Consider the following 142,036-nt stretch of genomic DNA (forward strand, 5'->3'; position numbering starts at 1 on the left):
AATGCATTGGGCGTTTAAGTTAAATAACTCAGAAACTTCAAATAATTTCAAAGTAAAAAGTTCCAGCATGTGTCTCCACAGTAAGCTGAATAATAAAAAGTGTGAATGGAGTTTCTAGGTGAAAGTGCTTTTTTGACATGCTAATGTCTGCCATTGAGCCCCATTGTAAACTTCTCAAATTTGAAAGCACTATATTTCTAAAACTATGAAACATTTCAAAGATTCCTTTTCAGGCAAACATGTCCACCGTAAGATGAACCTAAGTAGACTAGAATGGGGTTGCTAGGTGTAAGTATGTAGGACTAGTAGCATGCCAAAGTTTGTGCTATTGCCATAGAAAATGCATTGGGCGTTTAAGTTAAATAACTCAGAAACTTCAAATCATTTCAAAGTAAAAAGTTCCAGCATGTGTCTCCACAGTAAGCTGAATAATAAAAAGTGTGAATGGAGTTTCTAGGTGAAAGTGCTTTTTTAACGTGCCAATGTCTGCCATTGAGCCCCATTGTACATTTCTCAAATTTGAAAGCACTATATTTCTAAAACTATGAAACATTTCAAAGATTCCTTTTCAGGCAAACATGTCCACCGTAAGATGAACCTAAGTAGGCTAGAATGGGGTTGCTAGGTGTAAGTATGTAGGACTAGTAGCATGCCAAAGTTTGTGCTATTGCCATAGAAAATGCATTGGGCGTTTAAGTTAAATAACTCAGAAACTTCAAATCATTTCAAAGTAAAAAGTTCCAGCATGTGTCTCCACAGTAAGCTGAATAATAAAAAGTGTGAATGGAGTTTCTAGGTGAAAGTGCTTTTTTGACATGCCAATGTCTGCCATTGAGCCCCATTGTAAACTTCTCAAATTTGAAAGCACTTTATTTCTAAAACTATGAAACATTTCAAAGATTCCTTTTCAGGCAAACATGTCCACCGTAAGATGAACCTAAGTAGGCTAGAATTGGGTTGCTAGGTGTGAGTATGTAGGACTAGTAGCATGCCAAAGTTTGTGCTATTGCCATAGAGAATGCATTGGGCGTTTAAGTTAAATAACTCAAGAAACTTCAAATAATTTAAAAGTAAAAAGTTCCAGCATGTGTCTCCACAGTAAGCTGAATTATAAAAAGTGTGAATGGAGTTTCTAGGTGAAAGTGAAAGTGACGTGCCACTATCTGCCATTATAAATTTCTCAAATTAAAAGCACTATATTTCTAAAACTATGAAACATTTCAAAGATTCCTTTTCAGGCAAACATGTCCACCATAAGATGAACCTAAATAGGTTTGAATGGGGATTCTAGGTGTAAGTATGTAGGACTAGTAGCATGCCAAAGTTATAATTTTTTTCGGACGGCATACTATAACATGTCGTTTTTCGTGATTTTGGACTATTTGAAAAAGAGATGAAAATCATGAAAAACGACATACTATAGTTCATGGTTTCGGACGGCATACTATAGCATGTCGTTTTTCGTGATTTTGGAGGATTTGAAATAAAGATGAAAATCATGAAAAATCGACATACTATAGTCCATGGTTTGGGACGGCATACTATAGTATGTCATATTTTCATGATTTTGGGACACTATGTCAGAGCGGGGACTTGAACCTGCAGCCTCCAGGTTCCCAGGCAGGATCTGTACCCAGTGAGCCACTGTGCATGCTGTTCTTAAAAGGCCGAATAGATAATGACAGAAGAGCCAGAGACTTGTTTCCATTGTGGTTCATAAACATTCGAACGTCTAGAGATAAACAACAGCAAAAGAAACAATAGACAAATCTCCTGTTATTTTATCTTTTGTATTTTATTTTTGTATCAATGTTGTACTCAAAGGGAACAGCAGACTGCATTGTGGCAGGTAGCAAGTAGATCAGTGACTTAGCACTCTGGCTGCATGATCTGAAGGTTGTGGGTTCAAACCCCACTCAAATCTTGACTTGCCAATGTCTGCCATTGAGCCCCATTGTAAACTTCTCAAATTTGAAAGCACTATATTTCTAAAACTATGAAACATTTCAAAGATTCCTTTTCAGGCAAACATGTCCACCGTAAGATGAACCTAAGTATGGGGTTGCTAGGTGTAAGTATGTAGGACTAGTAGCATGCCAAAGTTTGTGCTATTGCCATAGAGAATGCATTGGGCGTCTAAGTTAAATAACTCAGAAACTTCAAATAATTTCAAAGTAAAAAGTTCCAGCATGTGTCTCCACAGTAAGCTGAATTATAAAAAGTGTGAATGGAGTTTCTAGGTGAAAGTGAAAGTGACGTGCCACTATCTGCCATTATAAATTTCTCAAATTAAAAGCACTATATTTCTAAAACTATGAAACATTTCAAAGATTCCTTTTCAGGCAAACATGTCCACCATAAGATGAACCTAAATAGGTTTGAATGGGGATTATAGGTGTAAGTATGTAGGACTAGTAGCATGCCAAAGTTATAATTTTTTTCGGACGGCATACTATAGCATGTCGTTTTTCGTGATTTTGGACTATTAAAAAAAAAGATGAAAATCATGAAAAAATGACATACTATAGTTCATGGTTTCGGACGGCATACTATAGCATGTCGTTTTTCATGATTTTGGAGGATTTGAAAAAAATATGAAAATCATGAAAATACGACATGCTATAGTCCATGGTTTGGGACAGCATAATTTATTTTGTCATATTTTCATGATTTTGGGACACTATGTCAGAGCCAGGAATTGAACCTGCAGACTCCTGATTCCCAGCCAGGCTCTGTACCCAGTGAGCCACTGTGCATGCTGTTCTTAAAAGGCCGAATAGATAATGACAGAAGAGCCAGAGACTTGTTTCCATTGTGGTTCATAAACATTCGAACGTCTACAGATAAACAACAGCAAAAGAAACAATAGACAAATCTCCTGTTATTTTATTTTTTGTATTTTATTTTTGTATCAATGTTGTACTCAAAGGGAACAGCAGACTGCATTGTGGCAGGTAGCAAGTAGATCAATGACTTAGCACTCTGGCTGCATGATCTGGAGGTTGTGGGTTCAAACCCCACTGAAATCTTTACTTGCCAAAATCTGCCATTGACCCCCATTCTGAATTTCTCAAATTTAAAAGCACTATATTTCTAAAACTATGAAACATTTCAAAGATTCCTTTTCAGGCAAACATGTCCACCGTAAGATGAACCTAAATACGTTTGAATGGGGTTTCTAGGTGTAAGTATGTAGGACTAGTAGCATGCCAAAGTTTGTGCTATTGCCATTGAGAATGCATTGGGCGTTTAAGTTAAATAACTCAGAAACTACAAAACATTTCAAAGTAAAAAGTTCCAGCATGTGTCTCCACAGTAAGCTGAATAATAAAAAGTGTGAATGGAGTTTCTAGGTGAAAGTGCTTTTTTAACGTGCCAATGTCTGCCATTGAGCCCCATTGTACATTTCTCAAATTTGAAAGCACTATATTTCTAAAACTATGAAACATTTCAAAGATTCCTTTTCAGGCAAACATGTCCACCGTAAGATGAACCTAAGTAGGCTAGAATGGGGTTGCTAGGTGTAAGTATGTAGGACTAGTAGCATGCCAAAGTTTGTGCTATTGCCATAGAGAATGCATTGGGCGTTTAAGTTAAATAACTCAGAAACTTCAAATCATTTCAAAGTAAAAAGTTCCAGCATGTGTCTCCACAGTAAGCTGAATTATAAAAAGTGTGAATGGAGTTTCTAGGTGAAAGTGAAAGTGACGTGCCACTATCTGCCATTATAGATTTCTCAAATTAAAAGCACTATATTTCTAAAACTATGAAACATTTCAAAGATTCCTTTTCAGGCAAACATGTCCACCATAAGATGAACCTAAATAGGTTTGAATGGGGATTCTAGGTGTAAGTATGTAGGACTAGTAGCATGCCAAAGTTATAATTTTTTTCGGACGGCATACTATAGCATGTCGTTTTTCGTGATTTTGGACTATTTGAAAAAGAGATGAAAATCATGAAAAATCGACATACTATAGTCCATGGTTTGGGACGGCATACTATAGTATGTCATATTTTCATGATTTTGGGACACTATGTCAGAGCCAGGACTTGAACCTGCAGCCTCCTGATTCCCAGGCAGGATCTGTACCCAGTGAGCTACTGTGCATGCTGTTCTTATAAGGCCGAATAGATAATGACAGAAGAGCCAGAGACTTGTTTCCATTGTGGTTCATAAACATTCGAACGTCTACAGATAAACAACAGCAAAAGAAACAATAGACAAATCTCCTGTTATTTTATTTTTTGTATTTTATTTTTGTATCAATGTTGTACTCAAAGGGAACAGCAGACTGCATTTTGGCAGGTAGCAAGTAGATCAGTGACTTAGCACTCTGGCTGCATGATCTGGAGGTTGTGGGTTCAAACCCCACTGAAATCTTTACTTGCCAAAATCTGCCATTGACCACCATTCTGAATTTCTCAAATTTAAAAGCACTATATTTCTAAAACTATGAAACATTTCAAAGATTCCTTTTCAGGCAAACATGTCCACCGTAAGATGAACCTAAGTAGGCTAGAATGGGGTTGCTAGGTGTAAGTATGTAGGACTAGTAGCATGCCAAAGTTTGTGCTATTGCCATAGAGAATGCATTGGGCGTTTAAGTTAAATAACTCAGAAACTTCAAATCATTTCAAAGTAAAAAGTTCCAGCATGTGTCTCCACAGTAAGCTGAATAATAAAAAGTGTGAATGGAGTTTCTAGGTGAAAGTGCTTTTTTAACGTGCCAATGTCTGCCATTGAGCCCCATTGTACATTTCTCAAATTTGAAAGCACTATATTTCTAAAACTATGAAACATTTCAAAGATTCCTTTTCAGGCAAACATGTCCACCGTAAGATGAACCTAAGTAGGCTAGAATGGGGTTGCTAGGTGTAAGTATGTAGGACTAGTAGCATGCCAAAGTTTGTGCTATTGCCATAGAAAATGCATTGGGCGTTTAAGTTAAATAACTCAGAAACTTCAAATCATTTCAAAGTAAAAAGTTCCAGCATGTGTCTCCACAGTAAGCTGAATAATAAAAAGTGTGAATGGAGTTTCTAGGTGAAAGTGCTTTTTTGACATGCCAATGTCTGCCATTGAGCCCCATTGTAAACTTCTCAAATTTGAAAGCACTTTATTTCTAAAACTATGAAACATTTCAAAGATTCCTTTTCAGGCAAACATGTCCACCGTAAGATGAACCTAAGTAGGCTAGAATGGGGTTGCTAGGTGTAAGTATGTAGGACTAGTAGCATGCCAAAGTTTGTGCTATTGCCATAGAGAATGCATTGGGCGTTTAAGTTAAATAACTCAGAAACTTCAAATAATTTCAAAGTAAAAAGTTCCAGCATGTGTCTCCACAGTAAGCTGAATAATAAAAAGTGTGAATGGAGTTTCTAGGTGAAAGTGCTTTTTTAACGTGCCAATGTCTGCCATTGAGCCCCATTGTACATTTCTCAAATTTGAAAGCACTATATTTCTAAAACTATGAAACATTTCAAAGATTCCTTTTCAGGCAAACATGTCCACCGTAAGATGAACCTAAGTAGGCTAGAATGGGGTTGCTAGGTGTAAGTATGTAGGACTAGTAGCATGCCAAAGTTTGCCATTGAGCCCCATTGTAAACTTCTCAAATTTGAAAGCACTATATTTCTAAAACTATGAAACATTTCAAAGATTCCTTTTCAGGCAAACATGTCCACCGTAAGATGAACCTAAGTAGGCTAGAATGGGGTTGCTAGGTGTAAGTATGTAGGACTAGTAGCATGCCAAAGTTTGTGCTATTGCCATAGAGAATGCATTGGGCGTTTAAGTTAAATAACTCAGAAACTTCAAATCATTTCAAAGTACAAAGTTCCAGCATGTGTCTCCACAGTAAGCTGAATAATAAAAAGTGTGAATGGAGTTTCTAGGTGAAAGTGCTTTTTTAACGTGCCAATGTCTGCCATTGAGCCCCATTGTACATTTCTCAAATTTGAAAGCACTATATTTCTAAAACTATGAAACATTTCAAAGATTCCTTTTCAGGCAAACATGTCCACCGTAAGATGAACCTAAGTAGGCTAGAATGGGGTTGCTAGGTGTAAGTATGTAGGACTAGTAGCATGCCAAAGTTTGTGCTATTGCCATAGAGAATGCATTGGGCGTTTAAGTTAAATAACTCAGAAACTTCAAATCATTTCAAAGTAAAAAGTTCCAGCATGTGTCTCCACAGTAAGCTGAATAATAAAAAGTGTGAATGGAGTTTCTAGGTGAAAGTGCTTTTTTAACGTGCCAATGTCTGCCATTGAGCCCCATTGTACATTTCTCAAATTTGAAAGCACTATATTTCTAAAACTATGAAACATTTCAAAGATTCCTTTTCAGGCAAACATGTCCACCGTAAGATGAACCTAAGTAGGCTAGAATGGGGTTGCTAGGTGTAAGTATGTAGGACTAGTAGCATGCCAAAGTTTGTGCTATTGCCATAGAAAATGCATTGGGCGTTTAAGTTAAATAACTCAGAAACTTCAAATAATTTCAAAGTAAAAAGTTCCAGCATGTGTCTCCACAGTAAGCTGAATAATAAAAAGTGTGAATGGAGTTTCTAGGTGAAAGTGCTTTTTTGACATGCTAATGTCTGCCATTGAGCCCCATTGTAAACTTCTCAAATTTGAAAGCACTATATTTCTAAAACTATGAAACATTTCAAAGATTCCTTTTCAGGCAAACATGTCCACCGTAAGATGAACCTAAGTAGGCTAGAATGGGGTTGCTAGGTGTAAGTATGTAGGACTAGTAGCATGCCAAAGTTTGTGCTATTGCCATAGAAAATGCATTGGGCGTTTAAGTTAAATAACTCAGAAACTTCAAATCATTTCAAAGTAAAAAGTTCCAGCATGTGTCTCCACAGTAAGCTGAATAATAAAAAGTGTGAATGGAGTTTCTAGGTGAAAGTGCTTTTTTAACGTGCCAATGTCTGCCATTGAGCCCCATTGTACATTTCTCAAATTTGAAAGCACTATATTTCTAAAACTATGAAACATTTCAAAGATTCCTTTTCAGGCAAACATGTCCACCGTAAGATGAACCTAAGTAGGCTAGAATGGGGTTGCTAGGTGTAAGTATGTAGGACTAGTAGCATGCCAAAGTTTGCCATTGAGCCCCATTGTAAACTTCTCAAATTTGAAAGCACTATATTTCTAAAACTATGAAACATTTCAAAGATTCCTTTTCAGGCAAACATGTCCACCGTAAGATGAACCTAAGTAGGCTAGAATGGGGTTGCTAGGTGTAAGTATGTAGGACTAGTAGCATGCCAAAGTTTGTGCTATTGCCATAGAGAATGCATTGGGCGTTTAAGTTAAATAACTCAGAAACTTCAAATCATTTCAAAGTAAAAAGTTCCATTATGTGTCTCCACAGTAAGCTGAATTATAAAAAGTGTGAATGGAGTTTCTAGGTGAAAGTGAAAGTGACGTGCCACTATCTGCCATTATAAATTTCTCAAATTAAAAGCACTATATTTCTAAAACTATGAAACATTTCAAAGATTCCTTTTCAGGCAAACATGTCCACCATAAGATGAACCTAAATAGGTTTGAATGGGGATTCTAGGTGTAAGTATGTAGGACTAGTAGCATGCCAAAGTTATAATATTTTTCGGACGGCATACTATAGCATGTAGTTTTTCGTGATTTTGGACTATTTGAAAAAGAGATGAAAATCATGAAAAATCGACATACTATAGTCCATGGTTTGGGACGGCATACTATAGTATGTCATATTTTCATGATTTTGGGACACTATGTCAGAGCCAGGACTTGAACCTGCAGCCTCCTGATTCCCAGGCAGGATCTGTACCCAGTGAGCTACTGTGCATGCTGTTCTTATAAGGCCGAATAGATAATGACAGAAGAGCCAGAGACTTGTTTCCATTGTGGTTCATAAACATTCGAACGTCTACAGATAAACAACAGCAAAAGAAACAATAGACAAATCTCCTGTTATTTTATTTTTTGTATTTTATTTTTGTATCAATGTTGTACTCAAAGGGAACAGCAGACTGCATTTTGGCAGGTAGCAAGTAGATCAGTGACTTAGCACTCTGGCTGCATGATCTGGAGGTTGTGGGTTCAAACCCCACTGAAATCTTTACTTGCCAAAATCTGCCATTGACCCCCATTCTGAATTTCTCAAATTTAAAAGCACTATATTTCTAAAACTATGAAACATTTCAAAGATTCCTTTTCAGGCAAACATGTCCACCGTAAGATGAACCTAAATACGTTTGAATGGGGTTTCTAGGTGTAAGTATGTAGGACTAGTAGCATGCCAAAGTTTGTGCTATTGCCATTGAGAATGCATTGGGCGTTTAAGTTAAATAACTCAGAAACTACAAAACATTTCAAAGTAAAAAGTTCCAGCATGTATCTCCACAGTAAGCTGAATAATAAAAAGTGTGAATGGAGTTTCTAGGTGAAAAAGCTTTTTTGACGTGCCAATGCCTGCCATTGAGCCCCATTGTAAACTTCTCAAATTTAAAAGCACTATATTTCTAAAACTATGAAACATTTCAAAGATTCCTTTTCAGGCAAACATGTCCACCGTAAGATGAACCTAAATACGATTGAATGGGGTTTCTAGGTGTAAGTATGTAGGACTAGTAGCATGCCAAAGTTTGTGCTATTGCCATTGAGAATGCATTGGGCGTTTAAGTTAAATAACTCAGAAACTACAAAACATTTCAAAGTAAAAAGTTCCAGCATGTGTCTCCACAGTAAGCTGAATAATAAAAAGTGTGAATGGAGTGTCTAGGTGAAAGTGCTTTTTTGACGTGCCAATGTCTGCCATTGAGCCCCATTGTACATTTCTCAAATTTGAAAGCACTATATTTCTAAAACTATGAAACATTTCAAAGATTCCTTTTCAGGCAAACATGTCCACCGTAAGATGAACCTAAGTAGGCTAGAATGGGGTTGCTAGGTGTAAGTATGTAGGACTAGTAGCATGCCAAAGTTTGTGCTATTGCCATAGAGAATGCATTGGGCGTTTAAGTTAAATAACTCAGAAACTTCAAATCATTTCAAAGTAAAAAGTTCCAGCATGTGTCTCCACAGTAAGCTGAATTATAAAAAGTGTGAATGGAGTTTCTAGGTGAAAGTGAAAGTGACGTGCCACTATCTGCCATTATACATTTCTCAAATTAAAAGCACTATATTTCTAAAACTATGAAACATTTCAAAGATTCCTTTTCAGGCAAACATGTCCATCATAAGATGAACCTAAATAGGTTTGAATGGGGATTTTAGGTGTAAGTATGTAGGACTAGTAGCATGCCAAAGTTATAATTTTTTTCGGACGGCATACTATAGCATGTCGTTTTTCGTGATTTTGGACTATTTGAAAAAGGGATGAAAATCATGAAAAACGACATACTATAGTTCATGGTTTCGGACGGCATACTATAGCATGTTGTTTTTCGTGATTTTGGAGGATTTGAAATAAAGATGAAAATCATGAAAAATTGACATACTATAGTCCATGGTTTGGGACGGCTTACTATAGTATGTCATATTTTCATGATTTTGGGACACTATGTCAGAGCCAGGACTTGAACCTGCAGCCTCCTGATTCCCAGGCAGGATCTGTACCCAGTGAGCGACTGTGCATGCTGTTCTTATAAGGCCGAATAGATAATGACAGAAGAGCCAGAGACTTGTTTCCATTGTGGTTCATAAACATTCGAACGTCTACAGATAAACAACAGCAAAAGAAACAATAGACAAATCTCCTGTTATTTTATTTTTTGTATTTTATTTTTGTATCAATGTTGTACTCAAAGGGAACAGCAGACTGCATTGTGGCAGGTAGCAAGTAGATCAGTGACTTAGCACTCTGGCTGCATGATCTGGAGGTTGTGGGTTCAAACCCCACTGAAATCATTACTTGCCAAAATCTGCCATTGACCCCCATTCTGAATTTCTCAAATTTAAAAGCACTATATTTCTAAAACTATGAAACATTTCAAAGATTCCTTTTCAGGCAAACATGTCCACCGTAAGATGAACCTAAATACGTTTGAATGGGGTTTCTAGGTGTACGTATGTAGGACTAGTAGCATGCCAAAGTTTGTGCTATTGCCATTGAGAATGCATTGGGCGTTTAAGTTAAATAACTCAGAAACTACAAAACATTTCAAAGTAAAAAGTTCCAGCATGTGTCTCCACAGTAAGCTGAATAATAAAAAGTGTGAATGGAGTTTCTAGGTGAAAGTGCTTTTTTGACGTGCCAATGTCTGCCATTGAGCCCCATTGTACATTTCTCAAATTTGAAAGCCCTATATTTCTAAAACTATGAAACATTTCAAAGATTCCTTTTCAGGCAAACATGTCCACCGTAAGATGAACCTAAGTAGGCTAGAATGGGGTTGCTAGGTGTAAGTATGTAGAACTAGTAGCATGCCAAAGTTTGTGCTATTGCCATAGAGAATGCATTGGGTGTTTAAGTTAAATAACTCAGAAACTTCAAATCATTTCAAAGTAAAAAGTTCCAGCATGTGTCTCCACAGTAAGCTGAATAATAAAAAGTGTGAATGGAGTTTCTAGGTGAAAGTGCTTTTTTGACATGCCAATGTCTGCCATTGAGCCCCATTGTAAACTTCTCAAATTTGAAAGCACTATATTTCTAAAACTATGAAACATTTCAAAGATTCCTTTTCAGGCAAACATGTCCACCGTAAGACGAACCTAAGTAGGCTAGAATGGAGTTGCTAGGTGTAAGTATGTAGGACTAGTAGCATGCCAAAGTTTGTGCTATTGCCATTGAGAATGCATTGGGCGTTTAAGTTAAATAACTCAGAAACTACAAAACATTTCAAAGTAAAAAGTTCCAGCATGTGTCTCTCTCCACAGTAAGCTGAATAATAAAAAGTGTGAATGGAGTTTCTAGGTGAAAGTGCTTTTTTGATGTGCCAATGTCTGCCATTGAGCCCCATTGTACATTTCTCAAATTTGAAAGCACTATATTTCTAAAACTATGAAACATTTCAAAGATTCCTTTTCAGGCAAACATGTCCACCGTAAGATGAACCTAAGTAGGCTAGAATGGGGTTGCTAGGTGTAAGTATGTAGGACTAGTAGCATGCCAAAGTTTGTGCTATTGCCATAGAAAATGCATTGGGTGTTTAAGTTAAATAACTCAGAAACTTCAAATCATTTCAAAGTAAAAAGTTCCAGCATGTGTCTCCACAGTAAGCTGAATAATAAAAAGTGTGAATGGAGTTTCTAGGTGAAAGTGCTTTTTTTGACATGCCAATGTCTGCCATTGAGCCCCATTGTAAACTTCTCAAATTTGAAAGCACTATATTTCTAAAACTATGAAACATTTCAAAGATTCCTTTTCAGGCAAACATGTCCACCGTAACATGAACCTAAGTAGGCTAGAATGGAGTTGCTAGGTGTAAGTATGTAGGACTAGTAGCATGCCAAAGTTTGTGCTATTGCCATTGAGAATGCATTGGGCGTTTAAGTTAAATAACTCAGAAACTACAAAACATTTCAAAGTAAAAAGTTCCAGCATGTGTCTCCACAGTAAGCTGAATAATAAAAAGTGTGAATGGAGTTTCTAGGTGAAAGTGCTTTTTTGATGTGCCAATGTCTGCCATTGAGCCCCATTGTACATTTCTCAAATTTGAAAGCACTATATTTCTAAAACTATGAAACATTTCAAAGATTCCTTTTCAGGCAAACATGTCCACCGTAAGATGAACCTAAGTAGGCTAGAATGGGGTTGCTAGGTGTAAGTATGTAGGACTAGTAGCATGCCAAAGTTTGTGCTATTGCCATAGAGAATGCATTGGGCGTTTAAGTTAAATAACTCAGAAACTTCAAATCATTTCAAAGTAAAAAGTTCCAGCATGTGTCTCCACAGTAAGCTGAATTATAAAAAGTGTGAATGGAGTTTCTAGGTGAAAGTGAAAGTGACGTGCCACTATCTGCCATTATACATTTCTCAAATTAAAAGCACTATATTTCTAAAACTATGAAACATTTCAAAGATTCCTTTTCAGGCAAACATGTCCACCATAAGATGAACCTAAATAGGTTTGAATGGGGATTCTAGGTGTAAGTATGTAGGACTAGTAGCATGCCAAAGTTATAATTTTTTTCGGACGGCATACTATAGCATGTCGTTTTTCGTGATTTTGGACTATTTGAAAAAGAGATGAAAATCATGAAAAACGACATACTATAGTTCATGGTTTCGGACGGCATACTATAGCATGTCGTTTTTCGTGATTTTGGAGGATTTGAAATAAAGATGAAAATCATGAAAAATCGACATACTATAGTCCATGGTTTGGGACGGCATACTATAGTATGTCATATTTTCATGATTTTGGGACACTATGTCAGAGCCAGGACTTGAACCTGCAGCCTCCTGATTCCCAGGCAGGATCTGTACCCAGTGAGCGACTGTGCATGCTGTTCTTATAAGGCCGAATAGATAATGACAGAAGAGCCAGAGACTTGTTTCCATTGTGGTTCATAAACATTCGAACGTCTACAGATAAACAACAGCAAAAGAAACAATAGACAAATCTCCTGTTATTTTATTTTTTGTATTTTATTTTTGTATCAATGTTGTACTCAAAGGGAACAGCAGACTGCATTGTGGCAGGTAGCAAGTAGATCAGTGACTTAGCACTCTGGCTGCATGATCTGGAGGTTGTGGGTTCAAACCCCACTGAAATCATTACTTGCCAAAATCTGCCATTGACCCCCATTCTGAATTTCTCAAATTTAAAAGCACTATACTTCTAAAACTATGAAACATTTCAAAGATTCCTTTTCAGGCAAACATGTCCACCGTAAGATGAACCTAAATACGTTTGAATGGGGTTTCTAGGTGTACGTATGTAGGACTAGTAGCATGCCAAAGTTTGTGCTATTGCCATTGAGAATACATTGGGCGTTTAAGTTAAATAACTCAGAAACTACAAAACATTTCAAAGTAAAAAGTTCCAGCATGTGTCTCCACAGTAAGCTGAATAATAAAAAGTGTGAATGGAGTTTCTAGGTGAAAGTGCTTTTTTGACGTGCCAATGTCTGCCATTGAGCCCCATTGTACATTTCTCAAATTTGAAAGCCCTATATTTCTAAAACTATGAAACATTTCAAAGATTCCTTTTCAGGCAAACATGTCCACCGTAAGATGAACCTAAGTAGGCTAGAATGGGGTTGCTAGGTGTAAGTATGTAGGACTAGTAGCATGCCAAAGTTTGTGCTATTGCCATAGAGAATGCATTGGGCGTTTAAGTTAAATAACTCAGAAACTTCAAATCATTTCAAAGTAAAAAGTTCCAGCATGTGTCTCCACAGTAAGCTGAATAATAAAAAGTGTGAATGGAGTTTCTAGGTGAAAGTGCTTTTTTGACATGCCAATGTCTGCCATTGAGCCCCATTGTAAACTTCTCAAATTTGAAAGCACTATATTTCTAAAACTATGAAACATTTCAAAGATTCCTTTTCAGGCAAACATGTCCACCGTAAGATGAACCTAAGTAGGCTAGAATGGAGTTGCTAGGTGTAAGTATGTAGGACTAGTAGCATGCCAAAGTTTGTGCTATTGCCATTGAGAATGCATTGGGCGTTTAAGTTAAATAACTCAGAAACTACAAAACATTTCAAAGTAAAAAGTTCCAGCATGTGTCTCCACAGTAAGCTGAATAATAAAAAGTGTGAATGGAGTTTCTAGGTGAAAGTGCTTTTTTGATGTGCCAATGTCTGCCATTGAGCCCCATTGTACATTTCTCAAATTTGAAAGCACTATATTTCTAAAACTATGAAACATTTCAAAGATTCCTTTTCAGGCAAACATGTCCACCGTAAGATGAACCTAAGTAGGCTAGAATGGGGTTGCTAGGTGTAAGTATGTAGGACTAGTAGCATGCCAAAGTTTGTGCTATTGCCATTGAGAATACATTGGGCGTTTAAGTTAAATAACTCAGAAACTACAAAACATTTCAAAGTAAAAAGTTCCAGCATGTGTCTCCACAGTAAGCTGAATAATAAAAAGTGTGAATGGAGTTTCTAGGTGAAAGTGCTTTTTTGACGTGCCAATGTCTGCCATTGAGCCCCATTGTACATTTCTCAAATTTGAAAGCCCTATATTTCTAAAACTATGAAACATTTCAAAGATTCCTTTTCAGGCAAACATGTCCACCGTAAGATGAACCTAAGTAGGCTAGAATGGGGTTGCTAGGTGTAAGTATGTAGGACTAGTAGCATGCCAAAGTTTGTGCTATTGCCATAGAGAATGCATTGGGCGTTTAAGTTAAATAACTCAGAAACTTCAAATCATTTCAAAGTAAAAAGTTCCAGCATGTGTCTCCACAGTAAGCTGAATAATAAAAAGTGTGAATGGAGTTTCTAGGTGAAAGTGCTTTTTTGACATGCCAATGTCTGCCATTGAGCCCCATTGTAAACTTCTCAAATTTGAAAGCACTATATTTCTAAAACTATGAAACATTTCAAAGATTCCTTTTCAGGCAAACATGTCCACCGTAAGATGAACCTAAGTAGGCTAGAATGGAGTTGCTAGGTGTAAGTATGTAGGACTAGTAGCATGCCAAAGTTTGTGCTATTGCCATTGAGAATGCATTGGGCGTTTAAGTTAAATAACTCAGAAACTACAAAACATTTCAAAGTAAAAAGTTCCAGCATGTGTCTCCACAGTAAGCTGAATAATAAAAAGTGTGAATGGAGTTTCTAGGTGAAAGTGCTTTTTTGATGTGCCAATGTCTGCCATTGAGCCCCATTGTACATTTCTCAAATTTGAAAGCACTATATTTCTAAAACTATGAAACATTTCAAAGATTCCTTTTCAGGCAAACATGTCCACCGTAAGATGAACCTAAGTAGGCTAGAATGGGGTTGCTAGGTGTAAGTATGTAGGACTAGTAGCATGCCAAAGTTTGTGCTATTGCCATAGAGAATGCATTGGGCGTTTAAGTTAAATAACTCAGAAACTTCAAATCATTTCAAAGTAAAAAGTTCCAGCATGTGTCTCCACAGTAAGCTGAATTATAAAAAGTGTGAATGGAGTTTCTAGGTGAAAGTGAAAGTGACGTGCCACTATCTGCCATTATAAATTTCTCAAATTAAAAGCACTATATTTCTAAAACTATGAAACATTTCAAAGATTCCTTTTCAGGCAAACATGTCCACCATAAGATGAACCTAAATAGGTTTGAATGGGGATTCTAGGTGTAAGTATGTAGGACTAGTAGCATGCCAAAGTTATAATTTTTTTCGGACGGCATACTATAGCATGTCGTTTTTCGTGATTTTGGACTATTTGAAAAAGAGATGAAAATCATGAAAAACGACATACTATAGTTCATGGTTTCGGACGGCATACTATAGCATGTCGTTTTTCGTGATTTTGGAGGATTTGAAATAAAGATGAAAATCATGAAAAATCGACATACTATAGTCCATGGTTTGGGACGGCATACTATAGTATGTCATATTTTCATGATTTTGGGACACTATGTCAGAGCCAGGACTTGAACCTGCAGCCTCCTGATTCCCAGGCAGGATCTGTACCCAGTGAGCGACTGTGCATGCTGTTCTTATAAGGCCGAATAGATAATGACAGAAGAGCCAGAGACTTGTTTCCATTGTGGTTCATAAACATTCGAACGTCTACAGATAAACAACAGCAAAAGAAACAATAGACAAATCTCCTGTTATTTTATTTTTTGTATTTTATTTTTGTATCAATGTTGTACTCAAAGGGAACAGCAGACTGCATTGTGGCAGGTAGCAAGTAGATCAGTGACTTAGCACTCTGGCTGCATGATCTGGAGGTTGTGGGTTCAAACCCCACTGAAATCATTACTTGCCAAAATCTGCCATTGACCCCCATTCTGAATTTCTCAAATTTAAAAGCACTATATTTCTAAAACTATGAAACATTTCAAAGATTCCTTTTCAGGCAAACATGTCCACCGTAAGATGAACCTAAATACGTTTGAATGGGGTTTCTAGGTGTAAGTATGTAGGACTAGTAGCATGCCAAAGTTTGTGCTATTGCCATTGAGAATGCATTGGGCGTTTAAGTTAAATAACTCAGAAACTTCAAATCATTTCAAAGTAAAAAGTTCCAGCATGTGTCTCCACAGTAAGCTGAATAATAAAAAGTGTGAATGGAGTTTCTAGGTGAAAGTGCTTTTTTGACATGCCAATGTCTGCCATTGAGCCCCATTGTAAACTTCTCAAATTTGAAAGCACTATATTTCTAAAACTATGAAACATTTCAAAGATTCCTTTTCAGGCAAACATGTCCACCGTAAGACGAACCTAAGTAGGCTAGAATGGAGTTGCTAGGTGTAAGTATGTAGGACTAGTAGCATGCCAAAGTTTGTGCTATTGCCATTGAGAATGCATTGGGCGTTTAAGTTAAATAACTCAGAAACTACAAAACATTTCAAAGTAAAAAGTTCCAGCATGTGTCTCCACAGTAAGCTGAATAATAAAAAGTGTGAATGGAGTTTCTAGGTGAAAGTGCTTTTTTGATGTGCCAATGTCTGCCATTGAGCCCCATTGTACATTTCTCAAATTTGAAAGCACTATATTTCTAAAACTATGAAACATTTCAAAGATTCCTTTTCAGGCAAACATGTCCACCGTAAGATGAACCTAAGTAGGCTAGAATGGGGTTGCTAGGTGTAAGTATGTAGGACTAGTAGCATGCCAAAGTTTGTGCTATTGCCATAGAGAATGCATTGGGCGTTTAAGTTAAATAACTCAGAAACTTCAAATCATTTCAAAGTAAAAAGTTCCAGCATGTGTCTCCACAGTAAGCTGGATTATAAAAAGTGTGAATGGAGTTTCTAGGTGAAAGTGAAAGTGACGTGCCACTATCTGCCATTATAAATTTCTCAAATTAAAAGCACTATATTTCTAAAACTATGAAACATTTCAAAGATTCCTTTTCAGGCAAACATGTCCACCGTAAGATGAACCTAAATACGTTTGAATGGGGTTTCTAGGTGTAAGTATGTAGGACTAGTAGCATGCCAAAGTTTGTGCTATTGCCATTGAGAATGCATTGGGCGTTTAAGTTAAATAACTCAGAAACTACAAAACATTTCAAAGTAAAAAGTTCCAGCATGTGTCTCCACAGCGGTCTCCACAGCGGCAGCGGTGGCCGAACGGATAGCGGCGCGGTCTAGATACCGGAAGGTTCCCAGTTCGAACCAGCCGTCCGACACGTTAAAAATTACCACCGCTGAAATGCCCTTGAACAAGGCATCAACCACTACGATGAAATGTGTTCTATGAGCAGGGCCTGGCTGGAAACAAGTTCTTGAGCTTAGCCCAGATACCCTGGGTAAATATAGATTTCATTTCATTTCATTTCACAGTAAGCTGAATAATAAAAAGTGTGAATGGAGTTTCTAGGTGAAAGTGCTTTTTTGACGTGCCAATGTCTGCCATTGAGCCCCATTGTAAATTTCTCAAATTTAAAAGCACTATATTTCTAAAACTATGAAACATTTCAAAGATTCCTTTTCAGGCAAACATGTCCACCGTAAGATGAACCTAAGTAGGCTAGAATGGGGTTGCTAGGTGTAAGTATGTAGGACTAGTAGCATGCCAAAGTTTGTGCTATTGCCATTGAGAATGCATTGGGCGTTTAAGTTAAATAACTCAGAAACTACAAAACATTTCAAAGTAAAAAGTTCCAGCATGTGTCTCCACAGTAAGCTGAATAATAAAAAGTGTGAATGGAGTTTCTAGGTGAAAGTGCTTTTTTGATGTGCCAATGTCTGCCATTGAGCCCCATTGTACATTTCTCAAATTTGAAAGCACTATATTTCTAAAACTATGAAACATTTCAAAGATTCCTTTTCAGGCAAACATGTCCACCGTAAGATGAACCTAAGTAGGCTAGAATGGGGTTGCTAGGTGTAAGTATGTAGGACTAGTAGCATGCCAAAGTTTGTGCTATTGCCATAGAGAATGCATTGGGCGTTTAAGTTAAATAACTCAGAAACTTCAAATCATTTCAAAGTAAAAAGTTCCAGCATGTGTCTCCACAGTAAGCTGAATTATAAAAAGTGTGAATGGAGTTTCTAGGTGAAAGTGAAAGTGACGTGCCACTATCTGCCATTATACATTTCTCAAATTAAAAGCACTATATTTCTAAAACTATGAAACATTTCAAAGATTCCTTTTCAGGCAAACATGTCCACCATAAGATGAACCTAAATAGGTTTGAATGGGGATTCTAGGTGTAAGTATGTAGGACTAGTAGCATGCCAAAGTTATAATTTTTTCGGACGGCATACTATAGCATGTCGTTTTTCGTGATTTTGGACTATTTGAAAAAGAGATGAAAATCATGAAAAACGACATACTATAGTTCATGGTTTCGGACGGCATACTATAGCATGTCGTTTTTCGTGATTTTGGAGGATTTGAAATAAAGATGAAAATCATGAAAAATCGACATACTATAGTCCATGGTTTGGGACGGCATACTATAGTATGTCATATTTTCATGATTTTGGGACACTATGTCAGAGCCAGGACTTGAACCTGCAGCCTCCTGATTCCCAGGCAGGATCTGTACCCAGTGAGCGACTGTGCATGCTGTTCTTATAAGGCCGAATAGATAATGACAGAAGAGCCAGAGACTTGTTTCCATTGTGGTTCATAAACATTCGAACGTCTACAGATAAACAACAGCAAAAGAAACAATAGAGAAATCTCCTGTTATTTTATTTTTTGTATTTTATTTTTGTATCAATGTTGTACTCAAAGGGAACAGCAGACTGCATTGTGGCAGGTAGCAAGTAGATCAGTGACGTAGCACTCTGGCTGCATGATCTGGAGGTTGTGGGTTCAAACCCCACTGAAATCTTTACTTGCCAAAATCTGCCATTGACCCCCATTCTGAATTTCTCAAATTTAAAAGCACTATATTTCTAAAACTATGAAACATTTCAAAGATTCCTTTTCAGGCAAACATGTCCACCGTAAGATGAACCTAAATACGTTTGAATGGGGTTTCTAGGTGTAAGTATGTAGGACTAGTAGCATGCCAAAGTTTGTGCTATTGCCATTGAGAATGCATTGGGCGTTTAAGTTAAATAACTCAGAAACTACAAAACATTTCAAAGTAAAAAGTTCCAGCATGTGTCTCCACAGTAAGCTGAATAATAAAAAGTGTGAATGGAGTTTCTAGGTGAAAGTGCTTTTTTGACGTGCCAATGTCTGCCATTGAGCCCCATTGTAAATTTCTCAAATTTAAAAGCACTATATTTCTAAAACTATGAAACATTTCAAAGATTCCTTTTCAGGCAAACATGTCCACCGTAAGATGAACCTAAGTAGGCTAGAATGGGGTTGCTAGGTGTAAGTATGTAGGACTAGTAGCATGCCAAAGTTTGTGCTATTGCCATTGAGAATGCATTGGGCGTTTAAGTTAAAAAACTCAGAAACTTCAAATCATTTCAAAGTAAAAAGTTCCAGCATGTGTCTCCACAGTAAGCTGAATAATAAAAAGTGTGAATGGAGTTTCTAGGTGAAAGTGCTTTTTTGACGTGCCAATGTCTGCCATTGAGCCCCATTGTAAATTTCTCAAATTTTAAAGCACTATATTTCTAAAACTATGAAACATTTCAAAGATTCCTTTTCAGGCAAACATGTCCACCATAAGATGAACCTAAGTAGGCTAGAATGGGGTTGCTAGGTGTAAGTATGTAGGACTAGTAGCATGCCAAAGTTTGTGCTTTTGCCATAGAGAATGCATTGGGCGTTTAAGTTAAATAACTCAGAAACTACAAAACATTTCAAAGTAAAAAGTTCCAGCATGTGTCTCCACAGTAAGCTGAATAATAAAAAGTGTGAATGAGTTTCTAGGTGAAAGTGCTTTTTTGATGTGCCAAAATCTGCCATTGACCCCCCTTCTGAATTTCTCAAATTTAAAAGCACTATATTTCTAAAACTATGAAACATTTCAAAGATTCCTTTTCAGGCAAACATGTCCACCGTAAGATGAACCTAAATACGTTTGAATGGGGTTTCTAGGTGTAAGTATGTAGGACTAGTAGCATGCCAAAGTTTGTGCTATTGCCATTGAGAATGCATTGGGCGTTTAAGTTAAATAACTCAGAAACTACAAAACATTTCAAAGTAAAAAGTTCCAGCATGTGTCTCCACAGTAAGCTGAATAATAAAAAGTGTGAATGGAGTTTCTACGTGAAAGTGCTTTTTTGACGTGCCAATGTCTGCCATTGAGCCCCATTGTACATTTCTCAAATTTGAAAGCACTATATTTCTAAAACTATGAAACATTTCAAAGATTCCTTTTCAGGCAAACATGTCCAACGTAAGATGAACCTAAGTAGGCTAGAATGGGGTTGCTAGGTGTAAGTATGTAGGACTAGTAGCATGCCAAAGTTTGTGCTATTGCCATAGAGAATGCATTGGGCGTTTAAGTTAAATAACTCAGAAACTTCAAATCATTTCAAAGTAAAAAGTTCCAGCATGTGTCTCCACAGTAAGCTGAATAATAAAAAGTGTGAATTGAGTTTCTAGGTGAAAGTGCTTTTTTGACATGCCAATGTCTGCCATTGAGCCCCATTGTAAACTTCTCAAATTTGAAAGCACTATATTTCTAAAACTATGAAACATTTCAAAGATTCCTTTTCAGGCAAACATGTCCACCGTAAGATGAACCTAAGTAGGCTAGAATGGGGTTGCTAGGTGTAAGTATGTAGGACTAGTAGCATGCCAATGTTTGTGCTATTGCCATAGAGAATGCATTGGGCGTTTAAGTTAAATAACTCAGAAACTTCAAATCATTTCAAAGTAAAAAGTTCCAGCATGTGTCTCCACAGTAAGCTGAATTATAAAAAGTGTGAATGGAGTTTCTAGGTGAAAGTGAAAGTGACGTGCCACTATCTACCATTATAAATGTCTCAAATTAAAAGCACTATATTTCTAAAACTATGAAACATTTCAAAGATTCCTTTTCAGGCAAACATGTCCACCATAAGATGAACCTAAATAGGTTTGAATGGGGATTCTAGGTGTAAGTATGTAGGACTAGTAGCATTCCAAAGTTATACATTTTTTCGGACGGCATACTATAGCATGTCGTTTTTCGTGATTTTGGATGATTTGAAAAAAAGATGAAAATCATGAAAAAACGACATAGTATAGTTCATGGTTTCAGACGGCATACTATAGTATGTCATATTTACATGATTTTGGGACACTATGTCAGAGCCAGGACTTGAACCTGCAGCCTCCTGATTCCCAGGCAGGCTCTGTACCCAGTGAGCCACTGTGCATGCTGTTCATAAAAGGCCGAATAGATAATGACAGAAGAGCCAGAGACTTGTTTCCATTGTGGTTCATAAACATTCAAACGTCTACAGATAAACAACAGCAAAAGAAACAATAGACAAATCTCCTGTTATTTTTTTTTTTTTTGTATTTTATTTTTGTATCAATGTTGTACTCAAAGGGAACAGCAGACTGCATTGTGGCAGGTAGCAAGTAGATCAGTGACTTAGCACTCTGGCTGCATGATCTGGAGGTTGTGGGTTCAAACCCCACTGAAATCTTTACATGCCAAAATCTGCCATTGAGCCCCATTGTAAACTTCTCAAATTTGAAAGCACTATATTTCTAAAACTATGAAACATTTCAAAGATTCCTTTTCAGGCAAACATGTCCACCGTAAGATGAACCTAAGTAGGCTAGAATGGGGTTGCTAGGTGTAAGTATGTAGGACTAGTAGCATGCCAAAGTTTGTGCTATTGCCATTGAGAATGCATTGGGCGTTTAAGTTAAATAACTCAGAAACTACAAAACATTTCAAAGTAAAAAGTTCCAGCATGTGTCTCCACAGTAAGCTGAATAATAAAAAGTGTGAATGGAGTTTCTAGGTGAAAGTGCTTTTTTGACGTGCCAATGTCTGCCATTGAGCCCCATTGTAAATTTCTCAAATTTGAAAGCACTATATTTCTAAAACTATGAAACATTTCAAAGATTCCTTTTCAGGCAAACATGTCCACCATAAGATGAACCTAAGTAGGCTATAGAATGGGGTTGCTAGGTGTAAGTATGTAGGACTAGTAGCATGCCAAAGTTTGTGCTATTGCCATTGAGAATGCATTGGGCGTTTAAGTTAAATAACTCAGAAACTACAAAACATTTCAAAGTAAAAAGTTCCAGCATGTGTCTCCACAGTAAGCTGAATAATAAAAAGTGTGAATGGAGTTTCTAGGTGAAAGTGCTTTTTTGACGTGCCAATGTCTGCCATTGAGCCCCATTGTAAATTTCTCAAATTTGAAAGCACTATATTTCTAAAACTATGAAACATTTCAAAGATTCCTTTTCAGGCAAACATGTCCACCATAAGATGAACCTAAGTAGGCTAGAATGGGGTTGCTAGGTGTAAGTATGTAGGACTAGTAGCATGCCAAAGTTTGTGCTTTTGCCATAGAGAATGCATTGGGCGTTTAAGTTAAATAACTCAGAAACTACAAAACATTTCAAAGTAAAAAGTTCCAGCATGTGTCTCCACAGTAAGCTGAATAATAAAAAGTGTGAATGAGTTTCTAGGTGAAAGTGCTTTTTTGACATGCCAATGTCTGCCATTGAGCCCCATTGTAAACTTCTCAAATTTGAAAGCACTATATTTCTAAAACTATGAAACATTTCAAAGATTCCTTTTCAGGCAAACATGTCCACCGTAAGATTAACCTAAGTAGGCTAGAATGGGGTTGCTAGGTGTAAGTATGAAACTACAAAACATTTCAAAGTAAAAAGTTACAGCATGTGTCTCCACAGTAAGCGGAATAATAAAAAGTGTTAATGGAGTTTCTAGGTGAAAGTGCTTTTTTGACGTGCCACTATCTGCCATTATACATTTCTCAAATTTAAAGCACTATATTTCTAAAATTTCAAAGATTCCTTTCCAGGCAAACATGTCCACCGTAAGATGAACCTAAATAGGTTTGAATGGGGATTCTAGGTGTAAGTATGTAGGACTAGTAGCATGCCAAAGTTATACATTTTTTCGGACGGCATACAACGACATAGCATGTCGTTTTCCGTGATTTTGGAGGATTTAAAAAAAAGATGAAAATCATGAAAAAACGACATACTATAGTTCATGGTTTCGGACTCACGATCATGTGGACAGCCTCCTTACACACTGAGCCACTGGTACCAGACAATTCTCACTGTTTTTTTGTTGTTTTGTTCTTCTCCAAATCGGTCTTGAAAGTAAAGACTTGAGTGGGGTTTGAACGCACCATCTCCCGATCATGTGGACAGCCTCCTTACATACTGAGCCACTGGTACCAGACAATTCTCATTGTTGTTGTTTTTGTTTTGTTCTTCTCGAAATCGGTCTTGAAAGTAAAGACTTTAGTGGGGTTTGAACACACCATCTCCCGATCATGTGGACAACCTCCTTACACACTGAGCCACTGGTACCAGACTCTATGGCTCTGGTCTCAGCCACCGTGCTAGCTATTTTGAGTTTGACATATATATATATATATTTTTTTAATGTTGCCACTACTGTTAGAGCTGCCATAAACTACACAGGTTCCTCCCGATGTTCTGGGCATCTTTGTAATGTTAGTGTTGGTAAAAAGCAGGTAAAAGAGTAACATTTGAGGCACACTAACATCAGTCAATTTCTCATTCACTGTAGAAGAGGTGCGGGTTTCCAGAGAGGTGATGGCCACAAACTCATTCTTCCAAGAATCTCTTGCCTGAAGAAGGACAATTTGTCGGAAATGTACCAGAACCCTAACCCTAACCCTAACCCCCATAAGAGAAGATTGTTACGGCTCTAGTTGTTGCTCCAGCAGTGATTCTCAACCCATTTAATTTCAAGGACCCCCCAGTTTGACATGCATTAGTCTACGGACCCCCATTGAATGCCATTTCTAACTCTGGGTGGCCAAATTTATATTGTAAAATCAATGTTAATTGTCTCCACCAGGCCGAAGGCATGGGGAGAGAGTATGTTTTCTGTCCGTCCGTCCGTCCGTCTGTCCGTCCGTCTGTGAACAGCTAATCTCTGGCACCGTTGGCTTGATCACAGCCATACTCTGCACACACACTCCCTGAATGCCAGAGCTGAACCTCTGCCCCAAAGTTTTCACATTGGCCTGTTATAGCGCCACCAGGAGGCCGCTTTGTGTAAAACACATTTTTTGACAGTACACCTACATATTTTGTCCAAACATCATGCAAATCGGTACACAGTCTCTCTAGAGCCATTCAACGAAACAGGGGTTTTCAGATTTTTCAGACTCCGTCCTGATTGGCTAAGATTAGCTTCCAACGTTCGCAGGAGTGCTCCGTTTCAAACAAAATGCTGCGAATCATGAACACATTGAGTGATTTCCGTGACATTTTGCATGCACATTCCCACTAGGCAGAGGAAGACATGCCACTGGAAAATGTTCAACTCATGGTGGCGCTATAACTGGCCGATTAGTGTTTTTACCTCTAACTGCAACTGCCTAGTATGCACACTCCCTAGAGGCCAAGGAAACACCTTTGCCTGGAATTTTTCACATCTGCTCTTTATAGCGCCATCAGGAGGTCGACATATGTAAAACACATTTTTTAATATTACTCCTTCAGATTTTATCCAAATTCACGCAAATCTGTATACATGATCTCCATAGTCATGTGATCAAGACGGGTTTGTTTGATTTCTCATAATCCATCCAGATTGAATACGATTGGCTTCTAAAGTTTTCAGGAGTAGCCTCCTAAACATTTCCGACTTTGGGAACCACTGCTCTACAAGACTATTCTTTTACTGCTTTCTTTGCCAAAAATTGCCGATCCACAAGCTCACATTGTAATACATTGTGAGCTTGTGGATCGGGTATTTTTTATTTAAGTACTATTTGCTATTTTCAAATGGCCGAAATGTATAGGGTTGAAGTGGTTAATGTATGTTTTCTAATCAAAATTAAAATCTCCAGGTGGGTGGGTGGGGAGGATTGGGAAAGGAGTTGTGGGAGAAAATATAAAAACAAAGAGTTGTATTTTCTTTCTGTGAAACTTGCATATGATGTCATACTCTTTGAATAAAATGTATTAAAAAAAAAGGAACTAGTAACTAAAGTTTTCAAATAATTGTAGTGGAGTAAAAGTACAAATTTTGGCTCTGAAATGTAGTGGAGTAGAAGTAAAAGTATTGGAAATTGGAAATACTCAAGTAAAGTACAAATACCTCGAAATTGTACTCAAGTACAGTACTTGAAACAAAAATACAAAACACAAATTTGAAACACAAATGTATACAAAACACAGATGTGAAATACAGATACAAAACACAAATCTGAACTTGTGGATACAAAACACAAATGTGAACCTATGAGTTCACTCATGTGAGTTGCAAATCTGAATTTGTGAGTTAAAAATCTGAGATCGCGACTGTGAGACTATGTGAGACAGTGTGCTATGGAGCCAGAACAGTCTCAAAAGACTGTTCTGGCTCCATAGCACACTGCCTTGAGTTGTCTGCCTGAACCTGCTCAGCAGGCTTTGCATCATTTGAAAAAACACTGCATACTATAAACACTTTCTTGTCATGCTAGTTTTGACCTGCATTGTTTGCTCAGAACAGAGCAGCAGTAATCTCAAGCATTGCAACTACTGTAAATGCTGAGAAGATGGGTGTGGTCTATTATGTCTTAACTCCAGACAGTGGTGGAAAAAGTACTCAATTGCTTTACTTAAGTAAAAGTACCAATACTGCAATTTAGAAGTACTTCGTTACAAGTAAAAGTACGGAATTGAAAATGTACTTGAGTAAAAGTACAAAAGTATCGGCATCAAAATGTACTTAAAGTACTAAAAGTAAAAGTACTCATATTGCAGAATGTGCCATTTCACAAGTTCAAAATGTGTACAAAATCTATTGAAAATAGCCGATCTACAAGCTCACAATGACAATTGTGAGCTTGTAGATCGGCTATTTTCAAATGGCCAAAATGTATAGGGTTGAAGTGGTTAATGTATGTTTTCTAATCAAAATTAAAATCTCCAGGTGGGTGGGGAGGATTGGGAAAGGAGTTGTGGGAGAAAATATAAAAACAAAGAGTTGTATTTTTGTTAGATAAATTCTGATATGTTGTTTACACGTCATGTCAAGTTGGCCACTCCATCATATTCTGTTGGTCAACACAGATAGAACTTTGGCCCAGACCGTGTTCCATATAGGTCATATATTGTCACCTTATTCTTCATATCATCATTTTACTCTTAGCCTACTGCCTGTTTACTCCGGGTTGTTCTCCTTATCCTATTTATGTCATGTCACCATCCACGTGCCTAATCATCTCAGCCCTATATTATCCTTTATATTATTTTATCATACTTATATTATGGGTTTCCTGACGCCAAGTTCAGATTTACTGTCTCTATTCGACTTTCCCCAGTCAAGTTAACTCGCATACTGAGAGGTCTATTTTGATTTGAGACTACATGTATTTGACCTTGATGCCCAGTGAGAAAGTATAGATAGCCAGGCTTTGCTCTGTTAAGAGTTCACCGCTAGCAGGGAAAGAAATGTTATCTTCAGGTTGCCATGGCAACGCCAGCGTCCACGCTCTCCTGGTTTGAGGCGACATCATTGATACCAGTCTCATCATCCATGTGCTGGTCCAATGAGTGCTCGACAACCAGCAACACCATGGGATATTGCGGACATGAACTATCTATTGAGCCAATGAACGTTTATCAACAACTGACGTCAGATGCACTATTAATGCCAGTAACATACTGTGAAGAGTTGGGTTCAGTTCGGATCCATATTGGAACAATTGAATACTCTAAATTATATTGATGTATTGTACTACTATTATTATTATCTGAACCATGTAGCACATTCTCTATGTAAATTGACTTTATTACCTACTAAAAATTACAGTTAAAACCTGAAACTCCTCTCAGAACTTTATTTCATCTGCCTCCAAATTCTTTTTTAAGGTCTTTCTATTTGTTATGGTACAGTGACTGTCAGTCAGATTTAAAGGGCTAATCACTCATTTTTAAGGTAAATACAGCACGGTATTTGGTCTCCCTGCTGGGTTATTGAAGGTATATATTTACAGTCCTTTCTAATTAGCATTACAAAATAGATATAATTTATTTGTATCTATTAATTTTCTTTCTGTGAAACTTGCATATGATGTCATACTCTTTGAATAAAATGTATTAAAAAAAAAATAGTAGTAACTAGTAACTAAAGTTTTCAAATAATTTTAGTGGAGTAAAAGTATACACATTTTGGCTCTGAAATGTAGTGGAGTAGAAGTAAAAGTATTGAAAATTGGAAATACTCAAGTAAAGTACAAATACCTCGAAATTGTACTCAAGTACAGTACTTAAGTAAAAGTACTTAGTTACTTTCCACCACTGCTTAACTAAAAACAATGTGATGGAACACATGTTCACTAACTAAACTAATACAACTTCCTGATACCTAGTTGTGCAAGGATGTCGTGCACTGAAAGTAGCAGATCTACAAGCTCTTAATGTGTTGTTCTATACCTTCTATCCATCTCCAAGTCCCTCCCTCTCTCTCTCTCTCTCACCGTCTCTCTCTCTCTCTGAGCAGTGTGTTCATAGCAGCACAGAAACCTGTCACCGGCACTAGCACAGGTGTTATGACGGTATAGGTGTACTGGTCCTTAATAGCCTGCCTCATGATCCACAGAGTGTGTTTGGAACTTCATAGGGGTGAAACACACCGCACACACCTCACCACGGCAACAACATTCCCTGGTGTATCTAGGCGGGGAATCAGTGGCGAGATGGTACATTTTCCACCTGACAAACAGAGACAAGAAGTTGCAGTAACATCCGAGGTAAATTATTATTTGTATAGACCAAATGAATTTCTCTGCTCTGCATATGCTATATTAATCCACCCACTAGTTTCACTTGACATTGTTTGAAGGGAGTCATGTCAATTTCTTTACAACTTGTATTGTGTTGCTTTGTTTAGCCCTGTCAGCCAGGGCTGTTCAATATTCTTAATTATATTATATTCTTGAAATGTTATTTTCCATGGGGACATTCTCACAATAACCTTTCCCATAAATTGCTATAAAACATTTATCAAACACAATTATAGCTTCATGACTTCATTGTGTCAGTACTGTTTCAATGTTTAATATTGACAATACTTCAATAGTAAATAACTGTGAAAGCAATATACTTTTGTGCATTACCTTTTGTAAATAATTAAACACATTTGTAGCCTTTAACACTGTTGATCTGCAGCACTTTTATACACAAACACTAGATAATGTACACTGTAATTGGAAGACTCACATTTAGTCTCCAGTAACTGAAGCAAGTGTTTAATTTGTATAGCATATAGGCCTATGTGAGAAGAGTTGACTTAATGTGTACTATATATATGGCCTGTCAAATGTACATAGTTCCTCTCCAATTAGACCAAATTATGCTTGCATGTCAACCAGTTTGGCCAGCATCAGGTGACAGCACCTGTTTACATTTAACATAATTAAGTAGAGAGAGAACACTGTCCCTGACCCTTGCATGCACATTTTGTGCTCAGGCTAAATCCTAATCTGTTGCAACTGTGCTAAACTACAGTATCAAAATATTTAGATATATTTAGACAACAATTATCAGGTATGAAGAAGTAATTCTCTGTTTTCTTTTCTTTCTCTGCTGGTCAAGGTGCACCATGGGCTGTGTCTACCTGATAGAGCCTGTGATCGGGATATATGCATTCGCCATGTTTATGACCTACCCTCTGCTGCAGCAGTACATCTATAGGAGACTGTGGCTGCAGCTCAGTGGTGCCCCCTACCCTATAGAGGAGAACAACACCCACTGTGCAGACAACTCCACAAACCTGACTTCTATACACGTGGTGAGGATGTGTGTGTGTGACCGTGTCTGTGGTTCTCAGGTTCACTCAGGTTCCTCATTGCTTGCACAACACCACAGAACAGGTCACTGAAACACTGTTACACATCTCGATATGTAAACAGAAAGTATCGTTTCACTTTGTATATCGTATCGTTTTGCAATGAAAATAATCGGTATCGAATCGTTTTGCAATACTATTAGTACTTGTGTTCAGTCAAGGTGTGGGTTTGTCCATGTTTGTCCATGTATGTCCATGTTGTCCATGTATTCAAATACAATGTCCATCTATTTGCCAGAGAATCACTGTGTTTACTTATTTATATCCATAATAATGAATCTTTTCCTGTACTATCCACAAGTTTCACACATATTTAATGTATTTGCTAAATAGTCATTGAATTGTATCGTATCGCCATAATGAACCAATATCGTCCATGTATCATATCGTCAACCATGTATCATGATACCTATCGTATCGCAAAAAAATGTATCGTTACACCCCTATGCATATTACAAATGGGTGTAGTCTACATAGCATATAGAATAGTGGAACTCAAAGCAAAGGACATATCAACATATGCATCTACAGTGAGACTGTACAAACATTCCCATGTCATTTTTCATCTCTGTGATAACCCAGACATCTTTGACAGCTGATACACCAGATGTTGTTGTGGTTGTTGTCCAGGGAGTCCAGGGAAGTGTCTCTATTAGAGATGGCATGCACATGTCCTTTGACCTTAGCATAGAGGAAGCCTTTATGACCAAGGTCATTCAATATCAACCACTCCTACATGCTATCTCAATCTCAGAGCTAGGTTATAAGTGCAGCAGCAGACTTTGTTTTCACCAAAATGTAGGAATTACAAACATTTCAAAAAGGTAGCACATCCAACATTTTAAATAAATGGTGGACAAAGTACTCACATTTCACATTTTTATTGGCACACACAAAAAAGGAACCCTTACACGTTTCAGCTATGAGCCATCATCAGAGTAGCCTAGGACATACACATAGACTGGTTGTTAGACAACCTGGGATGCCCAAAAAGGAGGCACAAAGGCTGGAAAACGATTGTGTGTGTGTGGGGGGGGGGGGGGGGGGGGGAGCTGTATTTGATAATAATTGTGCTGTACAGTGAAATGTCATGGGGCTATGAAGAAAAACAGGATGGTGCTGTTGAATAGAATGAATTTTTGGTCCAATGCCAGGCCTACAATGGTAATCTGAACCCCATCTTCAACAATAGGAGTAGGTGTACTTTACCTTGCTTTGTTACCTGACCATGAGGACTGAGGGACATTTTTCAGCTTTGTTTGTTCAGTACAGCTGGGAAATTTTGCCCTGGATTACTTTTGAGCCATAATCATATTCATTAAAGATCAGTAGGGTTCAAAATGGTATTGTCTGTGTGACTTCATGCTCCTCAGTCTATGGCCCCAAAATGATTTTAGTAACCTTATGGCCTTTCTTCTAGCACCAACATCGTGGCCAAAATGTCCACTATAAATTATATCTCAAAATGTAATGGACAGACTGTCCAAAAATAAATTAATAATGCAATAAAATTAAAGTTCTGAGTGCATTATGCTCCGTGCTAAATTAACTCTAAACTATCTTATCCTTTAGCACCACACAAAATATCAACTTTTCACACACATCTAATAGGCAGATTCCAGTTTTTCACCGCCACCCTTCAGCAAATCTCCAGTTGGGTGTAAAGAGCAACGGGTTGCTAGCGGTGCTTTTAGACGCGTAATAGTCTTGTTTCATTAAAATGTTCTGCATATCCCCGCTTGTCTCACTTGCTGTTCTCACCACAGCTCCGTCTTTAGTCCCCTTTTCTTCTAATATTCTCCTTTTCTTCCTCCTGTCTCCAGGCTGTCCAAGAAAAGGCATCTCTCTTCCACCTGTATGCCCAGCTGTGTTTCATCTTCCCCAGTCTGCTCTCCGCTCCTCTCCTGGTGTCCTACAGTGACATCTGTGGCAGGAAGGTTGCCATCATCGCCCCCCTGGTGGGAGACTGTCTCTTCGATCTTTGTTACTGTATTGTCAGTGCCTTCTCCCTCGATCTGAACCTCTTGCTGGGAGCTTCTGTCATCAGTGGGCTCCTAGGGGGCCCCACGGCACTCATTGGAAGCTGCTTTGCCTACGTGGCTGACCGCTGTGAACCAAGGCTTTTAGCCGTGGGCGGAGGTGAGTCCAGAGGAATTTCCGAGGACAAAACTGAGAGAAGTGGAGATATTTATGCAGTGATCGCTAGCACTGAGGGACATGGACATATAGAAAAGGGAGGGTGTGAAACTAGAAGGTGCCACGAGTTAAATCCACCATGTGAAGAGGGAAGGGTTCGAGTTCAAGAGGCCAATGATGGCGATGGGAGCAGAGACTATGGTGTGGGCCTTGTTTACGCAGGCAGAGATGAAAGGGGTCGTACAGTGAGAATGGCCAGCCTGGAAATGATCATGGGGATGCTGACTGGACTGGCATCTCTATGCACTGGCTTCTTCATCCACGCTGCAGGCTTCACCTGGCCCTTCCTCACCGCCACCCTGCTCCACCTCATCAACCTGACCTACGTGCTCTGTGTCCTCCGAGAGTCTCTGAGCCGCACTCCAGCTGCGCCCTTGCCTTCGTCAACAGCCTTTCGTTCCTCCTCCACATCATCTTCATCATTGTGGTTATCCTCGCCAGGCTCGTCTTCGCCGGAGGCCGGCAGCTCCCGCTTTCCCCAACGAGCGGTGCTGATGGGTCAGCTGAAAGGAATGTACCTGGTGCTCACATCAGGGACTCGCCGGAGGAGCATCACTCTGGGATTGATGCTCACAGCTTTTGCTCTCTATAAGGTAAGTCAGAATGGATCAATACACCTGATATTTTAAAACCCACCCACCCCACAAAATATATTTGATTAATTTCCATTATAAATGTAAAGTTAAACATTTTAAAAAGTATTAAACATAATATAATAATTATGGGACAAAGAACTTGAGTGGCAGTGTGCACAAGACATTTAGCAGTGATTGGTTTATCTCCCTGTCTGTCTCAGGTGTCTGCTCTAGGTGGTATGTCCATCTTTATCCTGTATGAGTTGAATAAACCCTTATGTTGGAGTGAGGTCTTCATTGGCTATGGTTCAGCCATCAGCACGCTTATCTACTTGGGCAGTTTTGCAGGTGAAGTGTTGAGTAGTAGTGACAAAATTAGATGCACACAAAGGGCTTACAGAACCAAACTGCATAAACTAATGTGTTTAATGTGTTATCTGAAGTGAAGTGTGAATGCTGGTATTACAGAACCCAAAGTGGAATCAGGTGTCAGTGTACTGAGTAACATTCAACCCTATACAGGTGTCACTGTACTGTCCCGCTGCCTCCAAGACGCACACATTGTGCTTCTGGGTCTGCTCTCTGTCAGCGCAGGTCTACTCATGGCGTCCTTCGCAAAGACCACACTCCTTATGTTTCTGGGTGAGACAATGTGTGTCTGTCTATCTGTCTGTCTGGTATTTGCACATATATTATAATAGGGAAGAAATGTCACATGGTGTCATACGCTGATGCAAACATGCAGTCACCGTAACAGCTACAGTGTTCCCTGTTTGGTGTCGCTCCACAGTGAGGCTGCCTCTGGTCCTTTCCTCCATGCCATCACCTGTTCTCAAGTCCATGATGTCAAAGGCAGTACTGAGCTCTGAACAAGGTAAGAACACTGACTGAACGCTACAGTATGTGGAGTCGGGTTGATCCGTCCACTTCACTGGAACTGAAGGTGAAACCATACAGGGTTGATTCATAGAGGGTTGGTTCTAATCCCACAGGCCCTGAGTTGACACCCTTAAAGATGCAATGATTTATTTTGCTTATTATTAATAAATAGTATTATTGCGACTGTAGGTCGCAGTTTACTATGAAAATCTGCATTCCCGTCAGTCGTGTCACGCACCCATATACGTATGCTAAAGTGGTCAGGTCATTCAACGGGTGCTCGAACAAAAAAGAACAGACTGAAAAAGGAAGAATAAGTTTTGAAAGCTCCCCAAAAACTTTATTTACCAAGGCGGGGTAAACACAACGTTTCGTCCTCTGTGGCCTTCGTCAGATACCTGATACGATGAGGCCTGAGGGGGAGAGAGGGAAATTGTGAGGGGACTTTCTTGCACTATATGCCAAGAAAACTGATGGTTAAACAGACTAGAGTAGACCATCCACCTCTAAAACGGAAGGATACTTGCTGAAATAAGTAATTTACGTTAGGAAAGGCTTAACACCTTTCATATACAAATTAAATAGTTAATTCACAAATGCATTCGAGCTGACATGTACCTTTTGTACATGTCAGTACTTACTAAACTCAAGAGATTATCATGTGTATGGCTGTATGTTGGGATTGGTATCTATCAGTGCGGACACTGTAATGTACATTAGCATTTATCACATACGCAGCCTTAGTTTTCCCTGGGCTTTACATACAGCCTGAGGTATAATAACCTTTACTCCCTCTGCGCTTCAGGTGCGATGTTTGCGTGTATTGCATTTGTGGAGATGCTGAGCATTGGAGGGGCATTAACTTTGTTCAACGGCATATACGCTGCCACAGTTTCCTGGTTCTCTGGGTTCAGCTTCCTCCTGGCTTCTGGTCTTGCCATCATCCCTGCTGTTTTGATTAGGTGAGTGGGATCACATACAGTATATCATCAGTGAATCAACATGGTTGGAGGCACTGTATACCTGTAGGACTTAAGCTTTATCACTGTATACCTGTAGGACTTAAGCTTTGTGGGGAAGCAGACATTGTTCTAGTCCAATGCATGTTGAAAATGACAAAACAGACCAAAACAGAATCAAATTTTTTAAAATATGAATGTAATGGCTGGGTCACTGACATGGCGTTCATTTTTTTGTCCATGGTTTAGTTCAATTTAAACAGGAACAATTACAAACCAATACTTACATTGTAAAATTTCAGATTTTATTCTGTATTGATAGAATGTTTTAAGGAATTTTGACAAATGTAAATTGCTGTAATTGCTGACAATCTTTACCAAATAATTCAACTTGTTTAAAACACCCCATCACCCTATAATCTAGTTGGACATGATCTCCTTGACAGCATTGAGAACACTGCCTGTCCTCTCTGGGTATAGTCTCTGTCTGCTGCACATTAAGACTTGTATTTATTAGTCACCGACCCGTGGTCAAAAATCCTGCCATGGTGTACTGTACTGTCTATTTTGGGGACATTCTACCAGATGCATACATTTTCACTTCTAAAAATCGTGCAGAAACAATATCTTATGTATATAACATTAAACATAGTTTGTGAATTGACAGCTCAAGTGATGAATTGACTGTTGTGTTATCTCCAGAGCTCTAATGAGTTTCCATGTGGCTGTGGAGGAGGACATGACCAAACTTACAGATGAAGAGGAAGATCATAAGATGTAGAGGCAGAGAGACACTGCAGCTCCCTCAGTGGGACACAACAGAACGCCAGGCCCAGCACACACCTGGGTGCAACTAACAATGCTTGAGCTGGTGTACTTTGTCTTGGAGTACTGTAAAGGGACAGTTCACCCGAATCACCCCCCAAAAATACTTATTTTCTATCAATGAAACACCCCACCACAGTTGGTGTTGCGTGCCCAAAGGTGCCTTGGTGAGGAATAGTAAATCGGTTGCCTCTACTCAGGCAAGTGTCACGACTCACCAGACACTGTATTATGATGTTCATGTTATAGCCTATCTGAAAAAACATCAGCAGGACAAGTTGTTTTTTTTAGGTAACACCCAACTTGCAGGAATTGAATTGATGTCATAGGACTCAAAGGTGCCATCAAGCTGAGCAGAAGAACCTCATCTAGGGCTTTCAAAAGCTGCATGTCTACTAGTGCTCTTGTGTTGCTCTATTGAACGTTAGACTTCAAAGTACTCCAGGATTGAAGTGCATTAAGTCTGGAGACTCAAACCTGGAACCTCAGAGCACAGATCTCTGCACCCCAACACCGTCACAGCCAACAGATCTCTCCTAATGCTAATCATTTATTTTCTTCTGTGGATGGAAATGTTTGTTTCTATAATAAAACTCACGTGTAGCATTTATCCTTCTGACAGCCTCAAAACTACTACTACGTACTATAGTATGTTTTTCCTGATTTATCAACTTTTTTTTTCGTGGTTGAAAATCATGAAAACCAACATACTATAGTATGTCGTCAAACCATCAAAACGACATACTAAAGTATGTCGTTTTTCATGATTTTCATCATTGAATCATGAAAAACGACATAGTAAAGTGTCAACATATGGAGGCTATGGGTGGTTGTGTGATGTGTCATGAAGCTTGACGGACTGACTTTTTTTTGCAGGTATTCATAATAATCTGCGACCTATGGTCGCAATTAAAAATATCACGGAAACAAATTTTTCAATATTCATTTAATATTAAATATCAGAGTAAATAATTTTAAACATGCACAATAAGCAAAATAATTTCATAATTGTAAAAAATAGAATATGCTATGCAAATTGAGCCATGCATTCACATCCAGAGCTTTGACTTAAATATAATTTACTCGTATCACTTTGTGACAAGACTAACCTTACAATTAAATAACTGCCATAATGTAACAATTGGTCAGATGGATTAATTTTTACATTATCAAGCTGTTATTAAACTATAATGCGTTACAAAAGATCCTCAGACGATCCTGGGTTCAATTGTAGCCTTTTAACCACTTAAACCCTCTATTCTTAGTAAATGGAGGGCCAAAAATAGCTGATCTACAAGCTACAAGCTTGTAGATCTGCTATTTTGGGCAAATGTTCCCCGCAGAATAGGTATCCTGGGGTTCAAGTGGTTAAAATTAGCAGTAGGCAATGTAGTACAGTGACTCCTGAGCTCCCGTATAGTCGCTCACAAAATCAATTTTCTATTTTTCATACAATGGAAATGTACACTGTATGAAAGGTGCTATATTATAATTCATTTTTATTATCATATGCCCTTTTCCCCAGGACCAAAGTTGCTGTAGAGCACTTGTAGGGTCTGGGTCCCCAGCTAAAGTATTGACAATTAGGAACCAAATGGACCCTTTACTGGTCTGTAACTCAGAGTAACACTGATCATTGTACAGTGTAGATTGGAATGCCTGAGAATAAAATGAAAACAATTATGCCTACTGCGTATCAAAATTCTGAGAGGGTCATCATGGCTAATGAGTCCACAGGATCAGGGTGAGTGGATCATCTTCACTTCTTCATAAAGTGACTTATGACATCCATGGGCAAGGGGAAAATGATGGTGGAGTTCTTCTCGGCCGCGATGGTGGTGAGGGTCTGCAGGTAGCGAAGCTGCAGGCCAGATGGAGACTCTGAGATCACCAGGGAAGCCTCCTTCAGGGCGCGGGCCGCGTTCATCTCCCCCTCGGCCGCAATCACCTATATACGTGAAGACAGAGACATTATTTGAAAAGGTCAGCACCACTCACAAAATATGGATATTATTCCTTGGTGGTTGGTATATGTGTGTGTAATTCTTTGCTGTTGGCATATTATGCTAGTGTGTGTGTGTGTGTGTGTGTGTGTGTGTGTGTGTGTGTGTACGTGTACCTTAGCCCTAGCCTCTCTCGTAGCCTCAGCCTCAGCAGCCATTGCTCTCTGAAGCTGATGGGGCAGCTTCACATCTTTAATCTCCACGCGCTCCACCTTGATGCCCCAGACATCTGTCGCCTCATCAAGGGTTGACTGCACAAGAGAGCAAGAATCATGCATTATAGCAATAATGTTGAGGTCGCACTTTTGACTTATTTAAAAAAAAACCTGTGTTGGGTGCCTTGTATTCCAAAAAGCTGGATCAAAACCTCTTGAACTTAGGCCCTCATTTGTCAATGACACCCAAATGACACCCAAAAGTGGGTGTACGCAGAAATCACTTACATTTTCCACATTTATCATACCAATGTGACTTTGGCGTATGATACATGATATTTTGTGGGGGAAAAATAATTAAATAGGTGATGATAATGTGTTCACTTTCAGACATTTCTCACAAGAGTAAGAATGAGGAGGTGGCATGTGTTGTATGGCCGCAATATAGTAGCTACAGTGTATTATATACATTACGGTAAATTGATTATGGGATTGGAAAACTAGCAGAAAAAGACTTGCACGCCACAAAAATGTGGATGATCTTTAGACAGAGACTAAGATAATATTGTTTTCCTTCCTTTTATTTTATCATGCTCATTAAGTAGGCATACTCAACTACTGTGCTCAAAGTGATGGGTGCAAAAAAGCAGCAAAGGTTTTGGTAGCAGTGACCTTTGTCAGTGCTACCAGTCCTGCCACTAATGCCACAGTGGGTGTGTTTTTCTGGTTCCACTGAAAAATCTGCCATTCATGTTTCCCATAGAGATTTACAAAAATATTTTAAGCCTAGAATGAAGCCATCCAGGATCCTGGTGATTCATGACCATAAAACCTTTGATTCTGTGAAAAAATTATAATATTTAATTATATATACCCTTTGTTTAGCTGATTTTTATTTTTCACATAAAGGTTTTATGGGCATGATTCACCATGATCCTGGATGGCTTGATTCTCTGCTTAAAATACGGTAATTGATATAAATATTTTTGTAAATCTCTTTGGGAAAACTGAATGGCTGATTTTTCAGTGGAGCCAGAAAACCACACCCACTGCTATGCCCTGTGTAAAATGCCCTGATGCAAATTACAGTAATGTCCAACAGAGGGCAGTGTTATGGTTTTGTGCAGTGCAAGGCCTATGTAGAAACCAATAGACAGTAAAAAAACAAACTTTGGACTTAAAATAGGTGGGTGACAGGTCAAAGCAGATCAACATCAAAAGCTGTTGTCACATGCTACAAGTATGTGAAGTGAAATGTTGGCTAACAATGTCCAACATATAATACAAATGTGAAGTAATTTAGAACTTTGGATGTTGTGGATACAAATGCAATTGTAGTGAAATGAGTATGTCCACCAATAAAATAAATCCTATAAGATAACTGGTGTCACTGGAGTCAGAAGACTGATTCATACTTTGTGTACGGTTAGGAGAAATACCATTTTAGAAATATCCTACACAGCTTACAGCAACTACATTTCATTTTTTTGTAATCTGACAATGCATTACACTCATAATTCCTTCCAGGGGCATCATATAGATGTTTTTAGAGGTTCTAGGTTCCAACGTTTTACACTGGTCAGGCACAGAGCTTACTCATGTGTTACACTGGTCAGGCACAGAGCTTACTCAGGTGTTACACTGGTCAGGCACAGAGCTTACTCAGGTTTTACACTGGTCAGGCACAGAGCTTACTCAGGTTTTACACTGGTCAGGCACAGAGCTTACTCAGGTTTTACACTGGTCAGGCACAGAGCTTACTCAGGTTTTACACTGGTCAGGCACAGAGCTTACTCAGGTGTTACACTGGTCAGGCACAGAGCTTACTCAGGTTTTACACTGGTCAGGCACAGAGCTTACTCAGGTTTTACACTGGTCAGGCACAGAGCTTACTCAGGTGTTACACTGGTCAGGCACAGAGCTTACTCAGGTTTTACACTGGTCAGGCACAGAGCTTACTCAGGTTTTACACTGGTCAGGCACAGAGCTTACTCAGGTGTTACACTGTTCAGGCACAGAGCTTACTCAGGTTTTACACTGGTCAGGCACAGAGCTTACTCAGGTGTTACACCGTTCAGGCACAGAGCTTACTCAGGTTTTGATGTCAGGCTTTAGGTTTCAATCTGAAATCTGATAGCACCACAGTGACCACACACTACAGGTTTCGGAGCGGGGAGAGCAAATATCAAACATTCTTGATGTTGATCGGGCCGATCGCACTTTGAGCGGTCGGGCACCCCCCGAGCGTCAAAAATGCCCGATTATCGGCTAGTGTAAGGCCACCTTTAGCCAACCGGAATACAAATGTTTTCACCGATATTTTGCCAAAACGTGCAACATTTTCTAGTCAATTTGAAAAACAACATACATTTGAAACAGCATTCAACCTGCCAAACTTTTTGCATAGGGTGCGATTAAGCTTATTTAAAAATCACGACACATTGGCTACATAAGTGCCAATACTGATGTAATTAAAACAAAGTCAAATAATGAGCGATGTATCGGTATCGGTTGGGCTCTGTATACTGTACCTGCATACTGTGAGAGATGCCCTCGCGTTCAGACAGGAGCTCAGCCAGGGTCTTTGTTCCCAGGACGTTTCTGAGGGTGGTCTGAGCCAGTAGACGCGTGGAATAGTCTGCGTTGGCCACGTTGGCCACAGAGGAGATGGGGTCACTGACCCGGAAGTACACCACTCCATCCACACTTACGGTGACAGAGTCCTTGGTCAGGATCTAGGGTGAGACCACATGAGATGAAGGTGTGACTGTGAGTCTGAGTTGATCAATCTACAGTTGCCAAAGTTTTTTCAGCTCGAGAATCATTATGTAGTGTCTCCCTTGGACCCAAACTTACAAAAACATATTATAGTACCCCATTAAGACCCGAGGCCAATTGAATGCCACAGAGGAAAAACAGTCTAAGTCCACACTATGTATAAATTAAAGATAAGGGGTCATATCAGGACAAAGAGGCCTTTTCGTGGAGGGGTCAGAATGAAATTTGGACTTAAGACTGTTTTTCGTCTGTGGTACTCAATTCTACTAATGCCTTCTAAATCAGTAGTTCTAAAATATATTCAGAAATAGCAGATGTACAACAGTACAAGCTCGCTAGCTTGTATATCTGCTATTTTTGAATAGCCAAGGCAAGAATCTAAAATGACACAGATGCTTTCCTGGTTATAATGGGTTATACTATGTAGTCAAATAATGTATAATCTTATTAAATGCACTATAACAAAGAAAAGCATTCACATTTTAGTGATGTTCTAAATAGCAACTTTTACATGATAAATCACTAAATCAGTGTAATCAGATCTGTCAATAGATTCTTCTGTTCTTTAGTAGCCAGTAAACATCCATTTAAACACTTTTAAATACAACCATTTTCACCCTGGCATCCCTATTTGGGCATGTCATTATATTGTGACCCCCACAAAAAATAGCAGCTTGGCTATTTTCACGATTCATTGTATGATTAACTATATAGGGCTTAAGTGGTCAAAGTAGCATTCCAATTTGCCTGCTCAGTGTGTTGTGTGTATTGACCATACTGTACCTCCTGTGGAGGTGTGTTGTGTGTATTGACCATACTGTACCTCCTGTGGAGGTGTGTTGTGTGTATTGACCATACTGTACCTCCTGTGGAGGTGTGTTGTGTGTATTGACCATACTGTACCTCCTGTGGAGGTGTGTTGTGTGTATTGACCATACTGTACCTCCTGTGGAGGTGTGTTGTGTGTATTGACCATACTGTACCTCCTGTGGAGGTGTGTTGTGTGTATTGACCATACTGAACCTCCTGTGGAGGGATGTGTATTGACCATACTGTACCTCCTGTGGAGGTGTGTTGTGTGTATTGATCATACTGTACCTCCTGTGGAGGGATGTCGAATGAGACAGTTCTCAGATCCACTTTAACAATGGTGTCAGTGCAAGGCAGGATAAAGAAAAGGCCTGAAAACATCACCGGGAAAAAGTTACAATTATTACAATAATATCCTGTTTATCCCTTATTTAATTCACTAGAATGTATCTGGATAATGTCATAGATAGACCATCTCTGCAGATATATCTGTTGAAAAAGTTTAAATTCAAACTGATTTGCTTTGCAGTAATAAAGGAATACAAATATAAATGACATAGAGCGCAGCCTAAAATCCTCAGGCAGTACAAGGGTAAAAGTTCAAGACTAAAGTTAAAGGGGTTTTTATTTATTATTACCTGGTCCTTTAGCCTTCCTGTCTGTGATGCGTCCCAGTCTGAAAATGACAGCACGCTCATACTCCTGCACAATCTGTAATACAAAGATTCAAGAGATTCACGATTAAACAAGATTTAACCTTTTAGAGACACAAACATCTGCTTTAGTATACAAGCAAATGTTCCCTCTAATGTGCACCTGTGTGGCGCGCAGAACAAATCTTTGTATATAATAACGCATCTTGGTCCACCACCAAGATATTTTTCCCGGAGTGCAGCGCATGTTTTAATTGTTTATAACGAGAGTGCAACGCTTTTGGAAACTCCAGCAGCTTGGCGTTGCGCTGGGCATTTACCTTGCGCGTGGAAGCGAGGCGCTTTCCTCTGCTTGCTGAGAGCTAAAATAATTTCAACTTGGACACTTGGAAGACTGGAAGCGCTACCAGGCTGGATTTAACTCTGCGTGTAAAAATGTCCAAATGCACACATCATGTACAATGCCTACATGCATACATTCTGTACCTTGCTACATACAGTACACACACAGTATTCTCCTACATAAACATTATGTTGGACTATCTTGTATTCATCATAATGCCTGTCACTTCTCAGCCAGGGCTAACCTTTAGACATGTTTCAATGCCAATATGTCAGTATGCAGTTATTTTCTTAATTATAATTAATTTGGTCGCCAAATTATTTTGGGGGTCCGCAGATTATTTAAAAAAATTAAAACTTTGAGAACCCCTGCCCTAGAGGGGAAAATATTTACCTCTGATCTTTTGTGTTCTGTGGAAAATAAAACACCTCACACACCGATTTCAGTAATTAGTTTCACCCTGCCTCTGTGGTTGAAGCAGCGCCAATTACTCCTGCTAAAAATTGTAGCTTAGTTGGAATGGAAATCTTTAGTCTTGAAGCCTAATTGTCGTAGGACCGTGACGCTCTCAGAAAATAGATGATCTACAAAATCCCAACGTGTCGAGTTGTGAACTTGTATAGCTGCTATTTTCAGTGTCGTAAGACAGAGTATAATTGCTTTACTAATGCCTAAATTAGTAAATCGTTATGTTATTACCACAGCAACCACTTACAAATAATAGTGTGGACAGTCCGTACTACAGATCAGATTTCTGAAATAAATGGGATTCGCCAGCAGTCTGAACAAAGCAGAAAACTGTACAAAACACATTGGTGACACAATGAACTGACTCACCTTGAAACAAAACCAGATGGTGATGGGGAAAAGGCACAAAGTAAAGAGGCCAGAGCAGCAAACGATTATCCAGCCACAGAATCCCAATCCTGATCCTGTCTGGTCAGCTAGATGGAGGAAAAGAGAAAACAAAGTTGGGAGGGAAGACTTCTAAAATATATGCCTGTGTGTCCTGAAAAATTAATAGTGGTACGGAGTGCCAAATCTCAAATGATTTACTTCAGTATTTGTATTTTTGGATACTAAAAGACCTTGTTATTTTCCACTCCTCGAAATGCTTTCCCAGCTCACTTAATGGTCAGTCCTCGGAGAGGAAATGCTTTCCCAGCTCACTTAACCTCTTAAACCCCAGGGGGGTCCAGGGGAAAATCTGCAACATCAGAGTTGGAACTGGAGACCGATTGGGTCTCCATTGACCCGCTGAGTGCTGTTCAGAGGTGGACAGCCGCTGCCCCCGTGGGCGGGGCTTCAGTCCTCGGAGAGGAAATGCTTTCCCAGCTCACTTAATGGTCAATACAAAATCTATTTTGTTGTGGTAACTGTCAGATGGATACATTTCCTGTACATACTTTCATAGCTGTCAGAATGAAAAAAGGTTAGCTTGTTTACTGCTTAAAGCGGGTTCAGTTGCAGTAGAAGCAATGGTAAAATAAATAAATTAAATACAAACTTTTATCGCCCAAACATTTTGTAGATAAAAACGACAAAAAATAGTATTTTCTTAGCTAGTTCTAGGCAAATATGAATGTAGTTCAACTAAGATACTGCCAAACTGTAGTTAAACGAAATAGTTTAATTGCGTGTAGTTCTATTCCACAACACTGTTGGAATACTATGATTTTTTTTTAAAGATGGAGTGCCGTGATTTTTTTCCACCCTAAAATCATCAGGTCTTATTGTTATATAAGGAGGTATAATTTTTTCGAAAAAGTGTACAGTATTTGTTAAAATGTTGTTTTTATGGCCTGGTTTGCCTGGTGGGTGGTGATGGGTGGTGATGCACCTGAACTGAAGCCGCACCCACAGCTGTAGTTGTATGATAAAGGGGGAGGGGTTAAGGGATGGGCTGATAGTGTGATGTCACTATATTACTGTTTATTCCCTCACAGTTATCGTCATCATTAAAACAATATAAAAAAACAACAATAATATCATTGGCCCGTTTTGACTGTCAAGGGTTCAGCCTCCAGGAAGAAACCCTAAATACAAAGTTAATACACCATTGCACATAAAAATGACTCCAGGGTGTCTTGTCACCTCATAGACACGTTACAAACTGGAAAAATACAAAAATTGTGGCACTCTATCTTTAACCTGCTCAAGGTGAGCCATTCATAGTACACATGCATCCGTGTTGCAAGGCAGAGTGGCTCTCAGCCTCTGCCTGATGGCCTCAAAAGTCTAATATCTCCCATGGTCCATAGGGATATCTATAGTGGTTAAGATATTGGACTTTCACACGGGAGACCAGAGTTTGAATCCCGGGTGTTACACATGTGCGAAGATGTCCTTAGTGCACACAGATGGTTTTGGTCCCCACTGCCCAGTTGGTTTTGGTGCCCACTTGACCTCTTACCGTCCACTTCTAGTAGGCCTACTAAGCAAACCACACAAGTCACACACTTATGCATAAGGTCACACTCACTAAAGTTCAAAACATTAAATTTGTTCTTTTCATAATTGTATTTTGGTTACAAAAAAATCCCACATTTCAAATAATTAGTGATTTTGGTGGGAAGTGCTGTTATTAAAATGCTTACTATAAAATACTAAAATGAATGGCCATAGGACGGTTCATATGGAATAATAATTATAGTAATTTCATGATACATAGCTTATAAATAAATAATTGAGTTTATAATTTCATTGTAAGGCTGTGAATAGCAGCTGCCAGCACTACACCGGACCATTATTGATTGATGCATGATTGCACATCAATGAAATGAAATGAAATGAAATCTATATTTACCCAGGGTATCTGGGCTAAGCTCAAGAACTTGTTTCCAGCCAGGCCCTGCTCATAGAACACATTTCATCGTAGTGGTTGATGCCTTGTTCAAGGGCATTTCAGCGGTGGTAATTTTAACGTGTCGGACGGCTGATTCGAACTGGGAACCTTCCGGTATCTAGACCGCGCCGCTATCCGTTCGGCCACCGCTGCCATCATTGCAGTGCACACGGGACAGGTGGTGCAAAGTAAACAAACCTGTCTGAGTAGTGACTAGGCTACTAAAGCTGACTTTAGTTTAGTGTGATATCGCGCTGCTACGTTACTAAAGAAGTCTCTAAAAACGGTCTAAGAGACGTCACGTCACATTATAAAGAAACACAAGAACGAAGAACCTCTTTTTCACAACCAACGGCCAGCGAGGTATTCTATTTTTAGATAGGATGTTTATTGTGCCTGCCGCTGTGTTTAGGCTACTGGATATGCTTGCGCATTTGATTTCTACACGTGATGTTTGTATTTCATTTGTTTGGTCAATGTTGCAATTTGTTGATACCTGTTATTTTGTGTTATTTTGTGTGAGTGTTCTCAAGGCATGATGACTGAGCGGGATGAGAATAATGCCTGAAGAAATGAAGAAATAAATACCCCCGTTTATAAAGAACCTAACCTGTGTCGTCAATGTTGTGAGGGGAGCAGACGAGCATAACCCATTGACAATTTCAAGAAGTACTTTTGTGTAACTAACTTTCCGTTCCATACCAATAAATAAATATAGGTCAATAAAACGTAACATAGGGGTTATAGGTGATCGAAATGCTTACATATTATTTCGTAAGTGCTCCCGAGTCTTCTCTTTTGACTTTCCATTTGCTCTGCCATCATCTGCTACACGAAAATGACAGGGAAAGTGGGCGTGTATAGTCAGCCTGGCCTCTACTGCCTTTGGTAGGCTAAGGTCCAGGGTCTTCCAGAACAGGAACCTCACCATCTCCACTAAGGCAGCTGTGTACAAGGCAGTCTGCCTCTCCACACTGCTCTACAGCTCGGAAACCTGGACACCCTACCAGAGGCACATAAATTGTCTAGAGGCTTTCCACATCTTCTGCCTCCAAAGGATCCTGGGTCTGACCTGGGCCGACAGGGTGCCGTACATTGAAATATACGACCGGACCAACACACCCAGCATTACAGCACTCCTTGGCCAAAAACACCTCAGATGGGTCGGGCATGTGATCCGTATGCCAGCCCACCGCCTACCCCGACAGATCCTGTATGGCCAGCTTCAAGCCGGTCAAAGGGCTGCTGGGGGTCCAAAAAAGAGGTACAAGGACCACATCAAAACCCTCTTGAAGAAATGTGATATCAAACCTCCAGCACTAGAGTCCCTGGCTGTTGATCGCCACACCTGGAGCTCTACCTGTCACAAGGGAATCACTCATCTTCAGGAGAAGCTCACAGAGAGGAGAGTACAGCGGCGTGCACAGAGGCACCAACGTGCCAAAGGTCCACCGACGACCACTGCTGCCTTCCCCTGCCCCTCCTGTGACAAAGTCTGCGGATCACGCATCGGTCTGAACAGCCACCTGGCTATGCACAGACGACAGACACAACAATAATCATCCCATGAACTATATTTGGAGCAACGTCATCATCGACATCGATGGACTGCCATAAGCAAGTAAAAGTAAGCAAGTGTGCGTGTGTGCGCGTGTGTGCGCGTGCGTGCGTGTGTGCAGTGAGTCAGTCGTGGTCACCTGCTAGCTTTTAAGCGATCGTTATGCGATAATGGCTCTAGCTTGAATGGGTGTGGCTTTGATTGTTTGAGGCCGAGACCGCCGAGTTGACTATCAACAAACTTCAATGGAGTTCAACTGATCTGGCGAATTACTCCATGTCATCATGACGACTAAAAAGAATAGTAGGCCTAAGTAAATAGTCAACTATTTGAAAAATAAAAGTAATATTTGTTTAATTAATAGGCATATATGGTTTCATTACACCTTTTGCTGTACTGTAAGCTACTTGTAGGCTACTGTACATTGACAATACATTGAATCTCATCACATCTCATTAGACTGTATTTTCCATAGATGACACTACCAGGCAGCTGGAAAACTTCTAATATTGAGGTGTAGGCCTACTATAGGAGAGTAAATATGGATTAAAATATTTTAATTTTAGGGGTAAAATCTAATTATGGCTCTCATAATTTCTACTAATTCCAAACATATTTAAATAAATGAGGGCCTAGAAATGATTTGGTGTTGTGTGATAGACTAGGGGTTCTCAACAGGTGGTCCGTGGACCACTGGTGGTCCCTGGAAGTATTGCATGTGGTCCCTGACCATTCATTTAGTAATGTAGGATTTGTTGATTTTTTTAAATGTCTTTCCACTAGTTGAGAAACAGTGAACTGAATGACCAGTTCCACGAAACTTGGATTAACTAATCCAGGATTTAGGCCAAAACCAGGCTTTTTAAATCCTAGTCTTTACAGCCTGGTTTATTCCGTTCCACTAAAGCCAAGCGAGGCTCAGAATTGGCGGATTTGGCGAGCCAGGATCATAAAAGGCCTTTCCACACCTAAGCGCAAAACGGTCGACAGCTGCGCACATCTTAAGCTGTGCGCAGTTTATTTTCCGAGTTTTTAGACAGCTGGTGGATGGAAATTAAGCTCCACCTCCGCGGACGACTTGCGCGGAGGAGAGCGTTTCCGGGAATCTGGCCGTCGCGCAAGTCTTCCGCGGAGGTGGATCTTAATTTCCATCCACCAGCTGTCTAAAAACTCGGAAAATAAGCTGCACGCAGCTGGGAACGTGCGCGGCTCTTTAGATAGTGTGGCAGCACCTAAAGCCTGGCTGAATGCAGAGCCTGGCTTTTCCTAGACCCATTTGGTGGAACACAGATTTACAGATTCTTCTTCTTCGTGGGGTATTATGGCAGTTGGCATCCTTAATAGTTGCATTACTGCCCCCTTCTGTATATCTCAGTATCTTTACTATTCTATTCCAGACTTACTGATACAAGGACTTAAGCTTCTAAAATAAATACTGCTGCTGTAATTAAGGAGAGAAAATACTCTCAATAGTAGATTAACTACCCCAAAAATATAGTCCACTACTCTTAACTTAAAACTTTGTCATAATAAATGTAACAGAATTGTAAGCATAATGATATTGTAGCATCGTGATATTTGGCCATAACTCCCTTCTCTGGGGGAAGGGGGTTGTTGTCCAGACAGGGGCCAGACTGGTGAACCGTGGGTCATGGGTTCAATAGTGGGTGAAATGTTACAATGGTAATATGTTGTAAAACAATGAGGGTAACATGTCGCCCCTTTTCCATCTCGCCCCACCTAGCTGTAAATAACAAACATAATTCATGTTGGTGATTATATAAAAGGTATTATCATATTAATTTATCATTGTTAAATTTACTCTGTATATCCACGGGCATAATAGCATGATGATGCCATTACAAAACTTGGGCTACATGGAAGAAATGTGTTTTAATAAAACGAAATTAACTGCTAGAAGGTCATAAATTAACTTAATTAAGCAGTCACCGTCTCTGTGTCATGTTATTCTTTCTTCATTTTACAGAGTATAGAGATCGACTACTATACAATCAAATAATTCTGTATACAAGATAATTTCAGATTTCAGAGAGGGAGGGAAATACTAAATGAACTTAACTACATTAAAACATTTTTCTGGGGCGAGTTGGTAAAGGGGTGAATCGTTTGGTATTCACAATGAGTAATGGTAATATTTAGTAACGTTTTCACCTGTACCATTTTAAAAATAAATAAATGTATAATATAATATAATAATTCTTCTTTACCACTTGCACCACAGCAAACCTATTCTGGGGGAACATTCACCAAAAGTAGCTGATCTGCAAGCTCACAAGCTGTCATGATGAGGTTGTGCAGCCTATATATTTTGGTTCTTTGATTTTGTATATAGTGCTTAAATTAGTCCTTTAATGCAGACCGATTAAAACAAGGCAACATAAACCCATAATAATTGAATAAGTGTGGAAAAAATCATTGGTTTGCGATCAGATTGACTGCTTAATGAACAGTAAAGACATCAGGATTAGGTTAAACCTGGCTGTTAGCCTGGTCCGGAGCAGGCTAAATCTACAGCATTAGTTTCCATGGTAACTAGTGTGGCATTGCTTTCATGAAACTGAATCAAGCCTCAACATATCCAGGTTAACTGGCAAACTTAATCTGGCAAGATTAACCAGTTTTCATGAAACCGGTTAATCGCTGATCCAGGATATATTAAACCAGGATATCTGTTAAATCCCGGTTTAATCTCTAATCCAAGTTTTGTGGAACGGGCCACCCTCCCTGGTGACCTATGATGACCGTCCATGTAGTCATTTACTGACAAATTGGAGCGGGAAGTGCAGCGGATTGTCTGGTTGAGTCATTATTATTAGGAAATTATACTTAGTCAGTGGACAATTGGTTGAGAAACAGTGGAATGTATACACATGGGATGCATAGCAAGTGTTACAAAAGCATTAATCTTAGCCCTTACCCCATATCCCCACCCAACACAACAGTGGTCCCCAGGTTGATTCTAAGTCAGGGTGGTGGTCCCTGGTTCACAATCGGTTGAAAACCCCTGGACTATAGAAACAGGCTTTTATTTTTAAACAATGAATCAAAATGGAAAAAATATTTATATTTAATTCCATGAAGACAAAAAACTGACTATACATTGATACGTCATCTTAGGTCACCAGATCATTTAGTGCACTGTTTCTCAACTAACGGTCCATGAACCACTAGTGTTCTACGGCTATGGTATGATTACAGGTGGTCCATGTCTGTCTCTAATTATATATTGGTATAGACAGGGACAGAGTATATGATGTCATTTTCTGTCTCCAACCTAAGCTAGCCCAATACATATTCTTCGGGTATATGCCAGTGTGGAAATATCACTCTCACAGAGATACGTGATCACAAAAGATAATACATTTGGCTTTTACAGTAAGCTCTGGGAATTCTGCCTGACAATTCTCCCAGAACTTCACAAATCACAAGGGATTCATACTGTGACTCTTGAAAAAATATGTGGACATGTCAGTGTAGTCTTTGGAATTTAAGCATAAGCCTCCAAAAATAAAATAATGGGGGGGAAATAATCTCACTTTCCTATAGTCAAGATAGTAGTAATTCTACAGTATAGCCTATAGTATAGCATAGGCTCAGGATGTTTACTGTATAGGTTATGGTATTAACTAACATTAACCCTATATAGACTCTTCTTCCACATGACCCTGTCCAACCGGTTCGCTATCTTATATAAGAAAAATAAATATATATCTGTAGGAAATTGGCTACTGTTGCTCAGCAGCAAATGAAAACAGGCAACATTTCAACAGCAAAATTAATGTTCACACACCAGACAAAAACATCATTTTACTCCTGTCCAGCTGCTGTATGCTGTATCATGTAATTACGCAGTAATCAGCACCACCGCGACGCGCACGCGCGCGCACACACACACACACACACACACACACACACACAGATATCAGTCATGTGATGTGATCTTCTGTATGATCTGGCACGGTGGCACCGCTATGCTGCCTCGCCCTATGAATATACTGTAGAATAGAGTAGCGGAGTAGTCCATACGGCTTCGGCATAATCGCCCGGTCCACGCACACTGTGGCTATGATGACTCGGTAGAATTCTGTCCAGAAAAGTAGCCTACGATTACTCCTCAACCAAACCAACAAGTTAATTGTTGTTGCCTATAGCCCTGTTGACTTGACAATATGATTACTATATTTACCCAGGGTATCTGGGCTAAGCTCAAGAACTTGTTTCCAGCCAGGCCCTGCTCATAGAACATTTCATCGTAGTGGTTCAATGCCTTGTTCAAGGGCACTTCAGCGGTGGTAATTTTAACGTGTCGGACCGCTGATTCGAACTGGCGACCTCCCGGTATCAAGACCGCTCCGCGTATTTTGCTGTAACTTTCCGTAACTTTTGCTGTAACTTTCCGTTCCAAACAATACAAATATAATAGGCTAGGTCAATACAACGTTAGACAGGCCAGTGTTAATAGGTGATCGAAACACTTACATATTAATTCCTCAGTGCTCCTGACTCTTCTCTTTTGGCTTTCCATTTGGTCTGCCATCTCCATATGCTGCTACACTGAAACCGCTTCTCGAAAATGATAGGAAAGGTGGGCGTGTGTAAGTGTAATCACTTAAAACGCATGAAGTGCATATAGTAGTCAGTCATGGTCACCTGGCTTTTAAAGCGTCGTTGTTGTGCGATAATGGCTTGAATGGGCGTGGCTTTGATCTTTGAGCCCGAGTTGATTATCAACTAACTGCGAATTCTATAATATAGGAAGACAAACTGAATTTCTCCATGACGACATGGATCTTGTGCAAGAATAGAAAAACAGTAGTAAAACTAGAAAAAGTGCCCTTCTGGGCACAGGTCTCCACCAGGAGGATAGGAGTGTGTGTGATGTTTGGCAAAATGTTTAGGAGTAATATAAACATGTTTTTTTGTTTGTTTGTTTGTTTCTTGTAACAATTTTCTTCATTTTGTTGAGGAAATGCAGAGCCAGATCACTCATAGCATCTCTGAGGATAGAATTCTGGATGTGCAGCATTTTGTACAAAACGGGCTACTCCTGAAAACTTTGGAAGGCAATCTTAGCTAATCAGTGTATAATCTGAGAAATCCAACAGGCTCGTCTTGATCACATGACTACAGAGATCATGTGTACCGATTTGCGTGAGATTTGGATGAAATCTGTGACTAATATAAACAATGTGTTTTGCAGAAATCAGCCTCATGGTGGGGCTATAACCGGCAGATGTGGAGGGATGCAGGGAAAATGTTTTTCCATGGCCTCTAGGCAGTGCGCATACATAAGTTGTCGATGCAGTTATAGGTAAAAACAGGAATTGGCCTGTTATAGCGCCACCGTGAGGCTGATTTGGGAAAGAAATAGTGGCATGTCGTCCTAGTGGAAATGTGCGTGTATAATTTCATGGAAATTGGACACTGTTTGTGATTTGTGGCATTTTGTTCGAAACGGACCAATCATGTGAGCTTTGGAAGCCAATCTTAGCCAATCAGGATGGAAGATGGGACATTGTGCAGATCTGTGTTGATCACATGACTACGGACATAGTGTATACCGAATTGTGTGATGTATGGATAAAATGTGAGTTATCTACAGAAATGTGTTCTGCCTAAATCGGCCTCATGGTGGCGCTATAACAGGCCGTTGAGGAATATTTGGGGCAGAGGTTCGTCGTTGGCATCCAGGGAGTGTGTGTGCACAGTTTGGCATGGATCGGGCCAACGGTGCCGGAGATTGGCTGATAACGGACGGACGGAAGGACACACACACACACACACGGACGGAGTGCAAAACATACTCTCTCCCCATGCCTTCGGCCTGGTGGAGACAGAAATAGCGTACAATTTGTATAGGAACATTTGAAAAATATTTGTTTATAGGTTTACAGACTGAATTTTCCATTGACAATAGTACAGGCCTACCAGCTGGAAAAATATTGAGGCATAGGCCTACTATATATGAGAGCAAATATGGATACAAATATAGGCCTATATTTTAAGGGTAGATTTAGCCTATGGCTATCATAATTTATACTAAATTCCAAACATATTTAAATAGATGAGGGCCTATAGAAATGATTTCGTATTGTGTCAGTGTTGACTATAAAAACAGGACTTTATTTTAATACAATTAAAGTCAGGGACACATACACTAATATAGAAGTCATAAGAGTGGAAAACATGATTTCAGATGGCCCTGAAGCCTGCACACCATACAGGTACAAAAGACTTTCTTCATTGAAATTTCTGATGTTTCGATCTTCATCTGGCCATGTCCCAAACTTGATGTAGCCTATAGCCATAATGTAAAAGGAGTGTATGTGTTAGCTGTGGAAATTAGTATTATTTTTTTGTAATAATCATTCTCATTAGTGTGGTTGCCCTAACAGGGCAACCAGACTATTGTAATCGTAACACTTTATTATTATGCTAGAGTAACCCTAAACTTTGGACCGCTACTCCTCCCACAGTTTTGGTGGAACACACTTGAGCCATATGTCAAATTGACCGGCTTCATCGGGGAATCGTGAGCTTGTATTTTGTTAAGAGAAATGTTGTATAGTTTAATTGATATTAATTTATTAGTGAATTAAATTTCCCCATTGACATGAATGGGAAAGTGCGAAAAATCACATTCAAGTATTTTTTCCTCGGAGACTGTAAGGGCTATAGTTACAAAACTTGGAGGGTAGGTTCATAATAATTACTAAAATTAATTAACTTATAATGTTATCGGTCGGCCTCATGGTGGCGCTATAACAGCCCACTTTACGTTTTGGCTTATAACTCTTGAACCGTAGCCGCCATTTTGAATTTTCTCCAAAACACACTTTTTGCTTTTCCTCCTACAGATTTTGTCCAAATCTCACAAAAATCTGTACACATGATCTCCAGACCTTTCCGATGAAAACACGGACGGCGGAATTTTGATAGTGCGTATCGTTCGGCCGTAATCGTCGTCCGAAGTTAGCAGGAGGGGCCTACTTTACAAAAAACGCCAAAAATCACGAACGGAATGTCCAATCCATCCCAAATTTGAATCACTTGTCACGGGTGGTTCAATCAACCAAAAGCCAAAAGCAATTCTATTTTCATCCATAGGGGGCGCCGCAAATGCCAAAAATGTAACCGTATGGTGTAAAAACATGATTTTTGGGGGATAAATCCCCTCGAATTACTTACACATGATCACAGGGGTGACGCGACATTGTAATTGGCTGGCAATATTAGTGGGAGGGGCCTATGTAAGCGACTGCGGCAACCACACTTTTTCAAAATTGCAACCTTTCCAGTTTATATTCATATTTGAATAGAAAAGAGAGGTCGCACACAATGCATCGCATCGCGGCGCATTGTGAGCTTGTAGATCAGCTATTTTCAAATGGTCGAAATGTATATAGGGGATAACTTAAAAAGTGTAGCAGAAAGCATTACAAATGAAATGGTTAAATTAAAAAGGTGGTTTAATAAAAATCATTGAATTTGAAAATAATTGATTTTCTCTATTTGAAAAAGGATGAAATTATTCTCACTATAGATGGAGTGAATATTGAAAGAGTGAATAAATGTAGGTTTTTGGGTGTTATATTAGATGAGAAATTATCATGGAAAAATCATATAGCATATATAAAAGCCAAGGTGGCCAAAAGTATTTTTATTTTGAACAAAGTAAAATATGATTTGGATACGAATTTATTGAGGATGTTGTATTGTACACTGGTTTTACCATATGTTATTTACTGTTTGGAAGTATGGGGTAACTCATTCAAGAGTAATATGATTCCTTTGATTATGTTAAGAATCATGTATAAAGAAGATTTCAGAGCACACACCAATAGGCTTTTTATGTTATCAGGTGTTTTGAAAATCATGGATTTGGTTGAATTACGAACATTATTAGTGGTGTTCAGAGCGAAAAACAAATCATTACCAATACAGTTACAGAAGTCATTTGTGTTTAGCTCGGAGGATGAGGACCATAGAAGAAGACATGATTTTAAACATCTGTTCGCTCGGACTACACTAAAACAAATGTGCACTTCTGTTACAGGTATAAAGTTATGGAATTCACAAAACCAGGAGTTGAAGAGTTGTACAACAGTGTTTCAGTTTAAGAAAGTGTTTAAAAAAGAAAAAATTATAATATATGAATTAGAAGGTTAGATATAACATCATAAAAGTGTTATTTTGTTTCCTCAGTGTTTTTTGTTTGTTCTCTTGTTGAGCTCTATGTTCTTTGTCTTTGTTGTTTTTTCTTTCTTTTTTATTTGATGTAATCATGGTGATATAAAATGTATGGTTGGTAGCAGCATCAATTAGATGTTTTTTTTTAATGATAGGGGCAGGTATAAATAAGATTTATCTTCTTCCTGCTCCTTTTCTTTTCTGGTATGGAATATGTAAAAAATAAGTACAAAGTAAAAATGAATATAATCATGTAAAACCATAACTGAAATGAAATAAATAAATATGAAATTAAATGAAATATGAAATATAGGGTTGAAGTGGTTACAGTAATGTATGTTTTTCTAATCAAAATGTAAATCTCCAAAGTAACTAGTAACTAAAGTTTTCAAATAATTGTAGTGGAGTAAAAGTACAAATGTTGGCTCTGAGATGTAGTGGAGTAGATGTAAATGTATTGGAAATTGGAATACAGTCAAGTACAAATACCTCAAAATTGTACTTAAGTACAGTATTTGAGTAAATGTACTTAGTTACTTTCCACCACTGGGTTAACGGCAGGAGGATGAGTTAACAAAACGTCAACAAAGAGAGAAGTATATGACCAAGCTGTCCGTCTGATGACAAAAAAGGAGAGAGAAGTATGACTAAGACACAGAAGTGGTCAATGTTATCCTCAACTTCATATTGACATCTGTTGTCCAGATCATATCTAACACCAGGGCTGCAGGGCTGAATCATTCAGGCCGCGGTAGTCAAGTCATACACCCAGCCAGGCCACCCTATCCCTATTAGCCTGGTTAATAAACCAGACCGAATCAGCCGTTGGCAAAAAAAAGTTGCCTACCAGCGGATTACGGTCTGGCGAGGCTCAGTAGCACGCCTCTTTCCTACAGCAGAGAACAGGTCGGACCAATCGGGACACGGTATGCAATATAGGCGGGCTTTGGTACAGTGACGTTCAATGCTTGAGACTTTTGACTGACAGTAGCTCTGACCAATTGCGTCAAAGAGAAAATGTTCCCCGGGAAATGAAATCCAAGTGGAGCCAGCCCAGACTGATATACCGCGACAGTGTTGTGTGATATTAGTCTGGCTTATTAGCCAGGCTATATCCCTATACCCACACGCATGTACGTTTGGATTACAACAGAGCCATAGAGTATAGACAGAGTTGCGACATTGAGGGGGCATTTATGCCAAATATTGCGATATCGATACGATATACAATATTACCGTTACAATTTCATATTCTGCATTTTAAGTGTTGCAACACTTATACATACACGTGTGGGGATTGAAAAACCATAAAACCTGGGTGATCTACTGTATGCTATCAAATTGTATAAATTTTATTCACGCAGCATAGTACTGTACAGTATATGAATGATACATTCTCTGGCTGATTTTAGTTTCTACCCTTCTAAGGACCAGCTGAGACCCCAACTTTGAGAACCAATGGTGTAGTGACGGACAGGAACCCCTTTTGGTGTTTTAAGAATTATGTTATACTTTAGCTATTTTTGAAAAATCGAGAAAATGTGGTGCAAATCTTTGAATATATATTCTGTCAGAGCGATCGTTTTTAACTCAATCTTTGCTTCATGGGGGATCCCTGGAACAACATATTTTCAGATGGGGGTCGGCGGCCAATTACATATATTTTTGGGGTCCTTGACATGAAAAACTTTAAGAACGACTGACATAGAAACATAGGCTTTTCAGAAAACTGTCAGGATTTAGAAGACATTTGCAGAAACGTCTTCAGGTCTAAATGGGTTAAGAGCGTACCGGACCGCATCTCCATGATATGATCTACTGCACCACGGATATGTCAACTTGAAGTCGAAATGAGTCATAGTTCTCTCTTTTTGTATCTTTTTGTCATCAGTTTCCTCCTTTAAGTGAAAGAAAAGTAGTGTCAAAATATCTTTTGTATATTCGGTTTCAAAACAGGCCGTATGCGGGTACACTATAGTAGCTTTTCGTGCTGGGGCCCTTTACTTTAGAATCATATGATAGACTGACTGATCAGCTGGTTATGTTCTTTCACCACTTTATTATTTGTATATGTAACAATACACAACATTATATGAGAGCCGCTATAATTAAGATTTCCAGGGTGAATGCCTCTGACTTAATTGGCCTAATTTTCTACAGTGCCACCCTGCTCTTTGGTCCCTGCAGGGCTTGTGCCCAGAATTTCCCATTCAGGAATCCAGCTCTGACGCATCCCCAAAGCTAGTTAGTGCAACCAGACTATTGTAATTGTAACACTTTATTATTATTATTATTATTATTATTAGTGTGGTTGCCCTAATAGTCTGGTTGCCCTAAAGGGCAACCAGACTATTGTAATTGTAACACTTTTTTATTTATTTTACTGGAGTAACCCTTTTTTGAAACGCTACTCCTCCCACAGTTTTAACTGTACGCACTTGACCCATATGTCAAATTGAACGGAAAAATCGGGAATGGTGTGCTTGGTCATTGCTAAGATAAATATTGTATAGTTTAATTGATATTAATTTATTAGTGAATTAAATTTCCCCATTGACATGAATGGGAAAATGCGAAAAATCACGTTCAAGTATTTTTTCCTCGGAGACCGTAAGGGCTATAGTTACAAAACTTGGAGGGATAATTCGTAATACTTACTAAAATTAATTAACTTATAATTACATCGGTCGGCCTCATGGTGGCGCTATAACAGCCCACGTTACGTTTTGACTTATAACTCTTGAACCGTAGGTCGTAAATTCAAAATTCCTTTCTCCCTGTATTCCTTGGGCCATGACGCCTCTCCCCATATAGGCCACGCCCATTTGCGTCAGGATAGATTTTCCGCCATTTTGAATTTTCTTCAAAACACACCTTTATTTTCTGTTTCTACAGATTTTGTCTGAATCTCACAGAAATCGGTACACATGATCTCTGGACCTATCGGACCGCGTTTAACATTTTTTCAGATTTTTTGAAAATTTTTTGTCCGTATCGTTCGGCCTTAATCGTCGTCCCAAGTTAGCGGGAGGGGCCTATTTTACAAAAAATGCCTAAAATCACGAACGGAATGTCCAGATGTCGCGGGTAGTTTAATCAACCAAAAGCCAAAAGCGATTCCATTTTCATCCATAGGGGGCGCCGCAAATGCGAAAAATGTAACCGTTTCTTGCAGAAAAAAGATTTTGCGTTTTTCCCTATAACTCTTGAACCGTAAGTCGTAAAATCAAATTCCTTTTCCATGTATTCCTTGGGTCATGATGCATTTCCACATATAGGCCACGCCCACTTTCAACCTAGAAAGAAATCCTGCAAAATTAGAATTTTCTCCAAAACACACTTTTGGTTCCTCCTCCTACAGATTTTGTCCAAATCACATGATCTCCGGACCCATCCGATTTTTGGTAGTGTGTGTCGTTCGGCCGTAATCGTCGTCCGAAGATAGTAGGAGCGGCCTATTTTACAAAAAATGCCATAAATCACGAACAGAATGTCCGATCCATCCCAAATTGTAATCACATGTCGCGGGTGGTTCAATCAACCAAGTTCCAAAAGCAATTCCATTTTCATCCATAGGGGGCACCGCAAATGCCAAAAATGTCACCGTATAGTGCAAAAACATGATTTTTGGGGGATAAATCCCCTCCGAATTACTTACACATGATCGCAGGGGTGACGCGACATTGTAATTGGCTGGCAATATCAGTGGGAGGGGCATATGTAAGCCACTGCGGCAACCACACTTTGCAATTTTTTAAAATTGCGACCTTTCCAGTTTGATTACGTTGGTGGCCATTTTATCACCGGAAAGATTAGCCTCCAGGATGGAACCTAGGTAGGTAATTTCATCTTTACGTGTGATAACATTGTCACCCACTCTAACCAAGAAGCCATTTGCCTTGCTGAGATTACTATTAGATCCAAAGAGAATGGATTCAGTTTTTCCCAGGTGTAAAGATAGTTTGTTATCAGCGAGGCAGGTGCAGATTCTACCTAGTTCAGAGCTGAGGGCATTTTCAACCTGCAGTTTGTTCCTGTCCGAGACCAGCAGTGCCGAGTCATCTGCGAACAGGAACAAGTTGCAGTCACAAGCTGAAGTCATGTCGTTTACATATATTAGGAACAGTAGAGGCCCTAGTATGCTTCCTTGTGGAACGCCACAGCTCACTGGGAGGGGGGGGACAGTGTTCCGTTCACTTCCACCATCTGTTTTCTAGAAATAGGGTGGTAGTTGCCGGGGTCTAATTTACTCCCTTTCTTGTGCAGGGGGGTTACTTTGGCCAGTTTGAAATCTTGGGGGACCTGTCCCTGTTTGATGGAGAGGTTTACTATGTGGGTGATGATTGGAGCTATAGAGATGGCTGAGTCTCTGAGAAATTTGGAGGGAATATTGTCATGGCCAGTGGCCTTGTGGGGTTGGAGGGCATAGGTTGCATCAAACCAATCAGGATCACAAAATACACTATAGGCAGTAAAGTAGAACACATCCAATATGAACACAATATAATATAAATGCACCATGTCTCTGTCTGTGTGTACGGATGTAATGCACGTAAGTCGAGAACCGTTTGCCCCACCGACTTCAAATTCACGTTCCACACCCCCACAGGGAAAGTGCAGTGCTCGATGTCGAGTTGGTCGAACCCACGGTCCAGAACCGCCACAAAAGTCCTCTGCTCCATATATGGAGCTGGCCTGTTCTGACATCACAACACTCCATATTTGGGCATGCCTGACACAGAACTTCAGATGAATAAAGAACACAGAGAGACAGATACAGAAATGTCCATATATGGGCATAAAAGGGACACAGACAGATGGGGGGAACGGGTACTCTGACACGGGTACAACAGGTATTGCATAACTGGGTGGGGCATGGATCTCCAACTTCCATTGTTACTGACTCGGTGCACTACAGCCGGGCACCGGTCTAGTAAAAATAATAGCTCAAATATATATAGTGCTTCACTGCTTGGCCTGGGCCATGGCTCAGCGGTCCAGGCACCTTGGCCGGTAGTCCAAGTCTGGCAGTGTGCCGCGGATTCGACTCCCGATCCCGACGGCCTTTACTGCATGTCACCCCCCCCCATCTCTCTCCCCATTTCCTGTCAGCCTACTGTCTGTCCCTCTATAAAAAATATAAAATAAAGGAGAAAGCCAAAAAGAAAAAGAAATTATATATATAGCGCTTTTCTAAATACCCCAAGCGCAAAGACTAAGGAACAAAAGTAGGGTTTGAGAAGATCGGAGAGGTCAGGGGGAGCCAGGTTGTTGAGTGCTTTGTAGGTGGTGAGCAAAATTTTGTAGTGAATTCTTTGTTTGACGGGGAGCCAGTGTAGGAGGGCGAGGACAAGTGTAATGTGGTTCAGTCTGAGTGTGCACTGGTGAGCAGGCGAGCAGCTGAGTTTTGGACGTGTTGGGAGTTTGTTGAGGACTTTGGAAGTGCACCACCTCCAAACGTCCATCAATCCACCAAGGCGGCTATTGCAGTAATCAATCCGGGACAGTGACGTAGAGTCTGTGGGGGCCACGGGGCCTCGTCCCCCATGAGGAATTAGACCTTATATATCGCCCCCCATGAGGAATTAGACCTTATATATATTCGCCTTGGTTCGTCCCATTTGTACTGTGCCAGGTCGCGCCGCGCCCGTTCGCGCAATTCTCGTCTTTGCATTGACTTTGCATGTAATCGCGCCACTCTAACCATCCAAGTCTGAATGCACCTTTAACCTTTTGTCCTGGCACGGGGGTGGGGGGTGGACCGCGTTGCCTGTCCTCTTGTACAAATGCTAATCTGGTGGCTTGTTTTCACCTGCCAGGTAGGGTATGCACTATGCATATACAGTACCTGCCGCCGACCCAGCGACAGAACACAGAACCTGCCATGGCGGACAGAACTAGTGTCTGTCTACATTCACTGCACCGCACAGCACACATGTCCTGAATTTAGTTATGCAGGATATCGTCCACAACATCAAAGAGTGTCAGGATTTCATGGTAGTTGTTCGTGTCGTGACATATAATAATACTGATCAGAAATTCACCAAAGCGACTAGCCTGGTTTAAAGAGTACCAGATGACTCAGTGCAATCATGGCATTTAAACATGCTCTTCTGTATATAATCTAAACACTGTGACACGTTTAAAAAGTGTTACAAATAAGTGTTTAGAACCTAAATGCTTGAGTTTAGTGTGAAACGGGAAAAAAAAAAAAAATCCCTGCTGTGGCGGGGGGAGAGGGGGCACACACAGGTGAACTAAAAGTTACGTGACTGCTTTGTATTGAGGTTCCAGTATAGCCTGGCTAAAGCCAGACGCGAATCAGCTGTTACCGGTAAGACCTGAATTGTTAGAAGGATGCATTCCACTGATTCCAGATAATGTAAAGAGCACTGCTTTAATGTGCAGCAACCCGTTTATTAATTCCAATGGTAACATACTGTACACAAAAGTACACTGCAAGATAATTTCTCCCAGGAATGGCTGTTGATGGGCAGGAATGGCACACACCCAGACACACCCACACGACCCTGACTAAAGGCCCAGGGGGTAGTCACAAGGTCAATTCTGTCTCGTGTCAAGAGTAGGAGTTTCTATTATGGAGCTCAGATGGGGTGATACTATATCGGGGCCCTTTTTAATAACTAACGGGGTCAAACATGGTGGGATTTATCACCTGTGCTTTTTAATGTGTATATGGACAAACTCTCTTCTTTTCCTTTCGGCTTTTCCCTTCAGGGGTCGCCTCCATCTCACCCTGTGTTCTGCCTCCTCTTCTCTCACACCAACTAACTTCATGTCCTCTTTCACTACATCCATAAATCTTCTCTTTGGTCTTCCTCTAGGCCTCCTGTCAGGCAGTTCCAGCCTCAACATCCTTCTACCGACATACTCACTAACCCTCCCCTGTACGTGTCCAAACCATCTCAGTCCTCTCTGGCTTTATCTCCAAAACATCATGCGCTGTCCCTCTGATGTACTCATTCCTAATCTTATCCATCCTTGTTAATCCCAGAAAGAACCTCAACATTTTAGTCTCTGCTACCTCCAGCTCTGCTACATGTCTTTTCCTCAGTGCGACTGTCTCTAAACCATACAACATAGCTGGTCTCACCACCATTTGGTACACCGGCTTCCATTTCATTATTGAAATCACACCTGACACTTTTCTCCACCCATTCCAACCTGCTTGCACTCGTTTCTTCACCTCTTTTCCACACTCTCCATTGCTCTGAAATGTTGCCCCTAAGTACTTAAAGTCCTCCACCTTCTTCACGTCTACTCCCTGTGACCTCACTGTTCCACTTGGGTTCCTCTCATTCACACACATGTATTCTGTATTCTTTCCAGGGCATATCTACTGTACACCTCTCTAGATTTCCCCCACCTGCTCACTGCTCTCACTACTCAACAAATCTTAAAATGTGTAGGACTGGTTGTATGATGGTCCTTATTCCTTAACCATCAAATGTATGCAGATGACCTGGTTACAGTGCCGAATCGACCCCTCCGAGGGCCCTGGAGCTACACCAATCAAAAGGCCCCATGCATGCGTGTTTCGTGTGCGCAAACTCAATCAAGAACGGCACTTTTTTTGTGTTCGCGTGCCCAGTGAATGAACACGTGAATCTAATGTTCAGTTTTATGATGAGGTTGAATGTCTCAAAAAATGAAATCATAATGACTTTGACCATGCCTAAGAAGAGCAGCATCAGGTACTCTTCCTATTTCTGGAGACATTGGAGAGTGTCTGTATGTTTTTCTTTTTTGATTTTTGTATGTTTTAATTCCTGTTGAATTGTCCCCTGTATTGTTTTTATCTGTTATGGACCCATTAGTCTGAAATAAAGATTGGATGTTCACTGTTCTGTAGAAGACTGATCCCATGACCTTTCCTCTAGTGCAGTGGTTCTCAAAGGGGTGCCAGTGCCGCAGAATGTTTTGATAATTTTTGGAATTTATCAATGTCATTTCAGTTTAAAGGGATATTTCACTTATTTCACAAAAACGTCATTTTATTGTCCACTCAGGCTCGATTCAGTATTTAGATATTAGATATTAATTTTAGCTGCCCCGCCCCCTTCCTATACAAACCCATTGTAACTCCATTTTAACCATGTGTGTGTTTGTGTGTGTGTGTGTGTGTGTGTGTGTGTGTGTGTGTGTGTGTGTGTGTGTGTGTGTGTGTGTGTGTGTGGATCCTTGTTCTTCTCATTTTCCAGAAAGACAGACAGACAAGACCGAATGATGGAATGATGGGTGAAAAATGTATTGATTTAATTAGCTTGTGTATTTCTTTTACTCATATCCATCATGTGTGTGATGACAGATTGTTCCACTTTGATACGTATAGTATACTCATACATACAGTACATACATCCCCAGAGGCTGAGGTCCTGTGAATACCAGTAATGTACTTTCACGAGCAAGATAAGTTGCAATCTTTTCATTCCTGCGACTCTTATACAATGGTGTGTGTGTGTGTGTGTGTGGTTTTCAGAAAACCTTAGGCTAGGATTTTAGGAGGCGTTTCGTTTAGAATCGGCCTCAGGTCAAAATGGGTTAAATGGGTGCCATGTATACAGGGGGCTCTACACAAGTAGGCTGTAGCAGGCATGACAGAATAGTGGACTTGATATCCAAAGATATCTCCTCCATTTCCAGGTCCTCCATCATGCTATAATCATATTCTACCCTGAAGCCAAGCATGTTTAACCTGTGTGAGAAGTCAGCCCAGAGACATGGCTGAGGTTGAGCCTTTATGGACGGAGGTACAGTCCACTCTACACTATATTTACTATAACCCTAGAACACTAAACATCCTTTTTGTCAAATCATCACTAAACATGGGAATATTAAGTACAGCAATACATGGCAACTTGAGGTACTCTTCTTTAATATTTCATCAAGACTTTTCACAAGTCAACAATACATTATTAATAATAATAACAATAATAACAATAATAATAATAAAACAAGATATCATGGGGGCCTACAATCCAATCGCAGGCATGCAATTCACCAGCACAAGCTAAGGCTCATGACCAAAACTGTCGCTCAATGTACTGGCATATCTGTCTGTAGGAAAAGTTGTGTTGTTGCATGTAGCCAGTGACGTAGAGTCTGTGGGGGCCAGGGGGCCTCGGCCCCCATGAGGAATTGGACCAGGGGTCTCGGCCCCCATGAGGAATTGGACCTGAATATATATTCGCCTCGGTTCGTCCCGTTTGTACAGCACCAGGTCGCACCGCACCCGTTCGCACAATTCTCGTCTTGCATTGACCGCTCTAACCATCCAAGTCTGGCACCTTAACACCTATTTTTTCTTCACTGTCTGGGGCGGGGGGTGGTGAGGGGGTGGACTTCGTTGCCTGTCCTCTTGTACACATGCAGATCACGCATTGAAATGCTAATCTGGGTGCTTGTTTTCACCTGCCAGGTAGGTAAGGGTATGCATGCATACAGTACTGTACTCTGCTTAGGCTACTTGTTCACAATGAAACCACCACCAGCAAGAACACCCTGGCTGGCAACAGCGATGCCAGCCTGCCGTTGAAACCTTCCACCGTCCCAGCGACAGAACACAGCACCTGCCGAGGCGGACAGGAATAGCCTGCAATCATGGCATTTAAACATGCTCTTCTGTTTATAATCTAAACACTGTGACACGTTTAAAAAGTGTTACAAATAAGTGTGGGAGGGGGGCGGGCCCCTATGATGATTATAAAAACATTTCGTCTCTGCATGTAGCAATATATATTGTTCAGTGAATCCCTGAGTTACACCAACATTGTTGTTGTGAAGTAGTTATGTAATCATTATTGGTGAAGATTACAAAGATTGCTCTGTCCGATTAGTGACGAGGCTGTTAACGACCTACTACTGCCTTGCATTGCCAAACCTATTCTCAAAGACCGTGGTCCAACACAAGCCCAGCAATTGACGATATGCACATGGCTGACATCTTGTCAGCAAGGTGCAACTTCCCATTGACAGCCCATTCATGCAAACAGAGAAGTCCTATTTGATGGAATTAAACAACGTCAAACTCACCAACATTGCAGCTGCACGAAAAGCATGAATTATCCTCTTACTATCTGCAAAGTGTTTGTTTCATAAAAAAAAAAATCTGAGTTTGGTAGCACTCGTTATCAGTAAAGCAACCTCCTGCATTATGTGCAAATTCAAAACAGGTGGTACGCATGGGCTGCTGAGTGATAGTCAACGAGCACTTCCAAACCACCTGCAAGGAAATTCTTTCTTGACAGAAAGGAGCTCATAAGTTATGAGTCATAACATGTCTACAGTGGATTTTTATTAAACAAACACATTGCAGATAGAAAGAGGATAATTCCATACAGCTGCAATGTTGGTGAGTTTGACATTATTTAATACAATTAGATAGGACCTTTCTATTTGTATGAATGGGCTGTCTATGGGAAGTTACACCTAGTTAGCACCTTGCTGGCAAGATGGCAGCGGTGTGCATATCGTCAATTAGCCCTTCGCTGAACCCCACCCCAAAAGCGATTGTCCAATGCCAATCCAAATAGTTGCTAAGCTGGGCAAGCTTTGTGGTTGCCCTAACAGGGCAACCAGACTATTGTAATTGGAACACTTTATTATTTCACTTTCACTTTCTAGAGTAACCCTAAACTTTGGCACGCTACTTCTCCCACAGTTTTGACTGTACGCACTTGAGCCATATGTCAAATTGACCGGCTTCATCGGGAATCGTGAGCTTGTATTTTGTTAAGAGAAATGTTGTATAGTTTAATTGATATTAATTTATTAGTGAATTAAATTTCCCCATTGACATGAATGGGAAAGTGCAAAAAATCACATTCAAGTATTTTTTCCTCTGTGACTGTAAGGGCTATAGTTACAAAACTTGGAGGGTAGGTTCATAATAATTACTAAAATTAATTAACTTATAATGTTATCGGTCGGCCTCATGGTGGTGCTATAACAGCCCACTTTACGTTTTGGCTTATAACTCTTGAACCGTAGGTCGTAAAATCAAAAATATTTTTTCCATGGATTCCTTGGTTCATGACGCATCTCCGCATATAGGCCAGGCCCATTTGCGTTATGATAGATTTTCCGCCATTTTGAATTTTCTCCAAAACACACTTTTGGCTCCTTCTCCTAAAGATTTTGTCCAAATCTCACAAAAATCGGCACACATGATCTCCAGACCTATCCGATTAAAACACCAACTGCAGAATTTTGGTAGTGCGTATCGTTCGGCCGTAATCGGCTTCCGAAGTTAGTGGGAGGGGCCTACTTTAGAAAAAACGCCACAAATCACGAACGGAATGTCCAATCCATCCCAAATTTGAATCACTTGTCACGGGTGGGTTACTCAACCCAGAGCCAAAAGTAATTCCATTTTCATCCATAGGGGGCACCGCAAATGCGAGAAATGTAACCGTTTGTCGCAAAAGCATGATTTTTGGGGGGTAAATCCCCTCCGAATTACTTACGCATGATCGCAGGGGTGACGTGACATTGTAATTGGCTGGCAATATCAGTGGGAGGGGCATATGTAAGCCACTGCGGCAACCACACTTTGCAATTTTTTAAAATTGCGACCTTTCTAGTTATTATTATTATTGTCATGATGTAACTAGTCCAATTGATAATCAGAAAATAGTCTCCTCATTGATAGCATATCATTCCATTCCCCATATGCAGACCGCGGCCATCTTACCATATAAGTTAATGGCAAGGTGCTACCTAGGTGCAACTTCCAATGGCAGCCCATTCAGCCAAACAGAAAAGTCCCATCTAATTGTATTAAACAACGTCACTCACCAACATTGCAGCTGTACGGAAAGCTTGAATTATTCTCTTTCTATCCTCAAAGTGTTTGTTTCATAAAAATCCACTGTAGACATGTTATGAGCTACTTTGTGTCCTTGCAGGTGATTCTTTTTCTAAGTGCTGGAGTTTGGAAGTGCTCGTTAGATATCACCCAACTACCCTGTGTATCATCTGTTTATAATTAGCACATAATGCAAGAGGCAGCAGGAAACATGGCCGCTGTCTGCAAATGGGCAATAGCATGCATATAGCAATGCTTATAGGCTCCATCCTTTGGTCCACTTCAGGCTGCTACAAGAAGAGGTCTAATTAGCTTCACAGCTAGAAGGTCCTGGGTTCGATTGTCGCCGGGGACGCTGTGGGCGCTGGGGCGTGTTCTCTCCTCCACGTCATCAATGCCCATATACAGTAGGTAGGTGGGGTTGGCGAAAGGGCCTTTCTGTATAGAGTTTGCATGTTCTCCCCGTCACGTGTCCCCTAGAGTAAGTATACCCTCACAAAAAATATGCAGTAATCCTGGTCTCTAAACTATAATCAGTGGCACTTTCTGGCCTTGAAAGCCTATACATCCAAACAGAAAAGTCCTATCTGATTGTATTAAACAACGTTAAACTCACTTTGCCACTAACGTTATGCATGCGCATACCCAATATAATTTGAAAATGAATGCATTGAGGTACAGTACTTCTTGGCTTACTGTACACACACTGCTACACAATTAGCTGTGCGTGTGCGTGTGCGTGTGAGTGTGTGTGTACCGCACATGTGTAAAGAGAGGCGTAGGCTCCCGTGCCATTATGATATTGCTTACCTTTAGCTTACCCTTTCTTTGTAGGTTATTTACCTTGCATTATTATTCCTGTGCATACAGACCCAGATGTAGATGGCAAGCCTCCTACAGAGCTAGCCTGGCTAATAAGCCAGACGCGAATCAGCTGTGTGATATGAGTCTGACTTTAGCCAAGCTACTACAGAGCTACACTCTATCCACATGATATTTGGACAATCCAACGGGACGCCATGCAGATGTCACAGAGTCACTACATCCATTATTTTGTACAGTGTGTGGGCCGCACATACCCCCATGGTGGAAAGGGTCCAACAATGTCGGTAGCCTACTGCCTCAGACCGCAGAAGAAATTCTTCAGAAGACCCTGCATCCTCAGGAGGTGGGTTACTGAAGAACGAACAACCCCAGCCACAACCTGTTCACTCTTACACTTGACTCAGGCAGGTAATAAATAATAGGCAGTATCAAATGAGGTACTGAGAGCAGACTAGGCCTAGGGAGTCAGGGCAGCTTCCACAGCCAGGCCATCAGGCTGCTGAACAGGCACTGATCCTGTTGCACATTTCACCATAGGCCGCCGCCACGCCCAGGGGCCCCCCTAGCTCAGGGGCCCCTGGGCCTGGGCCCAACAGGCCCGTTGGATAATCCTCCCCTGCATTTCACTAAAATACACTTTGTTTGGCTATGCCTGCTGCAACCTGTTCTCTTCTGTGTTTTATGCCTTCTGCTGTTGCTGCCAGGAAATTTGGCAATACACAATGAGGGTTGAATGCATCTTTGGGCTTTTCCTATTAACCAGTTTAATAGGGAAAGGCTGAAAAGAGACTAATCCAATCAGCGATCTTAATCAGAGTTTTAATCTGCTTAGACAGACTGTAGTGGATTATGTTGTAGTCTGTTTAAATGTTATTCTTTAAGAGGGGGTTGATCGGCCACTAAAAATAATTAGAATATCGTAGAAAAGTTCATTTTCTTCCATAATATAATTCAAAAAAGTGAAACGTTTAATCTGGATTCATTGTGCATAACGTGAAATATTGAAAACCTTTTTTTGTTTTAATCTTGATGATTCTGGCATACAGCTCATGAAAATCGCAACCGCAAAAATGTTAAATTTACACTCAATATGTGGTCTGGTCTACTTTTAAACAAATGATTTCATCAATGGGGCTTAGGAGGTGATAAGCAGATTCTATGAGGGGTTCAGGTCAGGCCAGTTGGCTGGTCAGTTAAGCACAGTAACACCATGGTCAGTACACCAATTACTAGTAGTTTTGGCTCTGTGGGCAGGTGCCAAGTGCTGCTGGAAAAGGAAATCAGTATATCCATAAAGCTTGTCAACATACGGAAGCACACAGTGCTGTAAAATATCCTAATAGATGGTTGTGTTGACTCTGGAATTGATAGAACACAGTGATGATTTGGGGTTATCTGCATGGTGTTGGTCTACTACTGACAGTGAAAACCTCACACTGGAGTCAACACAGCCATCATCTACCAGGATATTTTAGAGCACTTTGTGCTTCAGTATGTTGACAAGCTTCATGGAGATGCTGATTTTCCTTTCCAGCTCGATTTGGCACCAAAACTACTAGTAATTGGTGTACTGACCATGGTATTACTGTACTTACTTTAATTAAAAGTAGCCCAGACCATGTATTGAGTGCATTTAAGATGTCCTCAATCTTTTGGGCCGAGAATTAGTCTCCACCAGCCAAAGGCATGGGGAGAGAATGTTTTGCACTCAGTGTGTGTGTGTGTGTGTGTGTGTCCGTCCGTCCGTCCGTCCGTTACCAGCAAATCTCCAGCACCGTTACTTAACCCAGTCGATGCCAAACTTTGCACACACACTCCCTGGATGCCAACGATGAGCCTCTGCCCCAAATTTTCCAGAACGGCCTGTTATAGCGCCACCATGGCTTTTCACCATTTTTACCTACAACTGCACCAATCTGCGTGAAATGTTGCATGCACACTACCTAGAGGCCAAGGACAAACCTTTGACCTGCATTTTTCACATCCGCCTTTTATAGCGCCACCAGGAGGCCGACTTTTGTAAAACACAAATTCTGTCCAAAAATCCCACAATTCGTTACACAGTGGGTGCGTTCGGAAATGTGCCCTGAACACACTGGTGTGCTCTCTTGTCGTTCGTTTATTCAGTGCACTCGGTGCGTTGTCATTCGAAAATCCAGTGCGCTGCGCACCGGGTGTGCTGAGTGCCCGCACTGAGCGACCCTACCCTGAAGCTGGGGTTGTCCAGTGTGAATGCGTCACAGCTGTGGTCGTTCGTAAATAAGGCACACTGAACGCACTCTGTGACCCACCGCCCACCACACTCAACAAACTGACCACATTCCCGGTGCGCATTTCCGAACGCACCCAGTATCTCTATAGTCATGTGCTCAAGACGGATCTGTCCGATAATTCATATTCTATCCTAATTGGCTAACATTGGCTTTCAAAGTTTGCAGGATTGGCCCGTTTTGAACAAAAAGCCTCAAATCATGAACGCAGCGTGCAATTTACGTGAAATCTTTCACACACTTTCCTACTAGGCTGAGGAATATATCCGCATCGCATTGGCCTGTTATAGCACCACCAACAGGTGGATTTCTTTTAGAGAAAATAAATGCCTCAAATCATCCAATTGCCATCAAAGGTATGAAATACACAACCTGACCTGGCCTGGTGGAGACCTGTGCCCTGAGGGGCACTTTTTGTAGTTTGTCATATTTTTATGGGAAAAATAAAATGTTAATTTTAAAGAAACTACTCACTTGTCCTGCTGTCTCTCTTGCCGACTAACTCGGCCCCTGACACTGGGGCAGGAATTACTAGCTTAGTGAGACATAGATGAGCTAGAGTTCTCAAATTCTGCCCGAATCCAACCCGACACAACGTCTTCAGGCCGGGCCGGGACGGGACAGTTAGGAATGGGCCTTAATTTTCAGGCCTGTTGAGAACTCTAAGATGAGCTGACCCATGCCAAAAGTATTTCATGGATTGTGAAATTGCAAAATTTTGCAGGTACTGTAAAGAGGAATGAACCATTTCCTTTTTGTCACACCGCAAAGAGGTATGACATTTAACACGAGTGCTGAGACAGGAACTGAATCCAGGTCAACGTGCATTACAGTTTGTAATGGTGTGGAGTGAGGCACTCCGTTTCTTAGAGAAAGAGGTTACACATTTGATGAATGCATTAAAGCAAAAGACAACTCCCAATTTATTGTGGTACTAAATGGGCCAAACTGTTTTAGAGTAGTCTATAACAGGAAATAACATTTTGAAGTGATTACACGTTGCAGCCTTTTTTGAAAAGCAAACACACTAAGGGCTCTATTTTTGTCAATGCTAAACCCCTTATCCCTATAATAAATATGCTAATATACAAGCTCACAACGTGTCGGCTATTTTAACTTTTCAAAAATGTTTTTCAAAATAGTAAAATAAAATAAAATGGCAAAGTAGTTTAGAGATAAGGGGTTTAGTGTGGATGAAAATAGAGCCCTAAATGTGTGGGGGAAAAGCTACACTCTTCAGACACTAGGCATTATGCCAGTATGAATGGACGTTACGGCCCTTTGTGGATGTATGTGGTTGAATCTAAGAATGCCATACTCTTGTTGCAAACTCTTTTTATGTCATGTCCAATGCAACTGTTTTTCAGTCAGCAGTATTTGTATTATGCAATTACAGATTTGTCACTCATTTCAACAAAACAACTATTCAAAGACTTTAGTGAAACCACTGAATGGCAACAGGTTTTCACATACATAACAGCCCAAAAGCCAAAACAAATTTTAATGTACATTCAAGTAGAATGAGGTAGTTAGTGGAGGGGATAGCATTGTCTAAGTAATGAATCCCTGATGTCAAAGCTATATGGCCCCTGGATCATAAAGAAATGTTTTCATTCAAATCACACAGAACTGTGTTCCAAAATAAACACCATTAGTCATTTCACTAACGACATTTTACTAAGCCTAAACTGACACGGTCCAACTTAAGTACTAATATATCCAGAGACCGAAAATACGAGCCTGCCTACAAGTCACAGACTGTATCAAATTTAACTTAATATCATGATACAGAGCTACTTCCCTAACAGATTGTCTGAAATTGTAATTAATAAACAAAGGGGCGTCTTTTTATGCCAGACGTCAGCCTTCTAGCAACATTCACATGACTGACCCACCCCTTTGCTTACCGTATCCGTATCTAAATTATGGTGAAATAACATATGGCGAATGGGTTGAGCCACAAGGCACAACTATGGATTTCGTAATAGGAAATTAATGAACAAAGGGGTGTGGTTTTTACATCATACTTCAACCCTCTCTTCTAAACAACACTCACATGACTGACTGCCCCTTTGCCTATTTACTATAATGGTGAAGTACATAAGCAACAGACACAGCTGTAAGGGCTAAGTAGGTTAAGAGATACGGGAATATCTACACTAGATGCACTTACCTGATAAGTGCGGGGTCACATGGAAACAATTTCCACACTGTAGATAGCTAGAAGTCCTTCAGGTACTGCATTTTCACTGGTAAGCTTCGAGGATTGTCATTTGGAAAGGAGGGGGAAAGGGGGAACAGCATAACAATGTAAAATGTAATTTAAATTCAAATTCAATTCATGAAATAAAAATATACTTTACACAGATATATAATTATTGTCAAAGTATTCAAAACCCTAGATTGGCTATTTTAACTAGGTTTTACTGTTGTAAAAGTAATTTCTCCACATTAAGGGGCTTCAGCCAGAGACTATGAGCTAAGGTCACTAAGCAATGCAAACCACAAAGATGAACACGATGTGTGTCAACAGAGCTGTAGTGTACACTTACTTACTCCTCTTCGTCCCCTATGGGACATAAGGCTTCAATGAGCACTCTCCATTGCATCAGATCCCTGGCAGCATGTTGCGCCTCTCCCCAGGACAGGTTCATCTGTTCCAGCTCCTGCATCACAGTTCTGCACCAGGTGGTTTTGGGCCTCCCAGGTTTTTTTTTTTGCCTGGTGGTGTCCATCTTAAGGCTACCTTGTAGTGTACAGTACACCCCACATTTGTGTGGCGGTCCAAGGTGACATGTGCATGCCCACTTTGCAAATCAGTCTTGATAGATGCAGTGGATAGCTGAACCATATAAAATGGGCATGAGTAGAGGTGTGAGCATGAGTGACAATAGTAGAGTACCGGTATGTATGTTGTATGGTGTGCAACAAAGAACCAAACAGGCACCCAGCCCAGAGGAGAGGGAGAAATTAGCTTCCCGTGGTAATTTTAAAGGCTGCCACCCAGCTGGGTACCATCGAGTACTCAGCTGCAGGTAGCAGGCAACAATAATCTACAGGTAAGATTCTCTAGAGGAAAACAGGGCAATAGAACCAGTCAGGGCCCATGCAGCTGGTTATCTCAATGTTCTGCATGAGCTTAAAAATATGAAGGGACATTACTGTACAAATGTATTCTCTTTCACAAACATTTTATATCAGTCTGAGAAAATAGCATTTAAGGAGGGGTGCACACCAAGTGAGCAGCCGCACAATGGCTGTCAACATAAGGAATGAGGAGTCTAACACAGAATTTAAGAAAAAGAAGTATATTGCTCACAAATGATACCTTGACAATGTGAATGAACCTACCGCAAAAAGTCAGTGTACAGTAACTAAATTACAGTAAAGGTTTTAGTAGTTGTTCAACATGCACACAAGAGATTCTTCAAGAATACAGATAAATGATCTCAAGTCCATACATGATTTAACATATGAGAATGGCATCAATTGTCCCAAACAAAAAAGGCTGCATATGTGCAGCCAAATACTGTCCCTATACAGTATTCACAGCTTCAACATTTTCAAAAACAAGTCTGTAAACATACAAAATATAAATCAAAGCAACATATCTCACACAGGTGCTACTGTGTTATTAATAAAAAATAACGAACAGATACAAATTTAAAAATCACGTTACTCAACCACTGGGCCGAGACACAAAAGTAGGTCAGGTGACGCGGTTGCAGAAAAAGAACTTCCCATCTATGTGGTCAAACCGAAATTCCAGAGGTTCCTTTTTTAAACTAGGACTACTGACCTACACTAGATTCCTCTACACCGCATGCATTCATGGTATGACTGTTTTAATAAGCCATGATGAGTCACTTACAGGGGGGGGGGGGGGGGGGGGGGGGGGTCTACACTGAGGACGGAACAGAACCATATGCAGCTAGGTCACTGCACCAACAATTTGTGTGTCCCATTGATTATAGTGGCAGCGTACCCAGTGTAGCCCGGCCCTTCAAATACAGACCAGCCTATCAGACATTCATAACCAATCAAGATGGAATATAATTCATATTGAGAACTTTGCTAATTATTCTCAGGAGTTCATGTTTACTATTTATTTTTTAAATAAAAGTTACATTACTAATTATAAAATAATCGGTCTAGTTGTGAATCTTAAAAATCGGTGGTGGAAAGAAAATTAAGTTAACACCACATAAAACGGACAATTAAAAATGTAAGCATTTATGTCACAATTGTGAATAAATGCAGTCAGGTTAGCCATAGTGATGTTCATTACCATTATGTCAAGATGTAATAGGCGACGTCGGAACGATAAGCACCAATTGTATAATTCAACTTTCATTGCAACATAAGGCCAACCGTTCCAAATGGTTGATTGGTGGCCCAGTGTATTAGCCAGGCAGACTGTCTCAAAAACACAATAGGACAAGTCACAATAGGACAAACCAGGGTAAAATATACCAGGAAAATGTTCAAATGGTAATTGATGTTGACTGAAAGACAGGAAAGGACCATTATAAGTAATGTCTGAATTTAAGACATTACAAAACCTGATGTAAAGAACAAAACCTGGACACCTGAGCAATGGTAAAAGAAAAAGAAAAAAAGGTTAAATACAAAATCTGATTGGATGAGTCACCTTTCATCCTTGCCCCTACATTCAAGTGGGTTAATATGGGGAAAGCCCATATGCCATCTACCCACAATGTCTATTGCCAAACCATATGGACACCGCATGCGAGTCATTTAGTCCAGCTGCGCAGTCAATCAATGATCAGGAAATGCTGTTAAATACTGTTAACTGATGATGTTCCCATGTCACACTTTCAAATTGAGAGCTTAATTGAAAAAAGCCCCCGCTCATCTGCTGAAAGACTTAAGTGAGGTGATGGAGTCATAAAAGTATAATGATGAAAAAATAAGGTCAGTAGACCAAAAGCTTGCAATAAATCTATTGATTATGCACAGATTTGAGTGTGCCTCCCATTATTTTTTCATCAAATTGAGCGCTTAAAAATAAAAAGTGTACAGCGTTTTCAAGAACACCAGGACGAAGGCCAAAACCTTCCAAACATGGTGGCCTTCATGGCAGGGCCATGTGGAATAAAATGGATAATTCTATGTCTACAAAAGTTGAAAATTCATATAATTATTTAACAACTAAGAAAATGCAACATATATGTAAATAGTGATCCTTTAAATGAACGATTGTTCACCTAATGGCAACAGAAAGGGGCTTTGAGAAAGTTCTCTATTCTTTCCATTGTAGTGTTCTTCTTAACAAGGTTATAGACTCTTATTCAATCTACAGTACTGTCCAGTGCACTACAACTGCTGGAAAAGGCTGAATGGTGGGGGGATAGAGTTTGCTAGCGTGAGTTAGTATTTCCAGGGCCAGAGTACTGCAGTGCGAGTCTTTTCACTGCCAGCCCAGCTGTGGATGCATGCCTGGTTGTAGTTGGAAGGGGTTTCCTGGGCCAGGAGGGTAGTTGGTGAAGCCGTTGGGTTGAGGAGGAAAACCCTCTAATGCAGACGCAGGATGACCCTGGAACAGGAGCACATGAAAGAAATCGGTTTCTGCATGTGTGTTTCAATTGCTTGTACTTGCAACAACATAAAAAAAACCAAGGTTTGGTTATTCTGTGGCGTTTCGAAGGAACCATGATTTTATTTATGAATGGGCTTATTAAACACACCTTCTCTGACTACTTAACACAGACAGGAGTTTGTCTTCTGTGCTGTTACACTTTAAAGTTTAAAGTAACTGTTAAAAGCGGCAGTGGCTCAGGGGTAGTGGCCGTTTGTCAACCGGAAGGTTCCTAGTTCGATTCCAGGCTACCCCTGAGTTAGTGTCAAAGTGTCCTTGAGCAAGACGCTGAATCCCTAATTGCTCCCGATGAGCAGGTTGGTGCCTTGCATGGTTTCCTCCGCCATAGTGTATGAATGCGTGTGTAAATGGGTGAATGTAATGCACAAGAGATAGGATCCAAAAGGAAGCATGTACATCTCCAGAAATTCTACAGGTGCTGAACAAAAATATACGTACAATGGAAAAAGAAGGGTTGTCTGCACACTGTGTATCTGCTCCCAGGAAACTTTATTTAAGTACGTTTCAACCCTTACGGGTCTTCGTCAGGTATCTGACGAGCGTGAATTCCGTTTGTGTCCGAGCATAGGCATGGCTGAGGCATGGTAACGCCCCGCCTGCCTGTGATTGGTCTACTGACACTGCCCGTCTTGACTGTCCTCTGAGACGCGAGGTCCGTGGTGAGATTGAGAAATAAATAATAGGCTACAAGAGAATGACAGCTTGGCACGGATTTGGGTGTGTTCTAAATAAAGTGCTAGTGTTGATTATCGTGTATTAATCTAATTATAGTAGACTAATACTATTACACTAAAAAGGATAAAGATGAAGGGAAAATAGACAATAGTAAAATAATGTTTCAAGTTTACACAATAATCAACATAAACACTTTATTTAACACACCCAAATCAAATCATATTATGGCGTGCATGTTCAATCAATTATTCCATCAAAGCAAACAGCATAAACAATTTGCCTCTTCTACAAAAATAAAACATACAAGTTAGCGTTCTCTTGTATCATACCATACTACTTGTATTATTTCCCACCCACGGAGTAACCTCGCATCAGACTATCCAGGCATCCAGCATATGCACCTCGGAGGACAGTCTAGAGTGGCAGTGTCGGTAGGCCAATCACAGGCAGGCGGGGCTTTACCATGCCTATGCTCGGATACAAACGGAATTCACGAAGACCCGTTGTACCTAAATAAAGTTTCCTGGCAGCAGATACAGTGTGCAGAGTCTGCGGACAACCCTTCCTTTTTATTGAATGTAATGCGCCTTGGATAAAGGCACCATTTACCATTTTTTAAATCAAGACATTTTAGTAGTAGATGTAATACTCTTAGCTTTTCCACAAACGCTAAGAATATTTAGATACAATAGCATATTATTGATGCTTGGTTTGACGTGCACCTGGTTTCCTAGTGACTTTGTAGCATGTCATTTGTTGTCTATTGTTCATATCACTTAACTGAATGCAAATTGCCCAAATAGTATTGTGTGTGTGCTTGTACCTGCATCAAAGCAGATTGCATGGCCATGGTAGCCGGGGAGGCAGAGGGAGAGAAGCTTGGTACCCCGGCGAATGGTGGCAAGCCAGGGAAGCCCCCTCCACCTGCTGGCTGGAGGCCACCGCTCAACCTGGAAACACAGTAACTACACCATCAGCCAACATACAGTAGAACACAGTCTTAGTCTTACTACATATATACATTTCTGTATATATGTAGTCAGACAATAGTCAGCTACTAGGCAACTCCGGTGCAATCACTTTTAATTCTGTGATGTCCGAGTTGTAATAAAGTTAATGCAAACATTAATCTAATTCTGTTTATTTCCCAGTTCCATTCCTGTAATGGATTGTAGCATCCTGAAAATTCTTTGGGCCTGAATCAGATCCCTTCTCTACATTTGCTTTCAATTTATGAATAACCACAGAACTTGAAGCTATGTACTTGCATTTGTAATGTTTTATGTTGCTCTGCAATATTTCTGGCATCATTTAAATACCTAAAACAAATGTAACTTTGTCAGTTTACATATTGCAGGAAGGAAACTATCTGGTGGGTGTAGGGAAGTCAATAAAAGGTGCGCCTGGGCTTGCAACACTTTGACAAGATCAACATTATGGTACGTATATATGGGTGCCATAAATCATCTTGCCCCATTCAGAACATCCAGCGTATAGGGCTATAGGCTGCTGCAATATTTAGACAGCAAACCAGGCTTTGATATTGGTGAACCTCAACCTTCAGGAACTAAATCTTCCCTTTAGTTGCTGCTTTAACAACTTGTGGAACTATCCAAGGCAAGGCCAAGACCTTACAGTGTAATATAGTGACACAGGTGGACTTTGAACACTGCTAGTGAAGTATATCTACCTACTCTTATCACCATAAAATACAAGATGGAAACATTTATCACCTCACTGTTTCCACCAAGCAGGCGTGAATCACCGTCATGGGATCTAAGGAACCCTTTGATGATTCTGAACCTTATTCCACTTTCTTCTCGTGACCAGATAAATGATAAGCCAATGTAACTGTCTACATATAGTAACTGGGATACAAAGACCTGAATTGATGTACACCAAGACTACTACAGTAGTTACATAGTGTTTTTCTATGTATTTACCAGTTCATTATTTTTTTAATCTATTTTTGCAATACTGTAAAGCACTTTTTAACTGTTTTTGAAAGGTGCTACACAAGTAAATAGTTATCATACAACTACTACAAGTCTTTAAAAAAAATTAAAAATAAAAAAAATTAAGAAAGATTGACCATAATATACACATGACGGCCATTTTGCTCTTGGGAAACTCCACCCTTGTTTCATGTTTCCCCCACAGCGTGACCAATGACGGCCATTTGCTCTTATGTCACACTGGAGTTTCCCACCCCAAAGCGAGTGGTCGCCATGTGATTATGCTCAACAAAAGCCTATCCCCTCTCTGATGTACCCCGGTTGGAAGTTGGAGCTGAACGCAGATGCAAACCCTGGTAGAACAGGCGACGACGATGGAACACCAGCTGCAGCTGCCGCCGCTGCTACCGCTGCCGCCTGCAGTGGGGCAACAGACGCTACAGAGGACCCTGGTAGTCCCATGAAGGACGACAACACCGGGCTCCCGGCGCTCTGACCTCCAGAACCCCCGAAACCTGGGAAGTTGGCATGGCTCAGTCCAGGAGGCAAACCGGAGAACAGAGAGGCACAAGAGGTGGGGAGGCCCAGTCCAAAGGGGGAGGCTGTGGCAGGGTACATGGAGGTCTGCGGGTGTGTGGTAAGGTTGCTAGTGGAAGCCATAGAGGACATGGAGGAAGGAAGGCTGCAGGGAGGGAGCGAGGTAGACATGGTAGGGAAGTGGGAGAGGCTGGGGTAGTGAGAGGTAGCTGGGTTAGCGGAGAGGGCTTGGAGGGCAGCAGCGGGGCTGGAGAGAGACCTCTGCGGGGAGCCTGAGGGGTGAGATAGAGCCAGGTAACGATTCAGGGCATCCTGACTTGCACCCTGCATCACCAGAGAGCTAACAGAGGGGGTGCCAGAGCGAGATGCGCCCATGAAGGCAGACGGCACAGGACTGCCATGTCTGCTCAAGGCGGCTCGCTGCTGCTCACTGTAATGGGCCCCAGCCTGTGCAGAATGGGCTGCGGAGGGTTTGCTAGGGCCCGGGGTGGTAAGAGCAGCGGGAGTGTGGGACGAGGTTCCGGATGGAGTGTAGCTCCGGATGACTCCGGAATGGTTACCAGCAGGGAAGACCGGTCCCAGATGGGGGTCTATGGAGTGTGGGAAGCCTTTATGTTGGGTAGAGTTAGAGTTGGGCTGGGTTAGCAGTTCTGGAATGCTTCGAGGGGTAGAAGGTGTCCCTGATCGAACATGGAAAGGAGATGCAGGAGTCCCGCAAGGCGTGCCTGATGGGGTGTGGGCTTTTATGACAGATGGAGGGGCGGATGTTGTGTGACCGCCGGGGGTCGGAGGGCCCCCCTTGATGACGGAAGGGGACGGAGCGGGGGAGGGACTGAGGTTCTGAGAGGGTACCATGCCGGGGAAAACTGGAGTGATGGGAGTGGAGGGAGGAGGCTGGGCTTGGGAGGCCTGGTGAGTTGCAGGGGTAGAAGGAGTAGAGCCAATGAGGAGAGGTCCACTGTTGACTCCAGGGGTGGCGTTCTGAGCATTGCCTGGTTTATTGTAACCTGTGGGGGAAGGGGGAACCAGAGTTAAAGAATAAATCTCAACCTGACATTAAATACATCAAAGGACCATACTGGTGGTTACAGTATTTGTGACACTACCACCGATTTTTTTTTTTTAAACATTTTAGGAAGCCAATTTTTCAGAATCATTTCATAAATGGCATGAAAATGAACTTGAAATATGCTTGAAATAGGTAATACTAGTATACACAATATAACTGTGCAGTTGTTTTTTCACTGTCACATTAAAATTAAAACAATATTGATTTATGAAAAATGTAAATGTCTGTGACTTAATAACTGCACAATGTTTGTTTTGTTGCTAGATTTGACTCAATTGGTCAGATAATTCAGTAGTTTTGTTTCATACACAGAATGTATGACAATCAGACCCTCAAATAATTAAGCAATTAGCATGAATATGGTCATTAAGTACAATAATATTTTACATAAATATAGACTAGCGGTGGGTATAAAATGCCTATTTTTACCAGTATGATTCTTTGACAAGACTATTTTTAATTTTGGTCTTTGCAGATCAGCTGTGATATTAGCCAAACCAAAGTTCATTTCAATACTTTGGTTAGATGATCCCAGTAGACCAAAGAGTGATCAAAGAGAGAGCAAGAGAGACAGCAAAGATGAATAGCCACTTAGCCAATGAGCTTCCCTAATTGCAGCTCCTAATTGCAAACTCCAGCAGTTTTCAACATCGAAGGATATCCCATGAATTAACCAATTTGCAAGATCACGTATGATTTCCATTTGTCTAAAAGCCATGCTGAGAGTGTTTGCATTCTGATTCACATTTAATGTGTATGTTAGTGTAGTCTCAGGAACTTTCCCCAATAAATGAAACAAAGTTCATGCTGCACTATTAACTGTGAAACGATTAATGTCAATTTTGAAAACTGGTGGGACTTGACAGCCCTTTAAAACAAAAGGTTATTCCAAAGCGATGCATGTTAAATGCCTGCAACAACATTAACAATAGTAAGGAATATACAAGCTACAGCATCAAGCATGATTTCAGGTAGAGAGAAGAAAATTGTTGGAGGGAGCACGTAACTTTGGGAAAGTGTCATAGTAGCTTGTTTACAACTGAAACGGACTTCCTGTGCACTAACTTCCTCTTCAAAATAAGAGCCACATGTAATGATTAGTCAACACTAGTTTTATTTCTAAGTCTACTTACAGGACATTAACATCACATTTGAGTTCCTTTTGAATGCCTGTCAGATTTCTCTACATAACTGTCTCAGCTGTTGGTGCGCAAATGCGCCTTGCATGCCTTTGATCTACGCGCAGAAAACTTTTTGACAACGTATGTGCACTGGCGCATCGGTTGTGTGCCCCCCTGAGTATATTAGTAATATATATTATTAGTAATATTATGTAAACACAACATGAACATAGTACTCTTATTATGCATATCGCATTCTCGGCGAGAAATATTTTAGAGTAAAAAAAACAACAACGAATGGTTCAAGCCCATTAACCCTTACAGCGCTAGCATTTATTGAAATCTAATTCAAGCCAGCATTTTTTCCAGTCGAGCTCTTATTTTGAAAAGCCACATTTCCAGTCTTCCTGAAGTAGTTTAACCTAGGAAGCTCAACGGAGCCTGGACATGCCTTGTTTACAATATGAATCCAAACCGGGGCACTGGAGAGCTCCACATCGCCGGCTCTGTGCCGTCAAAGAAACGTTGTTTTGACCAAAATGCCATCTGGGACAAGGAATAGGAGATACAGGCGATTGAAAGAAACAGATAGAATGGATTATTATGGCGACGACGATCTAAGATGGGCGATCCAGTGCTGTGCTAACAACTTAGCTAGCTAACCTAAGTAGCATTATGGCTCGAGCGATCGAATGCACTATAAAAGTGCAATTGCCATTAATCAACGGCAATGGCGGTAAGCGTAGTGTCAAAAAATAGGCTTCAATTGGCATTAATCAACAGCTATGGCGCTGAAAGTATTAATTAAGATTCGAGTGCCAACCCTAACGAGCGAAGGTTCGAACCCCGAATGTTCGGGGACAGCCTTAGTACGTCATCGGTCACAATGAACCCAATCTAGCTCTAGTCTACTCCTGCAGCTAACAGACCAGCAGCTGGCTCATTCTTCACCTCATGAAGGCAGAAGCACGGTTGTGTAGCATACCAGGCAGTTAGGCAGCAAGCTTAGGAGTGTATTTGCTTTCACAACACACACACATACACATACACGCATACACACTCACGCACAGCCACACGCAAACGTTGCCATATCGTACCTGCTACTTTGTGGGCGTAGCTGTAAGGGGGTGGAGGCACGTTGGCCGTAATAACCCCTCCCACAGACACAAGGCCTGCGTTGTTGTATGCACCTGAGTAGCGGTTGCAGACAACAATGCCCACCACACCACACACAAACACAAACACATGCACACACTTGAGGGACCACACACGCGCGCGTGCACACACAGCGCAGTGCTAACCATACCTCAACCCAGCTAAGATGGCAGTGGCAAAAATGCACCATGTGCCATGACAAAAAACATCAACCTTATTGTTATACCACTTTGTATCAATATTTTTATTTTGTAATGATCAGTCATTTTGGAACAACAGTACAATCATATATCAATAATAATCAATCAATAATATTTGTCCAATACTGCTTCACATCTGTTCCCTGTGTAGGGTGTGTGTGTGTGTGTGTGTGTGTGTGTGTGTGTGTGTGTGTGTGTGTGTGTGTGTAATCTTACTTGGTGCGATGGTAGCATGAGGTCGGCAGGGTGGGATGGGGTAGGGCACAGGCCGGTGGGGGTTGTAGGTCGAAGGAAACTAGAAGTGAAAAGGAATATATAATGATGTAACCTGTTCTTCAGGCAGTAATAGAACCAAAACTAGAAAAAGTGCCCTTCTGGGCACAGGTCTCCACCAGGAGGATAGGACTGTGTGAGATGTTTGGCAAAATGTTTAGGAGTAATATAAACATGTTTTTTTGTTTGTTATTTTTTTGCAACAATTTTCTTCATTTTGTTGAGGAAATGCAGAGCCAGATCACTCATAGCATGAGGATAGAATTCTGGATGAGCAGGACATGTGCAGCATTTCGTACAAAACGGGCCACTCCTGAAAACCTTGGAAGGCAATGTTAGCCAATCAGTGTAGAATCTGAGAAATCCAACAGACTCGTCTTGATCACATGACTACAGAGATCATGTGTACCGATTTGCGTGACATTTGGATGAAATCTGTGCGACTAACATAAGCAATGTGTTTTGCAGAAATCGGCCTCATGGTGGCGCTATAACCGGCAGATGTGGAGGGATGCAGGGACAATGTTTTTCCATGGCCTCTAGGGAGTGCGCATACATAAGTTGTATACAGATCGATGCAGTTATAGCTAAAAACAGGAATTGGCCTGTTATAGCACCACCTTGAGGCTGATTTGGGGAAGAAATGAGTGGCATGTCATCCTCGGCCTAGTGGAAATGTGCGTGTATAATTTCACGGAAATTGCACACTGTGTTTGTGATTTGTGGCATTTAGTTCGAAACGGACCAATCATGTGAGCTTTGGAAGGCAATCTTAGCCAATCAGGATGGAAGATGGGAAATGGTGCAGATCCATGTTGATCACATGATACACTAGATAGTGTATACCGAATTGTGTGATGTATGGATAAAATGTGTACGAGTAATCTACAGAAATGTGTTTTGCCTAAATGGGCCTCATGGTGGCGCTATAACAGGCCGTTCAGGAATATTTGGGGCAGAGGTTCGTCGTTGGCATCCAGGGAGTGTGTGTGCAAAGTTTGGCATGGATCGGGCCAACGGTGGCAAAGATTAGCTGGTAACTGACGGACGGAAGGAAGGACGGACGCACACACACACACACACACACACGGACGGAGTGCAAAACATACGTGTTGATCACATGATACACTAGATAGTGTATACCGAATTGTGTGATGTATGGATAAAATGTGTACGAGTAATCTACAGAAATGTGTTTTGCCTAAATGGGCCTCATGGTGGCGCTATAACAGGCCGTTGAGGAATATTTGGGGCAGAGGTTTGTCGTTGGCATCCAGGGAGTGTGTGTGCAAAGTTTGGCATGCATCGGGCCAACGGTGGCAGAGATTAGCTGGTAACAGACTGACGGAAGGAAGGACGGACGCACACACACACAAACACACGGACGGAGTGCAAAACATACTCTCTCCCCATGCCTTCGGCCTGGTGGAGACAATAAGGTAGCAACATCACAAGGAAGCAAAGACCAAATAATATGTATAGTATGTATAGTAGATATGTAATTAAAGCTGGACAGTAGATATCAAACCTTTACTATGGGATTTAGTCACTGTGCCCTAAAATGTGTATGTTGGTCCAAGTTCATGTCAGTGGCAAGTCTCAAAAAAAGGAAAGAGGAGGAAAAACCATTGGAATAGTAACTTTGTCATAGAGAGAGCTCCCCCTGGTGGTGCTTACAGGTTTGAACGGTCCAATTATCCGGGCTGCTATTCCTTTCCCCTCCATATTAACCTGAAGGTCCTCCTTCTTGTCTCCATCTTTCTTTACAGGTGGGATTCCCTTTAAACAAAACAAAAAAAAACATTATTTTTTGGTTCAGCCCAGTCATTTAACAATATTAAATATACACTAAGTACTCGAGGCAGGACACCATCATACGTACTTTACATCTAAATCAGACTTCAGTTTCCAGCAGTACTATCTGATACATTTGTTTTCTTTTGACAGACACAAACTCACGATTGGTATAAAACGTGTACTTACAGGGAAAGTGCCGCTGACCAGGCTGGGTCTTCCTTTGGGGTAAGGATTCCCTGGTATCATTCCACATGAGGAGATCATAGCAACAGGAGCCTTGCAGCCAACCTTACACACCTTCAATACAGAAACACAGATACATGCCGTCCGGTAAATATCAATACTACGTAAAACATTAATGAAAAAATAATAATATACGCCTGTACTGCATGTGTGTGTTATGGATATGGCCATGCTGTAAATTAAATAATCCACACAGAGTTAGGCAGGTGTTGGAAAAATTATGTCTATCACTCGTTTTGGAGTGCATTACACCTACGCTCTCCTTTTGTGGTGCACCTTCCCTGGAAGAATCCCATGAAACACATTGGGATCATTTTAAAATTATTATCTAGGGAAAATTGGATGGTATTGTTTTTGAGCAATTGCCGTTTTTTAAATTGTCTATTCACGATTATATTCATGTATGTTGATAATGTATCTGAATGAAATAGGGATGGGAATTATTGATTCATTTATTAATTGATAATTAATACGTTTTGATAACCAACCTTATTGATCCATTAACCGTTAGTTGATAAGCAGCGTTTTTCTTTTTCTTTTTAAATATGAGAATTAATTTCCCTCAATGTCTAACCAATATCTACATGTTGATGATATAGAGAAAGAATACAAAGGCATATTATGTCTTGTCTCGTCTGACTGTCACATCACATGCAAAAGCAGAGACGTTTCTGTGGCTACCAAGGTGCGGGGGACTTTTTTTAACTGGCCCACATCGCACATGCAGACAGCATTACCTTCACAGAAAACCGCCCAATGATAGAACCGCAGAAATTTCGATTAAAAGTCCTAAAAAGACACACACACTGACACACACACAGTGTGTCTCCCACTTTCCCTATCTCTCGCATACACATTACACAAGCCTGCCTCCTTCCATCCAGACAAGTTCCTATTTTATGAAGTAACCATTTTAATGACGATAATGGTACCGACATTTAATGCTACTGTCGTATTGTACGACGGCAAAAAACAACTGGGTCGGTGTTCAACCTCGTGCAGCCGTGCACACATGGGTCCACCGGTCTGACAGACATCTACTCGTAGGGCTGCAGACAGTACATAGGCTACACATGAAGAACAATAACTACTCTTTCATCGTCTCAGACTCGGACACCTCACAGATGCGCAGTAGACGCTAAAAACAAAAGGTTCATTCTTCTATAGATTTTTGTTTTGTCAAGGAAATTGGCATGCGTCCCCTAGACGTCTAGAAGTCTTTTGGAATAAAATGCGCTCTTGGCACATGACGCACAGCTAAAAACATCAGATCACTGCATGACAAATTTGAATTTGAGATAATAATAATAATGCAATTTGACAATACATACACTGTACTCCGAGAGTCGGATCTTAACTAGCAGACTATCTGTTTTGTTACTTCGGATGCTGTACAGTATGTTTGAGATGGAGCAAAGGTTGATGATGCATTGCACAGAGAGATTCAAAACTTAATAAGTAGTTTCTCTAGGCATAACTCTTCTGCACACGTGGATGTGTGAGCTTGTTTATTACCTGCTCAAGGATCCTCTTGGCTCGTTTCTTCTCCGACAGGTGAATACGAAACAAATCCTCTACGGGGCGGTAATTCTGAGCATCCGATATGTTCCTATTTGTGACAAAAAGATCCCACAGTTATCAACCAATCGCTACCGATCAATCACTCTAAAGATTTTACTGAATTTATCTAAACATTACTAAGTCATACAATTTACTTATTTGTATGGAGTGTTGGGGAAAGCCTAGAGCTTTAAAATGTACTCACAAAGCTATGAGTTCCAGGACCATCAGCTTGTCCTTTGAGAATGTGAAGCAGTTTAGGATATTGGTAACTTTGGTTGTAGGGATTGCAACCATTTTCTGTGGTGTAAGGAAAAAGTATTATTACTAAAATGCATTGGTTAAAAACAAACAAATGAAGAATACAAGGCCAGGCATCATAATCTCATTTAGAAAAGCATTTTTTTTGTTTTGCTCTGCATGCTAGGCCGAAGGCCGTTGAGTGTTTTAGCCCCTCTGCATCTCCCCTTGGAACACAACTTTGTTGTATTGCCGTAGTGCATTGTATAGCCTGTTGTTGCCATAGTACATTGTATTATATAGCCTGTTGTACACATTATATTCCCCCCTTCTGACGGCTGCAGCCCACAACTGAGAGCCCTGTGTAGGCAACCTGGCTATACGTTGTATGTTACTGTAATTCTCTGTAAACAAGCTGCTCAAAACGAATTGCCCCTATTGGGATTAACAACTTGACATTACTCACATGTTGCAGAGCTTTCACAGCTTTAACCTGAGGTTCTGCCCATGAGAAATACTTCAGTATCTCTGTAACCTGTAGATGTTGGAAAAAGAAGTGTTTAACTTTATAGTTAGAATTAACTAGTTTCTTTCTCTGTAACCATTTAGATAATTTCCCCCTCTCCCTCCCCTGAATATTTTTTTACATACATTGTTGTCTGGTATATACTTAAATACTTAAAACACACTCCTGTACAGTATATGACTATATCAACAACACTACATTCAATAACATGACAGTTCAACAATGTTTTACACTGGGGCTGTATGCATAAACAAACAGAACAGTGGTGACTACCCCATTAAAACCGGGAAGACTAAAATAATAGCATATATACAAGTTCACAGTACATCTGCTATTTTTGAAAAATCTTGAAACTGAGAACTACTGATTTAAAAGGCATTTGTAGAATCCACATCAGCCGCTAGCTGCAATTTGCAACACTAGATTATTTTTATAATGGGATGAATCTAGAGTTGCACTTGCAATACCCTCCATTGACATCCCATTGATCCAAATTACATTTCCGATCTGCTTGTATTAAACCCACCAACATTGCAGCTGTAGGGAAAGCTTTAATTGTCCTCTTTCAAACTGCAAAGCGTTTGTTTCATAAAAATCCACCGCGTAGACATATGAGCTATTTTCTGTCAAGAAATTATGTGCAGGTGATTTTTTTCCTAAGTGTTGGGGTTTGGAAGCGCTTAACTGAACGTCCCTGCGTACCACCTGTTTCGAATTTTCACATAATGGAGGAGGCAGCACCACCACGACGACCGGTTTATGAAAACGAGTGCTTCCAAACTCTGGATTCATCCCATTAAAAAAACAATAATTGATGACAGTCATAATTACCAGCAGCTGCATTATTATATCTGCAGAATTGTGGGTGAAATAACTAGTGGGTTGTTGTTGCTGCAACTTGCTAGAGGCAAAATGTGTCTGGTTGCCTAGAGACGAGGCAGCCAATCAGAGAGATAGGTGACTACGGCAGCCAATTAAATGATAAAGTTGCCACTAGGTGACTATGGCAACCAATTAAATGATAAATTGCCACTACCAACCAAAGTAGACCAGCCTGCTTCCACTCCTTCCAGCTGGTAAAAAATCTAGTGTTGCAAATTGCAGCTAATCAGCCGCTAGTGCAATGAACAAACCTGCTCACTGGAGAAATACCCGTGCACCTGTTCTATAGCCTTGATCCTCTGGTCTGTCAGGACACACTGAAACACATTAAAAGAAATACATGTCATTTAGGTCAAATCATTAGCAAACTGTTTTGAATCAACTGTCAGCATCGGCGAATAATCTGATTCAATATAGACAATATATTGTTTACCTTTTTTATTTCGTCCAAGACGATGTCAAACGATTTCTTATCCATATTTGATAACTTATTTGCTACACCAACATTCACTTGATAAAGACTATTTTAATACCGTGAAAAGGAGGGGGAAAAGTACTTCAACACGTTAACACTTCCTCAGTGTGGATATAATGCTGCACAGGCATTATCTGACTTCATGAGCTGACTTGTTCTGTATATTGCATACTGATAGCTATAGGTATAATGATTAATGAAGCATCATGTTCATTAGGAGCCGTACAGATTAATTATAACACTAGATAATTTAGGACCATCTGCCAATTCCTTTTAGATTGTGAAACTAGATAATAAACAACTCTGCAGCAGCATCCTGTCCGACTGTCTGCAGCTAACAACAAGCTAGCAGCTAACAGCGAGTTTAGCTCACACAGTTCCACAAATGGAGAATAAAAACACACGAAAATATCCCTGCATCAATTCAGGTAAACTCGCGTTAGATTAATTGGGTGTAATAATTCATACGGCGACTCAAAAATATGTACAAAGCAAAATTTCATAAGTTATAAGTCACCAAATAAAACGCTAAGAGAGCGAGTAGCGAGCTAGTTTAGCTAGCATTTTCTATTGACAGCTGGCGCTGGTGACGTAAACAACATGGACCCTCCTGGGGCGCCTTGTAGGACGCCTGTAAAATTAACAAAAACATATTGCTGTTATTTAAGGCAACTTGCTAGGTGGTAAAATATACATTTTAGTTAATTTAATTAAATAAACAATGCAATGCATCTGTATTATATATATTGAATGAGACACAATAGAAAGTGTTGTTCGTATCTTGTTGAGTTTTTGTGCAGGCAGTATCATGCTTAATCTATGCTTCAGTGTACGGTGTACGCGCGGTGTAGTGTAGCGTCTGATAATATCCGATCTACAAGCTCACAACGCACCGCCTCAGCGATGCGTTGTAAGCTTGTAGATCGGATATTTCTGGCGCACGACACCGTCGTACCAGGCTCATAATATTTTTGGGACAGTACAGGAGTCAGGAAGTAAACATAGAAGAGTAATGACAGCAGTAAAAGTGGAATAAACACAAGTTATTTTTTGAATGAGTAAAACATGGACAGATTTACATGGTCGAATGGTCTCCTGGAGATGAATGAGACGATGGTTATTCAGCAACGCGGCGTGAAATTATATGACGGGGATGATAAGGTAAGAAGGTACAGCAATGTTTGCAGACAACGTTATAAACTTTCTCGAAAACATAACAATGAACAAAACCAAACGAATAAACCAATATCTATGAGTCAGTAATATGGATATTTATTTTAAGTGGTTTGTTTTCTCCCCTTTAGTAGCACTGACACTGCGACACTTTTATCCAGCCAGCGTGTAAAGTACTTAACATGAGTAAATTATGGCACTTATTTAGCTATCACCATATACATTAGATTTGAGGTATATTCTAACTAACAAAAAATACATTAAAGATGAATAATTAATTCAAAAATACATTATTACATCTTGCTCAGATGCTGATTAGGCTGCTATTCAAATACAATAAATACAAATGTATTAAATCAAAGCCACCATGGTACTTTTACTCTTATTCTGACTGCATACATTATGATTAAAGAATAGCTACACATTTGTCAGTCTAAAAGGTAACAGTCAGTGATGTAAATAGGTTTTCAATGTAATGGGTCCCAGGCCAGGACCCAGGGGCGGTCCTTTAGTTCCCATGGACATTTTATGAGTCTTCAGACGTACAGTACTGAGCACAGTATTGCATCCCAGGACCCCCGGAGGGTGACATGATTGCATCCTTTTCTCAATTTAGTGCGTCTAAAGACAAGCCCTAACCACACCAAAGGGTCACCATGCAACTCCTTGGATCCAAAGAAACGAGGAGTTAACGCTAAAACCGTCTCAACCCTTTGGTGTGGTTTGGGCCATTGAATTCCATGCGTTGAATCAGTAGGGTCAATGTGGGTCAACATGCAACAAGACATATCACACCGCAGGGACAACGCTAAAACCGTCTTGACCCTTTGGTGTGGTTAGCGTAAGGATGCAGGATGCAGGGCAGGCTATTTGCATCACTGAACACTGTACTCTTTTAATCTCATAGGTGATTTAAAAATAAATATTACATTCATATTCTTTGTTCTATTTGTCCTATAATCCTACATGCAGGTACAGATGTAGTTGTATTGGCTTTAAGGTTAATGAACAATAGAAACATCTTACAAATACTGCAGGTAATCCTTTGATGATGATGATGATGATGATGAAGATGTTGAGGGTAAAATGTTGAGGGATATGGCTCACTCCTCTTTAGCACTGGAAAAACTATGGTTAAGTGGAGTGTACTATAATAGCAAGATGACATGTTTGTAGCCCCTTTCTGGACCCTTTTTTTGATTGATTGATTGATTTATTAACAGTTTGCAGAATTACAGTACATTTCAAGTACAACTCAATACAAAAACTGTTAACAGTGAGTGGACGACACCATAAAGCATTACACTTGTTTACAATAGGGCCAACCAATTTTCAATTCATCAAAACATTTAGAGATGTACGAATATACACAACTATATAGTCAAAAAGAAATCATCATAGGAGGTAAAAAGGGAAAAGAAATATATACAGTGACGGGAAACAGGGGTGGGTGGGGGATTCAGATTTTACGGGGGCCAGTTTCGAATTGCAGCCGTCCGTAGGTGCCCTTTGAGAGCAGTTTTGAAGGAGTCAAAGGATTCGCATGTCTTTAATAATCTTTATGACTGTTGGTAGGGCGTTCCACATTTTGGTGGCATAGGAGCGATATGAATTTAATCCCTTGTTTGTACCGAATCTGGGTTGCACATGGTTTGTTGAACTCCCTCTGGTGTTGTGGGAGTGGACTTCGTTGACATTAAGGAAGTATTTAGACAGGTGCATGGGTATTTGGTTAACTATTCTATTTATGTAATCTATGTATTTGGGAGGTCGGTAGACTCGGTACCCTATGGTCCCTTGAATGTCAATCCACTCTCCATGGTACGCACTGGTACCCCTGTCTGGTCACAGACAAATATGTCGCTTGAGTGTTGATGAGATGTTTCAAATATGCAACAAGGTGCAGTAGGAGACCGTGGAAACTTGTGTGAATCGGTGCTAATCGGCGTTAACGTTAAGTATTTTTTATCTATTTTTGAAAATTTGGCTTCTCTGAAATTCTCTTCCTTGACTTCCCATGTCCCACCTCCCACACCACGATTGGCTACAGTAGCTGCACGTTGCTGTATCTTGGCTCAGACATTTTATAAACAGTTTAAAGAGGAAACATTTCTTATTTTGAAATTGACAAAGCTAAAGATTGGGCCATAACAGGAGTTAAATAGACCCACTACAGCATTAAAAACATCCAGCATATTGCGTAACTACGATGCGGAGCTAGCCAATCACCGCACGGGAGGTGGGACATGGGAAGTGAGGAAGAGAGAATTTCAGAGAAGCCAAAATCTCGAAAATAGATTAAAAAAACGTAATGGCAACGCCGATTAGTGCCGATTCACACAAGTTTCCGAGGTCTCCTACTGCACCTTGTTGCATATTTGACACATCTCATCAACACTCGAGAGACGTTATATTTGTCCGTGACCAGACAGAGATACCATGGAGAGTGGATTGACATCCAAGGGACCCTAGGGTGCCGACGTCCCAAATACAGAAAAGGTAATCGAGGCTCCCGAAAGGAGCTAACCGGTAGTCTTGACTCCTGCTATGTTGCTAGCAGAAAATGACCTCCCCCTGTCTGGTTCTCTCATTCTGCCAGGCCAAGCTGGATGTTGGAGTCGCTATGCTCACCACCCATCGACTGATATGGAGGGACATTAAGAACCATGTAAGAGAAGAGCATGGTGTGCCATGTACTGTGCTGCTCAAATGCCCTTTAGTAGGCAAATTGGTACTTGTGGTCTTGTGCTTATTATTTAAACATCATTGTGCTGAGTCTATTGGTGCTTCTGTTGTCTTCTCTAGGAATGCTGCATAGCAATTCCACTGTCACAAATCATCTTATTTGAGGAGCAAGCAGCAGGAATAGGAAAAAGGTGAATGTTGAGAATACCGTACTGTACTGTGCTTAAATTTACTGTAGTGTGTGGATGTACCGTGCTCAACTGCTCATACTTACAGTATGTGCTTATACTTACTAGTATGCTAGAAAATGTGCATAACAATTAACCATGATGCTGGTGGAAAATTGATAACTGTACTCTATCTTTCAGTGCAAAAATAGTCATCCATCTCCACGCAGCACCTGCAAACAAGGAGCCAGGTCCTTACCAACACAGCAAGTTTTCTTACATCAAGTTGTCCTTCAAAGAACATGGGCAGATTGAGGTAAGCATTTGTGAGAATGCCCATCTTAGCGGTCTGAGTGAGTACAGAGGCCTTTGGTCTGGTGTAACCATATGGTATATTTATTCAACACAATAACCAGGAGCACCTGACGCTCCACTCACAGCACAGACTCCAGTCCACCGCCTTTTATACCCAGCTGAGATAATGAGCCTGGACTATACCATTCTACAGGGATGTTTGAACATACAATCAAATACATGACTAAACACACAATACATGCATATAAATAAATAACCTTAAGCCATACGAATATTATAAGTCTCTGTGAACTACACAAGGTATATCATAATCCCTTAGAAACTATAGTAAAATACGCACATCACTTTGTGGAGGTGCTGGGTTCGAAAAATTACATGAAAAGAGAGGGAACCCGCACACTCATATGCTCCAAAAGATACATTTATTGACGACGTTTCGAGCCAAGGCTCTTCATCTGGTCAAAGTTTGACCCTCTCTTTTCATATATCATAATCCCTTCACACTACAACATAAATAAGCAATCACAACAGCACATCGTAACCCCTCTTTGTTATCCTGACATGGTCCAGCCCAATCTTTACTGAAAAATCAAACCTCAACATTAAAACTTCACATTATTGCACTTCTCAAGCATATTGCACATGCCCATCATGATTACCACACCCCAAACATTTTAATTTATTTGTCTCCCCAGATAGAACTGATTGGCTGAGTCTTCGCTAACCAGGAAAGAACAATGCATTCAACAATAAAATCATGACTGTGCAAAATAAGCTACCAAAGTGCCATTATGCTGTGTAATTAGATCAATCATGGTTACAAAAATACAAATACATGTGCAAAATAACTAACAGTAACAGAGGACCTTTCTGTTACACTTTTATTTTTTTAAAGATATTTTGGGCTTTTGTCTGCCTTTATTGATGGTACACAGTGTAGAGAGACAGGCAACTGGGAGAGAATATCAGGGAGTGACATACAGAAAAGGTGCGCCCGCTGGGCTCAGGAATCAAACCCAGGACTCGCTGTCCGGCATCAGAGACTGTTGCTCAGTGTCATCAGTATCATGTCAGGCATACTTGCCATAACCACTCCGCTATCGGATGTAATGTAATGGGCAGACATTTTAAATGTGCCATATATGTCTGAAATGTTCAACTTTGGTACATTACATTGAAGGGATGTGTTATTTTGAAGGTTTATGTATCTCACAAGTGAAATCAAAATTGACAGAAGTATAACACGATGTCAGTATTGGCTGGTGTTTATATAGCTTATATAAAGCATCAGATATCTAGATTTATCAGTGAATTCCCAGTATTGACAGAAACTAACACATGTTTTACTTTGTGTGAAGTTCTACAGGAGGCTGACAGAGGAGATGACACGGAAGAGATGGGAGAATACACCAGCGTCACAGCCTATGCCAGCGGCAACCAGATCCCAGGTCAGAAGCTGCTGTTGAGCACAAGCCTCTTTCCCATCCCATATTAACACATTCAGGCCTGATGTCGAAATTAAAAAAAAATGTTTTCTAAATCATGACAATTTTCTGAAAGATTTGAGGCACATTTTAACAATTTTTAAAAAATAGCAGAACTACAAGTTCATAGCGCGCCACTCGGTGGCGCGCTATGAGCTTGTAGATCTGCTATTTTTCAATAGCTAAATTATAACAATGTTTAAAACACCAAAAGGGGTTCCCGCCCCAAAATGGGTTAATGGTTAATGTGGTTAAACGCTAACGTGACATGGATGCGTTCCAGGTCTCAATGGATTAACAATATCCTCCTCTCCATTGTCTTAGAGTGCCGTCAAATAGTCTTTTTAACTTTGGAAGGCTCCTAACAGAGTTAACTGACCTGAAAGTATCTAAGCAGCAAGTTAGTCAGATTCTCTTAGCACCGTGGTTGTCTTTTCCTAATTCCATGATGAATTCTCCTTCATGCCTTTCCTTGGCCTCATGCTTTCTAACAACACTGGCTATGAAAGGAATTAAGCTTAGAAAGGAAATAACCCTTTTTCCCTCTTTTGACTATTTGAATGCACTAAGTTTAGGTGTGTGAACGGTAGATTCTGAAGTGATAAAGCAATGTTGGCTGTCACCACAGGATGGCATCATTGTTCCTATATAATAGGGCTCGACAGCTACAAACCACAATATTCTCAAACAATATCTGTCAACTTTTATAGGTTTGTGTGTATCCCTAAAATGAAAAGGAATGGCAGGAATAATATTAATATTCCATTTTGGCTATGTGCAATAATGCAACTGCAGACATTACTGGTATATTGCCTTTTGTTAGGCTATTCAATATTTGTTTTAATTTCTTGAATTAATATTTCTTTAATTTGCAATAATCCAACTGTATGGCATCATGCTAATGGGGGTGCATGGACAAAAACGTTTGTGAACCACTGGGTTAAGGTATCATCACATTTCACTATTTATATGACTGGCTTTTGCATTCCCCGTTTATCTGAAATGAGAAATGCATCAGCAGTAATTTCATCGTAGCCTGGTGTGGAAGTTCAGATTAACCTTGGAGAATGTTTTGGAGAATAAAAGGTTATATGTTAAGAAATGTGAGGCCATGATGCCTCGCTGTACATTACATGGCTACTTACAGAACAAAATAAATAATGTGACATGAAATACTGACTTTAAAATGTTTTATTAGCTTACAAGATTCTGCTTCACGCAATGTAAACAGACGCAGAACACTGGTCTGTTAAGAACAGCGGTCTTCTATCAGGCAATAACACTGTAATTAAAGCAGATCATTTATTAGCATTTAATTGCCAGTTGCTCACGTGAGTCACAAAATTCCTTTAGTTGCCAACTTGCCAGTTACTTATGTGAGTCACAAAATTCTATGTAATTTACTTTTGTCCCCTACCTACTGGTATGTACAACAAAGTAACAACAGGTAGTAAAATATTTTACCTGGCCACTTCAAATAGAAGCGTCTTTCTTGTCAGCAAGACGCAGCAAAACGTCAGTGCAATAAACGTGCTCTAGTGTCTTACTTTGAGTACGTAAGTGCTGTGTGTGTGTGTGTGTGTGTGTGTGTGTGTGTGTGTGTGTGTGTGTGTGTGTGTGTGTGTGTGTGTGTGTGTGTGTGTGTGTGTGTGTGTGTGTGTGTGTGTGAGACATATGGATGTATGTATTTCAGGTTTTGGCATGTGTTCCTATTTGTGTTAAGTGGTTTCTTTTTTTGTCTCAAATGCATTTTCTTCCTCATGCGGGGGCCGGTGGTGGTGTCCATGCAGGCGGGAAGGACGCGTGCCGTGGGGATTGTTGGCATTGAGAGGAAGATCGAGGAGAAGAGGAAGGAAACAGACAAAAACATCTCTGAGGTAAACGCAACTGAGTGCGTCAAGGGATTCTTTTTTAGCTGCTCAGTGTCTGTGTTGCTGTACTCACTGGCTTCATACTCCAGCTGAGAATCTATTTTCTCTCTCTGCTCAATGGGAGATTCCAATTGTAGACATCAAAGCTGCTTTGGCACTCAACATTCTTCTTGGTGTGCCAGGTAGTGTGCCAGACATTACATGAATTTAACTTCAATTTCAATTTTACAGTAGGGTAGACTGTATGATTATAATTGATCTAAATATAGAAGTTTGATGCCGTATGCCCCAGTGGGCGAAGAGCATAAGTAAGTATTGTTTTTTCATGTCAGTACATTGTCCACAATCATTTCCAAACACAGAAATTGTAATAATAATATTTAAACTACTTTCAGCCTGGCATCCTTAAGTCTCACCGCTATCTCTCCCTACCCCTGTAGACTGTATACGTGTACCCTAATGTGCTGCTGTGCAGCTGCTCTGTGTGTGTACACACAATAGAGGTAGTTAATACTAGGTAGTTAAACTGCCATTGTGTGTGACTTGTGAACTCTCAATCTGTCCTCCTGTACAACCTTAACAATACAAGGTCAGTTTACTTCCACTCTTTGCAGTCTGGACATGAATCTCATGGGAATAATCACATGGAAACTTGGTACAACATATTTCAGAATAGTTAGTTCCATTTTCTCACTGTTTATGCAAGCAGGCGATCTCCATAATTTCTCCATTTTAGACCCATTTCTAAAGTCTAATTTGTAGCTAAAGTTTTAGAGAAAGTAGTTTCTAACCAATTGATTTCCCATATGAATTGTAACATTGCTTTTGGTGTCTGCACCCTCCCTCCGTAGCACTGAGACTACTCTTTTAAAGGTCACTAATGATCTACTCCTTGCCGCTCATTCTGGGGACTGCTCAGTTTTAATTCTTCTGGACCTTAGCTCCGCTTTTGATACCGTAGGCGTAGTTCACTCCATTTTAATAGAGAGACTGGAGTGGAGCACTGGGTTGGGATCAGTGATCTGGCACTTAGCTCCTACTTTACGGGAAGGTGCTTTTCTGTCACTATTGGAGAGGTTTCCCCCTTCACTTGTGGAGTCCCACAGGGCTCAATCTTAGGTCCACTACTGTTCAGTATTTACATGCTTCCTATAGAGTGCCGAAGTCCTGACGTCACTCACTCATCCCCATCGATTCCCATGGTTCACGGAAGTAATTTCTCTATGGAGAATAACGTGATCTTAAAATCGTTTCATATAAGCATTGTGGTCCAAAAATAAACAAGCTGTCTCGGCGTTTGTCAGGGAGGTGTCTCTGTATCGTTTGAGACAGTCAGTCACTCATATATGATACAGTCTGTTTCTAGCGAAAATGTAACTAATTCAGTAGCAGTAACGTTTTCTCTCAGTCAGTTGATTTCTTCATATCCATATGAGTGAAACGGCCATTATGGGGATTACAATGCAAATAAAAAGTACATGAACCTGTGGATTTGCGCCCTCTACCGATATTGACGTCAGACTTCGGTGCTCTATTGGCAACGGCATTCGCACTCACGAGTCACAACATAAACGTTCACTGCGGACAATACTCAGTTATGCTTTCCACTAAAACCAGGCTCAGGCAACATGTCACACCTTCTGGCCTGTCTCTCCGACATCAAAGACTGGATGACACAGAATTATCTTCAACTAAACCAGTCAAAAACTGAAATCATTCCCTTTCCACAAATGTCACACGCGCAGCCAGTAATCTGCGTGTGATTTTTGATTCAGACTGAGCTTTCAATAAACGGGTAACAACAGAATGCCACAGACGAAAAAGAGTCTAAGTCCACACTATTGATCCATAATGTATAAATGATAGATAAGGGTTCAGGACAACGAGGCCTTTTCGTGGAGGGGTCAGAATGAAATTTGGACTTAGACTGTTTTTCGTCTGTGGTGTCTGTTGTTCACTCTTGCTATTTCCAGTTAAAGAACATTGCAAAAATCAAGCCTTTCCTATTAGCCCAAAAAAGCCTTGATTACTGCAACTCCCTCTACTCCGGCCTTAGTAAGAAAATCACATTATGTCTACATTTAATACAGAACTCTGCTGCCCGACTCGGACTGCTTACCAACACAAAGAAACAAGATCATATCACATCTATACTTGCCGCTCTTCACTGGCTGCCTGTGACTGCCAGATGCGATTTAAAAAAAATACTTATTACATATGAAGCCCTAAATGGGCTGGCCTCTCTCTACATCCTTGAAATACTGCCCCCTCCTAAATCTGAGCGCATCCTCAGATCATGGGATAAGGCCCTCCTGGGGGTCCCTAGGACGAACCTTACCCGGGGTGATCGGGCCTTTGCCACCCGGGCTCCTAGATTATGGAACGCACTGCCGGTGCATTTAAGGTTAGCACCATCCGTGCCTCTGTTTAAGTCACTTTTGAAAACCTACCTTTGTTGTTTTATAGGCGATTTTATATACGCAAATGCTGCTTTTTTGTTTGTGTTTATTCTCTTTTTCATATTGCTTTTGATCTTGACTTGCTATATGTTGTTTTTTAACCTTGCTCTGTGCAGCACTTTGGAACCTTGTTTTGAAAGGTGCTATATAAATAAAGTTCATTATCATTATCATTAAAGTAATAATGAATTATTATTAATAATAATCACAGTAATAATTTGCTCCCGAGTCCCCACTCTTTTGGGGTAATTGTCACTATATATTTGCACATACAGTGAAATGTGTTTTCTGCATTGATTTAACCGATCCTTCTAAGTACCAGAAGCAGGTGGGTTCAGTCTTCAGTGCCCAGGGACTGAAATAAGTCACTAGTTTCACATTACCCACTACGTTTTAGCAATGTGCCAGCCCAGCATATAGATATAACTGGAACTTTTGGAGAAAACTTTAGGTCAGGGATCAGAGGAATATTTCTAGTATATTGTAATGCAATACTGGAGCAACTGTGACCATTGTTGAAGCATCAACATTTTGTCATGTGTTATACTACAGTACACTACATGTAGAGCTACAGTTAAGTTGATAATGTATGTTTGGAATGTCCACATAGTTGGCTTGATTAAAAAGGGAGCAGAGCATTGAGGAGCTTAAAATGTCAGATTTTAATGTCAGTGAGAGAGAGAGGGGGGGGGGGGGGGGGGGTCGTGTGAGTCTGGGGGGTGTGCTCTGGAATTACATATAAATTAAATCTCTGGTCGTGTGGTTTTTCTGGTTTTTGAATTGTTTACATATTTTGTCCCTATCAACAATTTTTGGTTTCTACTTCCTTCTCAGGCCTTCGAGGACCTCAGTAAACTAATGGTGAAGGTAAGAAAAACTGCTTTGTCATTTTCTTTGCTTCTTATAGCTGTTGATTCCTAAAGGAATTAATGGTCTTGAATGATCCACTTTACTCGTTGTGTGTTGATGACTTCCAGCTGTTGTTTAAGCCTAATTTATACTCTGCATTACGACGGTGTTGCTTGCCGACAGAACTGATGTCCAGAATAAAGTGTCTCATTCTCAGCAAATGACACCATTGTGTGATGGAGTACAGTATATTAACCTTAACTTGGGGGTCATCGGACCAATGTCGGCTACTGTTATGTGTCATCCGTTTTGTGCTGAGGTTTACCAAAACGGTATGAAAGTCCTTTTCTCCAACAGGCCAAACAGATGGTGGAGCTGTCTAAGTCCATAGCCAACAAGATCAAAGACAAGCAGGGTGACATCAGTGAGGATGAGGTATGAGTCATATACCATTATGACATTCATCATCCTTCATGAGACGTATAGATGTGACGTCAGCATCAAGCCCAAGAATACAAAATGAAAATATTGCTGTGCAGACATGCAATACATGCTCAAATATATGCAAGTAATACATTCAAATGAACACTGTATGTGGTGGCATTTTGCATCACATTAAAAACAAAGCAATGTATTGTTCCCCAATAGACAAAATAGTGATTGCGACTGAGAGAACCCCAATCTCAATGGCTGTCCAGATTCCATACCAAAAGTAGTTCAAGGTGATCTACCGACCGTACATTTGGTACATGACACTAGATGTAACCATCCTGTACCAAGTTTGGTCTAGGAGAAATGCAACAGATGGGATTTTAGACATACGGAAGGACAGACGAAGCGCAAACCTATATCCTCCCCCCTCCACGGCTGTCCAGAGGGGGCACTTAATGACACATGCTTCCTTGTTATTCCACAACCTATAGACCATTGTACAGTATATTGACAGTAAGTCATGTCACAGCGGAGGGGATGTTACAGAAAAGTGATGCCAACAATAACATGGGAGGCTGGATTCCATGTCATCAGTTATGTCTCAGGGCCTGTATGCATTTTCACATTGCTGGCCAAGAGAGTTAAGCAAACTTTTTTTTTAAGCTTCAGTGGCTGACCATGTGATGAGCTTTTTGCTCTTCTAATAAGCTTTCTAGGATTGAGGAGGTTTTGCGTTACCCACTTTCTTCAATATGGGACTAAAATAAATTCCTCAGGCCTGAAACTAAGAGTCTTGCATACTTGTATGCAAATTCCAGGCAGAGGTCCATAGAAGAGCCATTGTGCAGAAAATGGGGGTGTCTTATGTGTGTGTGCGTGTGTGTGTGCATAAACTCCATTATTTTCAAACATGCCACTATATGGTCAATTTGACATAGATGAAAGTATAGCTACTGTAACTTGCTTCTGTCGCATTGTGGAGACATCCGTTCAGATCTTTATTATAGACAAAATCGAGTGCAGATCTCCTGCACTAGTAATAACCGCAATGTATGAGGATACATTTCTACCTACAGCCATGAAATAGTAGTGCGGTGTATGATTACCAGTAGTCAGGACTATGGCTGAACGCATGACCTCCTGGCGGTGATAATAAAAATGATATCATAACTACCCTAAACAAACATTAATGTCCGACCGGTTATTTTTAATTAGGCTCTAAACAAACATTAAAAGTCCATAGACTTGGCTGCCACATGGCGTAATTTCGGAAGCCATGGGCTAAAACACAGAACATTAACATACCTGGCTGACTGTACATAAAAGCATTAAGACCTGATAAAGCAATAGAAGTAGATCAAATGACAAATATCTACGTATATGGAGCCAGACAGAGATGTCTAGTTGCTGTAGTTACTGTATGTCTAGTAGATGCATGTGAACAATATGAAAGGTCGGATGCAACATCAGATTGTGTGCAAATTGAGCGTATCTATAGCACATGGTATGAAGGAAGCAATTTATTATGTATTGCATTCTATATTTCATGAGCACTTCATAGGCTTTCAGAGACTCGCACATTGTGTTGTACAGCCTTTTTTAAGCGTTCTGTTTATTACATTTTAGATTTTTGAGTGGTGTAAACCACTCCTACGACTGGCTTTGTTAGTTTACGTGTCTGTCTGTCTGTCTGTTCGTACCAAAAAATGAGCACGGTTGCTATGGTCACCCAGTTCACACGGGTGTGATTTCATTACGTCAGACATTACGTCAGACCACAGCTGATCAGTCTATATAAGACCTTACACCACTCAGTTCACACGGGTGTGATTTTTTTTAATAATAAACAAAGAAACAGGTTGAGAGGGATAAACAGAGTGTGTTGTACAGCCTTAAACTTGACTCTCAAATGTCCTCAAAAATGTCCTACAATTTACAATTTAGGCATTTAGCAGACGCTCTTAATCCAGAGCGACTTACATTAAGCAATAATAGTCCTATAAAGTGTTGATATAAGTGTTTGTGCCTATCAACAAGACTGTTGTCCTTTACAGACCATCCGTTTTAAGTCCTATCTGCTGAGCATGGGTATTGCCAACCCTGTGACCAGAGAAACACATGGATCTGGAACACACTACCATATGCAGCTGGCCAAACAACTGGCAGATATGCTCCAGGCCCCTCTGGAGGTTTGTGTGCTGTGCATATAAGTACATTAACTGTATATACCTTTTCTCTTGTGTGTATAATAGCAGATATAATATACTGTACTTCTTTTATCACTTATTTATGTCTCACTCACTCTTTTAGGAGCGTGGTGGCATGATGGCTCTGACTGAGGTGTACTGTCTTGTCAACCGAGCCAGAGGACTGGAAGTAAGATGCTGAACATGAACATTCCTCCCCAGGAACTTTAGATCAATTATCAGTTCAACGACATGCCTAAAACTGCAGCAAAACCCCCATTTACACAACGACTCAAGCAACGACACAAGCATGTCTCTAATAGTGCAAAGAATCTATTCCAGTTGTGAAATATGTCATGAATGTTAACTCCTAAGGTTGCCTTCTTTGCAAAGTGGTCACCTGGTCCTGAACCTGTTCATGTCCAGGACCCCGAATTGATACAGTAAATGTCAGTACAGTATGGGACCCCACTACTATGCCATTACATTCTAACTGTTGGCTCTTTCCCCACCACTTCACCCAGCTCCTGTCTCCGGAAGATTTGGTTAATGCGTGCAAGATGTTTGAGTCAATGAAGTTCCCATTGAGGTGGGTTTGAACTTTGTTTATGTGTTTTGCATGTGTGATTTACTTAATACTATATCAAAATAACGGTAGTGGGCCGCACACACCAAGACTTCCAGTTCAAAATATTTATTGCATTTTTTAACAGGGACAAACGTTTCGGCTATCCAGCCTTCATCAGTGTGGTGATGAAGGCTGGATAGCCGAAACGTTTGTCCCTGTTCAAAAATGCAATAAATATTTTGAACTGAAGTCTTGGTGTGTGCGACCCACTACCGTTATTTTGATATGTTTTGAACGGGTAGCGCACCTACAGTCAGAGCGCGGTGGTCACGTGAAGAGTGATTTACTTACCATTCATGTACTGTACTTTTGTTAGTTGGATTGACAATAAGCTGAACTGGATTGAAATGAATTGAAGTGGTTCATTGTGTTGTGTACAGTGTACACGCCTGCATGTATGTTTTTATAGGTCAATGTGCATGTGTATTGGAGGAGCATTGAAGGGCAGTCTGCTGCTGGCGCCTGCTTCTCAGGCATCGGCCAGGCACTTCCTTCCTGTTTCCTGTTGTTGGAAGTAGTCACACTGAGGCTGTGTCATTTCCTTTAACTTCCCAGAGATTCCGTAGAAATGCTGGCACGTTTTCCTCTCCATGCACTGGCCTAATAACAAGTTAGCACACCGCAAATCTCAGTGTGTTCATTTAACTCTTGAGAGTGACAGTGTAATAATGGACCCATGTGGCTCCTTTCTTACACTGCCACATTTTGCAGTGTGTCCTCTCTATTAGTTCTATCTGTTATGTCCAGTGTGTATAAGTTCAAATCACAATTTGTTGTTGTATGACAGAAAACTTAGTAATATCCATATGTCACCGTTCTATGCTTTTTTCCCCCATACATTAATAGCCTATTGGTTATCCTTTAATCATTAAGCCCTACTTTATACTTCACCGTACAGTCTAAAACAAAAATATAACATATTGCATATACTGTATCTGCTATTTCTGCTACATTATTTTGGGGATTTCTTTGCACCTATAATGACATTACATTCCCAAAATAGTAATGCCAGGTTGAAAGTAGTTGCGTGTCGATGGATTTTATGAAAAGTATTTACGAGAGCTGAATAGAAGAAGAGGGGAGCGCTGCCGTGGTCCGTTGTTTGTTGAACTGAATACAGGTGCTCGTTGGCGAGGTTAGATAATAACATAAAAGAAGAGGATCCAAGGCACTCTGTTCCATTGAGGTGAAAAAAAGCCTTTTTTATTGGGTTTAAGGCATGGCAAAGAACATTACAAAGAGGACCTTTTTGTAATGTTCTTTGCCATGCCTTAAACCCAAAAAAAAGGCTTTTTTTCACCTCACTGGAATCCTCCATCCTCTTCTTTTATGTTATTTACGAGAGCTTTTGGATAAAAACCTAACTGCACTGGATCAATTTGGTTCTTTTTTTAACTTGTTTGACAAGTAACTAACTGTTTTGGATATCCAAGGGACGAATTGCTTATTTGCAAAGTCAAATAGCCCTATAGCCGATCATAATGTCTCGATGACATCATTGGCGCAGGGCAGGAACATGACAACACATTGTGCCGTTGTGTTACATACAGGAACAACACTACTGTATACAAACTATACAGTTGGGTGCCACCGATATTGTCCCTTCATCATTTGACCCATTTAGGCCTGACCTCAAAATTAAAAAAAAAACCTTCTAAATCCTCCAGTTTTCTGAAATAAATATTTTCACGATTTTTCAAAAATAGCAGACCTACAAGCTCGTAGCGCGCCACTCGGTGGCGCGCTATGAGCTTGTAGATCTGCTATTTTTCAATAGCTAAATTATAACAATGTTTAAAACACCAAAAGGGGTTCCCGCCCAAAATGGGTTAACTGTCCTTTTGCGCAGATCACGCAAACCTCAGCAAAAAGAAAAGGACAATATCGATGGCCTCCAACTGTATACACACACACACACAGTATCACTCAACAATTACGCATCTGTTGCTCGGTCATAATGAACAATCAGCCAGCGTGCCACTGCCTGCACCCAAGACCTGTATAATGTACCATCACACATATGCACGTTACAATATGAATCCTTCCTCTTGTTTTCATGTCCATCGTCCCCTCCCTCACCCCATCTCTGTTCTTTATACTCTCTCTTGCTGTAGGTTGCGTGTGTTTGACAGTGGTGTGATGGTGGTACAGCTGCAGTCTCACAGTGAAGAAGAAATGATAGCTTCAGCACTGGACAACGTATGTTCTGACACTACCGTATAACATTACGCTGACATGGCCCAGCCGAGCCCCAACTGTGACCTCCCTCTTTGCTGAAGCTCGGGACTCTGTAACATAGCGTTGTAATCCAGGACAGGGGCTGCTGGACGAATAGATGGATTATTGACCTATTTTCCATTGCAACTTTAAAGATGGAGTGCCACGATTCTTTTCCACCCTAAAACATGATCATCAGGTCTTATTGTTATATAAGGCGGTATAATCTTTTCAAAAAAGTTTACAGTATTTGTTAAAATGTTGTTTTTATGTGGGCACGCCCACCAGTTCATTAAGTATGCCTGGTTTGCCTGGTGGGTGGTGATGGGTGGTGATCTACCTGAACTGAAGCCCACCCACAGCTGTAGTTGTATGATAAAAGGGGAGGGGTTAGGGGAGGGGCTGATAGTGTGATGTCACTATATTACTGTTTATTTCATTGGCCCGTTTGACTGTCAAGGGTTCAGCCTCCAGGAAGAAACCCTAAATACAAAGTTAATACACCATTGCACATAAAACGACTCCAGGGTGTCTAATGAAGTACCGTCACCTCATAAACACATGAAAAATACAAAAATTGTGGCACTCCATCTTTAAAGGTATTGATGTTCCTGCAGATATCTGTAGCAAAAACGGGGTGGTAAAATGATATTCCACTTTCAAACAACTGTTTAAATCTTTCCACTTCATCGCCTGGACAATGCTGCTGATTTGGAGAGCACTTATTTATATTTTAAATGTTGTTTCACGGCAGAATATCATTTTACCACACCCTTTATATAGACATCCATAGGAACATGTCAACTCCTTTTTAAATTTGTGACAGAGTTCCAAGTTACTGCAGTGAGTGAGGTCACAGATGGGGCTAGCCTAGTCAGAACCCAAATGTAGAAAAAGGGTACTGCCCATACAACCCATTTGAGTTAGAGTGGAAGATTAAAAAAAAGGAAATTATGTGGATCTTTGGAATAGAAATGCACATGGCTCATAGGGCCGATTCATACTCCTATTTTACCGCTGTTTTGGCGCTGTAGCGCCGAAATGATTTCGGCTCGTCAGAAATTTTCAGTAGCACCGAAGAGCCGACTTTAGGATGGTACCCGCCCCCCCGAACCTCAAATGACGTCACATTGTAGGCTCTACAGAGCCGAACCGACTTTTATTCGGCTCTAAAATAGGAGTATGAATCGGCCCTAATGTGGGCCCCATGTGACATACATCTATCTATCTATCTATCTATCTAGACTATCTATCTAGACTATCTATCTCTAGTCTAGGTACTAATAAGTGTGGCACTGATTGGTTCAGCGGTTTGTGAGATTAGCTCCGGAGACACAGACTCTCTCATAGATGGCTAGCCTCTTGCAGATCCACTCTGTAAAAAAAGACTATAAATAAGGATGGATAATCCACACACTGAAAATTAAGATCCCGATAATTTAACCACAATCCTTGGGTCACATACTTTCTTTAGGTCTGATGAAGCCCAGATGTAGCTCACAATAACAAACTGCCATATTTTCGTTGTTCTGTGTCGAGCGAGGTGATGAAGTTACAAACGATGCTTTATCCCGATCTCGGAAAGGCTAAACTTACTTCATCCCACGACCCTTTCTGACAAGTGTCTACAACGATGTTTTATCAATTGGGGGGAAAAAAGTGTGATGTCTCCCCTTTTCTTTTCTCTCTCTTTTGCAGGTGACAGAAAAAGGTTCATTAACGGCACAGGAGTTTGCAAAGCTTCTGGGTCTCTCTGTTCTTCTTTCTAAAGAGCGGTGAGCACTGAAAGACTGAGACTGCAGTGATAGTGTGTTAATTATTCTGTTGTTGCCAGTATTAGAACAGGTGTACTGTACTGTACATGCCATTACTGTCTACACTACAGAATATAAGTGCAATAATTAATATTTGTATTATATTGTATATTGTTTCCTTTTATATGTCTCCTTTCTCGCTTTCTTTTCTGAATCCCTCACTCTCCTCCTCTTCCAGGTTATTGCTGGCTGAGAAGATGGGTCATATTTGTAGAGATGATTCAGTTGAGGGTCTGAGATTCTACCCCAACCTCTTTTGAACAGCACACATCACAGCTGCATTTACCATGCAGTCCTGATCCATCAAATAACCCCGGTCACTATAATAATTGTGACCGGGGTCCCCCAGGAGGCTATCCTTGGCCACATCCTTTTTCCCTCTACACTAAATCTCTGCTGAAAATAGCAATCTACAGGCTGCTTACAACACAATCCTATTATGGCATGCCCAGAATAGGGACAGTAGGGTTGAAGTTATTAAAGTTTTCAGAGAGACTGTACATCTGGTGAGTGGTGACCCACCTTGTTGATCACAGTGACTGGACAAACTTTTCTATTGATGCTTTTTGCTCAATGTAATCAGATCTAGCATATTGTAGTATATTGAAGTCATTACCTCTGTCAATTCACGTGGTGCAGCAGAATGTCAACATTAATTGTTTGATGATACTTATCCAATTGTCTGGAAGTAAAAACAAAGTGTAGTAACTGAATAGTCTGTGTCTTTCTGGGGTCCGAATACACAGATGCATAAGCACTGTCTGCTTTGGTTGGTATTATAAGCTATTACACCATATCTTAGTTTACTGAACAATGTTTTCTGTGTTTTAAGTGTGTTGAACTGTAAGCTATGCAGGCAATTTTCTACAGTTCGTCTAAGAATATTCATCCAAAATTAATAGGATTTGGGTAGGACTCAATATAACAGTCCTTAGAACAGTTATTTTGTGTGTTACAGTAATTGATGAATGGATTTTTGGTAATTGGTTAATGGCATATATATATATACACCTTTTTTTTCTTTTTCTTTTTTTTGTACTTCACCGAGCTGACATCCTTGCATCTAAAACATAGTCTCTAGGCACTAAAAGTTACTGTTCTGCTGTACTGTAGGATAATCAGCCTCAGTTAAGTGTCATGTAAAGTTAGAGGAGGTTATGGAAAATCAAACAGATCATTTAATGTATTCGTCTCATTTATCGGTATTCTGAATTTGTGCCAACTGCAGTGTATTTGCCTAATTTTATTAACTTCCTCTGGTCTCTTGCTCTTGTAATTAACCCCTTAGGCCCTATTCCTATATATGACCAATGTTGTACGACAAATAGCAAAAATACAAGCTGAAGCTTGTAGACCAGCAAGTTATTATTTTATTTATTTGGTAAGATTTTGAAAATGTTTGCCTATAATGAGTAATGGCATGCCCGAAATAGAATTATGGAAAATGTCTCCCTAAAAACTACCTTTCAATGTGATGGTTTTACCCATGTTTGTTAATGCTAGGCATACAAGACCATGGAACCACATGGCACAATAATGTGCCAAATCTGCTCTGCAACTCCAAACACATCATCACTTCAGTTGCAACACATTGCAACGGTGGAGAATCTCGCTAAAAGTAATTCTACAATGTTTCTTACTTTTTAGCAAGCCTATAAATTGCATTGCTACTGTAAAACTGCTGCTCGTGATCTCCACCAAGATATCATGTGTTCGACCCGTATGTGTCAGCAGCTAATCTTGCATACCAGGCCATCAGCGTCATATGTCTTGTGCACGCTAACAGCAGGGACGCACCGGACCCTCTAATATCTTTCCAATTGGTCAATAACAACTAGGTCATTTTTTTAATATTTCATTATCAGAGAGCAATCGTTCCACCAGACTATAGGATAAGCTTCCCACCAGGCTATGGATCAGAACTAGCCAATCATCTTACTTTCTTGCATTAGGGAAGCATATCACGACTTTTGATTGCCTGGTGATACAAACATAACTGACAAGCAATTCATATTAAGACTGCTGATCACAGAGAAATTTGAATGATAGAAATGTGTTCACAATTATGTGCAGGATCTCACTGCCACATAGTGTATTAGGCTATAACTTTGTAACTTCAGGTTTGTACTAGTGATGACAGCATGCAACACTACTTAGTTCTAATGTGTTTACCGTCCAAAGATTTGTCTCCACATAGCCCATCTCCTCTGGTTTCACCATGATAATGTAATCAGAACCTTTATTATAACCCCCCCCCCCAACCATGTGCCGTTTCATTCTCACGCACATCATCACATGCTTCAGACAGAGAGTATGATGAAGAGAGGTAGACAGACAATGAATGTGTATGAGAGAGAAGGAGGAAGACAGTAGAGAGGATGGTAATCACATGCTGCTGTCTTTCGTGGCTGTAGGTAGGAATTTAACCGCATACATCACTGTTATTATTTGGCGTGCCTCCTGACAAAGACTTGTGCTCTATTGAGCACACCTTTCCTGTTCAATTGAGGTGTATGACAAGCCACCTTTGTGTAGGGATCTAACATGACAAACGTATGACACAAGAGTGTCAGTGAAAGTAAATATTGCCAAGAGTGTCTCTTACTCTAGCTTTGATGATGATTGTGAGCGTGCCGACTAGCCGACACCAACTGCGGACTCCTGGGTCACTGCCCTCCACTCCCTCCTATCCAGCATCAGGGTCTTGATCTCAGCGGTTTTGCTAGTTCCACTGTCAAGCCACAGTGTGACATAGGTGGTGCGCCTCTTATCCTTCCTAGCTGTGCCCTGGGTTGGCTCCCATAGTGTCAGTTTGCTTGCCACCCGTTCTGGAGCTGCCTGACACAGTGCCCTGCCAGGCTTATTTTCCTTCTCTCCCTGACCTTGTCCATGACCTGCAGCAGCCCTCCGTAGAGGTCCACATATGTGATATGGTCCACCCATGTGACATCAAAAGCCATTCGTAACATTCTTGTGTATACGTCGTACAGACGCTGTTATCATCAGGGATGATCAGGTGTGATCAATTGGCTAATTCAGGCCCTGTCCAGAGCATGGCCAGAGGCTTTTGTGCTGGACAACCGGCGATGCAACGGACTCAACACGGGCACTCTACTCCCTGTGGTGGTGTGGAACATGCATGTGTGTCAAATTTGAAGTCGGTGGGGCCAACGGTTTCCGAGTTAACGTGGATTACAGACGTACGTACATACATACACGTGTACAGAGACTTGGTGCATTTATAGTTAGTTAGATAGTTGTATCAATAGACAAACTGGAGTATTGTGTTCACATGCAGAGTAAAATGACAAGAAGTCACAAAGAAAGCTTGCCTTAGGCGATAGGCCTACTGTATGGGTCTTATACATATACATTACTCTGGGGGGGGCATCACATAGGCACATTAAATACTGTATGGGTCTTTGAGAACATATACATTACTCTGGGGGGGGCATCACATAGGCACATTAAATACTGTATGGGTCTTTGGGAACATATACATTACTCTGGGGGGGGGGCATCACATAGGCACATTAAATACTGTATGGGTCTTTGAGAACATGTACATTACTCTGGGGGGGGGGCATCACATAGGCACATTAAATACTGTATGGGTCTTTGAGAACATATACATTACTCTGGGGGGGGGGGGCATCACATAGGCACATTAAATACATCCCATAATGAACACAACATTGTTATGGAAGGTGTGCATAAGCAGGAGAATGGATGAAAGGATGGGACGGATCCGGATGGTGGGGGTCCGGGGGATGATGGGGTTGTGGCTATGTATGAGCACTGGTTGTGCGTAGGGGGATGTATTCCAACTGCTACATAAACATAATGTAGTTTGACCCACTCATGCTCTAGGCCGGTCATTTGAGACCAAAGGTGTGAGTGTGACAAAGTAGAATAATCCAAACACTCAATGGACGTGGTAGTGGAGGAAATCGCCTCAAGTCTTGAGGCAATCAGATGAAAATCACAATATGTATGATTCAGGGAAGTTGTAAATCGGTCAGATTTGATCCGAACACTGGAAGATGGTTAAAAAGAAAAAAATACAGCATGTGTGGCATGGAAATCATCTGGAACAAAACTACCTAGAAGAGTCTTTTTTTTTTTTTTTTTTTGTAGCCTAATTCTCTCTATTTGAGCGTCTTAAAACAGAGATTAGCCAAACCCTTTGTTCCTATTGTGCACAGAGCTGAGCAGTAAAGAGGGTTTGCAGCTCCACTCCTCTGCTATACAGTAGCTTCCTGTTTTCCCTGGTTTGAACATGAGGGTCTGCAGAACTGTATACTGATTAGATTACCCTGCCATGTGGTTCGCCTATTGATGGCTGATGGACTCAAATTGGCGTACAGGAAACCTTTTGAGCACTGGCCCGGTGCCAAGGTCATCGCATGCTAATAACATTCATACACACGACCATGAACTTAATTTGGGGGAGCATTCGCTGTAGCTACATGAAATCGTCCCTGTCCATGCATGCCAAGACGGAGCTGACACGCACACTAGTGCATTGTCAGGTTAATTCACGTCTTGACTGACACCCTGAGTGTCATCCTATCTCTTTGAAACCTGAAATAGTTTGTTGTCAGTGGATTATAACTTAGTCAACTTGTCATTCAGGTTATGTAGCCTGCGTGAGAGTGAAGCGCAGATTAATTGTGAGAGATATCAGGCGGTACAGACTGTACCAGTACACAAGCATTTTATGGCACATTCATTAGGCCACATTCAATGTGCACATTTTTATTTATCTGCCTCCTATGGCATACATTTGGCACATAATGTTTCTCTTTACTGTATAGATCAGAGGTTCCCAAACTTTTTCATGTCAAGGCCTCCAAATGATGTGTTATTAGGCTGCAGACCCCAATTTTAAAAGATTTTGTCAACACACACATATCAGATCTACAAGCTCACAATGCATCGGGTTGTGAGCTTGTAGATAACCAGGCCTGTACACAAATAGCCTAAAAACAATATAGGGCTTAAGTGTTTAAACTTTAAACTATTCCACATTTTGCTAAGGACCCCCTGGAAGTTGGAACCCCCTAGGACACCTGGGGGTTCCCGGGGCCCCACCTTGAGAACCAGTGGTGTAGGCCTACTGCCTACAATTCAAATGACTTGTAAAATACTGGTACCATCCCCATATGCTATATGTACTCTGAATTGAAAAAGGTGGACCATGTTGTAAAGTGTGTAAATGCTTATGGTTCTTCCACAAAGTAATTACAGTTTTTGTACTGACTTGTGCTTTGTTCTAAATGTATACCCATTCTGCAAGAAAAACAAACAATCAATGTAACTTTGAAACATCCTGTCATACAAATAAGTGACTGAAATTTTTGCTTTGTCATTTAGCATGAAATACTAACTCACATCCATCTTGCCTCACGTGTTTCTCTAGTCAGTTTCTCCCCCCAGGCAACAACAACAGGCACCTGTGCATTAACCTTATGATGACCCCGTGTGTTATTGCTTCTCTGTAAAGATAAATCCCGACGCTCCTCAGTGATTCACTGCCTTATAATGCACTGTTTGTATTGCCCATAACGTGCCCCCGGGTCAGTTTTGGTTTGCTGTTTGATTTGGCTTTACTTTGTTTTTCCAGCTTCTTTATTTTTGTTGACACTCAAACTGTCATCATGCCCATTCAGGTTTTATGCCAAAGTCCATTTTGGGATTTGCTTATCTTGATTAAATCTTCCACTTAGCTACTTTGAATCAAATGTTCCTTTACGTCCATATATTTGAAATTTCTGGCAGACATCTAGCATACATCAGACAATGCTGCATGCCGCTTCAAATTTAGCTCAATAAGCCATGTAATTGGTGGTCAAGACAGCGTATCCTCAGAATGCGCGTTCATGTCTCTCTCACACGCTCTCTTTAACCACAGGCGCTCCTCCGACATACGCGTCGAGCTCTGTCATATTGCTGCCCCGCAGTAAGCTTGATCACTCTGAGATAGATCGCAATGCATTCATGCGTTTAATCAATCCTTAGTATTCCTTAATCCTTATTCGCTATGATAACAGTAGATGGGAAAAGTCGAGCGGAATAATGTTGCGCTGACACTAGAGGAAATGTAAGTAGACTCACTATTCTTTTTTCAGCTTTGTAAGGCTAAAGATAATTAGCTACCCGGTGAGAAAGGGGTGTCAACTGTATAGTCTCTCTGTATAGTACAACTTGAGCGTAGGGCAGATGTTTCCTGACAAAAGCATGGGATAAACTTAATAGATTTAAGACATAACATAAGAGACGTGATACGTACGTTATAAATAAGCAGTTGCGTGCATGGTGTCATGGTGTCACCCCATTCAGCCTATACACCCTCCAGTGTGTTAATTCATGATTTTTGATTAAAGCCAGATGTTCCATCACTGATTTTGGTTTTCTATCAAGTCACCAAGAACATCTTCGAGATAGTTTCTGACAAGGATGGAAACATATAGAGCTGCCTTCTGTAACTTAATAAAGACAATTGATTCTATTTGAGCCAGTCTATAGGCTGGATATCCCACAGACTGGGTATGTCAATTATTATGAAGTTGTAAAATGTGAAAATTAAACCCACCTCCTCCATGCTCAACTTTGAATGATGACTAAGAAAAATGAGAAAACAGGGCAAATGTTTCCTTTCTGGTATACTTTATGCATTTAGTTTATGTGCTCACTCACTCACTTCTGTAGTGAACTTTCTCGTGGTGTACACACACAGTGACACAGTCATAAATGTCAATGTTCATTTAACACTGATTCACTGAGAGTGGAAAAATGTCCCATTACAGTTGGACCCTTAAGGCTATATGGATCTATTTGGATCAGTTACTGTCTGGGGATAACAGAGGATTTGAGGCTACGTAACATGCGTCCCAAGGAAATCCACAAAACTATCGTTTGGCAGAAATATTTGGCCATTATAGCCTGTATGTTTTTGTATTTAATTTGAATTTGCAAATTAAATAGCTGGGAGAGCTGAATCATCCCAAGTGTGGTCTATGTTCATATAGAGTATTTCGATTAATTAATCTTCCAAAACAAAGAATAAGTCAGTGTGGCTGACAGCAAGCAAGCCTTGAAGTTATTCTTGCAGCATATTGTTTCTGATACGAGCACTGCATGCATGGATGGAAAAAACACAATGACGGAAAACATTTCCATTGTGTTTTGGCAACATCCTGAGCATTCAATGGTCATATATTTTGTGATGGGTGGGTGGAAGACCTTCTGTTGCACTTGTGTGCACTTCTGAACCTACTGTATACAGTAGCAAAGACAAAGGCAGAAGAAGACACCGCTGTGGATAACACAATTCTAGCTGTCCTGTGGCTCATGTGGTATATAAAAGAATGCACACTTGCTATGCTTGTAATTTGCTATGTAGCCAACATTGTGTTGAGACGGCCATTATAAAGGTCACAGGTCACCTGCTTCATCATCACCGTATGTCACTTTAGACAAGCGTCAGCTATTGGCATGGGCGATAATGACAATCAAATGAGCCTGTCACATTACATTAGAAATTACCATCAGTAACGTGAACGTAATGCAGCCTTTAAGACCGTGAAAACACAATATTTTAGCCAGTGGTTCTAAAGTGTTGTCCGGGGACACCCAGGAGTCATTGGGGGGGTTTCCAGGGGACCCCAGTACAATTTGCTAGCACAGCATCCAAATCAGTTTAACTACATTAACCCTATTTCATATTTAGGCTATTCAAAAATAGCCGATCTACGTACAAGCTCACAGCATTGCAATGTGACACGTGACGTGAGCTTGTAGATCTGCTATTTTTGACCTATGCACAGCTTTGTGTGTGTCTGTAGCACGGAATGTGATGATTTGATTGGCTGATGTATGATAAGAGCACCCCTCACTTCACACAAGTGTGATTTTTTTTTAATATTTGGGAAAAATCTTGAAAGATTGGGTTGTGACCCAATCTTTCAAGATTTTCCCCAAATGTTTTAATAAAAATCACACCCGTGTGAAGTGAGGGGTACATATCATCATATGCATCATCTCATTCTCGCCAATCACAATTTGCGTCCTCACTTTTCCATCTTCACTTTTATCTTCAATGTTTGTGTTTAGACAAACCCGGAAAGCTGGGCATAGCCAGGGTAATATAGTAAGAGAGTGGCGACACTAGTGTTGACTCCCATTGTAACCATGGGATGTGGAAGTGCTCATTCTATCTCAATGGGATAGTTCCAATGTTTGGAATATAGCCCATAGCACCCCGCTTTGCGGCGCGATCAAAGCGTGTCGCCACTCTCTTACTAGAGTACTCTGGGCATAGCACCCCTCAAAAATGTATAATAACTCAACTGTTCTCTAATTGGGGCCCCTGGGAAAAAATATTTTAATACGGGGGCCAAATAAATATCAATTTGGGGCTCATTGACATGACAATGTTTGAGAACCACTGATTTAAGCTACGTATATCATGATAACCAAACTGGTTATCCTCACTGTGGCCTTGTTGATTCCCAGAGCTGTGGGATGGTGGATGAGGAGGGTCATGTGGTGTAGGAGAACTCAAGAGGCAACGCCATCGGGATGCCACAGGGTTCTGTCTCACTGCTGCCATTCCTGCTGTTACTCACAGGATATGGTGAGTGCCGACCTCCTTACGTTACCTGAAAATTTCAAATAAACACACACACACGTGTGTGTGTGTGTTCCCTAAAATTAGATCAATTTAAACTTCTCTTGTATGATTACTATGAAATCTAAGTGTCTTTTCTTGTCTGTCAATTGAAACTTGTGTTGTAATGTAATGTGTTGTAATGCAAAAAAAAGAAAACTTAGGGATGGAGTAAAGGCGTAGCAATATCTAAAAATACTGTAGATGCACCTGCATTACAAACTCAAATTGGTGAGAAAAGTTCAGCTATAAATGGAAAGGGGGTGGGGGGGTGGAGGTAAATGGCGGGTCAGTCTTTTCCTGTGCCTACACCCTCCTTTGCTTTGTTAGGATGTGAGTAACACAACAGTATTTACTCCGAACAATGGTTTAAAGCAATGCGTGACACTGCATTGATACAATCACGTATAGGCCCGCAGTACTTAGTAAAGAGAAACAGGAAAACAAATAGCCTTGATAGGGTGTATACTGCCTATTATGATGTTTTATCAAAGCGAACACAATCCTTAAAGCACAGAACAACCTCAGACGATATAAAATGAGCAGTGTGAGTCAAGCTCTAAGATTTCCGTAATTGGATCAATCTAAACTGTGTGTAGTGAATAACACACTGTATTTTAAAGTATTGTTCCATTCAGTGTGAGAGGACCTCAGTGGAAATAAGTCAAATAAATCATAAATCAAATCAAATCAAAATGGTTCTCAATGTTGGGTCTGGGTAAATGGACCCTAATGGGTCTTTAACTCCAAGAGTGTACAAATGGAACCAAATGGACCCTTACAGGTACAATTGGTTCCATTTGATCTGGATCTTGTGGGTATCGTTTTTGTTCTATGCTTCTTTTTACTTTTCATAAATCTGCTATAGTACAAATTGCCCAGTTTGGACAAAATAAACTTGACCTTTGTGCCACAATGCAGTGGTTAATAAAGTATTGATAGTTAACTCTTAGAGTGGGTCCATACTTTGGTTCCATCTGTACCCTCTCAGGCGTTATGGGGGTCTGACTGGCCTAATGCATACCAAACTGGGGGTCCTTGAAATGTAAAAGTTTGATAACTACCGTAGCCCTGAAATGTGTCTGATTGTGTGCCTGTGCCCTCCTCCCTTATGTCCATGCAGCCATGGCAGGGCTCAGCCTGTGGCCCTCCCTCCACGTTGCCCTCAGTAACGCCAGTGTGTTTGTGGACTACAGCACAGAGCGCAACGCCACAGACGTCCACAATGTCATCCTCTCTCTGGTCGACACGGAAACCAACACCACGCTGCTGACCAGAACCCTCCCTGAAAACCAATCGGAGGGGAGGGTAGAGCTCAACTGCTCCTGCTTCCTGTACGCCGGAACATTCCGATTCCATCTGAGGTGGACCAGCATAGCCACAACCGCTCGTGTTAATGGGTCAGGGGACAGTAGCGAGGACACCACCACCTACTGGTGGAGTCCTGAACTGCTGGTGCAGTGGCCCACTTTTCACATAGCAGTGGAGAGGGCTGGAAACCACTCAGGATCTTTCCAAGTAAGACATTGCATTATACTTTTTACAGTGTTGCTATGAGGAACACTGTCTGATCGCTAAAGCATTTGATGTTACTGCTTCTACTGATTGCAGACCATATACAATGCATTGAACTGAACATCCAGCACTTGGTGTGAACGGCTCTGGATGCAAGGAAACATTTTAATAGTTGTGCCGTTAAATGATAAAATGGTGAGAGGTTTGCAGTGGAGAGTTGCACAAAGAATGACATAGGGCTGAAGTGATTAAAACACTCATGCCATATCATTATTGACTACAAGAACTAAGTGAACTATGTCATGCCATGAAATATATTTCATAGATTTTTGGATTTGTTTCCATAAAAACTATGCTCTGGCTCGGTTTCAGATATGGTTCTCAGAACCTAATTTGGGCCCTGCTCAGGAGATGGTATTAACTCTTTAATTTGGGCCCTGCTCAGGAGATGGTATTAACTCTTTAATTTGGGCCCTGCTCAGGAGATGGTATTAACTCTTTAATAACAATTTTCACTTTTTGATTAGTATTTGTTATGGTGACCCCCTTCAGGGGTGGTTCTGGTTATGGAAACTTAAACAACAACAACAAAACATCACAGAACTTCACAGGTTCTGGACATTTTCAAGTTATGGAAGGTTCTGGGTTACCATACGTACTGTAGTAGAAATGACTATCCAAAATACCAGACAATAACATAGTCTCATATCATGATGATGATATGGATATACAGATAATATGGATACTGCCCAGCCCTAACTCCATCCTTCTCTCTCCTCCCACCAGGTAGGGATATCCACCAATGAACACTTCCAGGGCTGCTCATCCGTCCCCAACACCGCCCTCTTCCTGGAAGTCAGCTACATGGAGTACAACCAGATCGGCAGAAACAGCATCGACAAGGTCCGAGTCCGTACGCGCCACCCGATCGCAGCCGTCCGATCTCAAAGCGTCCAGCTGCCCTGCGCCTTCCCGTTCACGGAGAAAGACTTCATACGAGTGGCTTTGCGGTCCCCGCACACTGCCCAGGAGGTGAAGAGCTCGGGGCCGCTCTACCTGTCCCGCATCTTCTCCTACAAGCTGCTGGTGGACAACGCCAACACGTACAGGACTGGGTGTGAGGGAGCGATGACCATCAAGCTGGTCACCCCGCCGTGCGCTCACATCAACGGGAAAGTGTTGCTCTATCAGGACGGAGGGGTTGCAACGGGGGTCGTCGGTCTGTCCGGGACGGGGGCAGGGGGTACTGCATCGGCAGGGTTCGGCTCCGAGGAGCCCCCCTCTCCGCCGCTGGCTTTTAATTGGCTGACGCAGGGGGAAAACGAGACAGAGTTTAACTGCTCTGTGTTCTACCCAGGAAGGAATAAGTACTGCTTTCGGTTTGTGTTTAACTTCAGCCGCTCTCCGAGCCCAGCACAGACCTGCCTGGTGGTTCACAGAAGCACAGGTGAGATTCAGCATATTGGCCATTATTGTCTTTATGACGACATCTGTATTAGCAATGAAACGGGTGTATTTCAGCAGCTTTTTGAAGGAATCAACCGACTGCTTTTCTTAATGCCTGTGTTAAGCCCAAACCACACCAAAGGGTCGGGTCGGGACAAGACTGTATTTAAGGTCAACCACACCAATGCAACTCATTGAGTTGCAATGAGTTACATTGGTGTGGTTGACCTTCAAACGGTTTTGTCCCAAGGAGTCCCTACAGGTGCGGTTTGGGCTTTAAGTTTACTTTAGACCATTCCACAGAGTGGGAGCTACGACTACAAAAGGCACTGTTACCTTTAGTGTGACAGCAGTGGCGTATCCAGGAATTATGTTTTGGGCAGACAAGATGTTTTAATTGTCGTCTCCCCGCGCACAATCGTAGCACTAAAGGTTTTCAAAGAGATATACCTGCCAGACGAGTAGTATACAAAGGCTGAAAGGCATGCATTTACATTCCAATGGGTGATTGAGGGTCGTGCTCTACCGCAACGTCCAATCAGCTGTCCATTAATAGTTCTCAGGTCTTGTTTTAGTCCTCTTTTTTTCTCATTGTATGGATTTTGGCCAGGCCATAAATGGATTTGGACAGGCGGACGCCTGCCCTCGCCTTATTGTAGATACGCCTCTGTGTGACAGTCAGTTACTTATCTCCATTACGCCGGCTGGCGCGTAGGGCAGCAACAAAGTTTCTTCACTTGCAACTGTCTTCGGCCATCTTTAGTGGCTTTCAGTTAGTTACTAAATAATCCTCAGTTTGATTGGTTATCAATCTGACTACAGAGTCATGGGGCCCCTGGCTGCCCTGGAGTGTGTGCAGTGTGAGCTGTGGAGAGGGGGTGAGAGAGCGAGTCCGCGAGTGTCTGCTGCCCTCTGGTGCTGGAGGGCTGCAGTGCACAGGCATGGTGAAGGAGCAGTCTCTATGCTCCCTGGAGGAATGTGCGGGTCAGTGGCTCAACTTATTTTCTTTACTGTCATTCTTTGTTGTTTTCTTTTTCCCCATATCCAATTTACATCCTATTGTGAGATTTTAATTCGGTTATTTTTGCCATTTCCATTTAGTCTATTCTATACAGATTTGATGTGTGTGCCAGCTTTAACAAAGAAGAGATTAATTAGGCTATTATTTTGAAACAGAGCTTTTTACACGATTGTCTGTCTTCCTACCCTCAGTTTTGCCCCATCCTTCCCCATCCTTGCCCCCCGTGGCTGTCGGTGGTTTTCTGCTAGGAGGTAACCTGGTGGCAGTGATTGGGATCTCCCTGTGTCTGGCCGTGATTCTGGCTACCATCCTGGTCACTGTATGGAGAAAGGTCTGCCAAACCCCACCATGCAGCTCTGTGCGGCGAGGATCCATGCATTCCCCCGGAGGACGCAAGCTTTCTGATGAGGCATCCATCTGCGGGCACAGCCTCCAAAGGCCCAGTCTGTCAGACAGCCAGGGACAACAAGGCGGGCTGGAGAAAGAGAGGCTGTCCCTTGCGTGTCAGCCTCTTTCACAGCCTCTGGTTGTAGCTCTGCCCCAGGATCCAGAGAGGCTTTCTCCCTCTGGGCAGAAACTGCTTCCACCTATCTTTGGGTTGGTATAGAATCTTGGCTGTATTGTACACATATATAACACACTGTGCAGAAAAGTACACTTTAACACAAACAATTTTGTGTTTAGCACATGGATGGCATTTGTAACATCATCTCAACGGTCTTTTGGTAAACCTCTCCCCAGGTACCGCCTGGCTCAGCAGCAGCTGAAGGAAATGAAGAAGCAAGGTTTGAAGGAGGCAACCCAGCTGTACCACGTCTCCTCCAGCCCCGTCAATGACACCCTGCTGGAGGCCTCGGCTTCCCCTGCCCACTCCCCTGCCCCTACCACCCCAATAGCGTTCTCTGCATCCGCGCTGTCCGCCAGCACCTCCGTCCCACTGGACCTCCAGGAGGAGGCAAATCTCAGTCCCTTCCGTATCAACGCACCGTTCCCCGAACCCAGGACGCTGATGGTGACTTCTAGGTCTACGCCGGACAGGTTGAGTCCCAGGGTGGAGCTTGTCCTAGTGCCCAATGTTCCTGGTTTTGGGCCTGGGGGGAGCTCAAAACGACATGAACGCACGGCTGACTGGGTGGAAATGGTGGAGAGGTTCGGAGGACTTAGGGGAGGGAGAAGTGAGACAGGAATTGGAAACCCCCATCGGGGGAATCAGAATTTTCGCCGGGCTTCTAGTTTTAGTTTCAATGACCCCAAACATCAGCCACCGCTCTCTGCCACCTCCAGACAGTTCAGAGAGAGGAGCATGACCCAGGTTAGCTATTCAAACTTAAAGCGATAATGAACCTTGGGTTATACGTCATCTGTTGCTTCTGTGACTGAGGAACCATAAGTGGCATTTGCATTCACTGTCAATGGAATCTGCTCAATATCAATATTTTGACTCATATCATGCCCAGGGCAGGTAGTAGCTTACAGCCCAAGGTTATACACAAGTTCAACCAATGACCTTACCTTTGCCACCTACATAGTATGTGGCATTACTTGGTAATATGTAATTCAGCATGTCTGTAAACTACTGACCTATACATCTGTTCACCTTGTCCTCTCCAGGTGGCTTCCCGGACGCTCCCCGAGGGAAGTTGTAGGACCAAAGGAATCAGGGAGAATGCCCACTTCCCCTCCTACCCCATTCCAGAGCAAGGTGTGTCGGAGTGGCCCAGCACCAAATCCAGACCCAATGGAAATGAGCTGCGAAAACCATGGGTGGATATGGCTGGGCCATGCATCAACAGCCAAGTCAAACACATGGGGACAAGCACTGCAGCGGTCTCTGTGCCTGATCTGCACACTAAATCAATACTCAATGGAACTGGGGAACGAGCAAGGCGAAAGAGTGGTGGGAATAGAGGTGGTGGTGATAGTGGTGGGGCCGGAGCTGGGGGGACCTCGGGGATTGGTGGCCCCCCTGGTGTGGACCGCCTCCTGGGTTTGGATCGCACAGAGCGGGCCGAGCAGAACTGGAGTCGCCGCGGCCCGTCTCCCATCCAAAGGAACATCCTGGCCCGTAAATTGAAGGAGGCCCAGTCCTGCGCTGCTGCCCCCAGCCACATGGGGCGCCAGCGCAGCTCTACTTTCAGCATAGCGTCCCCGGAGAAGAGGAAAGGACGCTGCCACTCTATGGACTACAGCAGCAGTGGTGGCTCCCCCTATGGGCTGAGTGAGGCTGAGCAAAAGATGATGGACCTGGACCTTTCCTATAGTGGGTGAGGACGACTAGAAACAACACTATTTAAATGTAGAGACATTATGAAAATGATTTGAGAAGGTCAAGCTGTTGGTAGTTCCTGTGTGTGGAGGAACATAATACTGTAAGTATCTTTCTTATGCTCTCAAACAACCACAAGCCTATAATACATATAACACACAATGTGCAGTACACATGCTTAGGCGCCTGACACACTAATGAAACAAAATCGAAGGGCCTTTCTCGGCCCCACCTCTCTCCCTGTGTTTTAGGATCCAAGATGGCCGCAGCACCAGTAGGGGGTGGGGCAGAGGTGAGCGGGCGGGGTCCACATATGACCTTACTGGGCTGCATTCAAGACACTTGCCTTGTGTCTGACACCTGACTTGTGTCTGAACGCAGCTTTGATGGATGTGTTCTGCCACCCTCCCCCATCAAACAAAATGTTTGGTCAAACCATATGGGGTTCCATTGGAAATGCATTGGAGTGGCCATTAAACACAGACACAAGACAAACGCAAGACAGGTGTCTTGAATTTGTGAACGCAGCCCAGTAAGGCCACCCCCTCCTGGTGCTGCGGCCATCTTGGATCCTACAACACAGGGAGAGAGGTGGGGCCGAGAAAGGCCCAGATTCATCTGCAGTCCCTGCAGGGTTTCACAGAGCAGCTCTGCTTCAAAACAGAGAGAGCCATTTTGTTTTAATAGTGTGTACGGCGCCATACACATCCTTGGGGTTCATATGGGATTGGGTTGGGATTTTGTGAGATCGAGCCCTATGGGGAGGCACCCCAGGTGAAATGTTGATTTTGGCTGGGCATTTTGTCCTTTGATAAATCATTTTAGACGTATAAGTTCCATAGTTTCACAAAATAAATCCAAATTGAATTAAAACAAGAACCTATAATTATTTTCATTTTTATACCCGATGTGCCAAGTGGGCTACATTTAGTTATAAAGAAAACTTCTAGCAGCCTCAAAAGCCTCAAAAGTCAAAACATACTGTGTATGCAAAACACTTTTTAGTCTCTTTATTGGTAAGATTTTTTCTACTGTAATGTACAATAAAGCAACTGTAAAACATTACATCCTCTTTGCACCTTTTAACATTTTAAAATGTTTATTTGTATATTTATTAACCATGTTTCTGTTGCTAAAATATACAATTAAATTGTTTAAATATCAGTCACTGTATAGTGTAGTAAATTAGTGTCACAAAAAGCATCTTTACACCACCAGACCGTTACGTCCCTCTCTTGCCATGACGTAATCATGTGGTTCATCAACACCCATTATGAGAATTCAATGTCTGGAACTACTTTACAGCAGTAAAAAGATTAAAGGCACTGGATAAACTTCTCTATTATTTACAGCTCAGAAACCGTTCGTCAGATGAAGCTGACAAAGATGTAGCAACATCAAAACGTTAAAAAGAATATCAGTTACTGTACTCCTGTGCCTTGGTGGAACTCTCTCTGCACTAGGTTACCACCCAGAGATGACGAAACAAGACCGAGACTCTGGGCACACCTAAATATTTGTTGTTCTTGCTATGCATAAAGAAATGCCATACATTCCTAAATGTACTTTACAACAACAAAATAGGCCAAAGAAATTATTTGGGAGAAAATATGTCACAGCGACATATTGATATAGTGATAAGATATTGTTACATATGTATACATACATGTACATTTTGAAACAAATGTGATTTCTTTCTTTTTCTAGTCAACAAATGTTTCTTTGGCAACAGTAATATAGCTTTCACTATGTTAGTGCTATATTCAAGGTCTTGTGCACTTTTAACACCAGGGGCCTACCTGGTGACACTAGAAAGAGTACAGAGAGACATTGCGGAATGATTTGTTGTCGAGCTAAAATTGTCATTACACGTCGATAAAGATAATCAGTATTAATTTAGTCACAAGCTCTTGTTAAGACTGTATTTGTTAAATACTAATGCCACGCGTCCGTGTTGTTGTTTCTCCGTAAATATCGTGTGTCAAAGTGACACACACACACACACACACACACACACACACACACACACACACACACACACACACACACACACACACACACACACACACACACACACATTTTTGTCCAACAGCGATGATACAGAAGGGAAGACTATTGTGGGGGTGCTACAACTACAATCTATCTCAAACCCTCACCCTAACCCTAACCTCCCACGGGGCAGCACACCTAAACCTAACCTTAACCCATGTCTAACCAATGACTAGTCTAAACTAAGTATGCACCCCCTATTGGGTAGCGTGCTCTTTCCTGTGTCATTTATGATACATGCTCACACACTGTTCAGAGACAATTTGAATGTATAGTTTAGGAGGTGAAATCATCTGTCCACTTTTTACTACATGGTGTTGGATTCACCCTGGAGGTTCCTTTCTACATAGTAGCATAGTAGAGCCACAGTTTCCAACAGCTCCGTTTGGAACCTCAATATCTACTCTACTACGCTTTAGCTCCGAGATGAGGTTCCGTCCCGTGATATCCCTGCACAGGTCGAAATGGGCTCTAGCTGCGTCGAGCCCGTCCACAAACAGTGGATTAAACCTTTTGCACAGTATTGTTTCCAAAAAGTAAACATATCAGAACCGAGATACAGTTGATAAATTAAAGGCCGGCATGTAAAAGTTTTAGTCGGGGGTGAAACAACTGCTTAAATCAGGCTTTAAATAAGAAATGTGTCCTGGTCAACCCCCGTTCGCATGCGCAGTACTGCTTCCGTAAGATTGCATTGGGAAAACTAGGGAAAATGGTACTGGCTGACAAACAACCGCTTTGTAAGCAGTTGTTTCACCCCAGACTTAAAAGTGCCGGCCTTAAGTTTATCAACTGTATCTCGGTTCTGATATGTTTACTTTTTGGAAACAACACTGCGAAAAGGGTTTAATCCACTGTTTGTGGCCGGCTAGACCCCATTTCGACCTGTGCAGGGATATCACGGGACGGAACCTCATCTCGGAGCTAAAGCGTAGCAGTGTAGATATTGAGGTTCCAAACGGAGCTTTCTAATTGCGATAATATTTTGAACAAACACCAGGGGGAAGCATTGTTAACAAGATGCTTTTTGTTTTATTGTTCAATCCATATATCATACTACTACTTTATAATGAATGTGCATACAATGAAATGCAATATACAAAAGTATATTTATATTTTTATATTAGCTTATGTAGGTTGTATTTAGCGATGCAAACGAGGGGTAAATAAATGAAAATAAAATCAAACATACACAGTATATAACATGTAATGTCCTCATTTCTCTGATTTATAATAATGCACTCTGCTTCATATCGCAAGGGTTACACTCAACGTGAGATCTAGAAATAAGACTATTTCAGTCATCTCCTGCTCCACTTCCCATGCTGTCTAAGAACACCAGGGGGCGCACCTTCATTGTGGTGTGTCTGAGGGAATACCAAAGGCCCTTCCAGGTCCCCCACACCACCCCATTATCCAAGTCGCCCTTGTACTCTCCACCACGGTAGAACTTCCCGTTGAGGTTTGCAGCATGACATCTGTAGGTAGGGTCACATTGTACACGCAGTGAGCTAGGCATTCATAGATAACAGGGTCACATTGTACACGCAGTGAGCTAGGCATTCATAGATAACTGCTGCACAGTAGGTAGGGTCACATTGTACACGCAGTGAGCTAGGCATTCATAAATAACAGGGTCACATTGTACACGCAGTGAGCTAGGCATTCATAGATAACTGCTGCACAGTGCACAGTAACTGTAGGTAGGGTCACATTGTACACACAGTGAGCTAGGCATTCATAAATAACTGCTGCACAGTGCACAGTATCTGATTGATAGCAAAGAATTCCAAGATACATATAATTCCCAAAAGGTGCACAGCAGGATAGAACACAAGACAACACTGCCATCAGGGATTTGTACAAATTGATCAATTGCCAATGGGCTTGATTCTAAGTATCTCACCTGTTATACCACCAGCCAGCCTTATTCTCCTGGGCACAGCTGCCCTGGATGTAGCGGTCATTATCCTGTTAATTATCATACAACATTATAGTCAACAAAACAACAAGGTCCATCATCAACTACATCACCATTAACAGAACAGCGAGCTCACTGAAAGTCTTCGTTGCTGGTTCCACAGAGCCACTCGGTTCCTCACTCACTAACCTGGTCCCTGGTGCTGAACTGCATGCCACTAAGGCACCCAGACCACTGGTCCACCATGCTCACTAACCTGGTCCCTGGTGCTGAACTGCATGCCACTAAGGGGATATTCCTCACTCACTAACCTGGTCCCTGGTGCTGAACTGCATGCCACTAAGGGGATATTCCTCACTCACTAACCTGGTCCCTGGTGCTGAACTGCATGCCACTAAGGGGATATTCCTCACTCACTAACCTGGTCCCTGGTGCTGAACTGCATGCCACTAAGGCACCCAGACCACTGGGCCACCATGCCCGCTCATCACTCACTAACCTGGTCCCTGGTGCTGAACTGCATGCCACTAAGGCACCCAGACCACTGGTCCACCATGCCTGCTCCTCACTCACTAACCTGGTCCCTGGTGCTGAACTGCATGCCACTAAGGCACCCAGACCACTGGTCCACCATGCCCGCTAACCTGGTCCCTGGTGCTGAACTGCATGCCACTAAGGCACCCAGACCACTGGTCCACCATGCCCGCTAACCTGGTCCCTGGTGCTGAACTGCATGCCACTAAGGCACCCAGACCACTGGTCCACCATGCTCACTAACCTGGTCCCTGGTGCTGAACTGCATGCCACTAAGGCACCCAGACCACTGGTCCACCATGCCCGCTCCTCCCGTCAGAGCGTCTCCTGCTCGGCCACTGTATTGCCCATACCGGAGACGGTATTTATCCTGGATGGAAGGGTTACAAAATCAAACAGTGGTGGAGATTGAAACTTTGGAGGCCGTGAGACAGCCGGCATCTAAAAAGAAATGACACTTCTATAGTTAAAAGTCATTACTACAGCTATGTAAGTGGATATTGTACACATTTTAAACACTTGCTACGCTGAATACATACAATATTGAAATTTATTTCAGAAATGTTTTACTAAATGCAATGCATATTATTTGCAATGCACACCTTCCTTTCATTTTCTCATATATTTATCTGACTCATCCATCATACAATAATAACAAAACAACAGGTTAATAAGGTTAATAAATTCAACAAATTAAGGACCTCTCTTCAAAAAGGCATCACATTTTCAAATAACTTTCTACTTCAAACAATTGTGTCTTACCTCCTCATTAGAGATCCTGAAGTCCTCATAAAAAGCATGATTTCTCTCACCATTCCAGTCCATCAGTTCGATCTTCAAAAGGTTCTTACCTTCAACAACAAAAGCAAACAGAATGCCAGACAGACGGTAGACCATACATTCTCCAACCTGTATTGTTGGTGCACTTCAACACCAGTTCCACTCACCATTCAAGAGGATTGAGAAGTAATGTAAACAGTTTATATTACAAAGAAAACAAGGACAATCTGAAGAAAAATTGCCAAGAAGAAAGGAACCTTCAGAGAGCAGAGTGTGAATATGTTCGTTCCCCAGCCAGAACTCATCGTTCCACCGTTTTAAATCACCAAATCCATCTCTGTAGTCCACCCAGTCCCTAAAATTAGAAGAAAGAGTTATGTATACCTGGCTCATGAAAAAAAAAACATTAGAACATGCCATTTATCAAAATCTGTAATCTTGTCTGTATTCAAACTCAGGCCAGAAGGCGAGGTGTTGTCTGTCCAGAGGCAGACATGGGACCTCACTTTGCTGTGTTGAGAAGGAGAAGTGTGGGACTGATGTACCTGTTAAAGTCCACTCTACCATGGCGTCGTCTCTGAAACACAGTCCAGCCTCCCCCATCCTCCATGTCACAGTAAACCAAAAACGGCTCATGGTTCACTCTGGGCCTGATCCGGTAGAAACCACTCTGTGGTCTCACTCGGTCGTACAGCTCAGAACAATCTAGAAAGATTTTATTTTAAGTATAGACTGAAAAACATACACAAATAATCCAGATTATAGGACTACCCCTACAGTATCTTGTGCGCCGCCTTACACCTTATGACTTAACTTTTTAGGATTTATTTTACTATTTTGACATTTTAACATTCTGAAAATAGCCGATCTACATCGACACATTGTGAGGTTGCAAGAGGGCCCTATTGTGCATATTGAAAGAGAGTTGAAATGTCACTCTGACATTCTCACCTTTGTCATAGACAACTATGTTTCCTGCAGGTGGAAGGGTCACCAGCCCAGCTTTGTCATCACCAGTGACATTGCTGGCGGGGCCAGAATCTTGGCTTGAGTCCGAGTCCGGGTCATTGCCAAGCCGAAGGGGGAGGAAGTATTTGTGTGTTTGCAGATGTTCAATCTGCCATGACCCAATCAGGAGTTTGTTTTCCAGTTTATGAATGCTGCGTTTAATATCTGCAAGGTCACAGTCCTAGAATTAAAAAAAAGTTATAATAATATATGGTTATATTATTATAACAGATTAACTGTTTATCAGTTAGTCTATCAACTTTACACAATGATGATAAACTATACTTTACATTTTACAAACAGGATAACGCAAAATAAAATAAAAACATTAGTAGGTCCACAATCTCCACATACCGAGGGCTGTAGGGGTGTAGAGGCAGTTGAGCACACAAGGGCAAGCAGAAACAGGACTGACATGACGGTTACGAATTAGTCTCTTGCACAACATCAGTCTGAAAATTACGAAAAATATATTTAAAAGTTGTTTATGAATCAAATAAAAACATTGACAATTGTATTAGTATTGAAAGGAGAAAAAGGCAAATACATTCTCACGCAGGCTGCCTACCTTTATTCCATAAGTCTTCTTTCCATTTTCTCCAGGTGTTTCTGTCACAGTGTGTTCTTATTTTCAGTATTATTTATAGGTTGGGCAGGTTCTGCATGGTCCACATTAAACCCAGTCAATTGACCTCATCACACGCTGAACTCAGATCAGTTTTTAGGAGCTCATCCCACACCAGGCTTGATGATTGTGGGAGGGGTAACATGATCCCAGATCTGCCCATGGACACTTGTGTCTTGTGTGTGCAGTGTTTAGCACACACTCCAAGTCTCCATTCCTTTCATACCAGGATGAGTAGGCTATTGTGCAAAGGAAACATAATAGAAATTCTTATCTTTCATAGCATAGGCTATATAGTTTACACTGTAGCCTATGTGCAGTGCAGTGCACTAGTCTGTGATATGGACTTATGGAGGCAACCCCCATCATAGCAATAGGGAATGCAGATGTTATTGAAACCAGATGTGGTCACGATGAGAGTAGCATAGGCTGGTGGAATATTTACATTGCCTACTCCAGATTTTTTTTTGCCGAGACACTAGAAAGTTAGAAACAATGCGTTCTGGTTCTGTGTGCAACAGAACTTAATGTGAAAGTGGTAAAAACCCACTCAACGTCTGTGGGTGGGCGAGTGAATCACAGTTGTGAGAGGAAAAGGCAGAGCTTTTTATTGAGCTTCAGGAAGTTAGAGAAACCGCTACGTTTGCAGATTGAGAAGAGAATGGATGGAAGGGTGGTCAACCTTTGAACCGCGTTCCTCTGAAGTCACAAGACAATTCCCTCGTAGAATCATATTCACGGATGTCAATAACTGCGACGGTACGATCGGGCGGAGTGGGAATTCAGTTGTTTTGGAAGCTTATTTTGGCTTCCATCGGGATAAACAAAATTGAAGGTACCTTTTCGTCCCAGATCACAGATGAGCCTAAACCCGAATGGTTTGTACTGGTGAATCTCCCTCGACTTAAAGTTACTTAATCATCTTTCTTTTTGTTTATAGTGTAAGCGCTTGTCCTGCTTTGTTAACCCGCTTGCAGACGTGCAGATCTCTTTCTTGTTTGTCGTAAACAGCGTCATATCTGATTATAATTAACGACACCTGCATGCAAACATGATCTCATACCTGAGAGCTGAGAATCAAATCGCGTGTGTGTGTGTGTGTGTGTGTGTGTTCATGTGTTGGCAGTGTTACTGTGTTGCTATAGTACTAATATTGATGAATTGGATTGTTTTAATCTCTCTAGTACACACTTGACAGTCGAGTATACTTTGTAGTCTATATATTCATGTTATTTTATCAGTTTTTGATACCGGTATATATTTATTGCAATCTTATTTCTATTTAAATGTAGCATAGATGCAATATGTGGGATGCTTGCACTTGCACTAGTATGAAATACACTTTTAAATAATAACGTAACAATAGCTCTAAAGTGAAGTCTGTGTGTGTGTGTGTGTGTGTGTGTGTGGGCGCGCGCGTGCGTCGCAGCGTGCGTGAACTTCATGTGTCTTGATGAAAGTGAGAGCAATGAGCAATCACTTGTTCTCCTGACCCTTTCACAGGTTCTTATTATTGAATCCGGAGAAGCCTTTGAGACCACAGTGAGGAGAGGAGCAATAACACACAGAAACCATGTCCTCTGTCCATTTCAGTCCTGGGTCGGATTCCACCGATGTTAATGGGTATAAGAACAAATATTACCAGCATATGGTCAACCTTTACTCTGTGTCTGGGTTTATATGAGTAATAAATTTAGAATGTTGTTTTCCCAGTATCGTAAAATAAGTGCATCTGTCAGTCACATTCCAAAGCATGAATGTATCTGGTGCACTGTTTTACCTTCCATTTCCTTATCCCGATGCACATACATTCATACAAAGTCACAACTTGTCTAATAAGAAACTGTAATAATAATATAGGCACATATTTATTTTACAAAGACTTGTCTTCACTCCCAGAGTTACATTTTATGGATCTAACAATGTCTATATCTACTGTATCCATCAATCTAGCATCTGATCTACTTGTCTTGAATATTTTTTCTACATTAGCATAAAAAAGATTGATAAGATGGACGATGCTACAGTGGAGATTGATGATGGGAAGGATAAGAGTGTGGAACCAGACACACTGTACCAGTAAGTTAATTCATTTTGAACTGGAGAGCTCAAGTTTCTGCTCAATATTTGTTCTACTACTACAGAATACCTACTGACTTTTTTATTCCCATAATTACTCTATGTCTGTCTGTCTGTCTGTGTCTCTGTCTCTCTCTCTCCCCCTGCCTGTAGTAACATCCGGAAGAAGATAGCACCTTTTGTCATGTCCTTCGGATTTCGGTGAGTGATAAAAGAAAAAGGAAGTGTGTGTGTGTGTGTGTGTGTGTGTGTGTGTGTGTGTGTGTGTGTGTGTGTGTGTGTGTGTGTGTGTGTGTGTGTGTGTGTGTGTGTGTGTGTGTGTGTGTGTGTGTGTGTGTGTGTGTGTGTGTGTGTGTGTGTGTGTGTGTGTGTGTGTGTGTGTGTGCGCGCGCACTCTTCATAGTAGTCTTGAGTAAATGTTGTCGACATTGCTGATGCTAATTATCCTAATGTTGAGTGTGTGTGTGTGTGTGTGTGTGTGTGTGTGTGTGTGTGTCTTCATAGTTGCGAGCGCAGTGATTGCGAACGCAGTGATTGCGAACGCAGTGATTGCGAACGCAGTGATTGCGAACGCAGTGACCACTAACTATGAGACCTAGCAGAACATGTCTGTCTGTGTGTGTGTGTGTGTGTGTGTGTGTGTGTGTGTGTGTGTGTGTGTGTGTGTGTGTGTCACGCTGTAACACCACCAGCCCGCTACCAGAGGGCGCAGCTGTACATTAACTTAAAAAAAAACTTAACTTAAACAAAAAACTTAAAAAGAAAAAACTTTAAAAAACCTTAAAAAAGTACATAATTTATTCTAATTGTTGTTATTGCAATTTACGAGCTGCGTTCGCTTCCCGCGTTTGCGCGTCTTACTTGTAGTCTTGAGTAAATGTTGTCGACATTGCTGATGCTAATTATCCTAATGTTGATAGGGCTGACCTGTGTGTATTTTCATTCATTCGTGCAGTATATTTGGTTTGGTACTGATCATAGTGGACATCGTGCTGGTGATTGTAGACCTGTCAGTGCCAGACAGCAGAAACACATTAGAGCCTGTGTCCCTCGTCATCTCATTCTTCTTCTTTATCGACGTGCTCCTACGTATCTATGTCGAAGGGTGAGTAGAGTAGAACTTATTCTATTTGTATTCAAATATTATTTTATAATATGTGTCCACACTAATGTTCATGATAAAATACCACAATTTTTTTCTACTCAGCCTGTGTCTCATAGGAGGGCTGTGGGCAGTTCAGAAACCCGTCCACCAGTGATATCATCGTTAGGCAGATGTTCTGTTCTTAGAGAGAGAGAGAGAGAGAGAGAGAGAGAGATGAATGGATGAAGTTGATGGGCTGTAAACATTCCCAGATGAGCCTGTGTCAGCAACAAGACAGCTTCTAATGCTGATTAGCTTTTAAACAGGAAGTTATGCACAGGAAGTTGGACAGGAAATGGGCTTTTTTCCTCCGAAACCACAGTATATCTTTGTCTATGTTTATTGACTACCCTTTGGAGAAACTGTATTATAATGTTTTGTGCTTTTTTTTTAGAACTAGAAGCGGTGCCCGTTGGGCACTCGTCTACTTGCCCAAGGCATGCCCCACCCAGTTATTATGTCTGTCCCTTTTATGCCCATATATGGAGTTATTTGTCAGGCATGCCCAAATAATAATAATATGGAGTCTATGCAGATGTCAGAACATCATTGTGATGTCAGAACAGGCCAGCTCCATATATATATTAGGGTTAGGTTTTAGGTTTTAATTCAGGTGTTTAATTCAGTGATTCAGGTTTTAAGGTTTCTAATTTGGGCCCTGGGCAGAGGCTTTTCAGGACAACCGTGGGTCAGACCGACTCAATGAGTTATACTTTGTTGTGTGACAGTGTTATGTGCCGAAAAAAGCTGATCTACAAACTCACAATACGTTGCGTTTTGACTAGTTGTGAGCTTGTATAGCCTATCTGCTATTTTCTGCGTGCAACATCTGCATGTGACAGTGTCCTATGATGTCATGGATATATTTAATCATAAGTTTAAAAAAATCTATTGACACTGGTGTTTCTCCCTGTGACTTTTAGAAGTGATGTTATTGGTTTTTAAGCTCTTAATGGTATGCACATGAGACATGTACTATAGTCTTCTACTGCAGGCCTTCTAGATACCAAAAGTGACTCATGTAAGGAGCAACAAGCATGTCACCTTTTTCATGTTATGCCTCTAAACAATGAAATGTGACTCGTACACATTAAAGAGTCAGACCCTAGCTTTTAAAAAGCTTTTTAAAACTCACTTAAAAATCTTAAAAAGCACTTTGAGCTTCTTGTCTTTTGTATGAGAAGTTCTATAGAAATAAAGATTATTAATATTGTGTTTCAGGTTTAAAGTGTACTTCAAGTCCACGCTGAACATCATGGATGCCTGCATTGTGGTCATCACTCTGGTGGTCACTATGATCTACACCTTGTTTGACATGTCGAGTGCCAGTCACATTCCCAGGTAAAGACGGTTGCATGTCGAGTGCCAGTCACATTCCCAGGTAAAGACGGTTGCATGTCGAGTGCCAGTCACATTCCCAGGTAAAGACAGTTGCATGTCGAGTGCCAGTCACATTCCCAGGTAAAGACAGTTACATCATTTAGTTACTGATAATTAACTTTATTTATATAGCACTTTTCTTGTATGGAAATGCAGCTCAAAGTGTTATACAGTTATAGCAAAAAATTAAAATCACATAAAAATTAGATGAGAATTAAAAGCTAGGTTGAAGAGGTGTTTTTTGAGTGGTGCAACCATAGGGTGCAGCACTCCAATGCCCAGCTATGTGTGTCTCTGGCTGGCTGGCTGCCTGCCTGTGTCTGTCCGTCTGAGCACGGAAATAGCGTTATAGCGTTTGTTGAGTCATTTTTCAACTGTTTCCGACGTGGGGGCGGCTCACCGGAACCGGGCCGGGACCCTGGGCGTGTTCCTGTGGGTCACTCAGTTTAATAATAGTATAATCAGTATAATCACTGATAATAAAGTTTGAGATAGAAAAGAATGTACCGGTATCTCCTAATGGTAACGTTCATTCTGCACAGGGTGGTGTCGTTCCTGCGTTTTCTGAGGATCCTCATCTTGGTGAGGCTTTTCAGACTGGCATCTCAGAAGAAAGAACTTGAGAAGGTCACCAGGAGGATGGTGAGGTCATTGCCATGGAAACATAAGCTATTGTGAATACACAGTAAAGTAAAAATAAAAAGGAAAGGAATAGATATACGACGTCATATGTTCAGTAAATCCACTTTGGACAAAAGTGAATGTGTATTTTCTCCATTTGCTTCCTAACTATCTTTATTTGGGGACCCCTTGTTGCCCCCTCAATGACCTTGAAGGGGCAACAAGGGGTCAACATGTTGAGAACCAGTGGATTATTGAGCCTTTGTTTCCTGACAGGTGTCTGAGAATAAGCGGCGCTATCAGAAGGACGGCTTTGATTTGGACCTTACCTACGTCACAGGTCATATACTACATGCACCATTTTGATAGACAAAGCAAAACAAAAACTATATATTGATTATTGATATTGATTATTGTTGTATTTAAATAGTACTGTCTTTGTTTTCTCTCCAGACCGTGTCATCGCTATGTCTTTCCCTTCTTCGGGGAAGCAGTCTTTCTATAGGAATCCCATCGCGGTAAGAGGTTACTCAAATGCTTGCTCTTTAGTGGTTGATTTTAATCTTAATTTGTTAAGAACTGAAGAGTACTCCATATAGGCCGTGAGCCAGGACCCCAAATCTGGGGTCATCTGTACCGATGGGGTGAATAAGTCTCATAGTGATTTTTGGGAAGGTATACATCCCTAGTGCTAGGAAATATGTGATAGCATTGCATCTGTGGTAGCTTTCTGTGTGTTATCACTCCATTTATAACCACATGCCAAAACACAATTTTCAAAATCCGAATGGAGCATTCTACTTCAAACTGATGGTTCTCTCCTATTATTGATCATATATCTTTGAAGAATGGTTGGGATACAGCTCAGACTATATATTTCTCTGAAAAGTTGTTAAAATTAGCACATCTAGAAATGTTATCTATTACAGGAGAGACAACATATAGGGACTATATATTACATTAGACGTACTTCTGTTTTCATGAAAGATGCAGCACAAAGGTTCCCTCTGTAAATATTTAAAACCATCTTAGAACATAAATTCTAATGAAATGTTTTATGAAATTCAATAAACTAAATATAGTGTAAGTGTACAGTGTAAGTAATGCATAAGATAACTTTCCGTTCACCATTACATCACCTTTTAGTCCATTTGACACTTCTATCTGTTCAATACCAAACCTAATAATGCTGTTTCATATTACGTTTTTGTTGTTGATTTGTATTTGGGGACAATTTTAGCTTGGTTGCCCAAACTTGTAATGGTGTACTGGTAATTGGCATAATCAAAAAAGGCCTTTATATCAGGTCAATCTCACATGTTAAAGGTCTGGTCAATGAAACAGAAACAACTATTTCTATTTCTATAACAACTTATACTTATACATTTGTAATAATAGCATAAGAAAATATGATAATATTTATCTTTTGCAACTACATTCAATATATGTAAGCTTCAACTCATAATCAGGATCATAAAATCAACCCACCACATCCCCCTAGCCCTCCTGATTGGCAGCAATATCTTACCCAAATCCTGATCTACCTCATCGTCAAAAGTATATCCTCTTTATTATCAACATCACTTCTCATTTGTAGCTTCAACATCTCATCAGGTGTCAGGTCACCCTTAGCAAAATGTGGATCTCCCATCCAAATTGTGTGACATCACCTGAACCTTCAAATTGAGCTTGGTGGTCTGCCACATTCCACTTGTATATGAGTACAACTGTCGTGGTACAACAGCAGCAACAGATTGTTACATTGTGACACCCAACTCACCCAGCACATCAGGGTAGTCTGGGAAGTTCCCTGCCAGCAAAGTATTTTGTGCTCTGATCTTGCCTTTGCACATGGATATGAGGTTGCACAGGACTGTCCCATTGAAGGTTGTTAATGTCAAGGCAATTATGTTTATGCACTATCAAATAGGTCTACATCTATTCTATGGTAACATATAGCTGTATAGTCATATTATCCTGCTCATTACTGTGCACAAATGTATACATCTTTGTGTTTGAGCACAAATGCATTTTGAGAACCCCCACATTTTCAGTAAAGCGTGCACGCTGTGCGGCCCCCACACACCATCATTCTACAGTTCAATCTAGTTGAATACCCCTGCTGTAGGTTACAACAACAAACAGCTGCATATCAATGGTAAGGTGAATACTGTGCATGTCAACCAGTGACCATACTGTATCTGCTGCATGCTTGGACACACCTGCTTATGAGACAGACATTGACCTGACCTTTTAGCACATACGATTGACCTACTTATAAGAAATTGATTTTATGTGACAGTTATTCTGTTCATTTTGTAATTGTATTGTTTTTACATAATGCAGTACAATAGAACATCACTTTGGGTGTGGTATGGACACCATTTTGGATTTGGCAATACATAATTAACTAGTGATGGGAGATTAATCGGCAAACACATCGGTATCGGACGATTTGAGTTGTTTTTAGATTAATCGGCATCGGTTTGATTAATCAGACCGATTAGGTTTTTCAATACACTTTTCCCTACTCCTTTTTCAAACATAGTAACTGCGAGAGTGAGGTCTAGCCAACACCAACTCGGGATTCCTGGATCGCTGCCCTCCACAATGTCCTATCCAACATCAGGTTATTGAGCTCTGCAGTGTTGTTAGCCAAGCTGTCGCGCCGCAGCACGTCTACATAGGTGGTACGCTTCTTTCCCCCCCTTGGCTTTGCCCTGGGTTTGGCTCCCATAGTCAATTTACTTGCCTCAAGTTCTGGGTACCTGACGCAGTGCCCTGCCAGCCTCATCCTTCTCTCTCTGACTTTGTTCGTGACCTGACCCGTGGTAGGTCCCCATAGAGGTCCACATTTCTGATGTGACACCTAGTGCCATTCGTAGCATTCTTGTGTAGACTCCATCCAGGGCTTTTTCCTGTTGTACTGTGAGGGTCCATGTCTCGACAGTAGCTATGAACAGCCGCCTCTTAAGGTCTTCTCCCATGTCTGATTTCCACACTCTCCTCATCCCGTGCAAGGCTTTCCAGGCAAGTGCTCTCCGAACCTTCAGATCCTTTTCAGTTGAGGCAGTCCAGGCCCCGAGGTACTTGAAGTCCTCGACTCGCTCGAGCACCGTCCCGTCTGCAGTGGCAATGGTTTTGTCCTCTGTGTTGACTGTCATTACCTTTGTTTTCTTGGTATTGAGCTTGAGGCCGAACTTGGACCTTGGCTCGAGTATGGCTGTAGCTTGACTCTATCATCTGGACCAACTTTTCTGGAACTCCGTAGGCACATAGAATACTCATGAGTTTCCCCCGGTGGATGGTGTCGAAAGCCTTTTGGAAGTCAATGAATGTGATCACCACTGACAGGTTGCGCTCCCATACCCCTTCCAATATCCTCCTCAGTGCCAGTATCTGCCCGACTTTCGAACATAAACATAAGTTAAGGATTATGAAAGATCATTATTATTATTATTTTTGGACGTTTATTTCCTTTGTCTTTTCTCATTTATATTTAAAAAAATGAAATGAAATTAATTAATCGGTCTGTCTTTACAGATAAACAAGCCCAAAGTAACAGTTTGAACAGATCTACAAGCTCACAATATTATAAAGGTATTTAAGTTAGATGTGACTTGCCTAAGCCTGCAGTGCAGACACCCTGTTACATGTATTTTTCAGAATAGACAAAATTATAATCTTTCAATACAGAATGAGATCGACATTGGTAATATTGGTTATCGGCCATAACAGCAATTAATTATATCGGATATCGATATCGGCCAAAATGTCTCATCGGCACATCCCTATAATTAACTGATCACTTTCACTGATTCAGCCACATTCCTTTAGTCCTAAAATCCCAAATAATGATGAATTAGTATTAGTTATAGCCATTTTAAGCTCCTGGCAGCCATATTGGACGCCATCTTGAAAATGACGCCTTTCCAGAACATATATTTTCAGTATATTCTTAAGCATGCCTAGAGGTACCAGAACCAATTGGAAAAACCTTTTCTATCATTTTTGGGGGGTGTATTACAATTTTTTTCCCCATATTGATCCATGCAATTTTCGCCTAGTGTTATAAAATAAAATGCATGATAGCACTCATAAAGCTACCACGGGTGCAATGCTATCACATATTTTCTAACTCTAGACATGTATACCTTCACAAAAATCACTATGAGCCTTATTCGGCCAGATGGTACAGACCAACCCCCCTGGCTCACGGACTAATAGCTGCTCTTGCGGTCAAAAACCTGGATGAATGTTAGGACATTGTCACAGGTACGGATACAAAGACATCAGCATAGGGGTTTATAAATCTGCCCTTTCTCCCGCTAGGAGGTGGCCAGGTTCCTAGACGCTAAACACCAGGACCACTATAAAGTTTACAACCTCTGCAGTAAGTTTGCAATCCTCTCAAGCCCTGAAGAGGTTCCTGAAGGCTTTGTGCTACAGTATACATAGTATGTATGTGGTTGATTTACTGAATGAACATCAACCTGCCCAAGGGCAGCAGATGGGAATTAACCAATTCCTTTTGGTTAATCTGGCATGTTTACATCATAAGGAATTGGTCCGACTCCTCCTTTACTTTTAAAATACTTTCTACAGAGTAAAATCCTAAAGGCCTATTCATACTCCAGTTTTAGGTGATAATAAGGTGACCACCACAGTACGGTGGTTGGAAAAACTACAACATGACGTCACGCTGCGGTGATAAGCGACTCACACGGACACGCCTCTGTTTTTTCTAACCACCGTTTCAGTAGTCACCTTATCACCTAAAACGAGTATGAATTTAGTGTTAATGTATCCATTTATAAGTGTACAAAATGAATGTGTACAAGAGTTAAATAACACAGGACTTTACAGTGCAGTGTGTTTGTGTGCTTTACTATAATATATATTTTTTCTTTCCCAGGTGAGAAAGGCTACGACCCCAAGTTCTTCCACTACAGGGTGGAGAGAGTGTTCATTGATGACCACAACGTCCCCTCCCTGGAGTGAGTAGCACTCTGATGTGTCACTCCTATGACACCATTTCAAAGGTTTGGTTTGAAATCTTAATGTATCTATCTTGTGACTGTAGACCTGGCCTTGGATTACACACCCAGGTCTTCTCTCACTTGCCTCACACGTACTGTCCTTCTGTGCTCTCAATGAAATAACTAAAAATGCACTCGAAGAGATGTTACACTCACACCAGCATGCTGTAGGGCTAAACGTTGACCTTGTGCTGTGACCTTTACCCGTGTGTGTGTGTGTGTGTGTGTGTGTGTGTGTGTGTGTGTGTGTGTGTGTGTGTGTGTGTGTGTGTGTGTGTGTGTGTGTGTGTGTGTGTGTGTGTGTGTGTGTGTGTGTGTGTGTGTGTGTGTGTGTGTGTGTGTGTGTGTGTGTGTGTGTGTGTGTGTGTGTGTGTGTGTGTGTGATAACCTGTCTCAGGGACATGCTGAAATACACAGAAAACGTGAGGAAATGGATGTCTGCCGATCCAACGAATATCATTGCCATTCACTGCAAAGGAGGAAAAGGTAAAAGATCAAAGCATCCCATAAACATTCATCATCCAGTGGTTTGAAATAAAAAGTTCCTGTTGTGCATTTCAGTCTCAGTCTGCCCTCTAGTGGCTAAATCCCTAATTGATAACGCTGGTGCTCTAACTTCTTACAGGACGCACAGGGACATTGATCTGCACATGGCTTATTGATAGTGATCAGTCTGAGAGTGCACAGGTAGGACTCATGATTAATTTACGCTCCATTAAATGTATGCTCCATTAAGGCATCAGGCCTTTTTTCTTTTCTTTTCTTTTTCTTTTTTAAACATTTTCTAAGTGTTAACTTATACAGTAATCCATATCCCCAATGAACAATGGAATGGTTAAAATTGTACGTTCAACTCTGTCTTTGTCACCCAGGACAGTCTTGATTATTTTGGAGAGAGGAGAACGGATAAGAGTCAGAGCTCAAAGTTTCAGGGAGTGGAGACACCCTCTCAGGTACAAAGGAGAACGTTACTTTTTCATATTGATCATGAAATGAAATATTTCTTACAGCTAATTTGTTGCATGTCTCTGAAACGGTCTGGATAGTGTACCAAGGTAATGTTGAATATCGAAACATAAGAAGGCCTTTAAATTTAGCAAGGGGCAGTAGTTTGTGCAACTTGCTGAGAGAGCAAGCTATTAAATGCCTTAAATGCCTAATCAACCACCAGATGGGGATGTAATGTTGGTGTGTGTTGCTGTATGTGCTTCTAACCACAGAGCAGGTACGTTGGCTACTATGAGATCATGAAGACAAAGTTCAACAGGCAGCTGCCTCCACCTCAGAACCTTAAGGTCAAGAGCATCCGCATCCACTCCATAGCAGGTACTGTAATAACAAGAGCCCTGACAGCCACATCAATAATAATATTAATAATTATTTGTATTTGTGAAGCACTTTACATGTGCTACATGATTTATTGAAAACATAAATGTGTGTGTCAAGTTTCATGCAATGGTCCATTGCAGGAAATGCCCTTTTTTCACTTTATATAATATTTCTGTTTTGTTGTTGCTCAGGTGTGGGCAGAGGTGACGGCAGTGATCTGAAGGTGAAGATAATAGTAAGGAAAGAGCTGGTGTTTCAGGGCGTGTGTGCCAAGCAAGATAACTGCACAGTAGGTCTCTCTGTCTCTCTCTCTCACACACACACACACACACACACACACACTACCCTCAGGTGTGAATGTATTGATTGTTTTTTTGTGTTTGTTTGTCAGGTGTTTCCTGATGTGGGCAGCAACGCTGTGGTGATCAGCCTTCAGAACGGGCCAGTTGTACAAGGAGACGTGAAAGTCATGTTTGAGTCAAGTGCAGTGAGTCCTTGCATTTACTTTACAGTATAGAAAGGTATGTTCACCTTTACAGAAGACTGTAGATATAATGATATATATTTTTTTAATCACCCCCAGGGTTTACCGAAAGGTTATGAAGACTGTCCGTTCTACTTCTGGTTCAACACGTCCTTCATAGAAGACAACAAGTATGCTCACGCAAAGGCGACTTCGCTGATTTGATACTGAATCACAGAATATGACTAAAACACTTCCCAGCATTTACAATTTACATAATCTGGTCGAGTTTTTCTCCATTCTACTGTACATACTGGAGGAAAACGACATAACTTTGTACAACTTTGTATACATGTACATGGCAGATAAGAGCTTTTCAATAGAACCACAAGATTCAGGTTAAAAATCATCAAACTCGATCAAGCGAAGCTTTCACATTTTATTGATGATGGCAAACACTGTGCTTATTGTTCTCCCTCTGCATGTTCTCTACAGGTTGTTCCTCTCCAGAGAGGAACTAGACAACCCCCACAAAGCCAAGACCTGGGACCTTTACAAGGAGGACTTTGGTGTCACAATGTTGTTCTCAGAACCTGAATAAACAATTGAGATGGACAATCAAGAGGCGTATCTTCACAAGTTACCATGCCTTCACTCACTTCTGAGTTTCACAATAATGGATGACAGGGAATTGTTATTTTAAGGAAAACTCAAGAAAATTAAACACCAGTACTGCAGTCCAAAATGTATTAAAATGTTAAATGTAAGTAAAAAAATGCTCTGACGGCGAGGTGCAAAAAGAAACAGACTCATTCTCAGATGTTTTAATGTGTTACATCTTTGAAGTGTACTTTTTTTTTTAAATGTACTGACATAATTGGTGACACCTTTTGTATATAGCCTACTGGGATATTCTGAAAACATCTGAATAGGAAATCAGAATCTCAACCATGGTGAAAGCATAATAATGAACACAGGGCTGTTTTCAGATTCATGCTGCTATTGATAAAACATACCTTTCTGCAGCCCTCATTCAGAACTGCTCTGAAGCAGCCACTACCAGGAGGACCATTCTGAATTAGGCGGTTTGACTCATTACATTGTACTGAGAATTAGAGGAAGTTTAACATGAAGTTTAAAGTGATGGCATAACTTCATTACTTGTATGTTTAAAATACAAATTAAAAGCTCTGTTTCATACACATTCCAGCCATACACTAGGTTTTGATTTAGTAGTTGTTGGATATTGCATACTCAGGTTTTAATCTCCACAAACATTTTAAATCTCCACTACTAGGACACCATGTTTCCACTAATCAATTGTGTCGTGAAAATGTACTCCAGTTTGAAAATTACTAGCAGTCTGAATAATGTGCTGCATCCTGTTTTGTATATGGTCTGTATTTCTATAGAAAAGGGACAATTTAGAGAAAGCCATGTCAACACTAATGACCCGGCATAGTGTGTTTATACTAACTAGACTTTAGAACTAAGTTCTATACATGCATTGTATAACTGAAGATTACAATATGAAAGAAATATTCACTTGATATCACACTGACTGAAGTATGGACCCAAATGTATTGTATTGCATGTGGTTTCATACAGAATGACATTGGAGCTCTCTTTTAAACAGCTTACTTATTTTTATTTTTATTTACACCAATTTACCAACATTATTTTCTGTAGAGACTAGAGATATAAAATTACATTCCATGTCACTTCAACCACTCAGGAAGCATCATGTCAAACTCATTGTACATTTATAATCTAAACATCCACCTGAATTAAAGTGCATATCTGAAGGGGGCAATGTCTGTCAAATATAATTAGAAATGGCTTTTCCCCCTTTGCTAAAAGCCAATAAATAGAAGTGGGCCTTGTGCATAAAGGTTATGGCTTTCAGGATGAATGTCATCACTTCCCTATCTGTGCCTTAATGTTCTTATCATTGCATGTTTCAACACTGGGTAAGTAGTACAGTAAACCCTTGAGTACACATTGCAGTTTGTAGTGGGTCAGGAGGAGGACCCATTTATTGGGCCAATCCATACACTTGACATTTTAATGCTCATCGTCCATTAAGCTACACCAATGCGCCAAGCAAAATGGAAAGTTCTCATGCCCATCTAATACAGAGACACCCAGAATCCATCCATTGATCACTAAACCTCTTACGACATTCATGAAAAGGCAGGGGAACGATCTCACGTGATACTGTGTCATATCTCGTGAGCTACTACATTCACTCCTATCACTTATTCTAAGGCTAAATAATGTTGGATTCGCTTGAGAGATGTCTACTAGCTTAGCTGACGACAGAAGGCAAACCTAATGATGAGTAATGATATTGATAACCACTTGTCTTAAAAAAAATCACACCCGTGTGAACTGAGTGGTGTAAGGTTGATTCACCTGGAGTTTTTGTCCGATGTGAGGTATTATATAAGGTAAGGTATTATATAGCCTGATCAGCTCTGATCTGACGTAATGAAATCACACCTGGATGTGATTTCACAACTGGCTTTTTTTGTGCAGAGAAAATGACCACGGTTGCTACGGTCATCCAGTTCACCCGGGTGTGATTTAATTACGTCAGAAATTATTTTGAACATAGCAACCATGGTCATTTTTTTATGCACACAAAAGCCAGTTGTAGGAGTGGTTTACACCACTCAAAAACATCCTCCTGACCTTTTAAATCCTTTTACACGAGAACTTCACTCAGGATTGTAGAATATACTCAACATCCAACAACCTGCTGTCTAACTAACTCACTACTCCAGCCAGTGAACTGACCCTGGCTTTGCATCCAGGATCTTT

At 40.9% G+C, this 142,036-nt stretch overlaps 7 protein-coding genes across 11 annotated transcripts; 4 read left to right on the forward strand and 3 right to left on the reverse strand.

Annotated features, from left to right (window-relative positions):
• Positions 1-27,631: 27,631 nt before the first annotated feature.
• slc46a3 (solute carrier family 46 member 3) lies at positions 27,632-35,046 on the forward strand. Its single transcript, XM_079508849.1, has 8 exons — positions 27,632-27,905; positions 28,750-28,945; positions 30,826-31,791; positions 31,995-32,121; positions 32,296-32,415; positions 32,564-32,647; positions 33,458-33,614; positions 34,314-35,046. Exons 2-8 carry the CDS (start codon positions 28,757-28,759, stop codon positions 34,390-34,392), a joined length of 1,722 nt encoding a protein of 573 aa, XP_079364975.1. The 5' UTR covers positions 27,632-27,905; positions 28,750-28,756; the 3' UTR covers positions 34,393-35,046.
• A 121-nt stretch (positions 35,047-35,167) lies between these two features.
• On the reverse strand, positions 35,168-50,217 carry stoml3b (stomatin (EPB72)-like 3b). Of its 2 annotated transcripts, none has more exons than XM_079508850.1 (7): positions 50,082-50,217; positions 42,016-42,122; positions 40,821-40,893; positions 40,471-40,553; positions 39,126-39,329; positions 36,556-36,690; positions 35,168-36,384 (listed from the first exon to the last, which is right to left on the reverse strand). In XM_079508850.1, exons 1-7 carry the CDS (start codon positions 50,143-50,145, stop codon positions 36,196-36,198), a joined length of 855 nt encoding a protein of 284 aa, XP_079364976.1. In that variant the 5' UTR covers positions 50,146-50,217; the 3' UTR covers positions 35,168-36,195. The 2 variants fall into 2 exon arrangements, with proteins under 2 accessions (XP_079364976.1, XP_079364977.1); XM_079508851.1 differs by lacking the exon at positions 50,082-50,217 and adding an exon at positions 44,788-44,890.
• Positions 50,218-72,006: 21,789 nt separating this feature from the next.
• Positions 72,007-87,562, reverse strand: proser1 (proline and serine rich 1). Of its 2 annotated transcripts, XM_079507137.1 has the most exons (12): positions 87,001-87,562; positions 86,819-86,884; positions 85,626-85,694; positions 85,125-85,219; positions 84,875-84,968; positions 83,303-83,413; positions 82,997-83,098; positions 81,263-81,341; positions 80,789-80,881; positions 77,281-78,508; positions 75,833-75,959; positions 72,007-74,271 (listed from the first exon to the last, which is right to left on the reverse strand). In XM_079507137.1, exons 1-12 carry the CDS (start codon positions 87,043-87,045, stop codon positions 74,146-74,148), a joined length of 2,235 nt encoding a protein of 744 aa, XP_079363263.1. In that variant the 5' UTR covers positions 87,046-87,562; the 3' UTR covers positions 72,007-74,145. The 2 variants fall into 2 exon arrangements, with proteins under 2 accessions (XP_079363263.1, XP_079363264.1); XM_079507138.1 differs by lacking the exon at positions 80,789-80,881.
• A 442-nt stretch (positions 87,563-88,004) lies between these two features.
• vps36 (vacuolar protein sorting 36 homolog) lies at positions 88,005-106,024 on the forward strand. The gene is made up of 14 exons (XM_079507541.1): positions 88,005-88,203; positions 90,815-90,883; positions 91,021-91,091; positions 91,269-91,383; positions 92,741-92,830; positions 94,657-94,743; positions 98,031-98,063; positions 98,403-98,480; positions 100,532-100,666; positions 100,788-100,853; positions 101,188-101,252; positions 103,406-103,490; positions 105,207-105,283; positions 105,501-106,024. Exons 1-14 carry the CDS (start codon positions 88,108-88,110, stop codon positions 105,580-105,582), a joined length of 1,149 nt encoding a protein of 382 aa, XP_079363667.1. The 5' UTR covers positions 88,005-88,107; the 3' UTR covers positions 105,583-106,024.
• Positions 106,025-111,276: 5,252 nt separating this feature from the next.
• Positions 111,277-120,428, forward strand: thsd1 (thrombospondin, type I, domain containing 1). The gene is made up of 8 exons (XM_079507754.1): positions 111,277-111,425; positions 113,840-113,960; positions 115,117-115,511; positions 116,295-116,955; positions 117,777-117,938; positions 118,167-118,572; positions 118,717-119,287; positions 119,587-120,428. Exons 2-8 carry the CDS (start codon positions 113,906-113,908, stop codon positions 120,241-120,243), a joined length of 2,907 nt encoding a protein of 968 aa, XP_079363880.1. The 5' UTR covers positions 111,277-111,425; positions 113,840-113,905; the 3' UTR covers positions 120,244-120,428.
• A 2,096-nt stretch (positions 120,429-122,524) lies between these two features.
• On the reverse strand, positions 122,525-127,225 carry fgl1b (fibrinogen like 1B). Its single transcript, XM_079508591.1, has 9 exons — positions 127,102-127,225; positions 126,888-126,985; positions 126,477-126,714; positions 126,071-126,230; positions 125,783-125,880; positions 125,508-125,596; positions 124,990-125,115; positions 124,197-124,261; positions 122,525-123,768 (listed from the first exon to the last, which is right to left on the reverse strand). The coding sequence occupies exons 2-9, from the start codon at positions 126,948-126,950 to the stop codon at positions 123,588-123,590; spliced, it is 1,020 nt and encodes a 339-aa protein (XP_079364717.1). The 5' UTR covers positions 126,951-126,985; positions 127,102-127,225; the 3' UTR covers positions 122,525-123,587.
• Positions 127,226-127,284: 59 nt separating this feature from the next.
• tpte (transmembrane phosphatase with tensin homology) lies at positions 127,285-139,831 on the forward strand. Of its 3 annotated transcripts, XM_079508587.1 has the most exons (20): positions 127,285-127,402; positions 127,994-128,036; positions 128,662-128,781; positions 129,151-129,237; positions 129,391-129,438; positions 130,193-130,342; positions 131,603-131,722; positions 132,304-132,403; positions 132,659-132,722; positions 132,836-132,900; positions 136,715-136,775; positions 137,298-137,379; positions 137,819-137,907; positions 138,047-138,108; positions 138,294-138,374; positions 138,642-138,747; positions 138,942-139,039; positions 139,142-139,237; positions 139,334-139,404; positions 139,709-139,831. In XM_079508587.1, the coding sequence occupies exons 3-20, from the start codon at positions 128,732-128,734 to the stop codon at positions 139,812-139,814; spliced, it is 1,536 nt and encodes a 511-aa protein (XP_079364713.1). In that variant the 5' UTR covers positions 127,285-127,402; positions 127,994-128,036; positions 128,662-128,731; the 3' UTR covers positions 139,815-139,831. The 3 variants fall into 3 exon arrangements, with proteins under 3 accessions (XP_079364713.1, XP_079364714.1, XP_079364715.1); XM_079508588.1 differs by lacking the exons at positions 127,285-127,402; positions 127,994-128,036 and adding an exon at positions 127,457-127,993; XM_079508589.1 differs by lacking the exons at positions 127,285-127,402; positions 127,994-128,036 and adding an exon at positions 127,457-127,917.
• Positions 139,832-142,036: the final 2,205 nt, after the last annotated feature.

The sequence above is a fragment of the Electrona antarctica genome, assembly GCF_951216825.1.
Source record: "Electrona antarctica genome assembly, chromosome: 8".
In the NCBI taxonomy this organism is placed as follows: Eukaryota; Metazoa; Chordata; class Actinopteri; order Myctophiformes; family Myctophidae; genus Electrona; species Electrona antarctica.

Coding starts and splice junctions, on each gene's coding strand:
- stoml3b (XM_079508850.1), bottom strand. CDS start 50,145: ATGGAGATGGCAGACCAAATGGAAAGCCAAAAGAGAAGAGTCAGGAGC. Junction 36,691..39,125: donor GCATCTCTCACAGTATGCAG/GTACAGTATACA, acceptor TCTCTTGTGCAG/TCAACCCTTGATGAGGCGAC. Junction 36,385..36,555: donor CGAGAGAGGCTAGGGCTAAG/GTACACGTACAC, acceptor TCACGTATATAG/GTGATTGCGGCCGAGGGGGA.
- slc46a3 (XM_079508849.1), top strand. CDS start 28,757: ATGGGCTGTGTCTACCTGATAGAGCCTGTGATCGGGATATATGCATTC. Junction 28,946..30,825: donor ACCTGACTTCTATACACGTG/GTGAGGATGTGT, acceptor TCCTGTCTCCAG/GCTGTCCAAGAAAAGGCATC. Junction 32,416..32,563: donor CACACTCCTTATGTTTCTGG/GTGAGACAATGT, acceptor GTCGCTCCACAG/TGAGGCTGCCTCTGGTCCTT.
- tpte (XM_079508587.1), top strand. CDS start 128,732: ATGTCCTCTGTCCATTTCAGTCCTGGGTCGGATTCCACCGATGTTAAT. Junction 128,782..129,150: donor GATTCCACCGATGTTAATGG/GTATAAGAACAA, acceptor TTTCTACATTAG/CATAAAAAAGATTGATAAGA. Junction 130,343..131,602: donor CTACGTATCTATGTCGAAGG/GTGAGTAGAGTA, acceptor ATTGTGTTTCAG/GTTTAAAGTGTACTTCAAGT.
- fgl1b (XM_079508591.1), bottom strand. CDS start 126,950: ATGTCAGTCCTGTTTCTGCTTGCCCTTGTGTGCTCAACTGCCTCTACA. Junction 126,231..126,476: donor CATAGTTGTCTATGACAAAG/GTGAGAATGTCA, acceptor AAATCTTTCTAG/ATTGTTCTGAGCTGTACGAC. Junction 123,769..124,196: donor GCTGGCTGGTGGTATAACAG/GTGAGATACTTA, acceptor CCCTACCTACAG/ATGTCATGCTGCAAACCTCA.
- thsd1 (XM_079507754.1), top strand. CDS start 113,906: ATGCCACAGGGTTCTGTCTCACTGCTGCCATTCCTGCTGTTACTCACA. Junction 116,956..117,776: donor GGTGGTTCACAGAAGCACAG/GTGAGATTCAGC, acceptor ATCTGACTACAG/AGTCATGGGGCCCCTGGCTG. Junction 118,573..118,716: donor CTGCTTCCACCTATCTTTGG/GTTGGTATAGAA, acceptor ACCTCTCCCCAG/GTACCGCCTGGCTCAGCAGC.
- proser1 (XM_079507137.1), bottom strand. CDS start 87,045: ATGGATAAGAAATCGTTTGACATCGTCTTGGACGAAATAAAAAAG. Junction 85,220..85,625: donor CTGTGAAAGCTCTGCAACAT/GTGAGTAATGTC, acceptor CTTACACCACAG/AAAATGGTTGCAATCCCTAC. Junction 75,960..77,280: donor AGCTCCAACTTCCAACCGGG/GTACATCAGAGA, acceptor CTGTGTTTCCAG/GTTGAGCGGTGGCCTCCAGC.
- vps36 (XM_079507541.1), top strand. CDS start 88,108: ATGGACAGATTTACATGGTCGAATGGTCTCCTGGAGATGAATGAGACG. Junction 90,884..91,020: donor GGAGGGACATTAAGAACCAT/GTAAGAGAAGAG, acceptor TGTCTTCTCTAG/GAATGCTGCATAGCAATTCC. Junction 100,667..100,787: donor TGCTCCAGGCCCCTCTGGAG/GTTTGTGTGCTG, acceptor TCACTCTTTTAG/GAGCGTGGTGGCATGATGGC.